A 144,179-nucleotide genomic window follows, 5' to 3' on the forward strand; every position below is an offset into this window, starting at 1 on the left:
CATGTGTAGGAGTGGAGAAACAAATCTGGTGCACCAGAACAGCATCCGCCACTCATGTGGAGGAGTGGGGGATCAAACCCGGTTCTCCAGATCAGAGTCCACCGCTCCAAACCACCGCTCTTAACAACTACACCATGCTGGCTCTCAAGAATAACAAGAACAGTTGGCTTTTATATGCTGATTTTCTCTACCTTTTAAGGAGAATCAAACTTTCTTACAATCACCATCCCTTGCCCTTGCCCTGACAGACACCTTGTGAGGTAGGTGAGGCTGAGAGAGTTTGGAGAGAACTGTGACTAGCCCAAGGTCCTCCAGCTGACCTTGTAGGAATGGGGAAACCAACCCGGTTCAGCAAATTAGCATCTGCCACTCGTTTGGAGGAATGGGGAATAGGGTTGTGCATACTGATAAACCCGAACTGAAAAAATACCGGAAAAAAACCATTTCAGTAAATTTCTGGTTCGGGTTTACCGAATGGCAAAGCCTGGGGAGAAAGGCAAAGCCAAATTTGCAGCATAGCTGCAAGGGACTCTCCTTGCAAGAACTCCCAAGTTTGGTGAAGTTTGGGTCAGGGGGTCCGATTTTATGGGGTCTGGAAGAGGTCACCCCCATCCTCCTCTATAGAAAAGAAAGCGAAGTGGCTGTATTCAGATTCTTTAGTGAGAACTTCGCTATGTATCTCTATGGAGGAGCCCAGCTGCATGCTCCTCTGTTCCTGGAGAGAATAGGTATGCATCATGACTAGTATTCATTTTGACTAGTAGCCATGAATAGTCTTCTCCTCCATGAACATGTCCACTCCCCTCTTAAAGCCTTCCAAGTTGGCAGCCATCACCACATTCTGGGGCAGGGAGTTCCACAATTTAACTATGTGCTGTGTGAAGAAATACTTCCTTTTATCTGTTTTGAATCTCTCACCTTCCAGCTTCAGCAGATGACCCCGTGTGTTCTGGTATTCTGAGAGGGAGAAAAGCTTCTCCCTGCCACTCTCTCCATACCATGCATAATTTTATAGACCTCTATCATGTTTCCCCTTAACCACCTTCTTTCTAAGCTAAACAGCCCTAAGCATTTTAACCACTCCTCATAAGGTAGTGGTTCTAGCCCCCAGTCATTTTGGTTGCTCTTTTCTGCACCTTCCCAAGCTCTGCAGTATCCTTTTTTAGGTGTGGTGACCACAATTGTACACAGCATTCCAAGTGTGGTCTCACCATAGATTTGTACAAGGGCAGATGATAGCAGCAGTTTTATTCTCTATTCCTTGTCTAATTATGGTCAGCATGGAATTTGCCTTTTTCACAGCAAACTACATATTATCATTCCACAAATTATGTAAAACAGAATTGTTTAGGAGGGCATTTTTTATAAAGGTAATAGGGTTACATCAATATTGAATGGCTCAGGAAGGTGCTTTTATAAAGGGCATGGGACTAGGGATTATACTACTGTACAGAGTATGTATTATAGAATCACAGAATCATAGAGTTGGAAGGGGCCATACATGCTATCTAGTCCAACCCCCTGCTCGATGCAGGATCAGCCTTGAGCATCTCTGACAAGTGTTTGTCCAGCCTCTGCTTAAAGACTGCCAGTGAGGGGGAGCTCACCACCATTCCCAAGTCCCTCAGCCTTTCCTCGTAGGGCTTGGTCTCCAGGCCCCTGATCATCCTCATCGCACCCCTCTGCACCCGCTCCATTTTGTCTACGTCTTTTTTGAAGTGAGGCCTCCGGAACTGCACACAATACTCCAGGTGTGGCCTGACCAATGCTGTGTACAGTGGAACTATGACATCTTGAGATTTAGATATTATGCCTCTGTTGATGCACCCCAAGACTGCATTAGCTTTTTCTGTCGCTGCATCACACTAGCTGCTCATATTTTACTTGTACCCCAAGATCTTGTTCACACACACTGCTACCCAGAAGTATATCCCCCATCTAGTATGCATGTCCCTCATTTTTGTTACCCAGATGTAGAACTCAGCACTTATCCTTGTTGAATTGCATCCTGTTCACATCCCCCCCCCTTTTCCAGTGTGTTCAGATCTCATTGAATTCTATCTCTATCTTCCGGTGTGTTTGCTGCTCCTCCCAATTTGGTGTCACCTGCAAATTTAATGAGTAGTCCCTCCACACCCTCATCCAGATCAGTTATAAAAATATTGGAAAATACCGGGCCCAGAACCGAGCCCTGTGGCACCCCATTGGACACCTCTCTCCGTTCAGATGAAATGCCATTGACAACCACGCTTTCAGTGCGGTTTTGTTATCTGTAATCCGTTGTCTGTTGTTGTATGTATTATCTGTTGCTATAATATTATCTTGGTCTAAATGCATTGTTTTCTATTTTATCCACTGTGTATTGTTGTTAGGTGCTGTGGAACACAGGCAGGATGGTGCTGCTGCAGTCGTCTTGTTTGTGGGCTTCCTAGAGGCACCTGGTTGGCCACTGTGTGAACAGACTGCTAAACTTGATGGACCTCGGTCTGATCCAGCATGGCTTTTTTCTTACGTTCTTATGTGTAATACGTCATGTCTAACACTTTATGCTTTCCATGAAGATAATTCACAGTGGGTAGCCGTGTTAGTCTGTCTGCAGTAGTGGAAAAGGGCAAGAGTCCAGTAGCACCTTAAAGACTAACTGAAGAAGTGAGCTGTGGCTCACGAAAGCTCATACCCTACCAGAAAATATTTTTATTAGTCTTTAAGGTGCTACTGGACTCTTGCCCTTTTCTACTACTTTATGCTTTGTTTCAGATTTCTGTAATCCTAGTCCTATTACACTGCTTATTAGATATCTCATCCTATTAATTGCATTGACTCACACTGTGTAATCCTCCTTGAGTCCCAGTGAGAAAGGTGGACTATAAATAACATGGACTGTCAAACCTGTGTGGCATATGTCACTTATGACACTTATAAATCACTTATTTTAGATTTCCACACTCCACCATAAGGAATTCTAGGGCACGAATAGTGTCTGCTTATACTTGAAATGTCTTCTAAAAACATATATGTTAACAAAAGTAATCTGAACATTAAGTGTTCTTAGGGTTGCCAATCTCCAGGTACTAGCTGGAGATCTGCTATTACAACAGGTCTCCAGCTGATAGAGATCAGTTCACCTGGAAAAAATGGCTGCTTTGGCAATCGAACTCTATGGCATTGAAGTCCCTCCCCTCCCCAAACCCGCCTTTCTCAGGCTCCTCCCCAAAAACCTCCCGCCAGTGGTGAAGACGGACCTGGCAACCCTAAGTGTTCTGCAGTTGCACTGGCTACCTATAGTTGAAGGTACAATTCATATTTATGACAAACTGTTTATCGTTCGTGTCAAAGGAGGTTTCTTGCTTTTATTTAAATAGTTTCACAGTGGCATCCTACGGGGATCAAAGCCCTACCAGGACATAGAAAGCCCATGTTATTTTGCTACCATCGCAGCTGCTACTTGAAAACTGGGCTGTTGAAAAATTCAAGTTAGGTTTGCAGCCAAAGAATTCCTGGGTCCCACTGCAGCAATGGAGCGTCACACTTTTTTGGAAGAAGAAGAAGAACAAAAGACCCTAAATCCAACCCAACATAAAAGAGAAACAGTGTTTTTCCAACCCTGTCTGCCCTTACAAGTTCTTTGAACAAATGAGGAAAACCAGGCCTTATACGCTATCTCAAAAAAACAACTTCCAAGAAAAACGACTGGCTTCACATCTAACAATGTGACCTTTCTACAAAAAGGTTCAGTGCGGGTAAAGTAATGTTGAAGAAGAGGGAATAACCTTCTCAACTCTGCCTTGGCTACAAAGCTCTGTTATTACAGACTTCTTACTCTTCCCTTATCGCTCCACTTACACTTCCTAAGATGGTCTGATATTATCCCGTTGCTCCTGTTTTAAACAATGGGCATGCGTGACGTGAATGGCTGGTGCAGCTTCCCCCTATGGAACGACGAAGTTTGTAATTCAGATTAAATGTATTTAACACTTTGGGACGTCAAGTTCTGCTTGGGAACAAAGCGTATTTCATTCCTCCCTCTTTTTACTTCTTAATGTGTTGTGCAGTAGCAGTAGTCTGCTAGTGTTTAATTATGATTGTCAGGTCACCCTATACAGAATTTTTCTCCCACAACATTCTTGGTTTTTATTTGTATCTTGTTTTGCTAGAAGTGCTGCTTTCATGTTCCTAGGCCTAGTTGCCATTAAAAAAACCCCAGCATGATAAATTACTTTCACATTATATCTAGATCTAAATTTGAGGATAAAGGTTCAGATAAAAAAAAATCAAAGTGAATATGCTTCAGTTGAACGAGTTCAGCTCAAAATCACTTATTTTAAGGTGCAGGTATAAGAAAAGCCAATTTGGTTGGAGTGTTAAGGATTTACTTGTGATAACTATTCATACTACCTAATGTTCAAAATGTTTTGGTTTATCATCAGTACCTAGGGTTGCCAACCTCCAAGTAATAGCTGGAGATCTCCTGCTATTACAACTGATCTCCAGCCGATAGAGATCAGATCACCTGGAGAAAACGGCCACTTTGGCAATTGGACTCTATGGCATTGAAGTCCCTCCCCTCCCCAAACCCCGCCCTCCTCAGGCTCCGCCCCCAAAACCCTCCCGCCGGTGGCGAAGAAGGACCTGGCAACCCAGTACCGTACAGTGCCTCAAAAATAGGGTTGCCAGGTCCCCCCTCTCCTCCGGCGGGAGGTTTTTGGAGTGGAGCTGAGGCAGGGATCGCATGCACACAGCTGCGCCAACGCAATTGCATCACTTATGGTTTACACCTGGAAGTGCCGCATTGCAACAGGCCTTTTACCACTCAGACTGGGAGTTTGAGTGGTAAAAGAAAGAATGGGAGGGAAGAAAAGAGACAATCCCAGCAAAAATGTAGGAATGCAATGCATTCTTTGAGAACGTATACTATCCTGTGCAAAATTCATGTATTTGAGTATAAAAGACTGACAGTTCAGTTCCTACCAAGTGCCAGCATCTTTACTGGACAAGAACAAAAGCAGAAAAACAATAGGACCGGACCAGTGGTCCATCTAGTCTAGCATCCTGTTTGACGTAGTGGTCAACCAACTGCCCTGGTGTCAGACTTCCCTCGCTGACACTTGGGAGGCCCACCAGATGTTGCCTCCTAGCACTTCTTGCTTCTGAATGGAGAGGCTCCCTTCAGCCTCTATAACAGCAAGGAGACAGCAAGTCCTGCAATACCTTGAGGTGTTATTAGTCTCTGCGTTGAGGACAGAGAGAAATAAATGCGTGCCCTTTTTGTTCCATCGTGAGCCAGAGGGTCGGGCTTCATCTCAGCCTGGTTGAAGAGGGAGGGAGGGAGGAGGGCAGGGAGAAGGAAAAACTGGTTCCTGATGTAGACCGGAGACTAGGTGAGTTCTCTGAAACACACTCCCGATTGTTACGTGCTTGTTATAGTTGGTGCTGAAAATGTTTCATTTGGTGCTGCCCCACATCATGATAAAAATAAACACACACACAAGTTACCTCTCTTCACACTTAAGGAAGTCCATCGCGTTTACAGAAGAGGACATGATGACTGGCTGATCTTCGGGGCACACTGATTCTAAAAATTAAAGCCAGAAATATATATTATGCTACAGCAGTAATTCCATTATCTATCGAAGTATCAGTAAAAACCAAAAGTTCAAGCAGAGAATACATCAATACCTATGTGTAGGGTTGCCAACCTCCAGGTACTAGCTGGAGATCTCCTGCTATTAAAACTGATCTCCAGCCAATAGAGATCAGTTCCCCTGGAGAAAATGGCCGCTTTGGCAATTGGACTCTATGGCATTGAAGTCCCTCCCCTCCCCAAACCCCGCCCTCCTCAGGCTCCACCCCAAAAATCTCCCGTTGGTAGCGAAGAGGGACCTGGCAACCCTACCTATGTTCCTGACAACAGATTACTAGCAAGATTCCCTACCACACCAACTGCCTCCTCAGCTAGATAACAGTGAGCACACACACACACGTATGAGCAAAGTGAATGGTGAGAGGTGACAATGGTATACATGTACATAGGGTTGCCGGGTCCCTCTTTGCAACAGGCAGGAGGTTTTTTGGGTGGAGCCTGAGGAGGGCGGGGTTTGGGGAGGGGCTTCAATGCCATAGAGTCCAATTGCCAAAGCGCCCATTTGCTCCAGGGGAACTGTTCTCTATTGGCTGGAGATCAGTTGTGATAGCAGATCTCCAGCTAGTACCTGGAGGTTAACAAAGCAAAAACAGCACTTAAGCCACACAAGGGTCCAGTAGCACCTTCAAGACTAACAAAATTTCTGGCAGGGGATGAGCTTTTGTGAGCCACAGCTCACTTCTTCACATACCTTTAGGGTTTTAGATTCAGACTGCTTGGGGTTTTACTTGGTTCAGATTGCTTAGGGTTTTAGAAGAAGAAGAGTTTGTTTTTATATGCTGATTATTTCTACCTTTTAAGGAGAATCAAATGGGCTTACAGTTGCCTTCCTCTCCCCGCAACAGACACCCTGTGAGGTAGGTGAGGCTGAGATTGAAGAGCACTGTGACTAGCCCAAGGTCACCCAGCTGGCTTCATGTATAAGAGTGGGGAAACCAACCCGGTTCACCAGATTAGCGTCCGCCACTCATGTGGAGGAGTGGGGAATCAAACCCGGTCCTCCAGATTAGAGTCCACCGCTCCTAACCACTACACCACGCTGGCTTTACTTGGTGGCTTGAAGGAGGAGCAACTGACAGAGCAGCAAAAGAAGGACAACACTGAAGAGTGCAGCGAGACACAAACAATATCTGTCTCCAACTACCCCTTTGACTACAGCTGCCTTTGGGAAAGAAGCAGTTGGGTTTTACAGAAGAGTCATAAGAGCCATGGGAAAAAGCCCCGGAGGCTTACAAATTCTGGCTGCTGAGTGGTAGCCTGTTTCAAGAGTGGCAAGTTTATTATGTGGCAGTCACCGACCTAAAGACAGCAAATGTGGCCGTTAAGACCTGTGGTATGACAGATGGGACACGTTTCTGCACTGCTAGTTGTTTTTATGGGTTTTGTAAGACACATCAAAGGTCAAAAGGGGAGGGGCCATGGCTCAGAGGTAGAACATCTGCTCGGCATGCAGTAGGACCCAGGTTCAATCCCCAGCATCTCCAGTTCAAGGGACTAGGCAAGTAGGTGATGTGAAAGACCTCAGCCTGAGACCCTGGAGAGCTGCTGCCAATCAAAGTAGACAATACTGACCTTGATGAAGCAAGGGTCTGATTCAGTATAAGGCAGCTTGTTCAAGTGTTCAAATGCATGGGGGTGGGGAGGAGGCTGAGTAAATAGTTTGTAACTAATAGTAGATATATAGTTCTCTTATTATATTGTTCTCTAAATTTAAGGCATTAACAAATATGATGCTGGGAAACATTTTTGTCCCTGCAGAATGATATACTGGCTGCTGTTTAAATCTTAATCATCTATGTAGACATTCCATGAAGAATAATGAGATCTGAGCCCCATCTACTGGCTGCTTACAGGTACAAACAGGCTTTCACTGACAAGCCGCTAGGCTGGATACACACAAGATTCCACCCAAACCAGCCTGTCTTTTGCAAGAGTCAGACTAAATGGTACAAGGTGTCCTCATGACCAGAGACAGGCCTAACAATTGGGTACTCTATTCTCTCCCAGAGACAGAGATAAACTGCTCTGCCACACTACCAGGCAGAGCTACTTTTTATTTGGTCTGCTCTTTTTCTGAGGCTGACCAAAAACGATCACTGCCCTCTCCCTGAGGCAGATCCCCCTTCTCGGAGGCTATTGAATGCTGGAGCAGCACTCCCATAGCCTCAGCTGAGTGGCTGTTTTTCCCTTCAGGGGCAGGGCAGCCTCCGGTCTGTCACAGACCACAGGTCTTTAAGAAGAGGCTGGATGGCCATCTGTCGGGAGTGCTTTGATTGTGGGATCCTGCATGGCAGGCGGTAGGACTGGATGGCCCTTGTGGTCTCTTCCAAACTTGTGAACTTGTGAACATATGTTAAAAGCAAAGTTACAAACTTCTTGAACTTGTCGTTGACAAGCAAGCAAAAAAGGGGCATGTGTGCCTTATTGATAGAAAGCTCCCTTTGAAAGCTGGTCTCAGATGGGCACTGGAGAGAGCCAATGGGAGGGCAGCAATGATGAGAGTGAGCCAATCAAGAAGCAGGTGCCTCCATCCTACATGTTCTGAGAAATTTTGGAGGGGATATTCTGAAGGGGAGGGAGAGAGCTCAGCTATTTCTTCAGGAACTACCTGTACATCTTCTGAAATTATTAAAGGATGTGTGTGGGTATCTGACCATCTGTGGCAGGTACGACTGATCCAAAAACAAAGCTATGAGTCTCAAAATTGGATACCAGTCAGGACTAAGGTAGGAGTTGCAGTGTCAAAAATGAAGGGAATCGGAACATGCCGCCTGGGTTGTCTAAGGAAACCGCCCATGCCATTTGCAATGGAAGCCAAGGTTCTTTGTGTCAGGCATAACTAATCAGAAAATACAGACCTTTGAATATTGGCCAGCCACTGGTTTGGCCAGGTTTGAATGGATCTAAATTGGTCTAAACTGGTTTTAACTGTTTTAGGTCATTGATGCATGGGTACTTGGACTCAATTTGCCCCGTCTGACTCGGTTGTTCCTTGGAGTTATGCATGAGTTTTCCGTCCATTAGAGATGACCTTGCTGCCAGCCCTCGCAATGTCCGGGTCTTCCCATTTCTCTGTTAACCTGACTCTCCCTTCTTCCGAACATGTTCAAAGCAGTTCAGACTTCTTCAAACTACTTTAGACTAGTTTTAACCATTTTAAACAAGTTTAGACCAGTTCATTCCTGTTTAGTATAACTGGTCAAGTCAAAACCCAACTCAAGGCGACCACAGCACCATGAGGGTTTCAAGGCAAGAGATGAGCAGAGGTGGTTTGCCATTGCCCTCCTCTGTATAACAATCCCAAGTCTTCCTTGTGGGTCTCCCTGTCCAAGAAGTAACCATTGCCAACCCCTGCTTAGCTTCCAAGTTCTGTTGAGATCACACTAGTCAGGGTCTTTCAGACCAATTTAAATCACTTTAAACCAGTTCAAACCATGTTAAACCATTTTAAAACAGTATATACCAGTTCAGACCAATTTAAAACAGTTCAAAACATTTCAAACCAGTTCAGATTACTTCAGACCTGTTGAAACCAGGCAAGGTCACACTAGTTTGGACCACTCTAAACTTGTTTAAACCAGTTCAGATCAATTTAAATCAGTTCAAACTAGGTGGCTCAGTGGTAGACTGTCTGCTTGGCATGCAGAAAGTCCCAGGTTCAATCCCCGGCATCTCCAGTTAAAGGGACTAGGCAAGTAGGTGATGTGAAAGACCTCTGCCTGAGACCCTGGAGAGCCACTGCCAGTCTGAGTAGACAATACTGACTTTGATGGACTAAGGGTCTGATTCAGTATAAGGCAGCTTCATGTGTTCATAGCATGCTGGAAAGCTCTTGGCAATATGGCACTAGTTTAGGGGGAAGCAAACAGAGGTGATATGAGATATAGAACAAATTGGCCTGTCATCTCCATTAACATGGATTGGGGCAGAATTGGTGGACTGTGCAAAAATAGATTCTAGATCAAATCTTCCAAGGTCTTCACTGTTAGCTACATGGAATAATATGATCACCGCACATTTATAATACACATTTTGCACAGGCCAGGACAATAGAAACTTTTTCAAAGTGGATACAAACTGATTTAAATCATTTTGTAGATTTCATAAAAGATGGGAGTGTTTGTTATCAATAACAACTAGAGAGAGAGTTAAGAGAATAACCCCTACTAAGGTTCCAGTAAAAGCAGTAAGAGTCAGCAGCAAGCAAATACAGTGTAGTGTTTATTGTATGTAATGGAAGGTACACTTGAATTTCAAAAATTTAAAACATATAAAAAGTGATTAAAGGGCTAACATTTTATCAACAGTTGATAAACGCATGTTTATTATACAGCAGGGTACAATGTAGTGTTAATGCCAATGGGCACCATGGAAGTTAGTCTTTAAAAAATCCCACTATGTAGCCTTTATACAAAACAAACCACTTTGCTGCCGTTTCAGATTGTATGGAGAAGATTGTTGAAGGAGAAGCAGTCCTATAACATTTCTTAGGATTAGATATTAGCATTAAAGTAATTAACTGGAGTGAAAATGTCAAAAAAGAAAGTAGAAATGTTCTCATTCACAGAAATGCACATCCAATTTTTTTTGTTTCCCATAAGAACAATAGGCATAGATTGTAACTCTCCCTATATGAAATAATTTACACACAGATGAAAACTAGGAACACTAAAATAATCACTAAATAGAGTTCTTTTTGTAAATAAACAAGCCATTATGATTCCTGCATGATCAAATATGAAAAAAATCCATAGTTGAAATAGTGTTTCTCTTTTCTCTTTTAAATTTCTAAAATAAAAAGGAATAAATCTCAGCAAAATGTGCAACCTAAAAATTCAGCCAAGCTTATATTTGTAGTACAACCATATTAAGAAACCACTGGTCAGAAATACAACCGCATTGGGAAAAAGTTTATAATCCACAAAACTCTTTGCCAGGCCATAAAACAAAACAGCTCCACAGTTTACAAGTAAAACTGAGGCAACATCGATAACGTGCTTAATTGTCTTCAGTTAAGTAGATATTCAGGCAGAAGATGTGACACTTTGTTTGTACACAGCATGGTACGCATTGCGCAGCAAGACATAAGGAAAGCAGGATTCCAGAAGATCCATGGTCAGGAACGGAGACTCCTGCACAATCTAAGACAACAGAAGAAACCAGTCAGAAAGCCTGCAGAGAACTCGGCAGTTGCTGATCAAACTCATTTACTGCTACCATTTTCCAAGAGGGAGGAGCTCAAACAAAAAAAGGAAAACAGAAAAACAACGGCATCACAATCTTTCCTAATATCATCCAATGTTGAACACAAGAATTTCACACGAGGCTCCGATAATAGTGGCATATCTGGACCAACAATTCACAGGGTGGGGGGGAGTAGCGAAGCCGCAACAGTTGGTGATGAGAGAAAAGAACAGGCCATTTTTAGATGCGTGCATCCACCCTCCTCTGGCATGCTCAAGCCATGGTTACTGGGTGCACGATATGTTCTCTTGCTTATCCCATTTAATCTGCCATTTAATCTGCCATTGTGCCTGTTCTTTACCCTTCCTTCGTTGCTTGTGGTTTATTTGTTTTGCCATGATGTCAAGTGGCATTCCCACCACTTGATGAGTTGAACACCAACCAGAATATTATTCAGAACATCCTTGCTATTACATAAGGCATATAAGGAATGATAATTTGGATTGAATTTACCATGTCTAGGAGTAAGTAAACAGATTCTCTGTTCCGCGTAGTGGTTTTGTCTGTTTCCTGACCAATTTTCAGTAGACTAGAGGATGCCAGCTAGAATAAACACATGTACAGACAGCAAGTAAGGTGCCCGCTTTTTACAACTATTTTCATTCCATGACATGAGCAATTTCTATTATAAAGTACAATTTGTGTAAGACCAGCTACCATTTTCACATTATGAATGCTATGAGATTTTGAATGCAGAGCATTCCACAATAATAGAGGGAACAGGTAGCCCATAATTACACAGATGAGTGCGGGAGGTTTCTGGATCAGACTGATATTATTGTAAGTCAACACGAGTCAAGCAGAAACTGATACTTATAAATGCCTACAGTGCTAGTCATATCCTTTACAATCAGCTTTGTAATCACTGCGGTATCAAAGAAAGCCACGATAATGCCATTTGGCTTCAAGACAAAAATTAAAACCATAAAATGCTTATTGGTCCAAAATCAAAATTGTACTTACAGCCAAGAACTCTTTGAGACGGTCTTCAATGCTTCCCTTGTGAATGGTAAATAAAGCTGCAGCAATCTGGTTGATAGCTTTGGCCAGGCAGTGAATATTGTTGCAGTGACCTAAACAAAAACACATTTGTGTTATTACTTTACCTTCACTTACATTTTGAGCGTTTTGGCTGAATGGAAGATATCTTTTAACAGCAGCAGGGTAATGTTTACAAATGGATTAACTTTCAGATACGCTATGGGGGCCCACTGGTACCTGTAATTTAACAGAGGATGAAAAAGACTTAATATTTTGCTGCTGTAAAGCATAGTCTTAACATTGCATTAATTCTAAAATAGTTTTTTTAAAGAAAAAATATACAAATTTCCTTTCTTCTCACAATATATCAGTTTCAAAGTTTACGCTTCAAGTGCATTATGGTTACTAGGCAAAAGAATATACCACTAGTATACAAAGCCTAAGAAGCAGGATCGTCAGACATTAAACTAGGGCAAAAGCATGGGGAAATTGTAACTGCTTTTAGTGCAAGTGTCCACTAGAATGATTTTTGAAACATCTTTTGTAATATTTGCATTTTGTCCCTATAAATGTCTCCAGTCAGGTTTAGTGTCTCCTTTTTGTGCAATGCAGAACACAATCTTGGCAAGGATGTCTAGAATTAAAGTATCACTGAGAGAGATTTTAACCTCCGCTTTCAAAGCAAGAACTGGGAGATATAAAAAACTGACTTATTATGTATTAAAAAGGTAAAGGTAAAGGACCCCTGTGCAAGCACCGGGTCATTCCTGACCCATGGGGTGACGTCACATCCCGACGTTTACTAGGCAGACTTTGTTTACGGGGGGGTTTGCCAGTGCCTTCCCCAGTCATCTTCCCTTTACCCCCAGCAAGCTGGGTACTCATTTTACAGACCTCGGAAGGATGGAAGGCTGAGTCAACCTTGAGCCGGCTACCTGAAACCGACTTCCGTCGGGATCAAACTCAGGTCGTGGGCAGAGCTTGGACTGCAGTACTGCAGCTTACCACTCTGCGCCACGGGGCTCCTTATGTATTATGCAATAAAAAAACCCCCAAAACACCATTACTACAAAACAAAAAGCCAATAAATATTCAGACCAACACTCAACAGCGCCACCACAAAATAACAAAAACAGACTGTCACAACAGAAATTTAATTTGTCTGAATGTTACCTTCAATGGCAGGACTGTACTGAGACATCACATTACTGGCCAAAGTTGGTAACGAGACAGCCACAAAGACCATTAGAAGGCAGGCGATTTTATATTCTTCCTCTGGACTAATGTTTTCTGAAAAGAAATAGACACGTTAGCAAAGCCTTCGTTAACTACATGAATTCAGAGCAGAGATTTTTGTTAATTCAAAACACCGATGCTCTTATTTGTCAAGCTCCATGCCAAGAGTGGGAAAGCATGCAGCAATCAACATAGATACATACCATGATATCAAAGGGAACACAACCCAAGCAAAGCATATAGAAGAACCCAACCCAAGCAAAGCCCTGAGAAGAACCACCTTCATGAGCATCACACATAGAAAGCTGGAAGGCTCCACATTAACTGGGATAAGGTTTGGCCCAAGTGAAACTGGTTATAAAAATGGCATAGCTCTTCGCTCTTAAAAACAACAACCCAAACCACAAGTCTGGCGCATATTACAGAAATCAAATCAGAAAGTGTGGCTACGTGCCCAGACAAGTGACAGAGTGCAGAAGCGTCCCTGCCTACAATATCCACAACCGTACCTGACTTTTGAGAGGAAAGAGCTACAACCAGGGCAGGGTCGATCTCACAGGGCAATCCTGCAGCTGATGAGAGCTCGTATACATTCATGGCAACCTGAGAAACAGAAAAGGTTACTGAAACGGGAATACCAATAGAATTCTATGCAATCTGACAGAACGCAAAACAGCAGACTCTTTTCAATAGTTACAGCTATCTGAGAATATAGAAATTCAAGAGCAGCAAAGATTCTGGGAGCATCTAGTCTACAGAGAAGGGCTCTGTCAGCAGTCCTCTAATCAGATATCCTCAGAAGCAATTTTTTTTACCTTCATGTCAGTCTCTCTTGGAATGTGATCCTTGAAGTCTTCAATGGAACTTACAAGGAAAGGAATGTGGTAGGATAAGACCTAAGACAAAGTAACAAGCAACAAAATAATTCACTGCTGCTATCACAGAGGTCCTTGTACTTGTTACTTTGATGGATCTGCCTCCAACCCAGCCATCTATTCCAGTCTACACATGCTATCTTTTAATATGCCTGAATGCATAAAAGCTACCAAAAAAATGAGTCTAAAAACACAAGCTAATCACAACTGGGTGGCAGACACAAGCAGCTGTGTATAATTCCCGCAAAGGTTTCCAAAGTTCATTATTTTATAACACAGTAGGTTTGATTCTGCGACTAAGTACATTCTTCAATATCCTTATTTTTGCATCAACAATGCTTATCATTAGCATGTAGGGTTTCACAAGGATGGTCCTCCAATTTTTAGAGTAACAAAAAACTTTTGAGAATAACAAAAGCTTATACGTATTCAAGGTTTAACAAAAAAAGCCATCACGTTGGTCGGTACGTACATCTCTAAGTGCTTCTTGTGCCAATGACCGGAAAGACAAGATGACGCCGATAATGGTCATCCTCTTCAAAACACTGTCAACAGCTGGAGGGTGAGAAAATGAAAGTGTCACAGAACAGGAACCGATCCTTGTATGTCGGAAATGCATACTTTTAGTATGAACCTAAAGGGCCGCAAAAATATAATTGGAAAATGCCTATAAAAAGCAGTGTGTCTGCCTCTAACAAAGTGCAAAGTATGCACACACATGCCTGCTTCTAAGAGTAACATAAAGTGACAACTGCAAACAAACCAGCTTCATCTCCAGCTACACTGTCCGATCTTATCAACTTGGTCCCTTATCAGTGGTGCTTTCCTCTTGGGACTACTTCAGTTGAAACAAGAAGCTGTTCTGCTAGCCTATCTAGCCCAATACTCCTCTGCTAGTTAAAAAAACATGCACACTTAAACAACAAATGTGTTCCACACTCAACAGACAACGGCAGTTCTGGGAGCAAAGGATAATTTCATCTCTTTGCCAACTCAATGTGTCTCAGCTTCCAAACCACCCCAACTTCTACTGCTGGGCAATCCCTATGAAAGGTGGTGCGAGTACTAGAAAAATCTGACTTCCTTTGGAAGCACCTGGGTAGCTTTTTACATACCACCCAGAGTGTGTGCAGTGGTTAGTGTTGGACTACGATCGGAGAGATCCAGGTTCCAATCCCCACTCCGCCATGGAAACTCACTGAGTGACCTTAGACTGGTCACAGAGTCAAAGCCTAACCTACCTCACAGGATTGCTGTAAGGATAAAATGGAGCAGAGGGGAATGATGTAAACCACTCTGGGGAGAAAGGCAGGGTATCAAACAAGTAAATATTTGTGCCAGTGTGAACTAAAGGTAGTCCGCTGTGCAAGCACCGGGTCATTCCTGACCCATGGGGTGATGTCACATCCCGACGTTTACTAGGCAGACTATGTTTACGGGGTGGTTTGCTATTGCCTTCCCCAGTCATCTATACTTTACCCCCAGCAAGCCAGTGTGAACTACATTTATATTAATAACCTGATATGTTCATATGAAAGATAACCAATTATTTGGGCACCTGAAGGGGTTTAAAGAACAAGATCCAGTGTTTTAAATAATCAACAAAGTTCCATTCAAGAATACAAATTAAAATAACAGCAGTAGGTTGTTGGTTACTTACAAGACAATCTTTTGAAGAGAGCCGCCATCTGATCTGGTTTATCAAAACTGGTCCTCATTTGCGTTAGCACTTCGACGTTCTCCACCACAAGTTTCTAAAATGAGGTAAGATCTCAGGTCAGGCAAAGATCCCGAGTGTAGTAATAAGTGCACACTTTAGGACATTTCAGTGCGGCAAGAAGGAAGCAAACCTCATGAAATCCAGATGTTTCCACTATCTGACCAAAAGAACGACGTGCTTGTACATAGGCAAGGCCTAACTGCACACCACACAGAAAGCCTTGCAGTGCAGTAAGGAAGGCTTTCAGTGTTCTACACACCACCTACTGCTCAAATAGTCCCATTAACACCGAAGAAGGCTGCTTTAAAAAGTAGACTGAATATGGCGGCTTGATCATGCTTTATTTATTTATTTAATGTTATACCCTGCCCTCCCCAGCAAAGCTGGGCTCAAGGCGGCTCACACATCACTGATTCCAACAAAACAACTAATTACCATAAAATACAACAAAATCATGTTAAAACAATGCTTTTGTACAATCGGCAACGAAAACTGCATGGGAGGGGTGAAGCACAGTTCACACTACATGCTGTAATTTGTTGCTCATCCCAATCCCTCCTTCTCCAATTCTGAAGCCTCGCGCAAAGTAAGCATTGCATCTTATCGATGCCCACAGACTAACATTGAAAGTTACCTTTAGTTCAGCAACCTGTGAGGAAATGTGCCACATAAGGCTTTCGCTCAAGAACTTCATACCATATGGACCGAGGAGTTCTGACAGGGCCCTCATTTCTGGGGAAAAGATAAATTGCATTCATTCTGATATAGTGCCTTAAGTTTAAGATGCACAATACATCTGGTTATTCAATTTTACCACAGCCATTTAAACCAAATGTTTAAGTTTCTGATTTGGACCATCTCGAGGGCTCAAAGATGGGTAATAGCTTAATATTTACCCTATAAATGAATTTGTAACAGCCACAGATAAACTCGAGTATTTAAAAAAAAGTTTAGATCCAACTCTCAGAGGTCCACAAACCTCCCTACCATTAAGAACTGCCCCTCCACCTTACACCAAATGGAAATATCATCTTGCCCATAATTTCAACATGCTAGGAGAGAACACGCATACATCCTCCTGTCTGGCCTGCCATCTTTAGGTCCCTTAGGAGGGAAAGGAGCTTGCACAATTCTGCACCAGATGTGCATTCAGATTACATAAGGGCAAGCTGAAGGTAACCAGAACTTATGTCTAGCAACTGTAACAAGCCCAAAAGGTAGGACAAACAAAATAGTCTGCCAAAAGATGTTCAGAATACGGAGGCAGAGCAGTCATATAAAAGCTAGGGACTTCCCATTATAATATCTACAGTTCTCCTGCGCAACAACTACTTTAAAGGGGAAATAATCTTTAAACAGAAGAAGCCATTAATTTACGTTATAGTTCAAGCTAAGGAAAACTTACCTGATATGTCTGAATATTCTTCTGCATTGAACGTCAGCTCATTTTCAGTAGGCAAGTTCACAAATGCCTTCATTGCTGGAAAATAGGCTATATGGCCATTACTGACTTGCCTTAGCAAGGTTTCCAGATACCTAACAAAACCAAAATCATGTTTTCGTTATGGACTAAAGCATTTCTTAATATTCAATCATATTAATTTTGATAAGACAGTGCATTGGGACTGAATTTTGCTCCTTAATGCAACTCACATAAATATAACCAACTTCTGTTGCCCCAGGAGGTTGGACCAGAACCAACGGGTTGAAATTAAATCAAGAGTTTCCGTCTAGACATTAGGAAGAATTATCTAACAGTTAGAGTGGTTCCTCAGTTGAACAGGCTTCCTCAGGAGGTGGTGAGCTCTCCTTCCCTGGAGGTTTTGAAGCAGAGACTAGGTGGCCATCTGTCAGCAATGCTGGTTCTATGACCTTATGCAGATCATGAGAGGGAGGGCACCTTGGCCATCTTCTGGGCATGGAGTAGGGGTCACTGGGGGTGTGGGGGAGGGGGAGGTAGTTGTGAATTTCCTGCATTGTGCAGGGGGTTGGACTAGATGACCCTGGTGGTCCCTTTCAACTCTATGATTCTAGCATTACACCAATTCTGCAGCAATTCCCTGGAAAGCCACCAATTTCAATTTAAACCAATCCGTAAAGGTATTTTTGATGTCGGAAATACTACACGTGAAACCCAATGTTGAAGTGGGACACAATTAAGTTTTTCGAACTACAATTAATTTCACGTTACATGGAAGAAGGAAGCACAGTTCATTCCACAGACTGTGACTTATCACTCCTTGTTCTACTTCAGCATTTCTCTTTCAGATGATTTCATGTGAAAGCTTGCGTCTCACCCAAAAAAAAGGGGGGGGGAGGGAGAGAGATACAGACCGAAAAGGCAACTCGAATCCTTACCAATTTGTGTACAGACTGGTAATAGTCGGCTCCCCGTGACTATCTAAATGCTGCGTTTGCTGAAGAAGAACGTTATTAAACACTCTGGTGATGTCAATCTGTACATAATTTTCTATCGACTGGAGCACCGTCATGTAAGCTCTGACGCTCGTTAGCAACTCGGAGGGTTTTGCAATCTCTTGTGTTGCTTGGTTATACATAGTCATCCCAACAATTGACCTTTGAAAAGGCAAGGAAGTAAGTTATTGGCACTCAGCAATGTGAAAGAATCATTCGCTATCTGTTGGCCGATACCCATGTCGAGGAGACGAAAGAGGGAAAAGATGATCCGCGTAGAGGGAAGAGGAAAGCGTGGGCACCTGAGCCTGGGTTGAAGCACACAGATCTCGTAATAGATTTCTACTCGGAAGGCTGTCAAAACGTCAGACCAGCTGGTGTAACTAATCATTTGGGCCAAGTCTGCATGAGGCCTGGTATCAACACACTTTCGTCTTGAATTTTTCTGTGGCATTATCCACATTGACAACTTGTGGGAATTGGTGCTGGCAAATCGTAGCTGCGTGTTAACCCCAGAAACTGGATGAGAAGAGCAGCAACTTTTCCCACTGTGCCCACTGCAGAAAATGTTCAGAGAAAGTCAGCAAGTCTAATACCAGGCCTATTGTTGCTCACTATTTCAGCCTAGTGCAAAAGAAAGACTCACCATTTAAAAATCTATCTGAATCAAAACCGGAGCCCATTCAGCTCCTAGCATCTAATGCAAGGCATTTTAAAAACAAGGCCGATCTGAATTCTTGCCATACATTTTTTCCTTCTCTTCCCTGAATGTAGCCACAGCATAGTGTGAAATATGCAAGCTGAAGAACTGCAGTTTTTGAGGGTGCTTTAAGACATAAAGCGGAACAGGAAAGGGACTAGGGAGAAGACAACTGTCCCATAGCAACCTACAGCATATACAGACCAGCAATATACTATGTCTTCTTGCAATGTCTGGCCACATGGGAGGAGTCCACAAAGCCAGCTTATCATAAACACAACATGAGGCTTCTGATGTTATCTGAGTGGGAAAGAATGTTGATGTAATGGCTCCAATGTAAAAAAAATGGACTCTTTGTTGTGGGTTTGGCAAAAAAAAAAAAGGCTGGAGGTTTCGTGTCTTTGCAAGAGAAATCAATGCACATCGATAATGCCACCTATATCGAAAATTCGAAATGACACTTAATCCTCAGATATGCATAGACATTTACAACTTTGCAAGGTGAATTTGAAACCTGTACTCTGCCAAGGCTCAGAGGCTAAACCCAAACCACCTTTACAGATTTTCAAAAGATTTCAAAAAAGGCTTTTGCTTCTCAATTCCAGTCAGCAAGGGTAGCAGGATGTCACGTGTTGATGGAGTTAGCCAGAAGGAATAAAAAAAGAAACAGGAAAGGTGGATTTCCTGGGAAAAATCAGAAGTGGAAATTTTTCCAGATAGTGTGAGCTAATATGCCATATTTATTTTGACTTATCCTTAATAAACATATTTTAAAAGTACCTCATGTCAGTTTTATATCCCTGTAGCAACAAATACTAGAAAATGAAAATATCTGATCAGGAAAAAACAAATCAAGTTTGGTTTAAACTTTATATTCAAACAAATTCAAAGCTTTATGTGGGAATTATTTTTATTGGAATAATACTTGTAAAACAATTTAAAGGCAATACAGCATGTACTTCCCGTACATTGTGTGCGTGCGTGTACGTATACACACACACAAATATATACATAAGCATATAAATAAAAGATGGGAATGGAAGGCAGTGAAAACTGTTGACACTAATTTTAGCACACTCACAGAGCCATCCTAAGCAGTGATTCTTTATTCTGAAGAACAGACTCTTCAGAGAGAGAAATAGAGCATCTGTGCTGCACGTTACTAAAGTAGTATACCTCTAACTCTTAACTTGTGGGTGACAGTGGAAAGGAATCCTGTATGCATTGGGGGTGGATTAAAGCAGGTCAGGCAAAACATTCATTGAGGTCCCAGCAGCTTGAGACCTGGACCAACCAAGTAAAATCCGATATCCCTTGAACGAGGTGCCTGCCGTATCACCCTTTTAGAGCACTACATGCATTTTATATATATGCACACGCACACATACTTGAGATATGAGACATTGCCAAGACCCAGGGGATATGAAAAGTCATTCTCAACTTGCTCAAAGGAGCTAATGCATATTGTGTGTGTTAAGTGCCGTCAAGTCGCTTTCGACTCATGGAGTCCTCCAAAATGTCCTATCTTTGACAGCCTTGCTCAGAGCTTGCAAACTGAAGGCTGTGGCTTCCTTTATAGAGTCAATCCATCTCTTGTTGGGTCTCCCTCTTTTCCTGCTGCCCTCAACTTTTCCTAGCATGACTGTCTTTTCCAGTGACCCTTGTCTTCTCATAATGTGACCAAAATACGATAGCCTCAGTTTAGTAATTTTAGCTTCTAGGGTCAGTTCAGGTTGATTTGATCTATAACCCACTGATTTGTTTTTTTGGCCATCCACAGTATCCGTAACACTCTCCACCAATACCACATTTCAAAGGAATCTACTTTCTTCCTATCAGCTTTCTTCAATGTCCAAATTTCACACCCATACATAGCAATAGGGAATACGATGGCATATTACGAATGCATATTAACTGCATATTACGAATGAATACTGACTCAAAAAGCCTGTTTTATAATCCAAAGGGCTCAATTTCCATTGTTTTATGATCTTACACGACTACCCCACTTCTTTACAGAACGCCTTAAATAAGCATTTCATTAAAACAGTGGCACCTGTCTCGGATAAATATTTACATTCGCAATCAGTCTTACTTGGTAAAGCGGATTTCCAGGTGAGACGTTAAGTACTCCCTTGGGGTGAAAGTGTGCTCCCATACGACCATGTTCGGAACGTAATTGATTGAGAAGCAAAGCTCAGAAAGTGCAGTGTGCAGTTTGTCCAGACTGACAAAAAACAACAACGACAAAAAAAAAAAAAAAAAAAAAAAAACAAGTTACAAAAACAATGACAAAAACGTTATAGACCCATCTCACTTTATCCCCCCTACTCCCCCAATCCTATGCACATGCCATCAAGTTGTAATCAACCTAACTGCGACCCCAGCAAGGGGCTTTCAAAGCAAGTGAGAAAGCGGAGGTGGTTTGCCATTGCCTGCCTCTGCAAAGTCTTCCTTGGTGGTCTCCCATGCAAGTACTGACCCTGTTTAGCTTCTGAAAGCGGAGGTGGTTTGCCATTGCCTGCCTCTGCAAAGTCTTCCTTGGTGGTCTCCCATCCAAGTACTGACCCTGCTTAGCTTCAGAAAGCAGAGGTGGTTTGCCATTGTCTGCCTCTGCAAAGTCTTCCTTGGTGGTCTTCCATCCAAGTACTGACCCTGCTTAGCTTCCGAAAGTGGAGGTGGTTTGCCATTGTCTGCCTCTGCAAAGTCTTCCTTGGTGGTCTCCCATCCAAGTACTGACCCTGCTTAGCTTCAGAAAGCAGAGGTGGTTTGCCATTGTCTGCCTCTGCAAAGTCTTCCTTGGTGGTCTCCCTTCCAAGTACTGACCCTGCTTAGCTTCAGAGATCTGATGAGATCGGGCTATACCATGCCGCCTTCCCTCCTTCCCCCAATCCTAAATATTCAAAAAGGCTTTTAAAGATATCCTTATAGGACTTTTCCTTAAATGAACAACCACAAACAAGGCATGCTTCTTTCATCACCTTCTTAACATGCAGAATGGGAACAGGGAAAATAATCACAAGGAAATTGGCTGGTTATCCAGAACAGAAGTTTAGTGTATACTTTTCCATATAAGCTCCTATGCACGAATATTTCTAAGAATGGTTACATGTGACATCAAGTCGACTCAAGAAGTTAGAATACCTGTTAACTGTAGCCCTATACGCATGACCCCTCCCAAGCGCTGACGAAACATACTGGGAAGGAGAGCAGACGTGAGCGTGCTAGCCCCGCCCCTGTGTGATCACCTGTTTGTGAGAGAGGCACCTATACGTGGAAGATGTGTCTATGCATATGCTCCCTCCCCACAAGCAGGGACAATGGTTTCTGAATGTTGCTAATCATGGGGAGGGAATGTATGTGCGGATACTTCTTCTGCACATAGGCGCTGTGCTCGTCTCCCTGCTTGTTCAGTCTACGCACAAAGGGAGCTGTGTGTACATGGCTTGTATGTTAACAATGTAAGTGAAACTGAAAACAACTTTACGTTATCATGAAAAATTAGGACATGCACAGGAAAGGATTAATGATAAGAAATGCAACTTACTTGGTCACCACCAGCCTGTTTTTCCTCATGCTTTCTACTCCTGGTTTTTCCCTTTCTGGTTCTCCTTTCTTACCCGTCTGTTTTTTGGATTTTTTGTTGACTGCTTGACTGATGGTTTTGGCACAATGCTTTGGCAGCAACTTAAGGGGTGGGGGGAGAAACAGTCAGTTGCAAAACCATTATGGTTCATTTAAACTAATCACCATTGTGTAAATCATTATTTGTGAAGAAACCCTCATTTTCAATTTTGAAGAGTTTAGAATTTCCCCCCTTTTCAATATTTTACGTGGTTGCATCCTGATAACAATGCTGATAATGAAGAAGAAGAGTTGGGTTTTATACCCCGCTTTTCTCTACCGAAAGGAGTCTCAAAGCGGCTTACAAATCCCTTCCCTTCCCCACTGCCCACAACAGGCACCTTGTGAGGTAGGTGAGGCTGAGAGAATTCTGAGAGAACTGTGACTAGCCCAAGGTCAACCAACTAGCTTCATATGGAAGAGTGGGGAATCCAATCTGGTTCTCCAGATTAGAGTCCGCTGCTCCTGGAGCATCTGGGAATCAAACCCGGTTCCCCAGATTAGAGTCTGCCGCTCTTAACCAACTACACCACACTGCCTCTAAAAGATATCTGAGAGCAATTACTGGTAAGTCTAGTTCAAGCGAAGCACAGGAGATGTTTCATGAAAGAATTGGCTAACAAAACTTTAATAGAATCTCAGGGTGAAGGGCATCAAGTAATGAGGTCTACATTCGTAAGAAATGGAAACCAAATTCTCACCTGGTCACTTAGTGTGCACTGCTCTGTGCAAATATCTGTGATAAGGTTTCGAGCTTGCTTAGCCATTTCATCCAAGAACATGTTACACAGGGAAAGGCTGCGGTCTCCAATGTGGTGTCTCTGTCGAGAAAAATACATGAGCTGTTTTCTAAACCGTTGTCACAGTGCTTGAAATGCTACTGTTAATGACTTTATAACTAACAGCCTCTGGCTGGAAAGGCGCGACACGATCCCTTAGATGGGGCCCCTTCCTCAGATGGGAGGACCAGTGCCCTTGCATGCAGAGGATACTGTTCTGGGGTTGGGGGAGAGCTCTTGCCACTGTGGAGATAAGTATCCCTTAGGACCCAAGCCTGTGCAAATAGTTACTGTAACCTTAACTCCTTACATTACTAGGATCTTCAGTGGTAAGTCCAAATGGTGGAGTAACCGACTTTTAAAACAGCAGCCTAAACTGGTTAATGTCACGGTTTCCAATACCAATAATACATGATAAAGACTGCATTTATGCCCTCAATAGTAGTTTAAAAGTGACTTACACCATGTCAGCCTTGGAGCCTAGGCCAGTGGTCGGCAAACTCATTAGTCAACAGAGCCAAATATCAACAGTACAATGATTGAGATTTCTTTTGAGAGCCAAATTTCTTAAACTTAAACTATATAGGTAGGTACACTGTTTATATGTTCAACATAGAACATTGACCTTTTAGGGGAGGGGCCGTGGCTCAGCAGTAGAGCATCTGCTTGGCATGCAGAAGGTCCCAGGTTCAATCCCTGGCATCCCCAGTTAAAGGGGATTAGGCAACTAGATGATGTGAAAGACCTCAGCCTGAGATCCTGCCAGTCTGAGTAGACAATACTGACTTCCGATTCAGTAGAAGACATCTTTATGTGTTCACGGATCATTTCCGTTGCCACACCCCGCAACACTTTGACAAGTTTCAGCCCCAAAATTATTCACCGAGTGCACAGGAGATTTTGCCTTGGCTTTCTTGCTCCGTAGATGCACATCTTCCCCCACGTGCGTCCTCCAAACTCAAAATTAAGCCCCCCTGCAGAGTTTTGAGAATTTGTTTGGGGGAAAATGTGTATCTCTGTGTGTGTGTGTGTGTGTGTGTGTTAAGTGCCAGCCCAGCCGCGGCAAGGGAGACTCCGAAGCAGAGGGCGGGGCAGAAGGCAGCACCCCCGGCCCGCTCTTCCCCAGCCTGCCCCGCACCTACCTCGGCCGCAGCCGACTCCCCGCGGCTCCTCGCCCTCCAGCTCCAGGGGGTGTGCTTCCCCAGCCCTTCCTCCGGCCAGCCGGCCCGGCCTGCCTGGGCCGTGACCCCGCACCTCCGCCCCCTGGCGGAGGGCTGCGCGCCAGTGGGGAACAGAGGCGAGGCGACAGCCGCCCGCTCACCGCCTCCACCTGCAGGGAGGAGCCGCAGCACGCCGCCTCCTCCTCTTCCTCGAGAGCCACACTCAACCGGCCAAAGAGCCGCATGCGGCTCGCAAGCAGCGTTTTGCCGACCACTGGCCTAGGCTAATTTTCTGCTTGGGGAAGCTGCTTCCACCTATAGAAGAGGGGTACAATTTCCTGCCATGCCTACCTCCCATGGCAAACTGCCACTGTGTTCCCAGTGGTCCACTGATCCCTGAGGGCATGATTTCATGGGTCATAGCAGTAAGAAGGGAAATTTGCCCCTCCACTTGGACATCTCTGCTCATGCTAGACTGAATCCACCCCTTAATAATTTGAGTACTTCCTGTTCATTAGTATCACCTCAAACAAATAACTGTGCTTCTCAGGTAGCATAACAGAGATAGGGAATTTTATGCTCGTCCACTGGCTCCATATTTGCAAACAATCAAGTCGCTCAGGTTCCCCCGTTCCTGTGCAGGCATTACAGTAACACACAAAATTACCTCTTCCGGGCACAGCTCATGAGTGCAGCTCATGAAGTGGGTGCAAAGCAGCGGGAATGCAATTGAGTATCTGGACTGAGAGGGCAGTTCCAAACATTGCTGAAACATCTTCTCAAAAGCACGGCTATAAAAACTGATCAGAAAGGCAAGTTATGTCTTCATTCCCACAGAACAAATAATCACAAGTCAATACATATAGATATGGCAACAAAGCACATCGGAAATTTAAAACGCCTGAAATTTATCTAGTTTCCATGACCCTGCACGTTACTAGAAGGAAGCGCTGAAGAATAGATTAAAACTTTCCACAACATCTGCAGTAGAAGAACAAGACGACGAGTTGGTTTTTATATGTCAACTTTCTCTACCTTTTTAAGGAGAATCAAACCGGCTTATAATCTCCTTCCCTTCCTCTCTCCACAACAAGCACCTTGTGAGGTAAGTGGGGCTGAGAGAGTTCACAGAGAACTGTGACTAGCCCAAGGTCATCCAGCTGGCTTTATGTATAGGAGCAGGGAAACCAACCCGGTGCACCAGATTAGAGTCCGCTGCTCATGTGGAAGAGTGGGAAATCAAACCCGATTCTCCAGATTAGAGTCCACCACTCTTAACCATTACATCACGCTGGCTCTCAAGTGACTGTGTGTTTCTAAGCAGGCAGTTTGATCCTGACGGAAGTTGGATTCAGGTAGCCAGCTCAAGGTTGACTCAGCCTTCCATCCTTCCAAAGTCGGTAAAATGAGTACCCAGCTTGCTGGGGGGAAAGTGTAGACAACTGGAGAAAGCAATGGCAAACCATCCTATAAACATAGTCTGCCTAGTAAACGCCATGATGTGACATCATCCCATGGGTCAGTAATGACTCGGTGCTTGCACAGGGACTACCTTTACCTAGTTCAAGTAATAGGATACCTATTTCCCATAGGAAAAATATAAGCTGTTCTCCATTCTCAATTGCCTGTGGGACTCAAGTGGTTTTTCATTTATTTATTACTTTATGTAAAGTATCTCCTATCTTCTCCCCTGCAAAAACCCTATCAAGATCCGTTTCATCCCCTAGTACAGTACATGGCATCACATTTACTTCTAGTAGCAATTTTAATAGAATTTTAGTTTTGCAACTTCTTTTCCAAAAACTCCTGAAGACGAGTCACACGTCTTTCTACAGAAGATGTCACAGATTTGACTTGTCCAACCCAAGCACATCCTAAAAAGGATTACAGTGACTCATTTTTTGTTGATAACAAAAAAAGGTCTCAAACATGGAAAAAAGGTTAAAGGATCAAATTAAATTACATACCAAAATATTGAAAGGTCAGATGTTTCCACCAACATCTCTACCAAGGAATCTACCATTTTTGTGTGGAAAATGATTGTGTTCATCATCTTTCCAAGTTCTCTGTGGTCTGCAAGACCCAGCGAAGCCTTGGACACGCTAGTGTAGGCCTGTGGGAATACAAAAAGGTAATCATTCATTATTGTGGGCACGTTTGAATTCTCATGTGAAAATTGGTATATTAAAGTAACATTTGTATTCTAGCATTGGCATTAAAAAAGGATGAATATGAAATAGCAAACAACATATTGTAATTCAGCCAACTACATAAACCAGAATTGTTCAGGAGGTCATTTTTATTACCTTTATAAAAATTGCCCTGCTATTAAGCTGTATGAATGCAAATTTTCTCACAAAAGTGCTTTTTATAAAGGGAACAGGACTGGAGTACTATTGTACACAGTATGTATTATCTGTTGCCTGTTGCTGATTGTATTATCTGTTACTGTATTATATTGCTCTTGCTGCACTGTTTTCTATTTTTTCCATTGTCTATTGTGTAACACATCATGTCTAATACTTTATGCTTTGTTTCAGATGTCTGTAATCCTAGTCCTATTACACTGCTTATTAGATGACTCATTTTATCTGTTGTAACATTTTACACTGTGAAATCCTCTGTCAGCCCCAGTGAGAAAGGCAGACTATCAAAACTGTCAGAACTGCAATGGTATGCATCACCTCTATAAAATCACGGATCCTAAATTTCCACATTCTACCCGTAAAGAATTCCGGGACATGAGTAGTGTCCACTTACACTTGAAACAACATCGCCTAAAAACATATACATTAACAAAAGATGTTATCTGAACATTGTGCCCCCCCCCCCCCGGCTCCAGTCAAGGCCGTGACCTTCCCTGCAGTGGAGGACCCGCAAGGCCACAGACGGGCAAGGGGAGGAAGTTGCACCACCTTGTTCCTCTTGCCTTTCCGCATCCTCTGTTCTTCCATGTTACCTAAGTGGGGATTCTTCATCCTCCCTGGCCTGTTGCAGAACTTCTTTAAACAGGCCACCCTTCCAATCCTCTCCCCAGGCGTGTTCTTCCATCTTACCCCTTCACCCAACCAGAAGCTGGGTACAGCTGAAGCTGCCTCCTAGGTTGCTCCCTTTCCCAGGCAGGGCTTTGAGGATGTCGCTGGTCCCACTGGCTGCCAAACTCTTATTGTTGAACCTAGAGACTGCAGCCCCGCCTTGCCAGTTTTGGGCAAGTCCTGGCACGGCTGCTGCAGCTGCCAGTTGTGAATGGCTTGTCCAAGCCAAGGTAAGTTGACCCTACAAGTCTGGGACGGGTCCTGCCACTGGACAACATTAAGTTTGATTTTGCAGTTACAGCGTTTACCTATAGTTAGGAGTACAATGACAAACTGTTTAAATTGCTTGTTGAAGGAGGTTTCTTGCTGCTAGTTAAATATTTTCTCAGTGGCATCTTACAGGGATCAAAGCCCTACCAGGACATAGAAAGCCCATGTTATTTTGCTACTGTCACAGCTGTTACTTGAAAAACTGGGCTGTTGAAAAATTCAAGTTCAGTTTGTAGCCAAAGATATCCTGGGTCCCCCTGGAATAAGAAGAAAAGGCATAACATAAAAGGGAGGGTGTTTTTCCAACCCTGTCTGCCCTTACAAGTTCTTTGAACAAATGAGGAAAACCAGGCCATTTACGCTATCTCAAAAGCAGCTTCCAAAAAAAAAAAAAAAAAAAGACTGGTTTTGTGTCTAACAATGTGACCTTTCTACAAAAAGGTTCTCTCAGTGTGTTTAAAGTAATGTTGAAGAAGAGGGCATAACCTTCTCAACTCTGCCTTGGCAACAAATCTCTGTTATTACAGACTTCTTATTCTACCCTTATCACTCCACTTGAACTTCCCAAGACAGCATATTTTCCTGTTTTAAACAACAGTAACACAGATACAGTAATTCAGATTAAATTTACTTAATACTTTGGGGCCTCTCTGAAATGTCCTATAGACACATCATGTGCCGTCTCTACTCTTGCAGGAGAACTATTATTATTTTAAGTTCTTCTTGAGAACAAAACATATTTCATAGTTTCCTCTTTCTATTTCTTCACATGATGTGCAGGACTAAAAGTTTACAGCATTTATTTACAGATTCCTGTCATGTCAGTCTATACAAAAAAATTTCCCTCACAACATGCTTAGTTTTTAATTTGTACCTTCTTTTACTAGAAGTGTTTCCTTCAGGCGCCCCCGGACCTATCTGCCATTTTTAAAAGAGCTGTATGATTAAATTCATGTCAAATTACATCTGGATCGAAGTTGGAGCAAAGAGGAGCAAAGAGGTTTAGATCTAAAAAATACGAAGTGCTCGAAGCTTCAATTTAAATGAGTTCAGCTCAAAATCAATTTTAAGGGGCGAGCGTAATGCAGATTACTTGGGTTGGAGCATAAAGGATTTACCGGCAATAACTATTTATACTACAAAATGCTCAGAATATTTTGGTTTCTCACCAGTGCCTGTAAAGTGTGTGTGTGTATGTGAATGCTAAGTGAAATTAAGGTTTCTAGAATGGATACTGAGCAAAACTGGAACAACGCAAGTCTCCAAACTCCAAAATGGACTCAAACTGTATCATACCGTACCAAACTCTTACCTCTTAAAAAAACAAAAAACAATCATGAACATCTTGCAAACAGAGTGTTCTTCTATGTAAGAAAGAGTCATGTTATGTTAACATAACATTACCTTATGATGGCTACTGACCTTTTTTGAAAAACCACTGCTAGACTAATAGATTCTCCTGAAGAAACCTCTCAGGCAAAACACATCGAGAATTTCAACTGAGTAATAAAATATATTTTTACCTATTTTGCACCATCGGCCTTGGCCTTATTTTTTTTTTATCTCCCAAGACCGGTGCAGCTTTTTCATTCCTCTTTGCTAATCAAGTTACTTTAAACATTATAAACAACACAATACTGTAAGCTTCCTACTGGAACCCAAGATGCCACCCCTAAGCAGAATTACTCCACTCTCAGCTCGTGTAAGTGATCTTGTGCTCCTATTTTTTGCCCTTGAACTCCCTGAGCCCTACAATATACCTGACCCTCCCATCAGGGATATTTATGAGTCTACCAATGAAAACATTTCCGTGTTTCTAAGAAAGACTACTTACCCAGTAACCATAAGCTCTTGCTTTTGGAAAGTTCTGGCCACGTACAACCTGTGCATCTTTACTCAAAAGTCCTATTTTGTTCAATGGAACTTGCTTCCAAAGATGCAGGCTATAATGTTGGCCTTGGCTTTTAAATTTGTGATCTTTCATGGGTATAGAAAACCAAAAAAGTATTCTGCCTCTAAGCAGATACAGTTCTGGAATGCATATGGGCTTTGTGACTGGCAAATTTGAATGATGATAATATAAAAGTTCTGGCTTGGATCCAGTGGAGATTCCCAGATGTAGAGTGGGACTTCCTCATCTCCTCCTGCCCGCTACAGCCCCAAATGCCTCCCAAATACAGCTGTCGGGCACCCCTAGGAACAGCATGAGGGGAGCATCAGCGGAGTGCAGCAGGAGGAATTCAATGAAAACTGCCCCTACCACAGAAATCCCATTGGATTCAAACCCTAATTAGTTGCAAACCAATACTTTAATTGTATTTATTCACAAAATACAGAAACTTCCTTTCTCATGTAGAAGCTCCTTGATTCATAAATCTTGAGCAGCATAATTCTAAATTTATTGTTTACGGATATAAGGACTGAGATAAATTTTGCCAACAAAGGAGACCAATGATTTTCACCGATTCTTTCTTGATGATTGACTTAAGGACTCTATCAATAATTTAAACATATTAATCCACACTTATGTTCAGGTGTGCCCAAAGAAAACTCTTACCTGTAATCTAAACCAATCGAGTCTCATTCCTCTGAAGTCAAACACCTCCCCATCTTCGACTGCATAATGGAGGAAAATGAAATACAGAACTATAATAAGCCGTCTTCATGTAGTCATCAAAACAAACACCTCATTCAACTCTTACTTCTTACCAAGAACTTTGCTGTTTTTAACCTTCAGGGTATTAATTCTGTACAATTTTCTAAACAAAAACATAACAGTTCCAATAAAGCGTGCTTAGTAGCTTGTTGCTACTGAACAAAATTGGAATTGGAACAAAGTTGACTGAATCAGCAGGTCTTACTCCTGTCTGAAGTGTGGCTACATCACACATTCAAGAGAGGGCAGGTAAAAAGCTTTTTTTAAAAAGGTGTTCCTTACTAGAACTGAACTCGTTATATTTGTAGCTCTCCTAAGGGGATCTACAGGCACTTCCTGGGAAGCCTAGTGAAGCACAACCTCTGCCCCCCGCCCCCACCCCAGCACTACTAATGTAGGTATGATCAAAATGGGAGGGAAGAAATGAGGCAATTTCAGCAAAAATGAAGGAATGTGTTGCATCCGTTCAGAACAGACACTATCCTGCTCAAAATTCACACATTTTAACATGAAAGATTGACAGTTCAGTTCCTACCAAGTGGCACGGTCTTTACTGGATGAGAACAAATGAAGAAAAACAACACGGTTGTGAAATTAGAACAGCCCTGCTGGATAAGTCCAGCAATCCATCTAATCGTCTCCTGTTTCAGAGGCTAACCAACTACCCTGGAAAGCCAACAAACAGAAGGTCCTGATACTGCCTTCTAGTCAAATCCAATTTTTAAAAATTAGATTGATATTCTGAGGTTTATTGCCTCTGAATGTGGAGGCTCCCTTCACTCACCATGACAGCATGGAGACAACAAGTCCTGCAATACCTTGAGGTTTTATTAGTCTCTGTGTCAAGGGCAGAGAGAAACAAATGTGTGCCCTTTTTGTACCCTCATGTGCTAGAGGGCCAGGCTTCATCTGAGCCTGGTTGAAGGGGGAGGAGTGCAGGGAGAAAGAAAAACTGGTTCCTGGTGTAGACTGGAGACTACGTGAGTTCCCTGAACCACACTCCCTCCCAAGGCTGAAAATGTTACATTTGGTGTAGCCTCAACTACATGGTAAAAATAAACACACGCACAAGAGTTACCTTGCTTCACGCTTAAGGAAGTCATAGTGTTCACAAAAGAGGACATGATGATAGACTCATCTTCAGGGCACACGGAAAGATTCTAAAAAATTAAAACCGGGAATATATATTATGATACAGCAGTAATTTCATTATCTACCAAAGCATCAGTAAGAATCAATAACTAAAGCAGAGAATGCATCAATGCCTGCGGGCCCAACAGGAGACTACTAGCAAGATTGTCCTCTAGACCAACTGCTTCTTCAGTGAGAAGAACAGTGAGCGTGCAGACCGAATGACCAGAAGTGTTAGAGGTTCACATGTCCACGAAAGTCATGGGGATATCCGTGGGATATACAGGTTACATGCAAGAGCAGATTGAGTGATGGGGCCAAGGAGAAAAGCAAGGTCAGGTGGCTTGATAGGGAAAGATGGAGAAGATCCACATCTCTGAACTGCTTTGGTTAATGGCAATTTGGATCCAGAGTGCTTACTTCTAAAATGAGTGGCCACAGAATTTTACAGGCTTCCACTTGGAGAATGAAAAAACAGAAATTTCTCGTCTGAGAAGATGGCTTATTAGTAACTTCCATGATTTCCATGCTGATTTTACTTACTCCACCAAGCTTTTGCTGTTAATATATATTTTATTCAAGTGCAACAGAAAATACAGCACATTTTTAGGATCAGCTAAAATATGAACCTGATTTGGTTTTCAAGCTCTAAGGTACGGAACTGTATCCTGTGCGCTGGATCCAAATTGGCATTAACTAAAGCAGTTCAGATATGTGGATCTTCTCCATCTTTCCTTATCTAGCCACCTGAGCTGTGAAGATACTGGTGATGACTAGAGATTCTCCCTGAACAATATGAGGTATGGCTCAAAGGGCTGTAGCAAAAAGGGCGGGTGTGATACTTAAGACCCGTGATATGGCCGATGGGACACTTTTCTGTCCTACGAGTTGTTTTTATGGGTTTTGTAAGACCAAATGTATGGGGGGGAAGGCAGAGTAACCATCTTTTAAATAATAGTAGATACAAATTTCTCTTATTATAGTGTTCTCTAAATTTAAGGCAGGTATTAAATGTAACAAAGATGATGCTTGGAAGCATTTTTATCTCTGCAGAATGATACAAAGATTGAGTATCCCTTATCCAGAAATCCAATATCCAAAACTTTTTGAGCGCCCACAACAAGTAATAAATGGCATGTGTGCAGGCCAGCCGCGCCAACAGCAGGTTCCCCATGATGCCCTGCATGTGCAAAATTATTAAAAACATTGTATAAAATTACCTTCAGGCTATGTGTAGAAGACGACGATGAGTTGGTTTTTATATGCCGACTTTCTCTACCACTTAAGGAATAATCAAACCGGCTTACAATCGCCTTCCCTTCCTCTCACCTCAACAGACACCCTGTGAGGAAGGTGGGGCTGAGAGTGTGACTAGCCCAAGGTCACTCAGCTGGCTCTGTGTGTAGGAGTGGGGAAACAAATCCAGTTCACCAGATTAGCCTCCACCGCTCATGTGGAGGAGCGGGGAATCAAACCCGGTTCTCCAGATGAGATTCCACAGCTCCAAACCACCGCTCTTAACCACTATACCATGCTGATGTATACAAAACATAAATGAATTTCTTGTTTAGACTTGGGTCCCGCACCCAAAAATATCTCATTATGTACATGCAAATATTCCAAAATATGGAAAGATCTGAAATATGGAACACTTCTGGTCCCAAGCATTTTGGATAAGGGATGCTCAACCTGTACTGGCTAGTTTAAATCTTAATCATCTATGCAGACCTTCCATGATGAATAAGGAAATCTGAGCCCAATCTACTGGCTGCTGAAATAATACCCACTCGTTGCAATTACTAACAGCGACTATATCTCTGACTGGTGAATGTAATCAGCACGGGGTCCCCAAATTTCTTTGGCACTAATATATTTGTAGTTAGTCTTGGGGCAATCCAGTATTATGAATCCACCCATCCTGATGAATAAACTAAGGTTACGGGGTTTTTTAATTTAAAAAAATAGTTCCCTGTTAAGCTGAAAATCAACATGAAACGGTAAGATTTTAACGACAAAACCCACACCACTCACCTGCACAAGTTCGTTTAAGACAACGGCATCAAAGCCTGAAAGGTACTGCACGTAATATCTTTGCATAACCGGGCCATACTTTCGTACATGTGCTCTGAGCTCTTCCATGTAGAAAATAAGCTCTGCTATGTGCCTTTAGAACAAAAAAGAAATGTTGGCTGAGTGCAAAGAAAAAAAAATCCCTCCCTCCCCAACAACTTAGGAGAAAAATAATGCAAAGTTCTCGTTTTCAAGCTACTGGATTGTTGTCTGCTTATTACTTCTGGCAACTTAACTATAACCAAATTTCTAGTTTTCCTGTTTTAAGTCCTGACTCACTTAAGTAGAACCACCCAAACAGGGAAGAACATAATAAAGTAAATAAATGCTAATACTTTACTGCTGCTAAGTTTTGTCCTTAATGAGCCTCCGTAATGAAAGAAAATTGTTAAAGAGATCATCCAAAATGGAGAGGGACTTAAACAAACAAACAAGAATGATTCAGTGGGATTCACCACTCCTCCAGCGGAAAACAAATGGAGGGGGAAAGAAACAGAAAAGCTATGTGGTTTGAGGTCCACCGGAAACACAGCACATACTGATTGGGGAAGGATGGCAGCATTTGGGGAGACTGGCTCCTAGGCCTCAACTTCCACAACTGAAGGGTGTGGAGGTTCAGAGGATGAAGCTTATTCTGGACAAGTTAAATTGTGGAACTCCTTGCCCCAGGATGTGATGATGGCTGCCAACTTGGAAGGCTTTAAGAGGGGAGTGGACATGTTCATGGAGGAGAGGGCTATTCATGGCTATTAGGCAAAATGAATACCAGTCATGATGCATACCTATTCTCTCTAGGATCAGAGGAGCATGTCTATTATATTAGGTGCTGTGAAACACAGGCAGGATAATGCTGCTGCAGTTGTCTTGTTTGTGGGCTTTTGGCCACTGTGTGAACAGACTGCTGGGCTTGGTGGGCCTTGGTCTGAGCCAGCATGGCCGTTCTTATAACAAGATAGAAGTGTTGCTGTTTTGCTGATAGAGCTAACCTGGGAATTGTTACTTGGATTGTGTTGGATAGAGATGGAGTATGGTTGTCCTCTTGGAATTGGCCTTGCTCCTGCACAGGCAGATGCCAATGGTGGCCAGGAGTTATACCGTCAAGAGTATTAAGAGGTGAAAAGGGAACTTGGAGATCACCTAGTCTGCCCCCATTCAAAGCTACAGCATCCAGTTGAGACAGGCATGCCAACTATGCCCTTTCCTGGAGATCAAGGATATAGTCTTAGTTAGAAGTCACCTCCAAGCTGGATCACTGCAAGTTTATGTGGGCTGGTTTTGAGTGACTGGAAAGTACAGCTGGTCCAGAAATTAAGTGTCATATTACTAAAAGGTACAGTCGAATATGGCTGCATTAGTCTAATCTTCAAAAACAAACAAACAAAAAAGCAACAACACTGAACTGGCTACCACAGCAGTTTCAAATTCTGGAACTAATTCCAAGTCTGGGTTTGACCTTTACAGCTCTAAACAGTCTAAGGGTTCTTCGAGACCTGCCTTTCTTCCATATCAACCTACCCACATACTGAGATCTTCTGCAGACAACCTGCTCTACATCCCCCCCTCACTCAGGTGAAGTGACTACAAAGTCACAACTAAGGCATTCCCAACAGTGGCACCAAGATTATGGACACCCTTCCCTCTGTTTAAAACCAAGCATTTTCAGAAGACATTGGGCACTAATTAATTTTAGCTTCCACTGATGTTCTCTCTTCTACTGGGCCTCGCAATTCACTAATGGTTGGTATCAATATTATTCCCCCATCCCCTATTTTTAGAAGTTTAGAAATTTAAGTGACATCTCTCTCTGCACGGTGGGCCAGAGTGAGATAAACCTTTTAAAAAAGAGGAATCCTCTAAAGAAACCAACCATGCTGTCAGATACTACTTAGTTCAGCACTCATGCTACTATCTTGCTTCTGTACAGAAAAAGCAGCACATCACATCCAGGCACATCATGCACAACTTTACAATTCTCAAATCAGAACAACTGCCACATTATCCCAGACTGTGTGGCTTGCACTTGCCAAACATGCAAACGACTTAAAAAAAAAAAAAACCCTGACATAACACAAAATTTAACTTTCACAAAATTAAGGCCTTCTATTTCCTTGCAGTTGCACAAGAAGAAGGAATCTTTCCTTTTATCTATGGATGAAAGATCTAGCCAGTCATACCTAAGTGTCCAGGCAAACCCCTTCATGTATCAGCCTTCCACCCTCAAAACTGATCAAAGCAATCCCAACCATGAAATGCCATCAGCAGAGACCAGAAGCAGCGCACAGCAGTTTGGCGTTCAGTATGATGCAAGCAATCAGAACAAGGCAACGCGCGAGACATTAACGTACTTATCTATGAAATCATCCGCACTCTTCTTAGGCATATTGTCTGCGTGTCGAAGAAGCCAAATAATCTCATCGCGAGCAAAGGATAACGCCATAAATACAAAAAGTGCCTGGAGGGGAAAAAAAGAGCACATAGAATCAGAGTTGGAAGGGACCACCAGGGTCATCTAGTCCAACCCCCTGCACAATGCAGGAAATTCACAACTACCTTCCCCCAAACACCCCGTGACCCCTTCTCCATGCCCAGAAGATGGCCAAGATGCCCTCCCTCTTATCATCGCCTTAAGGCCATAGAATCAGCATTGCTGACAGATGGCCATCTAGCCTCTGCTTAAAAACCCCCAGGGAAGGAGAGCTTACCACCTCCCAAGGAAGCCTGTTCCACAGAGGAACCGCTCTGTTAGAAAATTCTTCCTAATGTCTAGACGGAAACTCTTTTGATTTAATTTCAACCCGTTGGTTCTGGTCCGACCTTCTGGGGCAACACATTCAAATATTCCTGCTCTGTATGTATCTTGTATGTATAAAGAAAAGGCAAATGAATTCACTCTATAAACAGAATGTGCTCATAACCAAAAAAAAAATTGGAGGAGAATGTACTAAAGGAACAATTTTTCAGTTTACGGTTCACATAAACGATATTCACCTTGGGTCCTAACAGCCCCGGCTGATCCGACAGGACAGTAGCAAGTTCTTTCAGCGCAGACCGTAAAAATTTGCGTCTTTCTCTGTGCATCGAGCCACTGTTTTGAGAATAAAAATACTGTGGATTACTCAACAGTACGCTACTCTGATCCAAAAGCACAATTCAAGCTGTGCTGAGGTCTATAATAGTCCATACTGGCTGAGGAAAGAATACAAGCATGGATCCCAACGATGATTTCCTCTTATCGGAAGGCACTTCCATTAATCGAATGGATTTCTGCCCACTCCCTTCTCCCACTGCAGGCCTTCAATCCACCCCTCGTGCTATTTATGAGTCTCCCATCCTGCAGGAGCAGGATTCAGGGAGATCAGTGGGCTGCTGTGATCGCAGGGGGTGGGGGGGATTTCATCCTGTTAATGGATTTGCCTTCCATTAGCGGAGATTATTGTTGGAACGCAAGCCAGTGTTTACACATACAGATTGTCATTCACTCACATCGGTCCTTAAGGTCCAGGATTAATGCACTTATAAATCCATACTGCTTTTACACCACTAGTGGAACGCTCAACAAATACTAAATTCAACAGTCTTAAACTGGCCAACTTTTGTCTCTGAACTGTAGGGGCAAAGTCTATTTAGCCCTCGAATGTACAAAGTTGAAGTGGCCCATGGCAAAACATGGCATGCCTTCTAAAAGAAATCAAATTACTTTCCATCTTTAAAAAAACAAATGACATACTAATAATATCCAAGACCAGAACCAACCATGTAGGGTAGCTCAGAACGGGATTCACGATACAACACACAGAACCAAAGCAGAATTCATGGTACAAAACATAGATCCAGGTAGGTCAGAGGAAGGCATAGATGGATGGATGTGGGGTTGCCAATTCCTCACACCCAATCTGCAGCCCATCCCTCCAGATTAGTATAATCAGGGTGCATGGAGAAGCAGCGGGGCAAAGAAAAATCAGAATACTCCCCTCACGCCCCTGAAAACAAGTGACTTCGCCTTACAAAATGGGATCACTGGATCCAAGCCGGAGCTTCCAACATTATCTAGCCATTTATAAGTTTCAGCTGGATATTAAAGCAGGCAATGAGCAGTGTTCAACGGGCACACTTACGCGTGTGATACAGCAGCCTCCTTGCACTCCCTTATGTCGTTAATACGTTTGTTATACCTGCAAGTGTAAAGAAGACGCACGATTGTACTGGTGAAACACTTATCTTCTATTTCTCTACAGCTTCAGAGATCAAGGCCCCTGTTGACCACTCACGGTCCTGCATTTAGGTCAAATGGCCCCTCAAGACAAAGAATTTTGGCCGAGGGTGTTGGGAACGTTTAGTCTGGAGAAGGTTGAGGAGGAACATGATTGCTCTTGTTAAGTATTTAAAGGGTTGTCACTTAGATGAGGGCAGGGAGCTGTTCCTGTTGGCAGCAGAGGATAGGACACAATAATGGGTTTAAATTGCGGGCGGAAAGGTACCGCCTGGATATTAGGAAAAGGTTTTTCATTCACTATTCCCCTTTCATGTGTGGATGCCCCCTTGGACCCAGTTTCATCATTCTGCCCAACTGTTGACAACTCTGGGAGTATTTATGTGATAAGCTTGCTTAAACTGAGGCTCTGGATCTGATCTTAAGAGCGCCCCTGGTTTCATCTTAAACATTCTTAACAATGGATAGAAATGCATCTGCATCAAAGCAAGCAAGTGACTTCATGCTTTAGAGGCACATGATCTTAATGGTTCTTCTCAAGTAATTAACTCTCAATGGTTTAGTGAGACAAGATTGCTTTCATTCCTTCAACCCTCTCATCACGTCATGTCATGCAAAGCTTAAAGCCGAGATCCCCAGCCTTTGTGAGCCCGTAGGCACCTTTGGAATTCTGCCACAAGGTGGTGGGCGCAACCCCAAAACGGCAGCCGCAGGAGGCAGAAACAACCACAGAATGTCAGGAAGTGAGGTTATGCATAACTCTAAGAGTAAATCTTCAACATTGTCAGACAGAGGCTGTTTAATAAAGATGCCTCTTTAAAGGAATGTTTCATTTGAAAGCATTTGTTGCATACCCACAGCTTACCTTCAACTATGAAGGGAAGTACCTCGTGCTGTGGTTGTAGCTGCTGCCAAAGCAATGTTTTTTTTTTAAATCTGTACAGCCAGCCAGGTTGCCAATAACCAATCAGAAGCTCGGCTGTGCAAAAGCTCCAGCTGCCCCTTCCCACTGCCTAAAACTAGTAGGTGGGCACCAGGAAAGGTGTCTATGGGGTGCCTTGGTGGCCACGGGCACCGCACTGGGGACCCCTGGCTTAAAGAAGGAGTGGCTACCACGATCAAATCCATGACAGGAAAACACCCTACCCTCTTATGTTTACAAACAGGTCTTCTGCAGCTTTGTGAATGTGGAAAACTTCGTCTCGGAAGAGCGCGAGGCAGGAGCTGCTCTGAAGGGCGAGCTTCCAAAGAGTCAAAGCTGTAGCGTCACTGTTCAGGATCCCGTGGCACAAAATAAATCCAACTTCGAAAAGGGGGGGGGGAGGGAAAAACCCACAAAACGATGTCAAGCCATGATTATTTTTTTTTAGAATGAACATTATAGCAAAGTAACATGTTTTCTACCAAGATACTAGCTTGATCTCAAGACAAACATAAAATATATGATACGTAATTTTACTACAGCCAACATGTGAAACCCCAACCAGTCTTAACCGGTGCTTTGAGAGCTACAAGCTATACGCTATAACAAAATAATTACATTTATTGCTAGGTGTACACTATAAAATGGTTAAAAACACAGGGCCCGGAATACAGGCTACATAAAAGAATATCAATTATAAAATTCTTATACACAGTTGATATACAATCAACGTAAATGACCAATGCTAGACCAGATGCATTTCAGCCTGAATAGGCCTTCCTCAGTGGTCATAAATAAAGAAAGTTACAAAAAGTCTTAACCAGTTTTTTTTTAAGTGCCAATAAGGTCGCACCATTTATTTATTTAAAACATTTATTAGCTGCCTTTCTCCATTGCAGAACTCAAGGCGGCTTACGGTATAAACAAAACTATTGTAAAAACACAATAAAATGATATATAAAAACATATAAAGGGTCCCAATTTGAATTAAGGACTTGGGAGAGCCCCCCCCACCCTTCAAAAGATGCCTATACTCTGTACTGGTAAGTACCACCACACACACACACCAAAAAAACCCTGGTAATTTTAACACATCTAGACATCTTAAAGTAATCTTTTTAGGAAAAAGCAAATGCATACAGTAATGAAAAACATTCCTAAAAGTTGATCTCCAGTACAATAGGAATGCACCTTTTCTGTCATCATTTTTTAAAAAAAAGTAGGTTCAAGCAATGGCATTTCCATGTGATAAGCAACACATTCATGTGGCAAACCTGGGGTGTCGAACTCATTTATTATGAGGGCTGGATATGACATAAATGTCACTTGGTTGGGCCGGGCCATGCCTTGCCAACCCAGATTGGGACTGGAGTGGTGGTGGTAGCTGCCTTGGCTGGCCAGTGAGACAGATAAGAACCCTCAAGGGGCAGCTTTGGGATCTATTACGGAATTCTGCAAAATTTAAGTTATAAAGAATGTACAAATAAGTACTCCAACTGGCCATTCACCAAGACACAAAGGACATGACCTAGTCCAAATTAGGCATTTTCAAGTCCCAGTTATTTCATTGAGGAAATTTTAAGCACATAAACATGTGCTTTTCTCCTACTGAAAATCACCTTTGTCTAGCCCATAGTTCTCAAGAACTGGAAAATGAGAACTGATGCAGACATATCGCTTGCTCTTTAACTAGGGTAAAGAATCAGATCAGATCATTCTCTCTCACAGCCTACGAATTTCAATCTTCCCCTCCTTTGCTGGCCTAAATCAAGGTTAATAGTTATTTGACCACAATGTTAATAATGGTTGCTAATAAGTAGGGTTTGCTCTTAACCTGGCTTTGAAACCTGTCAGATTTGAAGATGGCCCTGGGTTCTGGTGAACCATGATGCTGATGCAACCATTAAATATAGGTTCAGGACAATCAAGGAAATTTGCAAATGAGAATAAGGGAACTATGGGAGTGACTGAAGTCCCCATTCCTTTAACCACGGCTTAAAGGACGGGAACTCTTACATCTGTACTGATTCTCAAAGGGTGCATTACGTGTGGAAAGAAGCTGCAAGCGCATTAGTAGATTTAACTTACAGATGATCCATTTCTCCATTGTATCCAGAGAGAGGTATTCACATGGCATCTGTTAGGAAAAAGAAGTTGCCATGATAAAATAACTCACAGCAACAATATATGAGCTTTGGTTACAATCCCTTAAACAAGACTGATCTATGTATAAAGGCTCATTAATATCTATTAGGGTTTTAAGGCAGACACATCATTCTAGAGCAAAGGAAAGGCAGGTGCTTCAGGGTTAAAGAAGAGCTTGAAGAATACCTTCCAGGCTTCTTCAAGTCCATTAGAACTATATCAACAGTAGCTTGCCCTTTGTAAGAGCACACCCTGAAATAGCAGTCACAGTGCAGTTGAGAAATAGGTTCAACTAGAGGGGTCAGGACAGCTTCGTGATGAACCTGTCTGTTTCCCAGGAAAAAAAAATGCACATGCAACAATCTAGTAGATTGACAGAGTGAACAGAAAGTACTCCTGGCTCAGAACTGGCAAGATCTGATGGAACTATTTGAACATGGTTAATTACACACTCTGGCTTTGTAAGCACATTTCCCAAATTGTGTTCAACTGTGGACCAATTCACACTTAGGATAGTCACAATACAAGTGCTTCTGGAACATGGAACAACTGACAATGAGTTGCTGCAGCTCCCTTTGCAGAAGGATGGTTTTTCCAGAATCTCTTCTGTCTGGCTCCGTATTCCTCAAATACTCAAAATGGATGTCACCATAATCATGAACAGGCCTCAAGTTAATAAAGGTTTAAAAGAAGACAATTTTTCCTCGACTAAACCTCCGCTTTCAATGCTTAAACACAGTGACACATTCAACAGCGGAATGTAAAATGGAATGCATCTCCAGTATTTGAACAAGGAGGACCTCTGGATTTAGAAATTTAAGTTTTGAAACAATATAGGAACTTTCCCCATCAATAAAAAAACTACTTCTAATCTAATAATTTTATAGATTATGGAACTCTGATACAGAGAAACTTTTCTGCTTTCACCTGCCCTCTGCTGCCCCTAATCCCCTCGCCCCCCAAGCTGTTCTTGAAGGTCAGGGAAGCATAAGGGACTGTATGGAACGTGGCCAGGAGGGTTGAAGAGGGCAAAAATCAGAGTACTGTGCCCCACACGCACACACAAACTGCAGCAGGAAGAAGATCTGCTATGCAAATAGAAATCCACACACACATCTCTGAATCTAAATCCACTCACACATCTCTGGATCTGATTCCGCAATTCAGGAACTGACTATCTAAGACAGGCTGAGTGAACGAGATAAAAATCTCATTTTAACATTCCACAGTTCTGCTTGATTTTGGTTAGGGAACAAATCAAGAGAACTAAGAAACAGAGGCATGGGCTAGCATGATGTCTTAAATTAACATGCAGTTGCAAATTCCATCTTGCAGTAACGTAGTCACAGAAATGCGACAACACAACTTGAAAAACACACACACACAGTTTGCTGGTACATGCCCACACCCTCAGCAGACTAATCAAGTCTGAGAATCAAACACTTGACTCTTTCCCCTTGATTTAATACTATCATGGAAATTTACAGTGTCCGACTGTGCAGGATTAAGCATTGTGCTGGGGGCACTGATGAGGCTCAAAAGCTGTGCATTTCTCCACTGGTCGGCAGAGAGGTTTCGTCGAGGATAGACCATTTGGAGCGAGATTAGGGCATCAGAAAGAGCCTAGAACCAACAACAACAAAAACAGCAATAAATACAGAAGTCATGTTCTCAAACAATTAGCTGTTCAGCACAACAAATACTGTTTGGGGATTTAGCAATTACAAAATAAGGGCATTTAATAGCTGATCTCTATTGCAGTACTATCAAGCACCTAGCTTTTCTCAGGTTGCTGAAACAAATCAGAGCATGAACATTTAGCTCAGCGTTCTATGCAACAAACTACTGTATAGATGTGGGCACATACATATCATAACCAATTTTCAATGAAGCACTGAAATAAATATGGCTTAGGAACCTTTGGCCAGCAGAGAGACAGTGAAAGTTAAAACGTTTCTCTGGAGAGATGTTGACCACCACATTTATGTATGGGAAAGAGTATATTGTATTACTTTATAATAAACACCCATACCAGTATTAGATTGAACAATTCAGATATCAAGGAGCAGGGGCAAATAAACTTTACTATTTCTTGTTCATTCATCAAATATGGATACTTGAAACCGCTGTCAAGAAGGGAAAGGTGAATTTTTTTGCCTTTTCACACAAATGTGTTCATTGAACAATTTGAATTCTGCTAAATCCCCACAAGAATGGTGGGGGAGTTGAAAATGGAATATAAGCTGCTCCATCTGTATTCAGCAAAATAAAAAAGAAGCAAGCTTCACACGTACTTTACTGTGTGGTACAAATTCCTCCATCATCTTCTTCAAAGGATTCTCATAATCCACAATCATCTGGCCAAGACGTGGATATTCCCTGTCACTAAAGACAGCAACAAATGCAATGAAGGAAAAGATTTCATAAAATATGCCCCCAATCCCGAAAGGTTACTTCTGCGCAGTGCATTTTTACCTTGCTCCATGAGTCATTTCGTGCGCATAGTTGTACAATCCTATGATTGCCTTTCGTTCTTCAATCCGAGACAGCAATATCATTAGTGTTGTGTACGTTATTATTAAATCTAGGTAGTTCTTTGTTAAATCAAAGTTTACAGTCTAGAAATATAAAACAAACAAGTTTTATACTTTAGTGTTATCTACAGCATATTTGACATGATTACAACTGAGCGATGAAACTAATATTACACGACCATTCTGACAGCTTATTTGGGTGACCTTGGGATGGCCATACACTCTCAATCTGACCTACCTTACAGAACAGTTGTGAGAATAAAATGGAGAGAATGATGTAAACCGTTTTGGGTCCCCACCAGAAGGGAGGGTATAAATGAAATAAGTACATAAACAAAGAAAGCATCATTTTCAAATTCTCATCTTTTAGTATCTGAACAGTCCTGCACAATTTGACAGGGAGTGTTGGCACATTTGAAATACTTGGAAGCATCTTTAACAGTCTGCATATATTAATTGTACTTGCTGTGCTGTATTCTGCAGGACATAAATATGCATAACAGATTAAATTTCTCTTCTGAGACATTTCCAAATATTATTACATTTGGTTTAGGACTGGTGAGGGGAGGGGACCTGATCCACTATAACTACAATTACTAAACTGGAAGCACAACACAGGATTACGTGTTTCCTTCCCTGAACAAAATCCTTATCATTTCCAAAACTTAACCATAATACAAGAATAAGCCTATACCCACATTAACTGCAGTTAAGGATAACTAGGATTCCTAATCATCTTCAAACCCTGAACAGAAATTCTAGTGAACCAAGGAACCAAATGAGCATTTATTGGAGTTAGGATGGATGCTAGTACATCCCTTAAAGATTGTTACAGAACAATCTGGTGCAGAGTTACCCCCACCAAAACATGAGCTTAGACTATAGTTGCTCTGCATAGGACTGCACGGTTAATCTTTCAGCAGACCATTCACAGACTTACAATATCAAAGAAGACTTGGCAAACATCAATAGTGTTCAGCAGTTCACAGACGTGGTCCTTTGAAATAAAGAGAGAAAAGGAACATCAAATGGCTTGCTAGAATCTTTATCTTAAAATCCTTTATGAAATTTTAAGCTTTATGAGTCAGTATGATTTTGCAGAAATGCATTTGGGTGTGTTAGGATTAACAGGGTTACCACTATAATTTTATTTTCCATTTCCCTGATTTCCCCTATACATCAAAAAGTATGTCACATAAATTTCAATAAATATTCTTTAAAAATGGCTTAATAAGCCACAATATGAAACTGCAGTTAAAAATCAAGGTAGGCCAACACCTTTCCAGGTGCCCACCAAGTATCTTTATGACAATATGAGAGTTTTTAGGGGTCAGAAAGGTAGATTTTTCACTCCATATTTTCCAGCAATGCTCAAATGATTAATTTTTGTAAAATGCAAACTACTCAGTGGAAAAGAAAAAAAAGTTATTCAAGGAGCAGTGGAGAAAAAGAACATCTTCCTTTAACTTTCTAGACCATTCTGAACTAAAACCAACTGCAACATACTCCTATCAATTACAATAGATTCAAGTCCTCCAAAATTCAGGACAGCATCATAAACCTGATGTTGACAGACAGGAGTTTCATGCAAATTCTCTATTAACACTGACATACTAACTGAAAATCCTCTTTCAACTGAAGCACTACCATGAGGTAGGATACAGCACGTCTTGACAACATTCCATAGGCCTAAGAAATTCTTATTGGCCACCAAAATACCATTGTGAAATGTGTCCAATCCAACTTCATCATCTCGCTTTAACATGTATGCATGAAAATGAGCCTTGAATTCATTGCCGGCAGCTGTGGTTAAAGCAGTGTATTGCTGCTTTCATTTTTCAGCTGTTGTGCCATTGATTCGATATGCTGCGTGAAGAAGTTCAAGTACAGTCCCTATTCTGTGAATGAAACATTTGGCTTGTGTATTGCCACAGTAGGATCTAATACTGATAAGCCAAAAACGATCTTTTAACTTCAAAGGACTTGTCTCAACCAACTTTTCAACAACTGCCACTACTATGTTTCAACATTCTAAATAAACCTCAGCCACCTGACGTTTAGTTTCTTTTAAGAGCTTCCTTGCTGCAAAGCCAATTTTGACCTTGCTTTGGTCAAGCAAGATCTCAGACCATTTGTTAACCAAATGTGAACTGGATGACAATTTTTGCAGCTTTCTGAATTTATGCAACAAGTCATTAGTTTCTCAATCCAGTTTTATATGACCCATGTACAACATGAAGGCTACTCGTTCCAAGGTCAATCAATCTGTTTTCTTCCTCTTTCTAGTCAGGGTTCATTTCTTCTTTCAGGTTTTTCTTCTTCAGAAAAAGGTGATTTACATTTGGCTCATCCATAAACACCTGGAGTAATTTGCAACTGCTAAAGAACACATGCCTTCTTGAAATTTCTGATGGAGGCCTTCAGTAGCAGCAGTCTGAAGAAAAACACGTCAGATACCGTGTGGAAACATTTTTGCAGAATTCTTCCCAGAAAAGGTAAAGGTCCCCTGTGCAAGCACCGGGTCATTTCTGACCCATGGGGTGACGTCACATCCTGACGTTTCCTAGGCAGACTTTGTTTACGGGGTGGTTTGCCAGTGCCTTCCCCAGTAACCTTCCCTTTACCCCCAGCAAGCTCGGAAGGATGGAAGGCTGAGTCAACCTTGAGCCCGCTACCTGAAACTGACTCCCGCTGGGATCGAACTCAGGTCGTGAGCAGAGCTTGGACTGCAGTACTGCAGCTTACCACTCTGTGCCATGGGGCTCAGAAACGAACTGCTAAATCCATCTGACCTTTTTGGAACACCTTATTCATTAAAACAGATTAACAAATATCTAGCACTGTTTCAGTAGAAGTTCAAGTATGGTGCCAAGCCAAAAACTACAACACACATTCCTTTTGTTTTTCCAAGATGAAACCGCTGGCTATTCAGCTATCTGAGAACATTTGGCTTGAACAACTCATTGATGTAGTTGTAAGAGTTAAATGACATATTCTTCATCACTAGCTGCAAAGTCCACCGGGACTCTGCTGTCCTAACACAGCCTTTGATTACATAGGCAGCCATACTGGTTTGTGAAGCATTTTTCATCACTACGCATATGTTTTTCAGTGTTTTCAGAGCTTCTCTCTTCCTCCTCTGGGCTTTTACTACCTGAACTTATACTTGGTTTTGAACCAAAACACACTGCAGTGGACTGCTGACTCAATTTCATTTTCAGGTTCTTCTTCTGGTGATGGTCCTTGTGCATGAGACTGCACAGCTCTAATTCCCCTATTACTTAGTTCAAAAGTTCTGCGGTACTTTACAATAACATTTGTGTTTGCCTAACTGATGATACCATGGAATTAAGTCAGCATGAAGAGGAGGGGCTGTCCCAGGTTCAATCCCCAGGATCTCCAGTTAAGGGACTAGGGGAGTAGGTGATGTGAAAGACCTCTGCCTGAGACCCTGGAGAGCTGCTGCTGGTCTGAGTAGACAATACTGACTTTGATGGACCAAGGGTCTGACTCAGTGTAAGTCAGCTTCATGTGTTCACGATTGACCGCCATCTTTAAAATGTAGTTCCCAATGTAGCCTTCCACAAAAGCACTGGCCTGCCTGTCTGGCAAACAGGAGCTTTCTAGGGCTGTTATTCTTTGGATTCCAGAATGTGTGATTAGCAGATCAGCAGCAAGGGAGGAGGCGGAGCTTGAATGCTTGCAGACCACTTCTGTGACCACGCAGAAACAGACAAGCCCATCAGCAAGCTTTATGGTTGGGAGGGATCTGGGAAGGGGGAGCAAAAGCTTGTTCTCTGTTCATTTCAGCAGGAGCAGACAAACCCCATTTGCAAACTTTACTCTGCATGGTGCACTGTGGGAAGTGCTTGCTCTCCATGAAATCCAACAGCAGCAAAATTCATTTGCAAGCTTTTCGTTTAGCTTAACTCTCAGTTTAGCAGAGGCAAAAGCTCCATCTCATTCTTTTCACAACCCCAACACATGGAGCTGCCCACATTTGGTGAAGAGTGCTAGGAAACTGTCAGCTATCAAATGCTTAATGCTTAACTTTAAACCCTGCGTGTTTAACCTCGTACATAAGGTTAACGCAGTACTTGCAGACACACTCTATTCCAGTGGATAATTTGCAGGTTACACGCAACTGTGTAAACCAGGGGTGTCAAGCTCAATTGTTACGAGGGCCGCTCTGTACTTGGGGGTTCCTTACCTTAAATTCCATAACATCAACAAACGTGAAGTAATATAAAGCCAGATTCTTCAGAATCTCTGATTTTTCTTTCTGCAGTTGAGCAAGCTGTTGCTGTAAACGAAACACACACAAATATACTATACAGCTCTTCGAAGCAAAGGTGCATCTTTGAAAAGGCAAAGCAATCTTACTGGCAAGCTGCTGGCGAATCAGGTTTTCCACACGTCTTACTATGATCAAACGCTTACTACATTTCCCTAATACCAAAATACTCCCATAGTTGTTTTTTTAAAATGGGACAAGTTCCCTCCCAGCAGAAACCCAGAAGTCCTGCTTGCTTCCTACCACTGGTGCAAGCGCTGAAGAGAAGAAGGTTGGCACGCTGTCTGTTTTCCCTTCTGGACCTCCCTCTCCAATTCAGCTTGTGGTCTAGCAAAGCAGCAAGCGAGCCAACTAACTGGCAATGACTACTACACAGACCTGCCCATCTACACAAGCAGAGAAGAAAAGGCCTCCACCAGATCTAATGCAATCCCTCAGAGTGTACCAGTAGACTCTACCCACACCTGACAACTAACGATTGCTAATAACGGCTGGCTATCAGCTAATTAGTAAGCATTAGTGCCAAAGTTGCGATACAGAAGAGACAGAGATAAAATTAAGAACTACTGAAAAGTATTAGTTATACGAATTATTAGCCAAAGCAAAACAGTTCTATGAGCACAAATCAGCATGATGAAAACAAGGACAGATTTCTTGAGGTGGGAAAAAGAAGTGACAGGAGAGCTCACAGATTTTACTACAGAAAAAACAATATGCTTTTAAAATTCAGAACTTACCAAAAAGAATATCCAGGTAAAGCCACGTTAAGCATGCAAAATAAAATGTAGATACAAACATAAAATACAGTAACGGTTCTTTAACCAGTTCCATACAACACAATATACATTAAAACACAAGCAACAAAAGAAACAAAGATGTGGAAAAAAAGCAGGAGGCTAGAATGTTAAGACACTGGTGAGGAAATGGAAGAGAGAAAAATATGAATATGAGAATTTTTAGGGGACAGAAAAGTAGATTTTTCACTCCATATTTTCCAGCAATGCTCAGATGACTAATTTTTGTAGAATGCAAACTACTCAGTGTAACAGAAAAAAAGAGTAAGTTATTCAGAGAGCAGTGGAGAAAAAGAGCATCTTCCTTTAACTTTCTATACCATTGTGAATTAAAACTGTTACTTTTCAATGTACAAAACGCTTTAGAAACATTTCATTAACGCTCACGATACCATGCATATATTAGACAGAAACAGTTGGCTGTTCAAGGCCAATGGATATCACGTATTTAAGAGTACACCCTCCTTATCACATCTACCTGAAAAAATCACTATCACTTTGTATACAAAAGGTAATTTTTATCTATAAATACTTGCAAGCTGCATCTAATCCTTACTCTCATCTCTGTTTTGCTGCTTGGCTCCTCAATCTCTACCTGAATCTAAAGAGTACCAGAATATTTCTGGACAAAAGCAGCTAAACTGTAACTGGCACATTCAGACCAGAAAACATAGTTTGTTCTGAAGCTTCCCTTTTTATAAAATAGGCAGCAAACTGTCCGCAGGCCCTCCAGGTTGAATTGCTTGTGATACCATAGGCTGGGATCCCCTGGAAGATTTCCACATGCACTAGGATCCTTGTACATGTAGGAATGTGAAAAAAAACCCTCTTATGCTGGAACTTTTTACTAAGTGAAATAGAGTATCCTGAGCTGTTTTTCTGCTTGCACGAAAATGACAGGTGCTGCAGAAGACCTTGCGCAATCGGAACTGTGTTAGGTCATTTTAAGTTTCCGCTCCCATGCCACTGGATCCAGGCTACTGACTGTTCAAAATCTTTTGAGATATTGTTCAAAAGATTCACAGGAATAGTGTCAGCAACAGAACACTAACCACAGTGCAGCTTTTGTGGGAACTGGAAGAAAACTGTGGATAGGACACAAAGAAAAATTTACAGGACTCACATAACATCTCTCAGAAAATATCTGACCTTTATACCGTTATCCTCTTTTATATACAGCAAAATAAATCTCTCCTGACATACTTCTTATATCTTAAATTATACACTGACATATTCTGACTCACGAAAACATCCAAACTACCATTCTGGTGAAGAGAAAAAGTAGGTAGAGAAAATTCACTCAATAGCTATTGACAGAATTTTTACCACTCTTGTATATTAGAACATCAAAAGGATGTCAACAAGTGAACCTTCAAAGCCACAATCATTAGGCTGGTTCTATCCTGTGGCAGTGGCCACTAGTTCACATTTAATGCTGAAATTCTCCCTCCTCAGTCCATGTGATTTTGGCACTGGGCACAACTACTACCAGCTGGAATTAAAACAGAATTTGGTGTGCTCTTAAACACACTAAAAAACTACATATAAGCAAAAGCCCTCCAGTCTATTTTTATTTTAGGAATCAAAGTACGATTAAGTGAGTTAAGGATGAACAGACTTTTATACAATTGCAATCTAGTGGACACCTTCTTTGCTGAAAGCTGAAAACTTGGACAATGGGAAACTCTTCACTCATTAGTGAAGAAATTATTTTCAAGCTAATAAGAAAAAATGATAAAAGTTTTACCACATTCAGTAGGAGTTACATGCAGCTATAAAACTATGTAACGAAAAACCCAGTAAGTTAAAGCTGAATACTCTGCCAATTTTAGTTGATGAACTGCCTATTTTTTATCTAGTAGACTTTTCCTCCCCTCCTTTCCTCACTTAGGAGTGTGTGTGTGTGTGTGTGTGTGAGAGAGAAGTGCCATCAAGTCGCTTCTGACTCATGGCGACCCTATGAATCAATGTCCTCCAAATCGTCCTATCTTTAACAGCCTTGCTCAGGTCTTGCAAATTGAGGGCCATGGCTTCCTTTATGGAGTCAATCCATCTCTTGTTGGGTCTTCCTCTTTTTCTGCTGCCCTCAACTTTTCCTAGCATGATTGCCTTTTCCAGTGACTCTTGTCTTCTCATAATGTGACCAAAGTACGACAGCCTCAGTTTAGTCATTTTAGCTTCTAGGGTCAAGTTCAGGCTTGATCTGATCTATGACCCACTGATTTGTTTTTTTTGGCAGTCCACGGAATCCATAACACTCTCCTCCAGCACCACATTTCAAAGGAATGCGGGCACTGGTAAATACCAGAATTAACAGAATGCAAGTTCAAAAGGCCATTCCTGCCCCAATGCCAATCGTTATGCACCCCGACAGTAACACTGTTTCAAGCTGGAGGACATTAAAAACAGGCATGCTTCAAGACTACTCCTTTGAAATGGGTTACAAAGGCTCACAGTATCTGCCATACTCAATTTGCTGACAATTTCTCTAGTTAGAGGAAAAAATGCCAGTCATTAACACACCGGTTTTTAATAAACCAGAATCCAAAGAACCGTGAAAGTAGCTTTATGATTCTAAGGAAACTATATAGCTCACTGGTATCGCTACATGGCACACTGTCTGTAAATCTGTAGTGAGATTCAAAAGCATTTGGGATATGTCACAAGGGAGATGCTTAAAGTAAATAAAGAGAGGAAGGATGCCAATCAGCTATTATTGCTATTATTTGACTGTGGTCAGATAATCCATTAAATCAAGGATGCTCTTATGCGGGCACCCCACCTCTTTTACTGATTCATGGGAGCTATTTGGTACTAATGGCAAGAGTACCTCTCACACTCAGGAGCAAGGTCCCCCTCACCTGTAATCTCTCCACATAGCCCAGAATCTCTGTTTTAGGAGAAAGGAAATGCAGGGCTGGTTTATGCATGACCCTGGCATGTAGGATGCACTCAAGGAAGCCCTGAGTCTCTTCCAACTGTGTATACAGACAACAATAACTGGGATCTTTCTGCATAAATGAGTAGGCCATGTTTACATGATTCCCCTCCTCACCAGATGTATATTCTCCTGAACAACAAGCAGAGACTATTCACACAGGCTCTTAAGCATATAGACTTGATTTTTATTGTATATTATACACGATTAATGTAGGTGAGCAAGCTTTACGCTTAACACATAAATGTGTGGGAATTGAGGCATACAGAAGCAGCTATTGCAATGGCACAAAACACAAATGTCCAGGAAATTAAAACGACCCCTTAATACACTTCATTTGCTGTAGGAGAGGGACTAAAGCAGGGGCTTCCAACATGGTGCTCGTGGGTGCCACGGCACCTGCTGATACCTTAGTTGGTGCCCACCAAGTGTTTTTTAGAAAGTGAGTGGGGTCAGGTGGGGACTCTTGCCCACAAAGGCTTCTTGACTGGCCACTAGAGCTCCGATTGGCTATGCAGGTTTAAAAGATGTTGCTTCAGTAGCAGCTTGCCACCACAGTGCTGCTTTTATTCCCTCTCATTCCTCTTTCCCAGTGTATTTTTAAATTACCCCTCTTCTCCTCTGCACTGGGGGTTCCTCTGTGTGTGTGGCTCCGCCCCTGCAACAGCGGTTTTGTGGCTGGCTCCACCTCTTGCAGCAGCCATTTTGTGGCTGCACCCACCACCCTGTCAGAATTCCAAAGGTGCCCACAGGCTCAAAAAGGTTGGGGACCCCTGGACTAAAAAAAAAAAAAAAGCAGCAGCGTTTGTAATTTGCATAGCTCTCTCATATTACTGACCAGGACTTTGATTGGTCAAATTCTAACCTTTTAAAAAATGCTACTGGGATAATGCAAGCCCTTATGCAAGTTTAAGCTTCCATTTGCCTCTCAACTGCTGAATTCAGGAATAGGTGGGTGAAGATTGATGATGTCACATACAATAATCTGAAACCAGCGATAGCCACAAGAACGTTATTTGCATGATCTTCGTATTTAAAGAAATTGGACTACAGCCCACAGACCTGTGGCCTTCTGCATCAGGGGAAGGTATCACCATTAGTAGAACAGAGCTGTAGGATCCATAACATTATGTTGCAAGTTAAATGTTGCCAGCAAAAAAAACTTAACATTCCTTGAGATGGCAGATTTATTTATTTATTATTACATTTTTATCCCACTCTTTGTGACTAAAGCCAGGCTCAGTTCATAGGGCAGTATCCAGTATTTTATCTAGTTCATAGGGCATCTTAGATTGGAGTAACTCTCCTTAGGAATGCACAGTTAAGTGTTCCAAAATGGTCCATATTCTAAATTAAAAAAACAACAAAAGAGGGGAGGGGGAAATCCTGATGGAACTCAACCAAAATACTGATTGCAAACCAAAGATGTTGAGCTGGAAAAAGTTAAAATTACAAATATATAAATTTTAATAAGGTGCACATGTAGATTAAAAGCATAAATCTCCTAGCAAAGGCAAAAACTTACACATTCAGTATATACAAACATAAACAACTGCGATGTACAATCTTTCTTTGACCAATATGAGATCCAAACAGGACCAGATGCGTTTCGGCCTGGATAGGCCTTCCTCAGTGGTCAGTATAAAATTATAACTTATCACACATCCTAATATTGTAATCATAACATAATGGAAAGTAAGAAATATCTAAAAGCCCTTCTAGTACAGTGAACTCCCTGTGAATTTCTTTATTTCTTATAAGTTAAAACCTGGCTTCACTGTCTCACCTTCTGGTGTATGCTGGGTTCTTAAGGATGTGGATGCATCAAGCAGTGTATTAGGTCAGCAGTGTATTACCTCAGTCACTAGATTTTAGATTTTTATGTGCCTTCTTATAGATGAGAAAGATTTTTAATAAGGATAGATTTCTTTAATAAGGACAAAGTAGAACAGTCCAGATATTGTACTGATTCCATGAGATCCTAGAGCAAGAAAACTCTGAAACTACTTATTCCTGAACTAATTTTAGTCATTTAGCTATACTCTCCATCGCAATATTTTCTCCTCACATCTCCCACGCCGAAATCATTCCTCTTTCAAATAAGAACAATGGCAACTTTACTGCTATACATACAGTATCTACCCTTTGCAGAAAACTGATGCTAAACTTAAAGAAACAGCCAACCATATATTTCTTCAGTACTTTCATAAAGTTGTAACTTTCTTGTTTTGTTCTTATTCATAGCCTAACTTGTATTATTATAATTGGGCAGAATCACAGACATTTGATATCAGCTTTACCAACAATGAAAACAATGAAAATGGTCCTACCCTCTACTCCACACATAAACACACATGAAGCTGCCTTATACTGAATCAGACCCTTGGTCCATCAAAGTCTATACTTTTACATCAAAATATTTAGGGGACTTATAGAACTGTGGGACTGAAGAAGGACATTAAAACAGAGCTGTTCTAGAGGACCGTATACCCACTACTGGAACTTCATCGGGGCTTTGGAGCTACGCTTTCCCCTTTATATGGACTTTATTACAATCAGTTTATGCATATTTGCTACAATTAATTTGTGTGCACAATCGTCATATGTTTTACACAGTATCAAAGATGTGTGCTTAATATATGAAGAAATGTTTAATATATGAAGAAATGTAATAGGTGCTTGGCTATTGTGATTTAGCCCTTCTATGTTGATTTCTTTTCAGTGTTAACCCCATTAACATAGAGGTGTTCTATTTCTTGGGTATCAGTAAAGATATGCAGCACTTTTCATTTTCAAAACAATGACTTCACAGCTTTCCTCTCCAAAAAAAAAAAAAAAAAATACACACACAGGCTGGCGATGCACTGAAGTATGCCTAGAGAGCATCTTAGGACATGTCTTAACGTGAACATTTCCCATGATCAGCAGCCTAATCAAGCCAACAGGATTCGGTAGCTTTCTTAAGGAATAACAGAACAGACCTGATGCAATTAGTATACTAGTGATCGAGGAAGTAGATCTCCAATGTATCCACCTTCAAACCCCACTTGTTACGTCGGGCTCTCCACTAAAGCTACCCGAAAGGAACTACCGCTGAGGAGCGGTTCTAAAAATGTCTGCTAACAATGACCAGTCTGCATCACTAATTCAGTGCATGATATATCCTTTGCATACATTTTCATATTTAAATCAACCTTCCACCTGCTACTGAACATCTAGTGAGTGCTTGCTGCAAACTTGCTTCTGGAAGCACTGCCTGATATGATCATATTCCAGACTGGGCTGGGCTGCAGACCCTTTACCAGACCTCTAAAGAAAAGCAATACCTGATATGTGAAGCTTTTTCTATCATCCCAGTCTCAATGGGAAAAACTGAACCTAAGCAATTCCTGCCACACAAAAGCCTATCATTTCTGGCATATGATCAGCCTTCGCTTAGATTCTACCAATGCTAACAGGGATCCATATTTAGATGCAGCGGAAGAACTGCCATGGGTAACATTTATTTAACTCATTCAAATAGTTACATAGTTGTTTCACAACTTACATTGTTGTTGCGTGTTTCGACAGCGGGAAACTTTCTGACGATGAATTTGACAGCCGATTCCAGATTTTTGTCTATAAGGTAGGATGGTTTTGCTTTTGGGTCGCCACATGCCTAGGGAACAAAATTGGGGAAAAAGAAAAAGAAACTAAAATATATATTCTTACCATGAAACATATCATTGTTTTATATATATACAATTTTAAAACAATCTGCAATCAGAAACTAGGAAGACTTCTTTAGCTTTTGAGTGAACAAGTGAAAAATGAGAAGGGATTGTCAGAGCTGGACTATGCGATGGGAGACAGTACAGAGATGCTCCTACTGGGAAAAAATGTGTGAAAGTTTTGAAGCGGTTAGTGCAAAACTGCAGTGAAGGGAAAGTTCAATCTTAAAAGAAGAGGCAGATACTTCATTTCTAGCCAACATGTGAGGTAGGTAGGTTTTGCTTTTAATGCCCACCGTGTACTAGTGGAGCTAATGAACTGTCAGAAAACTCTTTATCATATCATCTCAAGCCAACAGTGCTGGGGACGTTAAATTATCAAGCGTCTCTTTTCTGAAGAAAAGAACCAAGCAATGAGCCATTAACATGGTTTCTCTGTAATTTTCCTCTGGGACACTGAACAACCCATAAGTGCCTCCTTCTAAAGGTAAGTAAAAGTTCAAATGTTCCACTGAGGTAGAAAGTATGTAAATTACCCTTTAAAAAGATTATCGCTTAGACATAATTTGCTTTGACCTCAGAGACACATTCAATATACTCAGGCCTACAGGGAGCTGTTTTCCTCACAGAAATCAAGTCTTCAGCTATACTGTGTGTCTAGTCTTATTGCTGTGTGATATGCTGACATCAGTGTGGTATATGGTGGGGAGAATCTTACTGGTACATGTAACAGCCATTTTAGAGGTGAAACAGCCCAATCAGCATACACTGTTATCATATCAGCTAAGCACCTAGGGGGAAATGGCCTTTCATTTCTGAACAGAGATGCGTGCTGGGCCACATTTGCTGTGGGACAATCATCCAATCACTGCAAGATTGCCACTAATGGACCTGTTTCAAAAACCGGAAGGCTGCAAGAGGGGCTCCATAGGCTGTGCATGGTCCCAAATTAAATTTTAAGCATCTCTGCATTAAATCCAGACATGAGAACTTTTTATCTTCTTTAGAATGATCTCCAACGAAAGGGAGTAAATCTGTTAAATGGCATTACTGTACAAATCAGCCATTACAGAATTTAGAAAATACAAATCTGGGACCTAATAAAACTGTAATCTCTGGTAGCTAGTGAAACTTCTAAGAGAAGTGCATAACCCAGACAAACTTGGGCCAAGAACAGTGCTGGACTGTCATAGGTGTTACATAACACCAGAGCTATCCAGTCAAACAGTATATTGTTCAACGATTTAATATCCATGCTAGTACCTCTTCTTAGGTACAAAATTCTCCCCGAACAGAGAATTTGTGTCTCATGCAAACTGTAACATGCTATGCAATTTCTACACAACATAGTGGAAAACCAGGATGGTGATTTGTCGACTTTTCTACAGCTGTGGATTATATAGAGACAGAAGTCATGGAGTATGAGGCTGATCTGAAAGCGGGCAGAGGGAAGGTGAAAAAGCATTTGCAAACCTTCCATACTTGTCCTTGCTGGGGAAGCATTGTGACAAAAAGAGAGAAGATTACACATAAACATAAGTTTTTTGAATTCCCACAAGCATGACGTTCAGGGATACAAACTAATACTATTCAGTAAAGTTAAAGCTAAATTCTAGTATAGATAACGATTATGTCTATGGACAGTACTGAACATTCTAATGGGGTCTATCGCTATTACATATATTGGTACTCGTATGGCGAGTAAAACGTGTCGCAGATCCCCAGACAATCATTCTGAGCCAAAGGGGTGGGGTGTGAGGAAAGGCGTTAGCAGCAGACAGCACATGCAACTTTCAGGACAGCAGAGCAACTATCAGAGAAATGTTACATACCTGAAATAGAAACGGTAGCCGAGAATTAAAAAAAAAACACATACAAACAGTCATTGCAGTATCATTCTAAGGCTGACTTTGCAGTTTGCTATAAGGCCACGAACTTTACAAAGTTCTCTGAAATCAGGCTAGGTTTTTAAAGCAGCTAGTCAACATGTATGGTTTTCTTAAAATACAGAATACCCTGACTAGTGTTCTTAAGCCGCCGACTGTTTTTAATGACATTACAGTAATGACATGAGCACTGGTATATGTGGAGAAAAGGAGGCCACGGCAACCAGAATGCGGCCAGTGTGGTGTAGCGGTTAGAACATCTGACTAAGACCTCGGAGACACCATTTCAAATCCCCACTCGGCCACGAAGCTCAACGGGTGACCTTGGGCCAGTCAATCTATTCCGGCATAACCCACTTCACAGGTTTGTGAATATAAATTGAGAGGAGGGGAGAACCACATACCGCTCGAAGGAAGGGCGGGATAAAAGTCAAACAGGTAGAAATACGACTTTAAAGTAATTTCATTTGTGTTTCCGTGTGTACAGCATTCCAGGCTGTGACTCATTTGCTGGGTTGCCCTGGTGACCAAACCAAAGATCTAATCTGCCTCCTGCAGACCTAAAGTGACTGCTGTCTTGACAATTAAAAGGAAGGAAGTACTTGATAGCCATTTTACTCAGTATACTTAAAAGTCACCAGAAACAAGCTCCTTCTAGGGAGCTCAAACCACTTAATTACAAAGGTTCCAAAACGGATTCTCACCCCTCCTTTAAAAAAACAGAAAAATGAAAAATTAGTCCTACAGAACCTCCAAGGCAGATGAAACGAATGCATTTCTCCATTTCTCATCACAGCATCAAAACATGTGAACGTGTGAAAAGGTTTCACTGTTAATCTTCATAAATGTATTGTCTGTACTTTCAAAGGAAAAAAAATTCAAGCCTACAATGACTCTGTGCAAGTTCTAGAAACCTTGTCATTATTTAATAAACATTCCCCCATCACATGGCAAAAATATACACAGTGACTACACAATAAGCAAAAACTACAAACCAGCAGATCATATCACTTTAAAAAGCATCCCAAGACCTAGGTTCCTCTATACTGGAACTATTCCTGCATAACAAATTATCTCCTGCTTCTGGCTACGTTTTCTAAATAGATATCACCAAGGAACACACTACATGTTTAAACATATGCAAATCCACCACTGCTCCCAGCATGGTGTAAGGGATAAGAGCGGTGGTTTGGAGCGGTGGAGTCTGATCTGGAGAACCGGGTTTGATTCCCCACTCCTCCACATGAGTGGCGGAGGCTAATCTGGTGAACTGGATTTCTTTCCCCACTCCCACACATGAAGCCAGCTGGGTGACCTTGGGCTAGTCATGCTCTCTCAGCCCCACCTATCTCACAGGAGGGGAATGGAAGGTGATTGTAAGCCGGTTTGATTCTCCCTTAAGTGGCAGAGAAAGACGGCATATAAAAACCGTTTAGCCATTTTAGCTTCTAGGGTCCATTGTTCTCCCACTATCCCTTCCTTCCCCTCCTGTGCCATTTTCCTGAGTTAAAACGGTGCTAGGGGAGGAATTATTTCCCCTGTTGCAGTGGGAAGGTGGGTCCCCACCCAAGCTGCAATTCCTATCCAAATTGGGCCCTTGCAGCACTTTTAAATGGATTTCCCACCAGGAACTTGCAGCTGCAATATGTCAATGACTCCCTATGGCAGATTTCAGCACACTGTAACGTATAGTCTGGCTGTGTCGGAAAGAGACACAAGTCAGGACACTAGCAGGTTTATCTACCCATCAAGGGACAAATGTTTAGCAAAAGCACATGGTACAATTCTCCAAGGAGCATACAACTTCAGAATACAAGGGGAAGAGATCAAATGCCTGAATACTTTCCAGATGAAAACTGCAGATACTGAGCACATCAGGGAGAAGGGTTAAAGCCTCCCCATCTCCTTGAGATGCTAGCTTCCCATGTGCAGTAAACATGCAAAAAAAAAAAAAAAGACATGAAATACAGATGACATTCTTACCAAGACAACTGCTGAAATTCACGACTGTCAATGGTATTGGGAAGGTGAACTCCAGAAAAGATGGATGAAATATTTGGAGTGCACTTTTGTTAATATTGCTTCTGCAGTCATTTAAAAATGTTGCCAGAGAATGTGAACAACCTACCAGGTAGGGCCCTAACTCAGCCACATTACCCAGCTTTCATGAGATATCCCCAGCTTCCTAAGTATAAGTTTGTAAGGCATATCCTTGACTCTGGTATCTTTATATAAAATTGTAGATGTAGCTATTTCTCCATGTCCAGTGGAACTTGCTTGATTATTTAAGGAGGGAAAACAATTTTCTTGAATGCACATAGAGAAGCATATAAAGGGGCATGAAGTTGAGCACCAAGAAAGACTTTACATTAATAAATTACCATTTTAGGTAATACAATCATGATTCCTTTTCTTGTAACAATTTCTCAGATATCAATTTGTGTGATATTGTGTCAATTTCCTGTTTTGTGTCAATTTCCCGTGACTCTGAACTTCAAAGAAGGAACACTGAATTAAAAGGAATTTAGCACATCTACCAATTGTATACTATTCTTGGCACCTCTGACTACTATCTACATAAAGGAGATAGCAACTACTATGATATAAAGAAAAACAGAAATTCAACTACGCAGAACTGCATCCTTCTAAACCCAATGACTTCCATGTACTTAGGAGGGTATCACTCGTGAGATATTTTATTTGCTTAAACATTTACTAGCTGCCTTTTTATCTTATGGAACTCAAGGCAGCTTACAATGTAAATAAAGCAAAATATATAAAACCCACAATTTAAAATGTCTATTAAAGACAGTCAAATCAAATGTCATCCTAATAAAACCGTCTTCAATTGACTCCTAGAGAACGAAGGTGAGGGGGCCAGGCACACCCACCTGGGGAGATTCCATAATTGTGGGGTGTGTGTGTTAAGTGCCATCAAGTTGCTTCCGACTCATGGCAACCCTATGAATCAATGTCCTCCAAAATGTCCTATCTTTAACAGCCTTGCTCAGATCTTGCAAACTGAGGGCTGTGGCTTCCTTTATTGAGTCAATCCATCTCTTGTGGGGTCTTCCTCTTTTCCTGCTGCCCTCAACTCTCCCTAGCATGATCGTCTTTTCCAGTGACTCGTCTTCTCATAATGTGACCAAAGTACGACAGCCTCAGTTTAGCCATTTTAGCTTCTAGGGTCCATTCAGGCTTGATTTGATCTAGACCCCAATGATTATTATTTTTTTGGCAGTCTACAGTATCCATAATGCTCTCCTCCAACACCACATTTCAATGACCCTCTCTCATGTGCCCAACAGATGGGCTTATTTGATTGGTGGGACAGTCAGGAGGGCCTCTCCTTGTGATCTTAATTCCTGGGCAGGAACATATGGGAGGAGACAGTCCCAAACCATATAGGGCTTAAAAGGACAAAAGCAACACTTTGAATTGGGCTCAAGAGCGGATCAGCAGCCAGCATAACTGTTGTAGTATCTGGGCTACATGCTGCCAAGTAGCTAGCCCCAACCAACAGTCTAGCCACAGCATTCTGCACTAGCTGCAGCTTCTGAATGCTCTCCAAGGGTAGCCCCTAGAAGAGCACATTGTAACTGTCCAGGCATATATAGATACTTATACACTTCTACCAAGCTTCAAGTTATTGGCTTTCCCAATACATTTTACAAAGCTTAATATAGCAGAATCACCTCCAAGTATCAATTAAAAATAGTTTTTTTCCCTTGTATATATGAAGCTGCCTTTCTTATCTATGTTTCATATTGTCTATCTGGACTGCAAGCAGCTACCCAATTTCTCCAGCAGGTTTTTCAAGCCCTGTTATGATTTTAAATGGAGATGCCGAGGGAGTTAGCTTGAGACCTTCCGCATTTAGAGTATGTACCCTGTCACTGAGCTATAGCCCGTCTGATTCTTATGCCTCTCCAAAGAATCATTCATCTATGATATATGGTCACTGCCAAACATCTCAGAATCCAAATTACTGCAGCTTTTATTGGTACTAAACTGTATTGCCTACTCAATCCAAAAAATATCCAAAAGGGACCTGCAGAGGAGGGAAGGGAATTATTTAAACATCGCCGCAATACTGCCAAGCAGTCTGAAATCCAAGCCATACCACCATCAGGGCCAGAGGTCTACTCAGAATCCTACTCTGGCCTATTCAATGTGACTTACTCCCCAAAAAGAGTCTTTAAGATTGCCCGGTAAAGCTCCTAAATTGGTAAAGATTTTTCTTTTTAATGCTGACATTCAATTACATTCGGGGGAGAACTAAGAGGCCACATGTCACAAACAGCGTCCGAAACAGAAAGAGGGGACTCAAGGGAAGATCAGCAATCTTTGTGTCCATGGACTGCTGGATCCCACCTACAACTGGGAATGCCAATGAATACTACAACCTTCATATATTCTGAAATTTCCTGAATACCCTGCATGTGTTACTAGAGTCAAAGACATGGAGTCACGTTTCCAGGCAACTAAAAACGTAACACCTGAATGAAGAAAAAAACTAAACTAAGAAAAAAGAAAGAGTTGCAGAGCATCTAGGAGATCCTAATATTATCAAGACTGTGTTTATTATTGTCTCTATGCCAGATTAAGTAATGTCACTGATACATGGCAGCAAAGTATTTTTTCTTTGCCGTCAAGTCACAGCTGACTTATGGCAACTCTATAGGGTATTCAAGGCAAGAGATGTTCAAAGGTGGTTTGCCATTGCCTGCCTCTGCATCACGACCCTGGTATTCCTTGGAGGTCTTCCATCTAAATACTAGCCAGGGTCAGGGCTGAAAGCGTGTGACTGGCCCAAGGTCACCCAGCAAGCATCCATTGCATGAGTGGGGATTTGGACCTGGGTTTCCCAGGTCCTAGTCCAACACCTTAACCACTACACCGTGCTGACTCTCATACAAAGACTCCAGTAAAGGAGGTATGATTAAATTAAGGCACTGATCCGTTTTCTTCCCTGTCTGTAAAAAGGTAAAGGTCCCCACTGCATTCCTGACCCATGGGGTGATGTCACATCCTGATGTTTAATAGGCAGACTTTGTTTATGGGGTTGTTTGCCAGTGCCTTCCCCAGTCATCTTCCCTTTACCCCCAGCAAGCTGGGTACTCATTTGACCGACCTTGGAAGGATGGAAGGCTAAGTCAACCTTGAGCCGGCTACCTGAAACCGACTTCCACCGGGATTGAACTCAGGTCGTGAGCAGAGCTTGGACTGCAGTACTGCAGCTTACTACTCCACGCCACGGGGCTCCTCTCCCTGTCTGTACCAATAGGAAAATGAAACGTTTAATCTGTAACATCTTCTTGTGGTGCATTCTAACTTTACTCCTCTTACTGTATGCTTAGTATTGCATTAGTTGATATGGGGGGGGGGGAGATGGTGAATGCTTTTAGACACTGGGAGGAATGAGTTAGACTTTTGGTTACCTTCAGCTTTGTAATGCAGGAACTCAGAATGTGGCATATTCCCAGACACAGACGCAAATAGTTGCTTGTTATGATTAACAACTGCAACTGTGCAGAAGAGCTTTAAGCCAGAAAAGAACTACCCCCCTGAGATGTCAATACGATACAGACGACCCAGACGATAAAGCAGGTAACTAAACGAATACATATTTTCTTGTGCTAGTAATATTCCAGCTATATTTTTAGAGCACTCAACCATTTTCTACGGAAAAGTCTTTTTTTTTATTGGGGAATACACAGATTTTAAACTAAGCGAGACACAATGTTTGCTCTTAAAATTGCCATATCGTTGTACAAAGGCCATGATCCAGAAAACTAAGCATCTACCTCTAAGACCTCCACTGGTTAGTTAGGCTTGTTTCTCCAAAATCAAGTACCCCCAAATATATGGCAAAGTACTGCTGAAATGCAAGGGAGCTTTAAAAAAATTGTATGGATTTATAATTGTTAAATACAGACTTGATTTTTTTTTTTTTTTTTTAGTAGCACATGCAGCCCCCTGGCATGTTTAAAGTAGGTCTCTTCAGACTGAGGCTGATGACTACATGAAAGACTAAGGCCTATATTTCAGAAGACGGCAAAGGCCTCAGTATATCCAATGAGAAGTAACAAGAGCCTCATTCTGTTCTATTTAAAATGCCATCTATAAAGCTTGTGTCTTTTTAGCATAGCCCTGTCCATCAGAAAATGGGTGTGAAGGAAGGCTCTTCATCTAGCAACACAATGTTACTACAAAAATAACCTGTGTTACGCTGGCTCATTACACACACACCCAGCAAACTATTAATACTTTCAAATACAGAATCAAAAATCATTTCATTCCAATTAAATATCATAGACAGTTAAAAGATCAAGGTCCTCGATTCACATAATCCAGCAAAAACAAAACACAAAAACCACATACGTGACCCCAGTTAAGATCTGTCACAGTGAAGTGCATCTCAGCTGTATGGAAGGGCACACGCTGCCCAAGCGTAAAAAGTAGCTTATGTATAACTGGAGCAGAGACCATTTTTTATCTAAAAACATGGGACAAGTCCAGTTATCTATTCTAGATTTCCTTGGAAATTGCCATAGCGCTTTCTTTCAGTCTCAGATACTTGCCTCTAGAACAAACCTACTGGGCTTCATACAGGAAGAGAGGTACAAGGGTTGATGCTCAATTTCTGACACAGCATCACTAAAGCCCCCATGGCAAGCAAACGCGAAAGGATTCCATCTCACACCAGCACAAGGGCCCTCACGCTGGGTCACAAGAGTTGCTACAAACAGCTTAGGGCAAGTGTATATAAATGCACGGCGGATCTCTCAAAACAGGAAGCCAACACATGCTATTCCTGAAGCGGCACTGTACACTAGTTTCGAAGCTGCCAGCAAAATCCAACAAAGCATCCCCTAGAAATGGGTGGCAGTGGTTAGTGAGCTTCCTGATTCCTCCCATTATAAACATAAGAAGCAAGTCTGAACTAATTTACCATCGTAAATTAGCTGTGAATCCCATTTAAAGTTGCAAACCTAAATAGTCCAGAGAAGATCGATACAGGTCAGTGGTCTTCAACATTTCCACATCTGGGACCCATAGAGTTTCAAGTGTGTGATAATCATATGACCTCACTAGCGGCAAGGACCATGGACAGCAGAGCAACAGAACAAGGGGCAGAAATCACAAGCTAAGCACCAGGAGGTCCACCACAGCCAGAAACAAGCCAAAGGTCAAAGCCCCAGAAGAAACCAGCGTGGTGAGTGGTTAAGAGCGGTGGTTTTGAGCAGTGGACTCTGATCTGGAGAACTGGGTTTACTTCCCCACTCCTCCACATGAGCGGCGGAGGCTAATCTGGTGAATCATAATGGTTTCCCCACTCCTCCACATGAAGCCAGCTAAGTGACCCTGGGCTAGTCACACTTTCTCAGCCCCACCTACCTCACAGGGAGTCTGTTGTGGGGAGGGGAAGAGAAGGTGGTTCTAAGCAGTTTGATTCTTCCTTAAGTGGTAGAGAAAGTCAGCATATAAAAACCAACTCTTCTTCTTCCTTGAGTGCTGCTACTGTTCCAAATCCACTGGAATTGATGTTAGTGTGCATGAGACCAAGTTGATAAATTTTATTCTAAAACTGTTTATAAGAGATAAAATTAACAAACCATCTCTCTCCTGGAAAACAGGGTTGATCTACAAAGTTGCCACAAGCTACAGGTGTAGAAAATAAGAGAGAATGCCTCAGTGATTCATAGACACTTGTTTTTAAATGAAACGAGTTAATATAAATGAAGGAATAGTAAATTTGGCCAACTCTCTACTTTGGCTGACAAATTTGCATCTATTGTAAGCCGCCTTGAGTAGGGGTCTGAAGAGGTGGAACAGAAATATTATAAATAAACAAATAAGCAAATATTAGAATATGTTAGGCCAAAAAAAGCACTGCAAACAAACTGCCATATCTTATCAGAGTGCAAAGCATTGTTTAAAGCAGGGGTGGGGAACCTCCGGCCCGCAGGCTGCAAACAGCCCGCAAGATAATTTTATCTGGCCCGCAGCCTGCCTGCCGTGGCCAGAAGCTCCACGGCCCACCTGCTGAGGCCTCGAGCTCCACGGAGCTAGCTGTCACTAGCCAGGCTTTGCTGGCAGGCGAGAACGCAGCATGTGCACATCCCCCCCCCTGCTCGACTCCCTGGCCACACCCCTGTGCTGCAGCCAAATGCTGCTGGGACGGCTGAGAGTCGCGCCGTCGGCCTGTGCACTGGCTGCACTGCCACTGGAGGGCCCCTACTCAGCCATCCCCCACTCGATCTCCGAGCCTCCGTGCAGGCCGAGCCGCCATCCTGCTCAATCCCCTGGCTTGCGCTCTGGCCACGTTGCTGCTGTAGGGCCCCTGCCTAGCCCTCCCCCGCTCGATCCCCCGGCCTCCGTTCGGGCTGCATCGCTGCTCTGCTTGATTCCCCGGCCTGTGCAGTTGCCGCGTTGCCCCCCTGCTTGATTCCTTGGCTTGCATGGTGGCCATGTCGCTGCCCTGCTCAATCCCTCTGGCTGCATGTGGGCTGCGCCACTGCCAGAGGGCCCCTGCCCAGCCTCCCCCGCTCGATCCCCCAGCCTGTGCGGTGGCCGCCCCGTCGCCCCGCTCGATCCCCTGGCCTGCGCGGGGGCTTTGCCCCCGCCCCGCTCGATTCCCCAGCCTGAGCGCTGCCCTGCTCAATCCCTTGGCCTGTGTGTGGGCTACGCCACTGCCGGGGGCCTCCAGTTCGGGCTTGGCTAAGTCAGGTCGAGCAGGGGGGGAGCAATATGGAGCACCCCACCGGCTTCAGCTTTGAGGGAGAGCAAGGGGAGGGCCACGGAGGGGCCCACGGAGCCGGCAGCACAGCCAGCGTGCACGCTGATGAGGGGGGGATGGCGGAGCATGTTTTGGGCAGCCCAGCAGTGTTCAGCCACGACGCAGGCCGGGGGATCGAGCAGGGTGGCAACGCGGGCAGCGCTCAGGCCGGGGAATCGAGCGGGGCAGCAGCGCAGCCTGCTCAGAGGTTGGGGGATCGAGCGGGGGAGGGCTGGGCAGGGGCCTTGGCTCAGAGACAGAGCATCTGCATGGCAGGGGCTGTGGCTCAGAGGTAGAGCATCTGCCTGGCAGGGGCCTTGGCTCAGAGGTAGAGCATCTGCTTGGCAGGGGCCCTGGCTCAGAGACAGAGCATCTGCTTGGCAGGGGTTGTGGCTCAGAGCTGGAGCATCTGCTTGGCATGCAGAAGGTCCCAGGTGCAGGATGGACTACCAAACGTGCAGAATCTCTCTCTGTGTACTCTGCGCCCCTCCCCAATCTGGACCCTTGAAAGTTCAATCCACAGCATTGCCAGGTCGGGCAAGAAATGAACAGAGGTGGGTTGCCATTGCCTTTCTCTGCATAATGACTCCAGTATTTTTGGTGCTCTCCTATCCAAGTATTAACCAGGGCCGACCTTGCTTAGCTTTTGAGATCTGATGAGCTCAGGCTGGGGTGGGCCATCCAGGTCAAGATCCAGGCAGCATATAAAATTTCTCAATAAATAAAGTGTACTTCTATGGGCCAAAATGAGTAGGCCACCAATAGGTTAAGATCCTCGACATCTGCAGGACAAACCTACTGACACTTTCCAATGAGTAATCCCCACTGACTGGACTTGAGTAGGATTTAGAGTAGACCAGCATAAGATGCACAAATATCTAATAATGATATTATATATATAAAATGGCCCCTGAATGATGTTAAAGATATCCAAATGGCCCTTGGCAAAAAAAGGGTTCCCCACCCCTGGTTTAAAGTAATGGAACAGCAAAGACCCAAAGCTACCTGAGGTAGGAACTGAAAAAGAAACACACCATTTTAGGCCAAGAATGCTAATGATACATACATATGAAATACGTATGAACCTAGAATATTAATGCAACCGCTTTCGTCCCTTTAATTTCAACAACAAAGTGGAACATGCAGCTTTGCTCTTTAATGAAAACCACTGGGTATTGCTATTACTTCCTCTTTTCTAATAAAAAGGAAAAAAAATTAAGCAATTCACTCAACCACAATACCACATATTGCCTGGTAATCTCCTCTCTTGTTGATTTAAAGAACCTACAAAACAACACACATTCACTGGTAGCGAAGACACATATTTTCCTCCTGCAGGAAATTCGCTGTTTGGGAAGCAAAAATGGTATTCCAAAAACAGCAAGCTTCCTCTTGCTTTGAGACATTTTCCTGTCTCGGGAAGAGCTATGCAACGGCATGAAAAATAGTGGAGTGCACTGTTTAGAATGCCGTGAATGCCATCCTTTCTGCTCTGTCTACCAGACTGCATCAGCAAGACCCACTGCTTTGAACAGTGATCCTCCAGTTACCACAGTGATGAATACCGCCTATAAAGCCAGAAACAAAACTGCAATCAGCATTAATTCCAATTAACCTCCACTGAATTCCAGAACTAGCAGAAAGGGAACTGTGTTATCATGTGCCTTGCTTTCTACTCCTCAGCGCTTCATGAACGATCTGCACTGGGGGGGGGGGGGCCCACAAAGAAGCTGCGATTTTGGAGAACGAAGTTATTAACTGAACACAGCTGGAAATTATAGTGCAGGATATTCAAAGCCATGCTGCAAAGCTTAAAGAATAAGACCTAAATCACATATTCATTTTTGCTATTCCCAAAAAAAGGGGGGTAAGCTTTGAATCTCAACAAAGAAAAATAAAAAGTACAACACTCAAAGGTAAAGGTCATTCAAAATGCAAGAACTGGGTCATTACTGACCCATGGGGTGACATCACGACGTTTATTAGGCAGACTTTGTTTATGGGGTGGTTTGTCACTGCCTTCCCCAGTCATCTACACCTTACCCCCAGTAAGCTGAATACTAATTTTCCCGCCATCGGAAGGATGGAAGGCTGAGTAAATTGAACTGGTTACCTGAAACCGACTTCCATTGGGATCGAACTCAGGTAGTAAGCTTTTGTCTGCAGTACTGCAGCTTACCACTTTGCGTCCACCGAAACAGTCACCCAGAAGCTGTTTTGACAAGCTAGGCTGATTTTTTAAAATGTACGCTACTGTCCGATACAGCCTAGCCAATAAATGTACAAGTATTTTTAACCCCCACGCTTACATCTATGTTAGCGATCTGCAGCACAATGATGGACGCCTTTAAAACAAAATCCGACCCTTTCATAAAGTTTCCACATTCACTCTCCTGGATGCGATTTGTACTTCCCAAAGATGATCCTACAAGTGGCTAATTCAAAACTCTACATAGAAGTATTTCCAAGAACTTTTTAACAAGCTAAAAAAAGAATCCTGAAAACCAATCTGTTATTAGGGCACCTTCACTTTTCCATAAGAAATACAAGACAACTCTATTACGTAATTTTGCTGAGAGGTCCAATTTCAGTAACACATGAAGCTGCCTTATACTGAATCAGACCCTTGGTCCATCAAAGTCAGTATTGTCTACTCAGACCGGCAGCGGCTCTCCTTGGTCTCAGGCAGGGGTCTTTCACATCACCTACTTGCCTAGTCCCTTTAACTGGAGATGCCGGGGATTGAGCCTAGGATCTCATGAATGCCAAGAAGATGAACACACATTAACACATGAAGCTGCCTTATACTGAATCAGAGCCTTGGTCCATCAAAGTCAGTATTGTCTACTCTGACCGGCAGCGGCTCTCCAGGGTCTCAGGCAGAGGTCTTTCACATCACCTACTTGCCTAGTCCCTTTAACTGGAGATGCTGGGGATTGAACCTGGGACCTTCTGCTTGCCAAGCAGATGCTCTACCACTGAGCCACAGTTTGCATCCTAGTATCCTTGTGGTCTACAGATGTAATTTAAAGTAATACTGCATGCTCATTATCTCTTTAACAATTATGGTATTAGCTGACCTATGTCAAGAGAGACATCACACTCTCTTGCTTAGGAACATAAGAAGTGTTTTGCTAAATGAAGCCATGGTCTACTTAAATCTAACCCTGTGTGTAACCAACAGGCATTGGATGGGCTACTAGAAAATGGCCAGTGGACATCCAGTCGCTGAAAATCTGTCACCCCTACTGTCAATGACGGCTATTGGAATCTTATCTTAAACCACTGTGCACCTACGTAACTAGATAAATCAAAGACTCCAAACTTATAAACATGCTATGCAATGTCCAAATATAAAATCAACTGACTGATCCTCAGTTTCAGAGAATATTTCTCACTACCAAAAGATTATGGGTCGGATCCAGACTTGATTCACACCGATCCGCCCTTCTTTCTGCAGACCCCCTCCTGTCATTCCTCCGGGTCCCCTATCCCCCATGACGAGTGTTTTGAGGAGAACTGGGCTGCAGTGGGAGGGGGGAGGCATGGAAGTTCCATTCTGCCACAGGAAAAATTAGGAAAATTATAGCCCAATGGCGTCAATCTTCTATATGGTTCAATTAAAATAAATGGAACTGTCAAACTAATATGCTCAGCAATAAGACACATATTAATATGTTTAGGATTAAGACAAGCTTTGACATATTTTTAAAAAAACAGTTTTAACTACTGTAGATAGAGATAATTTTTAAATATGAGAGCTTCTTTACATATCTCATATGCAGCAAATGAAATCACCACTAGGGAAAAAAAACCTCACTGGTTATTTTTTTTCCAATTCAGTCTCAGTAGTATGTGGTTGAAAACACATACACATTGATTTTTAAAATCACTTGAATTGTAGATTAGTGGTCAAACATGCACTCTTACCACCACTTGCAACACAACCTGTCAAGACGCTTTCTGTTTCCTTCAGAAACATTTTCTCTCCCCCCCCTCTCCTTTTGCTAATCATAGGAACAATTAGACAACAGCTGCTATTTAATCCTTTGGCACAAGCACTGATGGCATCTACCACCTTTCCAAACAAATTTTTGCTGCAATGCTCGTGGCATGAGATTATAATTTTTAGATTGTCTTTATTTTTTATTATTCAGGGGACTACTGGGGCAAGAAGAGACTGATGTCCCTCCCCCCACTTACAACCATCACATGCAAGGTGAGGGTGAGGAAAAGTGCACGATTAATATTCCCTATAAGAATCTTTCTTCCCGCTACCATAACACACACACACGATTATAATTGGTAGATTATCTTTATTTTTATTATTCGGGGGACTACTGGGGCTAGAAGAGACTGATCTCCTTCCCCCCCCTTACAACCAGTACCCGCAAGGTGAGGGTGAGGGAAAGTGAACGATTAATATTCCCTATAAGAATTTTCCTTCCCGCTACCCCCTATATAAATATATATCCCCCTCACACACACATACACACATGTATATATATAGAGAGAGAGATAGCACTCACACAGCTTTGGGGACATTTTATATATATATATATATATATATATACACATACATACATACGTTTGTGTGTAAAGTGCCGTCAAGTCGCAGCCGACTTATGGCGACCCCTTATAGGGTTTTCAAGGCAAGAGACTAACAGAGGTGGGTTGCCAGTGCCTTCCTCTGGATAGCAACCCCGGACTTCCTTGGTGGTCTCCCATCCAAATACTAACCAGGGCTGACCCTGCTCAGTTTCTGAGATTTGATGTGCTCAGGCTAGCCTGGGTTATCCAGGTCAGGGCACATACATACATACACACACACACACACATATATACACACACATATATGTGTGTATATATATTTAAAAAAATACACACACACACACGTATTGGTTTCATTATTCTGGATTTTGTAAGCTTCCCTGAGCCGGGCCTTTGGAGGGGAAGGGCAACAACCCACACATATATACATTTATACACACGCAGACATATCGCACTCACACAGCTTTTGGGAGACATTTTTGATCACGTATTAGATATGGGAGACAGCCACCCTCTTTTACCGTACCCTTCTTCTGAAAACGGGGGCTGGGATGGTTTTTTTTTTAATCAGGGACGGGGGCGAGTGGGATCTTTCTCAGAGGTTCGTTCCTAATCCCACCCCGGAACACATCTACTACCCCTTCCACAGGAAAGCCATAAAAACAGCAAGGGGGGGGGGAAACCACCCAAAAAACCAAAACAACAGATGGTGCATCCAGCCCAAGCCATCTTTGCAACCCACCTCACCTCCCCCAACCCCAGGCTACGCTACCTGAGTGCAAAAGAAAACAAGAATTGGGGGAAGGGGGGGAGTCCTAATGAGCAGCCAAAAAAACAAACATATGTGCTGTAGTAGAAAAGGGCAAGAGTCCAGTAGCACCTTAAAGACGAACAAAAATATTTTCTGGCAGGGTGTGAGCTTTCGTGAGCCACAGCTCACACCCTGCCAGAAAATATTCTTGTTCGTCTTTAAGGTGCTACTGGACTCTTAACATTGACATACTAACGCTTGCCTGAATTCACTCTCCTCTACTTAAAGACAGATGGATTCACATCCTAGCCGTATCTGAAGAAGTGAGCTGTGGCTCACGAAAGCTCACACACCCCTGCCAGAAAATATTTTTGTTAGTCTTGAAGGTGCTGCTGGACTCTTGCCCTTTTCTACTACTGCACACAGACTAACACGGCGACCCACTGTGAAGAATATTTTCTGGTAGGGTATGAGCTTTCATGAGCCACAGCTCACTTCTTCAGATACTTCTTCAGAAAGCTCCTACCCTACCAGAAAATATTTTTGTTAGTCTTTAAGGTGCGACTGGACTCTTAACATTGATATACTAACGCTTGCCTGAATTCACTCTCCTGTACTTAAAGACAGATGGATTCACATCCTAGCTGTACCTGAAGAAGTGAGCTGTGGCTCACGAAAGCTCACACACCCTGCCAGAAAATATTCTTGTTCATCTTGAAGGTGCGACTGGACTCTCGCCTTTCCTACTACTGCAGACAGACTAACACGGTGACCCACTGTGAAGAATATTTTCTGGTAGGGTATGAGCTTTCGTGAGCCACAGCTCACTTCTTCAGAAAGCTCCTACCCTACCAGAAAATATTTTTGTTAGTCTTTAAGGTGCGACTGGACTCTTAACAATGACGTACTAATGCTGGGCCCTGACCTGGATGGCCCAGGCTAGCCTGATCTCGTCAGATCTCAGAAGCTAAGCAGGCCTGGTTAGTATTTGGATGGGAGACCACCAAGGAAGACCAGGGTTGCTGTGCACAGGAAGGCACTGGCAAACCACCTCTATTAGTCTCTTGCCAGGAAAACCCCCAAAGGGGTCGCCATAAGTCGGCTGCGACTTGACGGCACTTTACACACACACACTAATGCTGGTCTGAATTCACTCTCCTCTACTTAAAGACAGATGGATTCACATCCTAGCCGTATCTGGAGAAGTGAGCTGTGGCTCACGAAAGCTCACACACCCTGCCAGAAAATATTCTTGTTCGTCTTGAAGGTGCTGCTGGACTCTCGCCCTTTCCTACTACTGCAGACAGACTAACACGGCGACCCACTGTGAATTAAAGACAGATGGGTTCACATTCTAGCTGTATCTGAAGAAGTGAGCTGTGGCTCACGAAAGCTCACACACCCTGCCAGACAATATTTTTTGTTAGTCTTTAAGGTGCGACTGGACTCTTAACATTGACATACCAACGCTTGCCTGAATTCACTCTCCTCTACTTAAAGACAGATGGATTCACATTCTAAGCTGTACCTGAAGAAGTGAGCTGTGACTCACGAAAGCTCACACACCCTGCCAGACAATGTTTTTTGTTAGTCTTTAAGGTGCGACTGGACTCTTAACATTGACATACCAACGCTTGCCTGAATTCACTCTCCTCTACTTAAAGACAGATGGATTCACATTCTAAGCTGTACCTGAAGAAGCGAGCTGTGGCTCACGAAAGCTCACACACCCTGCCAGAAAAATATCCTTGTTCGTCTTGAAGGTGCTGCTGGACTCTCGCCCTTTCCTACCACTGCAGACAGACCAACACGGCGACCCGCTGCCAATTATCCACACGGAAAACATCTGCGCTGCTTTTCGTATCCTTCCCTTTCCTTGGGGCCTACCGCCCCAGGCCCAAACAGGCCCCGCGCGCGCCCAGCAGGCCTCGCTGGCGAAGAAGCCGCGCCGGGAAAGGAGGGGGGGGCGAAATAAGAGGCGAGAAGCCCCCCCCCCATCTCCTCCTCCTCAGGATGCGGGAATGGCGCCTTAGGCCGCGGCGGTTGGCCGGGCCCAAGGAGGACGGCGCGGAGGCCGCGCTGGTGAAGCTGAGGGGGAGGAAGGCGTCGTGTGTCCCCCCCATCTTTACCCCCTCATCTTTACCCCCTCTTTACCACCCCCTCATCTTTACCCCCTCTTTACCACCCCCTCATCTTTACCCCCCCATCTTTACCACACACCCCATCTTTACCACCACCACCCCTTCGGGTCCCGTCCCCCCCCCCCGCGCCCCGCGGACCTTCTTGATGTTGTAGAGGCGGGTGAGCATGCCGACGCCGCGGTCGTTGAGGATGGTCAGCTTCTCGGCCAGCTTCTGCTGGCTGGGCTGCAGCGCCGAGCGCGACATGCTGAGGGAGGAGGAGGAGGAGAAGGGGGCTGCTCGGCCGCCGCCGCAGGAAGAGGAGGAGGAGGAGGGAAAAGGGGGGGAGGGAAAGAGAGAGAGAGCGTGACGGCTCCTGACTCGCCGCTCACGACGCCGCCGCCGCCATCGCCCGGGCCGCCGCCGCCGCCGTTCTCGCCCCCTCCCCCACCCACCACCCCCGCCGCGCCTCAGCTGCTCGCCAACCTCGGGCTGGGCTAGGCGTGGCGGCGGCGGCGGTTGGGGCCCACAGGGGAGGCCGGGCCTCCTCCCCTCCGCCGCGCGTCACGCCTCTCTCTCGGCCGCCCCCTGCAGGCGGGAATGGGGGCCTCGGCGGGGAGGGGCGGGCGCCGCTTCAGGCGGGGCCCAGGCCGGCGGGGCTCGCTCAGGTGAGGGCGCGCCGCGGTCGGCCGGCGTGAAAACTCCTGGCTCGCAGCTGAGGGTCGGGGCCTTGTCGCTGTGGGTGAGAGTGGGGGGGGTGGTGGTCGGAGGAGCCTCCTAGTTCTGCACCCTCGCGACTGAAGGTGTTCCCGGTTTGTGGTAGAGTCCAGTGGCACCTTAAAGACTAACAAAAAAAATATTTTCTGGCAGGGTGTGTGAGTTTTCGTGAGCCACAGCTCGCTTCTTCAGGTACAGCTTAGAATGTGAATCCATCTGTCTTTAAGTACAGGAGAGTGGATTCAGGCAAGCATGTTAAGAGTCCAGTCGCACCTTAAAGACTAACAAAAAATATTGTCTGGCAGGGTGTGTGGGCTTCCGTGAGCCACAGCTCACTTCTTCAGGTACAGCTTAGAATGTGACTCCATCTGTCTTTAAGTAGAGGAGAGTGAATTCAGGCAAGCGTTGGTATGTCAATGTGTGTGTGTTAAGTGCCGTCAAGTCGCTTCCGACTCATGGCGACCCTACGAATGAAAGTCCTCCAAAAGGTCCTATCTTTGACAGCCTTGCTCAGATCTTGCAAATTGAAGGCTGTGGCTTCCTTTATTGAGTCAATCCATCTCTACATCAATATAAAAATCTAAATTTAAAATAATAAAATCCCAATTAAAACTTAAAACACAAAATTACAAATGGCTCCTAACCACACTTGCATTGCTGGATATTTGCAGCAGGTTACCCCTCCGTTGACACTGATAATATAACAGGAGGGGGGGGGTAATAGGGAGGCCAGCAGATGATATTTATGGCTGTCCTCAGCCATAGGCCTGATGGAATAGCTCTGTCTTGCAAGCAGGCCCTGCGCAACTCTTTAAGGTCCCGCAGGGCCCTGATGTCACCAGACAGCATTCCACCAGGCCGGCGCCAGGGCCAAAAAGGCCCTGGCTCTCGTTGAGGACAGCCACACACTCTTAGGGCCAGGGACCACTAGTAAGTTGTTATCAGATGACCGTAAAGATCTTTGGGGGGTATACCAGGAGAGGCAGTCCCGAAGATACAAGGCTCCCAGGCTGTGTAAGGGATGCAGCAGTTTATATGAAGGGGATACTTATGTTTTAATTATTTGCTTACCTTTGATTTGGAGATTTGAGAAATGGGGAAGCTGTCATGTTTGTGAATCTGATTCGCACACATGCTTTTTTTTATACTTATGGTTATTTTTTATATGTATCCTGCTTTTCCTCGTTGATCAGGGACTCAAAGTGACTTAATTAGTCCCCCACCTCTTCCACTTAAATCTCGCAACAACATGTTAGGCTGAGAGACTGTGACAAGACCAAGGTCACCTGGCAGGTTTCCATGCTCAATCAAGGGATTCGAACCCGATCGTCCCAGGTTCTAGTTCTACATTCTAACCACTACACCACACCAGCCTTCGTGCAGGAGAGCGAAATGACAAAGCCCTGAGGCAGTAGAAATGGGCGCACCATCTCAAATTGCCGACAGTGAATTCCAGTTTTAAATATTCCTTCCCGCCTAACATTTCGTACACAGAGAAGACTTGAATGCCGTGAGAAGGTTTTACTCCTGTTTGCTTGATGTGTTGATTTTCTGATTGTGGAGAGAAATTTTGTTCAATCATAGGAAAGCATTGTAAAATGTGATCCTTCACGATGCTCCCATCTGTAAAACACACATGTTATAAAGAGCATCTCCATTTGGCTCAATGATTCCACCAAGACTCTTTCATTGCAGTAACAGCATATTTCCTCCCAATCCGTTCTTCCAACCTGTCTGAGTAACGTGTCGGCATCCATGCTCTCTTTTTTTGGTGCATGCTGACTCTTCAGGCTATTGTGAGATTCAAGTAACATGGTAGTAAGCCTATAAAGCCAGGTTGAGGAGGAGGCTGTTGTACTTGTGAGACACCTTTGGCTGATTTTTTGCCAGTGTTGACAGGCATGCCAAAAGATTGGCAGTAGTTTCTATTAGGTAGTGGTGTTTGGGCATAGAAAGGACTATGCAAACTATTAATAGCAACAATTCAGACACATTTTCCCATGTAAGTTCCTGGTATTTAAACGGCAATTTTTTGGTCCTTATGAAAGTACAATTTTCTCCCCAGCTAGCAAATGTTATGGACCAATGGCTTAAATATTGCTGCTGTGGGAAGTGTACTAACTATAACATTTTACAGATTCTCCCCTGATGTGGTGGCGGAAAGTGCCATCAAGTCACAGCTGACCTATAGCAACCCCGTATGGTTTTCATGGCAAGAGATGTTCGGAGGTAATTTGCCATTGCCTGCCTCTGCGTGAGCTTAGAGAGTTCGGAGAGAACTGTGACTGGCCCGAGATCACCCAGCAGGCTTCATGTGGAGGAGTGGGGAATTGAACCCGGTTCTCCAAATTAGTCCACTGCCCTTACCCACTACACCATGCCAGCTCTCAGAATGAATTAAAATTAAATCTCCCACTGTACCAATTGTCTCACGTTTTTGCTGACTTGTGCCTGTGACATCATCTGAGCAATACGTTCCATATATAATGTCCTCGATATGGGTCATTTTGTGAATGTTTTGGAACACTTGTTTATTATGATTGGTTTGGGATTTCTTTCTGAGTATTCCTCTGTTCTAACATTCCAGCACAGAAACATTTCTGCATAGTTAAATTGTGGAACTCCTTGCCCCAGGATGTGATGGCTGCCAACTTGGAAGGCTTCAAGAGGGCAGCGGACATGTTTATGGAGGAGAGGGATATCCATGGCTACTGGTAAAAATAAATACTAGTCATGATGCATACCTATTCTCTAGTATCAGAGGAGCATGCCTATTATATTAGGTGCTGTGGAACACAGGCAGGACAATGCTGCTTCAGTTGCCTTGTTTGTGGTCTTCCTAGAGGCACCTGGCAGGCCACTGAACAGACTGCTGGACTTGATGAGCCTTGATCTGATCCAGCATGGCTTTTCTTATGTTCTTGTTTATGCAGCATTTAAGAATAAATACGTTTTTAAATGCTGTTAAAAACAGCAAGGCTCTTCCCTCCTCTGCCTTGTCATTTCTTGAATCTTTCCCCCCCTCCTTTTCGTATTTAGTTCTTGAAGAATCATCCATGGACATATGAGCATGGACAGACCCACACATCCAATCCATGTCTATAGACAAAATAATGTTTTTTGATGGTTTACCTCCTACAGCTGAGGCTGGGGAAAACAGCTGAGAAAAAAATGGTCTGGGAAATAGATGAGAAGCTGCTATGCCTGGCGATTCTACTTCAAGCTGAAGCCTGCAACCCTAAATTTACTAACTACTAGGCAGTAAGTCATGCTGATCTGAGTGAGATTTGCTTCTGAATGTACATGCTGTGGATTTCACTGTCATTTTCTCCTCCCCAACTCATAAATGTAGCTAGGAGATGAAACTGGGCAGACCAGTCAAACAGTGGAAATACAAGATTGGGCAGCATCAAAGTAACTTCTGTAAGGGAGTGGTGAAATTAAAAGACAAAGACAAACCAATCTGAAAAGTTGTAGGGCTCAGGGTGTTTTCAAATAAGAATTTAAACTTATTTCACAAATGTCTGAATCTGAAAGAAATGTACAGAAATGCAATTTGTAGCAATTTTATCTATTGGTGGGAAATGTATCTGTTTGCATTTAGTTAAATATAACAGCTTTTTAATTCATGTTCATTTCTTACACCTTAATTAATAATTGCCTTGGATTGTCCTGGATAGCCCAGGCGAGCCTGACCTCATCAGGTCTTGGAAGCTAAGTAGGGTTAGTACATGGATGGGAAATCTAGGATTGCTACTCAGAGTCAGGCAATGGCGAACCACCTCTGTTCATCTCTTACCTTGAAAACCCTAAAGGGTTGCCATAAGTCAGCTGCAACATGATGGCAAATAAGGGGGGTGGGAGAGAAGAAATGATTCCTACCATATGGCCCAGGTTCAAATTGCCACTTTTCCATAGAAGCTTGCTGGGTGACCTTGGGCCAGTCACACACCCTTAGTCTAACCTACCTCTCAGGGTTGTTGTGAAGATAAAATGGAGGAGAGGAGAATGACGTATACCACTTCGGGTTCCCATTGGAGAGGAGGCTAGAATATAAATGAAGTAAATAAATTTCCTTTTTGAAAACGTTCACACATGGCATCAAGCACACCTTTTGCCTTGGCTTGCTTCATTTGCAAAAGTACAGAATAAAAAGCTAAACAGAAACACTTCAATACAAATGTCTGTTTTAGCCAACGTTGGTTTTAAATTCAACTTATAGGGATGGAAAATGCAAAAAACAATTTTCACGATGTTAACCTATAATTTAGAAATACATAAAATCTAAGTGTTACTTGTGTTCTAGTCACAGTTCAGACAGAACCAGCTATGGTTTGAGATTATGTGAACAAGTCTGCTCCTCACATAGTCCATCCTCCTTTATCCTTCCCTCCTTCCTATGTGCACCCTGGTTTCTTCCCTCCATTCTTGGTTTGTTGTTGCAGCCAAACTAAGCAAACTCGGGTTAGTGCTAACCCTAGTTTGTCTGAAGAGAGGAAAAGGAAACCACCATCATTTCCAAATACCTCCAGCTGGGGACGGGAGTTGTCCCAGAATTATACCTGATCTCCTGGCTACGGAGATCAGTTCCCCTGGAGGAAATGGAAACTTTGGAGGGCAGAGTTGATGGCATCACATCCCCTATAGAGCTTCCTTCACTTCCCAACTCTGCCATCCCCAGGAACCACTCGCAACTATCCAAGAATTTCCCCAGCCAGAGTTAGCAACCCTGTTTTCAACCCTGGTTTGTGGGCAAACTGTTGCTCAGGCGTCCCCAATAGGGTTGCCAACCTCCAGGTACTAGCTGGAGATCTGCTATTATAGCTGATCTCCAGCCGATAGACATCAGTTCACCTGGAAGAAATGGCCGCTTTGGCAATTGGACTCTTCGGCAATTGGATGGCATTGGAGTCCCTCCCCTCTCCAAACCCCGCCCTCCTCAGGCTCTGCCCCAAATGCCTCCTGCCAGTGGTGAAGAGGGACCTGGCCCCAACCTTTTTGAGCCTGCAGGGACCTTTGGTATTCTGACACAGGGTGGTGGGTTCGACCACAAAGTGGTCACCACGGGAGGTAGAACCACACACAGAGTATGCTCAAGTGCAGGGGTGGTGGCAGCTGCTGCTGAAACATTGTTATTTTAATCTTCATAACCAATCAGATTTCCAATGAAGAATCGGAAGCCCTGCTAAGCAGAAGCCCTAACTGGCTACACCCACTTCCTAAAAACATTTGGCAGTCTCCAGGAAAGGTGTAATGTAATATTTATTTCTTGTATGCTAACTCTCCTGACTGTCCCATCAATCAAAGAAGCTTATTTGGTGGGTACATGAAGAAGAAGAGTTGGTTTTTATAAGCCGACTTTCTGTACCACTTAAGGGAGAATCAAACCAGCTTACAATCCCCTCCCCCTCCCCACAACAGACACCCTGTGAGGTAGATGGGGCTGAGAGAGCTGTGACTAGCCCAAAGTCTCCCAGCTGGCCTTATGTGGAGGAGTGGGGAAAGCAAACCGGCTCACCAGATTAGCATCCGTCACTAATGTGGAGGAGTGGGGGATCAAACCCGGTTCTCCAGATTGGAGTCCACCCCTCCAAACCACCGCTCTTAACCGCTAAACCACATTGGCTATCTTTGAGAGAGGGCCTTTTCAGTGGCAGCCCCACGATTATAGAACAGTCTCCCCAGGGAGGTGTCCCTGGCTAACAAATAATTTGCATATATAAATAAGAATAAACAACTACCACAATAGATATGAAAAAGCCGGAACCATTTTCATGACAATAAATGAAGGATAGAGTTGTATTCATCTTGACGGTGTTTTTCCAATTATTAAATAATTACAGGTGATTAAAAAGCATCAAACAAAAGATAAACTTGCCTTGATATTGACTTCTAAAGAATCAGAAGAGGGAGAGACATGCAATCATATGGTTTATTCTGATATTTATTTTAATTGTTCATAAATATTCAGAATTGGCTGATTTATTTAATGGTCTGCTTGTTTCCATAAATATGCATCAACTAATGGAAAACCCCTTCTATTATATTGTAATGTATTCTTTATAGGAACTTATGCAAATGTAAAATATTTTTTTCTTGAGGAGTTGACAGGTACAGTGGATATAATTATGGTTATGTGCCTTTGTAAAAGAAATAGTCTTTTTGTCAGATTTAACACTTTTTAAAAGCCTACATCTCTGAGCTCTTCCCCCCTCACCAGCTTTTCACATAGAATTAACATTGAATGAATATTTGTTAGTTTAAAATGACTGCACGTGATACAGCAGATGGTATTTATAATAATTTGCCTTTTAATGAGGAAAATATAGGATCCTGCAAGATCTCACTAGTGTGAAAAAAGAACAAATGCAAAACAGATTTATCTTCTTTATATATGTAGTTTATTCTCACATCGGACTTCATTCCCCCTCCCCTGAACAGTCACTGCTGTTAATAAAACACCACCGTTAATCATTCGCGGAGTCTCCTTCCTTTCACTAAAATTGAACTCCTAATGAAGTTAAGGACATGCTTGTGGGGTTTTCAGTTTGCATTGTGTCGGCAGTAGACAAATTTGTCCCAATTTTCATTTTGCGCTCATGTTCTCCCTACTTTGCTAAAGGGATGCAGAACAGGCAGGTTTTCAAAAAGAATAAGAACATCTCGTTCTTCTAGGTTGGTTCCACTCGAGAGAATTTAATATAGTTTTCTACCACCTGGACAGTTTTTCTGTGATACAAATTTTATTAGGTTAATTTAGTTACAAAATATATATATATTTTCACTAACAAATGCATACGCAGTAGGAACAAAAATACAAGCATTTATCCCCTAAGATACTATAATACATCTTTGCAAGACCCGAAGTGTCACCATGTTTATTTATGAAGCACCTTACTCCAATATGTGAGTGATTGAAAACTATGGCATGATTCCGACATAATGACAAGCCGTACTTTGTCATTATGTAAATAAGACTTGGGGATCCTCTGACTTACATTTTCTCTCTTCTGTCTGCTTTCTCCCCTCACACATGAAATTAAAAGCTTTTACACTAAATCGTAGTGTGATTGTTGGACACAAACTGTGGCCTGCTTTCTTCCCTGCTAACCAGAATTCAGAAATCCTGGCTTGCAGAAAGCAAAGCAAACTGTAGTTTCTCCAGGTGAACCGATCTTTATCACCTGGAGATCAGTTGTAATCCCAGGAGATCTCCAGCCACCACCGGGAGATTGGCAACCCTAAAAACCATATATACTTTAGATGAGCATAGATGATAACGGCACATGTTTCTAGCACAAGTTTTGGGAGAAGCATTTTTGCTGTGGAAATTAAATACAATACTAGTCTTGCCTATGAATGTGAACATTTCACATATAACCTAATAGCACTGGTAAATGCATCACATCATTGATTATAAACTGTTACTTCCTTGATGGCCTGAAGAACTATTTCTCAAAATGTTCCGCTAATGAAAGAGACCCTATATGTACACTGGATGCAAGCCAAAGCAGGTCTACTCAGAAGTCCCATTTTACTCAGCAGTCCTTACTCTCATGAAAGTGCTCTTAGGATTGCAATGAAAATCTTTGACATGGTTGAATTGCAACATCTGCTCTCTAATTCTTATGCTTTGAGGAGGATCCTATTTCTACTCGTGTTGATGGATCTTCCTTGCATTTCTCTTCTCCCAAAAGCCCCCTGTGAACCCTAAAAAGGCAGTGGTGAAGGTTAGGAGACCCTCATGAAGAAATATGCCACAGGATGAAGGGGATTGTGGTAAACAGAGGGGATTGAAAATTGCCCCGCTTTTGCCAGAGGGGAGTATACTCCATTGAGTTCCTTACTGTTGGAAGGGGGTATTTTAGCCACCTCTCCCAAGACACATGGCATTTTGTCCTTTCAGGGATCACAGAGGGGTTGCTGAAGAAAGGCAGGGAAGATGTGCCTCAAATATAGCATCTTCTTTTATGGTTTCCAGGATCAAATTATTTTCCAATTATTTTAAGTCCTGAACATTTTGCAGGCAAGGGGCTTTTGTGGTTCTGTAACAACTATTAAAATGACCCATCCCATTCGGCATACACTTATATGTGTGCAGGAGGTCCCCTATATTACCACTGATATGACTAAGCATTGATATTTTTCAGTGTTCAAAATGCTTCATATGCATTAACTTGGCATAATCTTTACAACAGCACTATAAAGTAAGTTGTTATTATCTCCGTATTGCAGATTGGAGGCTGAGAGAGTGTGGTTTGCTTACGGTCACCTAGTGCATTCATATCTGAGGGAAGATTTGAAACCAGGGCTGCCAGAGTACACCTCATTCTCTTACAGTACAATCCTGTACTTTTTAGGAGGGTGTAACCTTGCATAGGATTGCACCGTTGTTCACTATATTATATCAGCTGGCGCAGGGTGTCTGTTGAGTCCCCCTGTTAGCAGTCACACCCCTCCGCCATAAAAGGGTCTCTAAGAACATCAGAGCAGGACACTGCCCCCACAAAGATGCCCTCTGGATGGTTCTAGGATCCATCTCGTGGTTTAAAACCCTTAGCAGGAAGGGAATGGGGAGCTGACCTTTTCCCATGGCCTAAAGATGTTCCTGGCTAAACAAAGGGGCCAGCTAAAGGCTCATTTGTTTCACCTCAAAGGTGATCTTATCTCTTGGAGCAGAACTTTCTCTCACCTAATCTGTATCCCTTTAGTGGTGAACCTTCAAAGACTTCCTCCCCTTTCGGTCTGAAGATCCGGAAAAGCAATCGATTGCACCCTTTGACCTCTTTGAGATCGTCCCCCTGCCATAACATCTCATGTCACCTCAGTGATCATCTTAGGGTATAAGAAGAGGTCCTTTGGCCCCCGGGTGTGTGTCCTGGATCTGCTCGCTCACCCCCACTTGCTTGTGGGTTAGCTTTTCTTCTCCCAAACAGGTCGTTTCCCTCTTCAGCGCTTCTCCCATTGACGTCCCCCTTCAAGACTGGTAATTATCACCCATCCCTACACTCTGTCCCATCTGCTCTTTTCTCTAGTTAGCTCTTGTGTGCTATAAGTGTGTATTTCACTAGATTTAAAATACCATTTCCCCATTATATTTTCCATTTTTTTATCACTTTATTTTATATTATATTATTTTAAATCACAACTTGATTTAACTTCCAACAACTGCCTGCTTATTTGAGAGTTTCCCAGTTGGGAGGATCCTGGTATACAATGGCTATTTGATCCCGATTACTCCCTCTGGTCTCCTGTCTCCAGCTAATTCCCCCAACTTAAGCGGAGACTGCCTATTCAGGATAACACCCCTTGGCAAATTTGACCAGATGCACTGCATCATTCACTTCTATGAGTATGTTTTAATAAGTATGGCCACCATTTTGCATAATATCGATTTGCTTTTGCAACACTTTGAAACTGAATTGATTATTCTTGGTGGAGATTTCTTGAGTGTGTTAAGTGGCATCAAATCATGTCTGACTCATGGCGACTCTATGAATCAACGTCCTCCAAAATGTCCTATCCTTAACAGCCTTGCTCAGATCTTGCGAATTGAGGGCCATGTCTTCCTTTATAGAGTCAATCCATCTCTTGTTGGGTCTTCCTCTTTTTCTGCTGCCTTCAACTTTTCCTAGCATGATTGTCTTTTCCAGTGATTCTTGTCTTCTCATAATGTGACCAAAGTACGACAGCCTCATTTTAGTCATTTTAGCTTTTGGGGTCAGTTCAGGCTTAATTTGATCTATAACGCACTGATTTGTTTTTTTTTGGCAGTCCATTGTATCTGTAACACTCTCCTCCAACACCACATTTCAAACGAATCTACTTCCTATTAGCTTTCTTCATTGTCCAGGTTTCACACCCATACATAGTAACAGGGAATACGATGGCATGAATTAACTTAATCTTGGTTGCCAGTGACACATCCTTACACTTAAGAATGTTTTCTAGCTCCTTCATGGCACTTAAAACCCTCAATTGTCATGATTCGCTGCACTGGTTCCAGATTTTGGGGGGCGGGCGGGCCCTGGGAAGAGTTCCCAGGCACCCCCTTCATGCCCACTCACCCATGTGTCTCACTACCCGTTTGTGCATCCTTCCCGTGCCCGGCTTGCAAGCCCTCTGACTGCCCATGCTCACAGCCATCGGCACTGCCCACAGCACTTTCCCCGATGGTACTGGGCAGTGTGTGCATCTGGGAGCATGGGTGGCAGGGCATTCACAAGTGAGCAGGCAGGGAAAGGGCATGTTGGGGGGGGTTATAAGCAGGGGCTTCACCAGAAGCCCCAGCCCCCGGCCCCACCTGAGGGTATGCTGACGCCGGCCCTAGGCATGAGTGATAGGTTTCCTACAACCACTTCTAAATAAAGTCAGGCATTGCTTCACATTATGGAGAAAGGATTTCTTTGTGACATCTGGAGGCTTTTAAACCCAAGTACCACGGCTTAAACCTTGATTGCTCAAAATTCTTTTATGCTAAATAGTTAGTAAAACATTGGTAAGCAGTGCTCTGACTTGCCAAATTGGACATTTCTGACCATACCCTTGTTTATTTAAGATGAATCACCGTGAAGCAGAAAATATCACATTCTTTGTGGCAGAATTTCTTAACACCACTATCTTCCAGACCCTCATTTTAGTTCAAACAATTAATCTAAAAATATTACTCAATACTACTTCTTGATAATATGAGATTACTTAAACCTTTACTTCAGGAAGTCACCATCTCATACCCTTCATATAAAAACAAACCGTGGCCTATGGAAATCCTTACCTTAGAACAGCAATTAATAACGCTGAATTTTTGGAACAATTCCCCCCCCCCCTTTATGCTGAACATTTCTGAAGGTTCTGTGTAAAATTATTGCCGAATTCACTTTAAAAATGTATAAATCATTGAAACTCAGGGGAGAAGTCTAGCAAACTAATAGCTTTTAGAGAGAGAAAAAACTGTCCAAAAGAACAGAACTGTGACTATACATAATCAAACAAAGTCACATTCACATTAACCATTTAGTTTGGAACAGACATAATTTGTTTACTGTGTCTTTACAGAGAATCCAGACAATGACATTGTCAACATACTGCATTCCAGTGTTTTCCATCGTGTTTTTCCCACTTTCCAGACCAGATTTGTGGCAGTTTTTTAAAAACTGAATATGAAATGGCAGCACCTGCCTGTGCAGTGAGGACTCAAAAACAAATATTGCAATCTGTTGGGCTGATTGTCCCTGTAAATTTTGTTCCTCTTTTCTCAGCTTAGTTAATGACCTCCTGTTCGTTCCGGCATCGATCCTTAATAATTTCTTGTTTGGGCGAGGTGAGGAGGCACTAATTATTGGTTTTTTCTCCTTGCCGCCACAGTTATTGCTTACTTTTTATTTTTTCATTATTGGAATTTCATTAACTTGCAATCATGATAATTAAAACAAAAAAACCTAGAAAGCAGTCACTTTGGCTGCAAAGTAGTAATCAACCCCTTGTCCAACCAGAAAGTTTTAAAGATTTTTTTCAGCTGAGCTGCAGCCTTCGCTAGTGAACAGGATGCAATTAATTATCCTGTGGAACAGTAGCAGGTGTGAAGTGGGAAGGAAAAAAAGATTAAAGGGATAATTGCATGAATGAATAGTACTTTTGCAAATCAGGACTTAGACTTCAGGCAGTATATTTTGGGGGGTGGCAGGCTCCTGCCCAGCCAGCCAGCCAGCCTGTCGCTGCTCCTGTCTAGGAGCCACACCCGCCAGATCCCAAACTCTGACAAGATTCTTCCCTTTTGCAAGAATTCAACTGCCCTTGCGTGGTGTGACGAACAAAGAGTTAATCTTTGAGAGAAGCTCAGAAGAAAAAAAATTGGCAGGGAATGGGTAGAGCTAAGGAGCTCACTCTCTCTTTTCTGGAAAAAAAAAAGAGGGAATCTGTTTTTGGTAACCTGCGTGTTCAGTAGCTGAGTTTGACTCTGGGAACCTGAGGGTTCAGATTTGCCTAAGCGGTTGTGAAAGTCTTGTGGAGCGACAGGCAGAGATTGGGAGGAAAGGGACCCTTTCTCAGGTCACTGAAAGGGAATTGCCTCTGGTAAAGAGATATTCCAGATATGGGGTTTTGTTAAGGGATTACTGCCACAAAAGTGGAGTAGATCTGTAGAGAGAACTGGAAGAGAGATTTAAGGAACCATCTCCATACTTTTTTGTTCTCTGGGGGAGAGTGATTGTATAATCTCTAACCTTCCCTGTTAGCTGGACAGCAGAGTCTGAATAGGAACATCTATAGGAAGTTCTGTGAACTGAATTTGGGAGCTGAATTTAAGAATTGTAATTCTGTACTAACTAAGCCATCTAAGATCTATGCCTTCTCAGTAGTAAAACTTACAAACTAGATCTGGTTCTATGCCTTCCCTACCTACTGTTTTCCCTCCCAAGTCCATCCCTTGTACAGTGTTTAATAAATCTCTGTTATTTGGTGGTTAACTTGAAAAAGCCTCTGGTGTCTCATTTCTGTTGAGGTAAAATAAGTAAAGGGACTAAGGAGAAAAATTACAACTCCAATCAAACATTTTGGAAAGCAGTCCCCCCCCCCCCTCTCTCTCGGTACGCACAGATCGTGATACATGGCAACCCAAATGATGGCCCATCTCTCTGACAAGATAACTCTTTGGCCATTTATGCTTGGTTACTTATCCTCTCGATCTCCACGAGACTGCTTCGGAGCTTCCTTTAGATTATTCATGATTTTTCTGACCTTTAGAAGTCACTTCTCAGCCACCACGCACTTGTCCCACGTTTTCAGGGACCTGTTTTATGACCATTTTAAAGTTTGCCTTGATCCCAAAGTGAAGCTACCGTAATTGAGGCAGTTTCTGTGAATAGTCTTAACTTCAGGTTTCTCTTCCCCTGCCCATTCTTGCTTGTCTTTCCCTCATCCAACCCATCCCAGAGAAGCCATTTGGGTCAGTTTCGGCAGCTAGTGTAAAGATTTCGGGGAAGGGAGTCAGCTGTCCCCCCACCCCCTGTGCACATCATAGGCATCCTCTCTAGTCTCTCTAGTCAGTTTCAGCAGTGAGTGTAAAGAGAAGTCTGTCTCTCCCCCACCCTTCATTTCTGTTAACTATTTTAGTGTTTTTTTTGCTAAAACAACACTTTAAAACAAACAAAAAATATATCTTCAGGGTAAAAAAGCCCCCATGCATACAGTTTTGAGAATTCGGATCAGAAAACCGTGTATCTGCAAAGCGGGAAACCCCTGCATAATGGCCTTAAACCTTGTGAGGCAGTAATTCCAGGAGGGGTCGCTGATGTTGCTCTGTCGGTGCAAAAAATCAACAGGAATCTTAGGCCACCTTAAAAGACTAACTCAATTTTATTCCAGCAATTAATTTGCCAGAGTTCAGAAAGCCCCATGCTGATGGTAAAGGGCTCAGGGAACAGCAAAGAGATAAGGAGCAATATCTCCTCTGGCTCCTGGAAAGGGGGGGCAGTTGGGAGGGAAGCGTTGGTGGCAGCAGCCTCAGGCAGGAAAATATTTTGAGCTACCAGTGAGACTTACTTCCAAGTAAATATACCTTAGAATCTTGCTTGGGGGACAGGCGTTATGATGGAGGATAAAACTCTCGACTGCTATTTGCAACATTATTTTAATTCTACACGTAGCTGATTGTGGAAGAGGAATGACTGAGTAGTGCAAAAATGTCCCCCATGTGGAAGAAACTCAATAGAATATAGAACAGGTAAACACTCAGTTCTATAGCTTATATCAATATTATATAAATCAGACCAAGATGCCTCACCAGAACACATTAAGAGATTCCTAGATACATTGTAGGCTGCGTCCGCCCTCTCTCTAGATTTCTCGAAAGGACACTCTGGCTACTCCCATTATGTATTCTGAAACTAAAAAGAAATCGAGCAATTAACAAGTGGGCGAATGCATACAGGAGTGGCTGTGGAACATTTGTCAGGAGATGGAGGGCTCCTATTGCTGACTGGGAGTATCTCTGGGGCTGCCTCATCAAAGTGACAGGAAACAGCAAGCAGGCCTGTGTGATTTGTGGCACTAAATTTACAAGGGCCTGGGGCAGGACCACTGAGGACTCTTCCAGCTATCCGCTCCAGGCTGTGCAGAGGTAGGGTTGCCAACCTCCAGGTGGGGGCTAGAGATCTCCCGCTATTTACAACAGATGTCTAGGTGACAGAAATCCGTTCACCTGGAGAAATGCCTGAAGATTTTGGGGGTGGAGCCTGAGGTGGGCAGGGGTTGGTGAGGGGGAGGGACTTCAGTGCCATAGAGTCCACCTTCCAAAGCGGCCATTTTCTCCAGGTGACTTGATCTCCGTTGCCTGGAGAGTAGTTGTAATCCCAGGAGATCTCCAGCCACCACCTGGAGGTTGAACTGCTGTACCACCTGGAGGTTGGCATCCCTAGGTACCAGGAAGCAGCTCTAACAGCCTAGAGGAAGCCAGGCTCCCAATGAGCAGCACTCAGGAAATTGCTTTCTTGCTCGCCTGGCTCTCCCTGCCCACCCCTCTTCTCAAGAGCTCTTCCCAACCCTTATGCCAACGCCAGGCAAAGCTGACCGTTCTTGCGTCTCACTTCACACCTGTTAGAGCCAATGATAGGGAGACAGGGAAATGAGCAGGCACCAGGAAACATGTGGACACCATTGTGCCCTCCAGTGCTTTATTTGGTTCAGTCCTAGAAGCAGGATCAGGCAGCAAAAATTCTATGGCACAATTGGGTGGCAGCGGACATATAATCACTTTTCCTTTTACTAGAATTATTCCACCTGACCTGATGGACCAAGCTAGCCCGATCTCTCAGAAGTTAAGTAGGGTTGGTCCTGGTTAGTATTTGGATGGGAGACCACCAAGGAAGTCCAAGAATATTAATCAGAGGCAGGCAATGAATTCTTAATTTTTCATCAACAGCAGCCTATGTATAAATCACCCCCTGCCAAAAATGTCAATACAGACAGTTTCTTCACTGCTTGAAAAGGAATTTTGAGCCCGATGCTTTTGAAGAGCCTGATATCTCTGATCGTCTTGAATTCATCCAGACGCTGCTCTTATATTACATAAAGACATGTTAACTGATAATGCACCTGATCTGAATCATTTGAGACTCAAGTGGGTGGCAGAAGTAGTCCTAAGATAACAGGAGCACAATGGAGCACACACAAGGATATCGGTTACACAGGACATTAGACTCCAGTTGATGTAACAACAACAAAACTTTGATAGATTTACTGGACCACTGAAATTCTTTTTGAACTAGGTGTTCAGATATGAAGCATGAGAGAAATTTCAAGTTACACAGTATGGTTGCCAACCTCTAGGTGAGTCGTGGAGTTCTCCCAGAAAAAGGGACTGATCTCCAGACTACAGCCTGGAGAAAATGGCTGCTTTGGAGCTGGGTTCTATGGCACCGCATCCTTGTTGAGCTCCTTCCCCTCCTCAAACCTTCCCCTCCCCAGGTTCTGCCCCAAATAGGGTTACCAGGTCCCACTTTGCCACCGGCGGGAGGTTTTGGGGGCAGAGCCTGAGGAGGGCAGGGTTTGGGGAGGGGAGTCACAGAGTCCAATTGCCAAAGTGGCCGTTTTCTCCAGGTGAACTGATCTCTGTCGGCTGGAGATCAGTTGAAATAGCAGGATATCTCCAGCTAGCACCTGGGGGTTGGCAACCCTAGCCCCAAATCTCCAGGAATTTTCCAACCCAGAGTTGGTAACCCTACTACACAGTCTACTTGAAGTTGTGATTTGGGTCAAAGGTTCTTGCAAACTGATACTGGATGTCAAAAAGAAAGAAAAAGGAAATTGTGTGGGGAAGGGGATATGGAGAAAATGACCCCTGCAAATCCCTGTAGTTTCTCTGCTTGTAACCAGCTTATTATTTTACACACCTGATTAACAAAAAAACCCCAAAAGATTAATCAGGCCATCTCAGCTTTACTAAGGATTCCCTGTTTTACTAAGGGTTGTTTTTGCTGTATTCCCTCTTGATAACTGTATTTTCCCCTCTTTTGAACACATCAATTTGATATGGAGGCAAAAAAAAAAAAAAAAAAAAAAGCATGCACATATCCAAGCATGTGCCCGTGTGTTATTTCATCTGTGCTAGAGGCTCAATGTTACTTGACATAAAGGGATTCTTAACCAATCACGAAACCCATCTCAGGGACCAATGAAAAGCTGTTTTACACAGTGATCTTAGGCACAGGAAGCTAAATAGACACGGTTTCTCTTTTTGCCTGCTACTGTTTGCAGGCTCTGCAGAGGAGGAGGGTAACCACTTGTGTTTGCGGCAGGCACTGGGGATGCTACACCCACCGAAAGAAAGTAAAACAGGCAAATAAGCTTTCTCCTTCCCCCACCTATCCCCTTTTTTGTTATCAGCTCGAAGGCTTCTTTGCTCATGTAATGCACTCGCTCACCCAAGAAATCAGATCCTTCTCCAGGACTAATTTAAGGAAACAATGTACCAGGGTCACCACTTTATCAGGGAAGAGGATTATAGAGACGTGGAAGGATGCCCGGATGCAGGTGCTAGAAGCAGCTGAACTGAACGACGGCGATGCCTGTGGTTACGTGCAGGACCTCAGCTTGGATCTGCAAGTGGGTGTCGTGAAACCCTGGCTCTTGCTGGGTGAGTATGCAGGTGGAGCCAAAGAAACGTGGTACACTACATAGTACGAGAGATGGAAGTGTACATCTTCCAGCATGGTGTAGTGGTTAAGAGCGGTGGACTCTGATCTGGAGAACCGGGTTTGATTCCCCACTCCTCCACCTGAGCGGTGGATGCTAATCTGGTGAATTTGTTTCCTTACTCCTATGCATGAAGCCAGCTGGGTGACTTTGGGCTAGTCACAGCTCTCTCAGTCCCACCTACCTCACAGGGTGACTGTTGTGGGGAAGGGAAGGTGATTGTTAGCCGGTTTGATTCTTCCTTAAGTGGAAGAGAAAGTTGGTATATAAAAACCAACTCTTCTGCTGTTCTGTAATTGTATGCTGTCAAATACGCTGTTACTGTTACTCCTCCTGACTACTGAATGTTTATTGTGTGCCTCTGGGTCCATAGCATTGCTTCCTAAAAAATGACCTCTCTCTATAAGAGACATTAGGAAGAATTTTCTAACAGTTAGAGCGGTTCCTCAGTGGAACAGGCTTCCTCGGGAGATGGTAAGCGCTCCTTCCCTGGAGGTTTTTAAGCAGAGGCTAGATGGTCATCTGTCAGCAATGCTGATTCTATGACCTCAGGCAGATCATGATGGGGAGGGCATCTTGGCCATCTTCTGGGCATGGAGTAGGGGTCACTGGGGGTGTGGGGGGGGCTGCATTGTGCAGGGGGTTGGACTAATGACCCTGATGGTCCCTTCCAACTCTATGATACTATGTCATTCCTTTCCCAAACAGTGAGACGATGTGTCTTCTGTCCTCACAGGATCACAGGATGCTGCCCATGACCTGGAAACCATGAAAAAATACAGGGTAATGAGTGATAACAATATAGCGCTCTCTCGGGTTCAGCATATACTGCACGTTTCAAAAGGTTTGACGTTCCCCTTCAGAAATATTTTGGTCATTATTGAATGCCATTGCATACAGTATTGGAATCTGATCCTTTTCTCAGACAGCAGGTAACTGATTATACAGCTATTGCAATGGAATAAGTTCCACTAAAACACAAGGGACTTGTTCTTGTAACATCTTTGGAACTGGGGTGACAATACCTCCACAGAAAATCAAAGTACAGGTTCTCTTGGGCTGTTCTTATATGCTTCTTTGTCTTCAACTGTTTTACATTATGAAAATTATTCAAGGCACTACATTAATAGTTACTGAAAAGAATTAATTTAAGCTCATGTGGAAGATGGGTAGTATAAAACGTAGTAGTAGTAATAATCTTTAAAACAGATTCCTCAGTGTTGGATGCAGATCCACAGCCATGCCAAAATTTTGGAGATTTCAGGAGAAGCTTTCTTTCTTGACAATCGCACTTCTGTATTTTAGGTGACCCACGTTCTAAATGTTGCCTACGGAGTTGAAAACGCTTTTCCTGACGACTTCACATACAAGACCATTCCTATCCTTGATCTGCCCGAGACTGACATCTTGTCTTATTTTCCTGAATGCTTTGAATTTATTGAGCAAATCAAGTTAAAGGTAAATCATTCCAACAGTGTTGCTCGGCAATAATTATTGGGGGGGTGGGGAGGATGAGCAAGGGCGCATTGCGGTCTTAATGCTGCCAGCGTGACTTGAGCCCCTGTTAATTGCTGAACGAGAAAACCTGCATGTAAAACAAAACTGGGCATATTATCACAATAATATAATTACTTTTGATATTTTTCTACTCATCTGCTTATAGTCAAGCGAATCATCACTGTCTAGCTTAAGTGAAAATTTTCTCTGCATGTTTAATCTTGATTCAAATACTTTTCATTAACAAAGTCATTTGAAAAAATACAGGATATAACTCAACCCAAAGTACTGCTTAGTACAGGGGTGTCAAACTCAATTGTTACGAGGGCCGGAGATGACATAAATGTCACTTGGTCGGGCTGGGCCATGCCTCGCCAGGCCAGATTGAGTGGGGGCGGGGGGTGCTGCCTCGGCTGGCTTGCAGGCTGGATAAGAGCTCTCAAGGGCCGATCCGGCCCTCGGGCCTTATGTTAGAGACCCCTGGCCTAGTATCTTAAAATACTAATACTATATTCTCTGAACAAGTGTAACAAAAACTGAGATGTGACAGTCCGTCACAAAGTTAGCCAATGGGTTGGATCCTAAGAAGTACAAGTGGAATAGGGCTGTCCTTCCCCTTCCTTCCTGCTTTAGCTCCATGTGCTCTAAAAAGCTATCCCTTAGGGTCAAGGGAGTGGGAACTTCCTCTTGCGTCAGTGAAACGCTTTCCATTCTTGCACGAAGATACTGAACTCCAGCCATCAGTGCTAATGGGTTTACAGCGAGCTTTACATTGGCGGCTGGTGGCACTAAGATTAATATGAAAATTAACAGCTGACATGTATATATTTTACTAGGGCTTTGCCTTTACTGAATAAAAGATTACATATTCAGATTATTATTTTATAAAAGCCCTGTGCTGTCAGACACGACCCACATTGTACGAACAAATTTCAGCTTGACGTGTTTCTTATAACTTGTTCATTTGAACTGCAAGGTGACCGTGCCTTTGTCAAATCTGATTCTAGGTTATTCCGTGAGCTCTGTCATTTTCATTATTTACATAGTTTGGAATTAAGGAAGATAATATTGCTTCCTCACGCGTTGTGCTATTTTAGAAGGGAAGAGCACAGCATATTGTTTACCAGTCACCCGAAACGGGCATTCACTTAATGCCCTCCTTGGGGTTTCCAGTTACAGTTTCCACTTCATTTCTAAATTAGATATGTTGTTCTAACAGTGCAATCTGAAGCAGAGTTAACCCCCTTCCAAGACCCTTGAAATCAATGGGCTTAAAAAGGTGGAACTTTGCTTAGGTTTGCAATGTTGGTGCCGCTGGTTTGCCTTGGAAGTTTAATTTTTCAGTTCTTTATACTCTCGGGTGCGTTATATGACTTCGTTACAATAGTGCTTCATAATGCAAGATGCTTTTGTTAGACAGATGGAAACATTAGATAATTTGCCTCACACAAAAACTCCCCACGTTATAATAAAACTCCCCAAGTTAATAAAACATGATTATGAATTGACTCAGTAAAACAAACAAAAGTATAATTGAGGACTTTTTCATATTACCATGTGTTATCAAATAAATTATGGAAAGGCCCAAAATCTTAGGTTTACATCGGCAAATTAGGGAAAATTTGCAGCCCATCTTTCTCTTATCAATGAACAAGGGAAGGAGAGAGGCAATTAACTGACAGATTAAGTACTATTGGGCTAATTACTCTTAGTTACAACGATTCCCCCCCATCATGTCGCACCTGACTTATGGCAACCCCCTAGGGTTTTCAAGGCAAGAGATGTTCAGAGGTTGTTGGCCTTTACCTGCTTCTATGTAGCAACCCTGGTATTCTTTGGTGGTCTCCCATGCAAATACTAATAAGGTCTGACCCTGCTTAGCTTCTGAAATCAAGCTATCCTGGGCTATCCAGGTCAAGACAAGACAGTTTACAGAGATTCAAACCAATGTAGCTGGTGAATCTTTCAGAATTGTCCTTGATGAGCCCAGCAAAAGGGGAAAGGGGGGGCATGACTCTCAGGATGCCTTAGGCAATGGTGGATAAACACAAAGTTATACCAGCATAACACTGCATTTATTTATCTTAGGGGACTGTGGTCTCCATTCCCGCAAGTAATCCCCCCCCCCGTTTCGGCAACAGCTACCAACCAATCATATTTGGAAGACAAAGTTATCGACTTCTTACCTTTGTGGTAGGGTTTCAAATGGGAGGCTCTGACCTAGTTTCTTCCTTGCTCCCATAACCTTGGGCCTTATCAGTTAATTGGAGCTAGTCTGCTAGTCCAGACAGCCTCTCGCTGTTTCAATCAATTAATTGCTCCACTTGGCAAAAGCTGTCCCATCGAGAGCAACGGAGATTTCTTTCATCTTTTGCTCAAGACGGCTGAGGCCTGCTTTAAGTTCCTGCATGTAGACTGAAGTTGGAGGTGATACTTCTGTTCTGATTTATCCTAGGCGATTTGTTCCAGGCAGCTATATTGTTTAGGAGAAAATGGAAACTACTTAGTAATTGGAAGTAGCGTATTAGGTTAATTTGATCCAATGCTTCTATCAAATGGAGATTTAATAGGTTGACATGCAGTTATTTGCTGGGACTTCCATGAATGTGAGTGTGTGTGTGTGTGTGTGTGGGGGGGGTATTTTGCTATTCTCAACCCCACCCCCACATACCATTCCAGAAGGTTTTCCAATACTTGGAAGGCATGTTTTTAGAAGAAGAGTTGGTTTTTATATGCCAGTTTTCGCTACCTTTTAAGGAGAATCAAACTGGCTTACAATCTCCTTCCTTTCCTCTCCCCACAACAGACACATTGTGAGGTAGGTGGGGTTTCTGCCAACAACAGGGCATAGAGGCCAAGGCCTTCCCCTGATGTTGCCTTCTGGCACTGGTGTTCAGAGGTTTGCTACCTCTGAATGTGGAAATTCCCTTTAGTCACCAGGGCTAGTAGCCGCTGAGAGACCTCTCCTCCATGAATCTAATCCCCTTTTAAACCCATCTACGCTTGTGGCCATCACCAAATCCTCTGGCAGCAAATTACACATTTTAATCACTCATTGAGTAAAGAAGTATTTCCTTTTGTCTGTCCTGAATCTACTGCCCATCAGCTTCAATGGATGCCCTTGAGTTCTAGTATTTTGGGAGAGGGACAAAAAGTTATCTCTGTCCAGTCTTTCTACCCTGTACATAATTTTACAAACCTCTATCATGTCTCTCTCTTATTTGAAAGCCAGCATGGTGTATTGGTTAAGAGCGGTGGTTTGGAGCGGTGGACTCTAATCTGGAGAACCGGGTTTGATTCCCCGCTCCTCCACATGAATGGCAGAGGCTAATCTGGTGAACTGGGTTGGTTTCCGCACTCCTCCACATGAAGCCAGCTGGATGACCTTGGGCTAGTCACAGCTCTCTTAGAGCTCTCAGCCCCACCTACCTCACAGGGTGACTGTTGTGGGGAGGGGAAGAGATGATGATTGTAAGCTGTTTTGATTCCTCCTTACATGGTAGAGAAAGTTGGCATATAAAAACCAACTCTTCTTCTTGTCTCTTTTCTAAACTGAAAAGTCCTGGACTCTTCAGCCTTTCTTCACAGGAAAGGTGCTCCAACCCCTTAATCATTTTGGTTGCCTTCTTCTGTACTTTTTCCAGCTCTGCAATGCCCTTTTAAAGAATCGCACACCTAAAAAGCCTACAGCTGAAGAGCAAATGGTTGTGAAATCTATTTTTGACTGAAATGGTTTTCTAAATGTGCTGTTTTTCCCTTTCTCTTGGAGGACGGCGTGGTGCTCGTTCACTGTAACGCAGGAGTCTCTCGCGCTGCGGCCATCGTCATCGGCTTCCTCATGCATTCGGAAGGACTCAGTTTTTCTCAGGCTTTTTCTGTGGTGAAAAACGCCAGACCCGCCATTTGTCCAAATTCTGGTTTCATGGAGCAACTTCACAAATACCAACAGTGCAATAATAAAGCAAACGGAACCTTACATGATATCTGAATGGCAAAAGGGGAAGAATGAATCTTGTAGTTGCACTGAAATGGAAGAGAAAGCCAACACCTTTGGCTGCAGAGTCATGGGACATGCCCAGAATTACCCCAAGCTGAGCTGTCGTTGAGTTAACCTTCATGCTGTTGTACATTATTTTACATCCCTTTCCCCTCGACTAGTTCTGTGTTTGTTTCTTTTTTTAAAACATTCTCACAGTAATGGGTGTAAAAATAACAAATCAGCTGGATTTGCAATGAATGGCTGGTTTGGTAGCTGCAGTCTCGCATGTAACTGTCCTCTACTGATGCAAGTTGATTTAGGATGCCAGATAGAGTTATACCTTTTCAGGCATATCATCTGTTTCCCAGAAAAATTATTTCATAGCAGTCCTTCATTTTCTTCAAGAATGATTTGTCACAAGAGTTTATTTTTACCAAAGTGGTCAAACATCTGGGGCAGGGGGGGTTGGCTCGCTAGATGGATCGAGCACAAGAAAATGTCAGTTTTTTTCCTCAAAGTTGCTGGTAGGTGCTAGGAAAGAAATATGTCAGCCCATTACACCATTTGCCTTTAATATCACGTGACATTCAATGTATATCCAATTTTCATGATTGTAAAAATCTAGATAATAAATATTCCTATAAAAATAAACCGTCTCTTGATTATATCCTTGAAATGAGTTGTGACGGACAGCTGCATTCTGAGGAGTTGTCCCGGTCATAGAAACCCTTGATTGCCAGGGAGTTTGAATGGCATTCTGAGGATTGCAGTTAGAAAACGAACAGTTGGGAATGGACAGTGGAGAGAGCTGCAAGCTGTCTGTAGAGGATTCTCCTCTGGTGAGAGAGGAACACACTTTGGTTTAGGACCAGAAAGGATCCATAGCCAGTTATAAAGGGAAATAACTGTAGTGTTGAGAGGGTGATCCCATGGCATTTAACAGGAGATAGCTCTAGTGAAAAGAGTGGTCCCAGGCCAGTTTAAAGAAGACAACTGGGAAACTGGTTTATGTCCCTAACTCCTCCAACTAAAGAACTACTGTTTGAAGAAACTTATGTTTATGAAACAAAGTAGTGCCTGCCAAGAGAATTTTGTCTCAGTATTTAACAAAAGAATCAGCACTTGTCTGTAACCACCTCAGATACATCTTGAATGACTAACTATCTCTTGTACATAACCATCCTAAGTTCCTCATTCCTGTTGTTCTGTTACAAGCCACATTCATGTCATGACATCTTATTAACCTGATCTTTACATTCCCCTCAAAGGAGACAAAGCCATTTTAAGTTTTACCTCAAAAAGCCTTTAGTGTGCCAAAGATTTTTGACCTTTGTGTAAACAAAAGTAGACCATCCATCATAGAGTCAATAACAATTCCTTAACATTTTCCCCTGGCCCTACATAAACTAGTCTTCCGCACTGCCACAGCAGAAGGTCCTCAATGAATCAAAAGCCAAATTTGACCTCTTCAAACAAAAGTATATTTATTTTTAAACATCAGCACCACAAGATCTGTACAATACATTGGGGTTGCCCCTAGCAACCCAGCCCTTAGTCTGTGTAGGCTAGAGAGCCATACAGAGTGTTCTAGGCAAACTAGTCACTAATCAGACATTATAAAACTGAATACAGACATGGAACAACTATTTTTGCTGCTAGCGTGTATTATATAAAGCTTGACGCTTGCTAGCAGTTTCAGAAATATTGTTCACGCATTTCATTTGAAAATATTTTAATAAAAACGTTTAAAAAGCTATCCCATTTATGTCCACTTTCTTACATAACTGACTAAAGCAGAACATGAAGAAAACAGGTCTCCCTTATTTTATCATTCCTCAGCGCTTTTGCCTCAGATGCAGATACAGTGCTTCTAAACTGACCCTGCTTAGCTTCTGAGATCTGACGAGATCAGGCTAGCCTGGGCCATCCAGGTCAGGGCAATAAAGGTCAGGGCAATAAATAAGTCATCAAGTCGCAGCCGACTTATGGCGACCCCTTTTGGGGTTTTCATGGCAAGAGACTAACAGAGGTGGTTTGCCAGTGCCTTCCTCTGCACAGCAACCCTGGGTTTCCTTGGTGGTCTCCCATCCAAATACTAACCAGGGCTGACCCTGCTTAGCTTCTGAGATCTGACGAGATCAGGCTAGCCTGGGCCATCAGATACTACCCAGCCTATAATCTTTACAATCTCCTCACATAACAGGTGGGACAAAGTGGGACTTTCTTCTGAGTAAGCATACATAAGGGGAAACATGATAAAGGTTGATAAAATGATGCATGGGTAGAGAAAATGGATAGACGGAGTTTTCCCTCCCCCCCAGGTTTGGCAGGAGAGTGAGGGAGGAGAACCTATGGGGAAGCTGGCTGGAGCCTTACCAAGGTAAAAGGGAGGTGGGACAAGGGGAGAAAGAAGGAAATAAAAGGGATCCCAAATAGGCCGATGCGGAGGACTGCTACCAGCCACAAGGCTGCAAATTCTGGTGAAGCACAGGGAGCAAAAGGACAAGGTGGTGCAACCCCCTCTGCCTGTATTTAACAAATTAAGATTGGGCAGGTGCCAGTTCTTGACATTTTTAATAGTAAATTGAGATAAGCCACAGTTTACCAATGGCAGCTCCAGCTGCAATGGGGTGCTATCACAGACTCTCCCATCCACACACAACACAGGGATGTTAACAGTGGTCTACATTACATCAGAGGTTTACATTATATGCCACTAAAAAGTTGTCATAAGTCTCTCCCCTTCACTGTGGTGTGGTATGGTGTAGTAAGAGTCAGACTAGGACTTGGGAGACCCAAGTTCTGATGTGCCCCCTCATTAACGTAGAGTCCAATGGAGCAATGAGGGCAAGGAGGCTGGTGTGAGCTTACGGCTTGCTTTATTGGCCAAGAGGTCATAACCGGGTGAGTCAGGATCCAGACAACAGCTCCGTGATCCTGTCACACCGAGGGAGGGGCAATGCAAGAGGTTTTATAGACATTTGACATTCCAATACAACATTGATACAATTACTTAACATATGATGTTAGCTTGTCAGTGCAACATCATTAGTTTCTACAGCGCCTGCGTGAGCAATGCTACATTAATGAATTGTCAGGGTGTTCCTTTGCAGGCTGAAGTGAAAGTATCAGAAAGGGGGAATAGGTGGGAGGGAGGCTGTTCCCTTATGTGAGAGGAAAGATTCCAGGCTTTGGCATGTGTGTGTGTGTGCCTACTTGCCTGATGCTAAAGGAAAGGGGGGGCACTGGGCAGCGGCCTCTGTGAGTTCTGTTTGTAAGCAGTTTATGCCTTCACCAGTGGTCTAGTAAAACATATTATGCACACATACACATACATCAACAGATAGAACGATTTTGTCCAGGTATGTATTTAAAGATGTATTCCAAATGGTATCAACCTTGTATTTGTTGCCATATGGGCTTGTTTTTAATTAGGGTTGCCGGGTCCCTCTTCTCCACCGGTGGGAGGTTTTTGGGGCGGAGGCTGAAGAGGGCAGGGTTTGGGGAGGGGCTTCAATGCCGTAGAGTCCAATTGCCAAAGCGGCCATTTTCTCCAGGGGAACTGAGCTCTATCGGCTGGAGATCAGTTGTAATAGCAGGAGATCTCCAGCTAGTACCTGGAGGCTGGCAACCCTATTTTTAATATATGCACGAGCGCTTTATAATAAATAAATATTTTTATTATATTTTATTATAATATTATAATATATTATAGTGTTTTATTATTATAAATAAATTCAACAGGCGGTCTTGCAGCAGCACCAACTTATTTATTTTTTAAAATTCCTACTCCGCACGCTGTCCTCGCAGGGGACTCGGGGGCGGCTTACAAAACACAATCAATATAAACGCAATACAAATAAATACAATACGTACAAAACCAACTAAAGCATTGCCTTGACAAGACGGAACAAATCCTAAGAGTTTATACTCGGGGGCTAAAACTTCGCCAGTGTTGCAGGTTCCGCAAGACTCTTTTCTTTATGCAAAGGCTTTTTTTAAAAAAACACCATTATTTAGAGCCATTTTCCCCGCGAGGTAACAGCCGTCCCGTCTCTATGATCAAAATGGCGGCGCGCACACTCACGAGCGCCGGCTCTCTCCGGAGGAAGTGACGTCGCGCCGCGGGCGAGAACGGCGCTTCCGCTGTATTTGAAAGAGCCCCGTTCAGCCTGACGGGGGAGGCTTTCCTCGTGCGGGGCGCATGGCCACCTTCACCATGGAGCTGCCGCTCGCTCCCTCCGTGGGTGAGTCGCCTCCTCAGCGACCCCGGGGCGTTTTCGGGGGCCGGGGTTCGGGCAGCGGCCGGCCGGCGAGGGAACCTCCCTCTTCCCGCGCCTTTCCCTTCTGCCTTCACAGCCATTGAGGGGCGGTTGCGGCATTAGGAGGCGCCGCCGCCGCCCAACCGCCGTCGGCCAACCGCCGTCGCCTCGCCGGAGGAGGGGGGGGGAGTTCCAGAGCCTGCGCGTGCGCACAGGTGTCCTTGCTGTGGGGAGGTTGGGGGAGCGAGTGAGCTCCTCAGGTGTTCGCTGGCTGTGACGTCAGCCGGACTCCGAACTTTGGGAAAGATGGGGCGGGGCTTTCTTTAGCGAAGAGACGTCCGCATTCGCGGGAGAGCCAGCGTGGAGTAGTGGTCAAGAACAGTGGTTTGGAGCGGTGTGAGGGGCTGTGGCTTAGTGGTAGAGCATCTGCTCGGCGTTCAGAAGGTCCCAAGTTCAATCCCCGGCATCTCCAGTTAAAGGGACTAGGCAAGTAGGTGATGTGAAAGATCCCTCCCTGAGCAATGGAGAGCCACTGCAGGCCAGAGTAGACAATACTGACTTCGATGGACCAAGGGTCTGATTCAGTATAAGGCAGCTTCATGTGCTCATGTGTGTTCATTACTAGTTGAGCAAAGTACTACTTCCTTTAGGGAAGGGGCCGTGGCTCAGTGGTAGAGCATCTGCTCGGCGTGCAGAAGGTCCCAGGTTCAATCTCCGGCTTCTCCAGTTAAAGGGACTAGGCAAGTAGGTGATGTGAAAGACCCCTGCCTGAGACTGTGGAGAGCCACTGCAGGTCTGAGTAGACAATACTGATGGACTAAGGGTCTGATTCAGTATAAGGCAATGTTCATGTGATTTCGGGTTCAGTCCCCAGCATCTCCAGTTGAAGGGACTAGGCAAGTACCGTAGGTGATGTGAAAGACCTCCCCCTGAGACCCTGGAGAGCCACTGCTGATCTGAGTAGACAGTACTGACCTTGATGGACCAAGGTCTGATTCAGTATAAGGCAGCCTCAAGTGTTCAATCTGGAGAACGTTTCACTCTCCACCCAGCTGATGCTAATCTGGTGAACCGGGTTGGTTTCTCCACTCCTACTCGTGAAGCCTGATGGGTGACCTTGGGCTAGTCTCTCCGAACTCTCTCAGCCCCATCTACCTCACAAAGTGCCTGTTGTGGGGAGGGGAAGGTGATTGCCAGTCTGATTCTCTGCTTAATGGAAATGACACTCCTAGAGCTCTCCACCTTGCTCCTGCGGCTGTTTCTCAGGAAGTGGCAGCTGCCCTTAGACCTGTCTCTTTAGGGATGCCTTAAAGGAGGAAGTCCACCCCCCACCTGTGTTCAGACGGCTTCTTCGTTTTTAACTTTCATGCAGTTCTCTACACTTGACTAGCTATAACAGCACGCTGACTTTGATATATTACACACACACAAAAATCTGTCCTGCCTTCTTACTGTGATGAGGTGGCTTTTTAAAAGCAGTATGCTCTTATTTTCACAGCCTCCAAAGGAAACTGATTCTATGTCCTTAGGCAGATCATGAAAGGTGGGGCAGGAAGGTTTGCATCAGTGTTTGGCTCTCGTGGCCCTTTCTTCCATGTCCAGGTAGTACCGATCGCCACTTTGGGGTCTGGAAGATATTTTTCTCCAGGCCAGATTGGCCAGGGGCTCTGGAGGTTTTTTTTGGGGGGGGGGCATCTTTTGGGTGTGGAGTAGGGGTCACTGGGTGGGGGTGGGGAGGTAGCTGAATTTCCTGCATTGTGCAGGGGGTTGGACTGGGTGACCTTGGTGGCCACTTCCAACTCTATGATTCTATGAATCAGGAGTCTAGCAGCACCTCTTGACATTTATTCCAGCTCCAGCTATCTTGAGTCAGAGCTCAGAGATGCACCGTGAAATGAGCTCTGACTCAGCACTAATGCTGCAATAAATTTTGTTAGCCTTCAAGGTGCTACTGCACTCCAGTTTAAACTTGGCAACATGGCCACCTCTTAAGAAAGGAAAGTCTCACACGATGTGAAAAAATAGTACAGTCTGAAAGAGAGAAGCAGCTATCAAAATTAATAGGCTTATGGGTATCGTTTGAAGGTTTTGGAGAATGTGGCAGCTTTCATCTGGTGCCTTAAGAAGTATCTATGTGGCCAATGCCAAGAGCAAGTTGGTCTTCAACTGGGGAATCTTGCACACCTATCTGTGTTTGTCTTCAAAGCTCACTAGTTAATCTTGGACTAGTCCAAGTCTTTCAGCCCGAAGAGTTGGTATGTAATGAGTGCCAGTGTAGCGCAGTGGTTAAGACTTTTGGAGTAGGATATGGGAGACCCAGATTCAAATCCCCACTTGAGCTATGGAAGCTTGCTGGGTGACTTTGCGCCAGTCATATTCCCTTGGCCTAACCTACCTCACAGGGTTGTTGAGAGGGTAAAATTAAGGAGAGGAGAATGATGTATGTTTCTTTTGGCCTCCATTGGGGGGAGAAAGGTGGGGTAGAAAATAAGTAAATGGAGTAGCATCAGTTGCATGACACTTGTTACTTTTAAAGGGAAGTGTATACCCCTTGGTACTGAATTCATGTGGATACAAGTCAAGAAGATAACAGTGTTGTTCTGTGCAGACTTTCTACAGTCATGCTCACTGAGCTACACTAGAATAACGGCACAGAGTTGCACGGTAAATATTCTAGGGTGCTTTGCTAGCCTCTGATGTTTTCTAAACTGGTGCAAATGGAAATATTGGCGAGACAGCTGCCGTTGGCAGACTTAGTAAAGGTATTCTGACAACTGATGTTTTCTGACATAGGTGCTGAGCCGATGATGCTTGGTTCCCCAACTTCTCCAAAGCCAAGCGCTGGAGCTCAGTTCCTTCCTGGATTTTTGATGGGTGACTTGCCAACTCCAGTGACGCCACAGCCTCGCTCTTTAACTGGCTCTTCAGTTGGGGTAATGGAAATGAGGCCTCCTTTGCTTGCTGGTAAGAGTTCTAAACTGAAACTTGCATTGCGGGGAGAGTGTCTGCTCAGGCCCAACTTTGGGTAGTCCTGATCTTCCCAGGGGGATCTCTTAAGTGCACTATAGTGCCGCAACTTTCATCTCAGGCTGTGAGCCTAACGTGGTAGAGTGTATTGCATTTGTCTAATTTTGAATGCCTGACAAAATTGTGGTGGATGTCTGGTATTTTGCTACATCAGCAAATCAGCTGGTATAGCCCTGTGTAACTCCATGGAGGAGTTTCACGGGCTTCTATTTTTTACTACATTTATTTAGTGTATTTTCCAGTCGGGAAGCCTCTGAGGAGGCAGCACAGCTGCACTGCTCCCAGCCATCAACTAACGACCCCCCCACTTTCAGGAATGGGCTGTAAGGGTGCCTTTAGGCTACTAGAACATATATTTAAGTTCATACTGGCTTGTAACCTCAGAGGCCACTTGGCAAGCTGCCTAGCAATTAAATCAATGATGCTGAGCAAGTGATGTCTTCTATAAAGACTTGGTTCTCTTACCTCTAAAACAGAAGTTAGAGTGTGACCATGGAGGGGCCGTGGCTCAGTGGTAAAGCATCTGCTCGGCATGCAAAAGGTCCCAGGTTCAGTCCCTGGCATCTCCAGTTAAAGGGACTAGGCAAGTAGGTGATGTGAAAGACCCCTGCCTGAGACCCTGGAGAGCCGCTGCCGGTCTGAGTAGACAATACTGACTTTGATGGACCGAGGGTCTGATTCAGTATAAGGCAGCTTCACGTGTTCAAAAGCTAGAGGATCACTTGGCATGTTTCAAAGTGTTTTTTAATTAAACACTTCATCTCATCTCATCTGTTAGATTAGCAAAAAAATCCCTCAGATTCTTTCAGAGCATTTTACTACACTGTTTGAGTTGGCTTTATAAGGCCATGTTTGTACTGTTGTCTTCTAATCCAAGATGCTGCTGTGGGTTACTTTGTTTCATTATGCTGCTGTTTTAGTAAATACGAAAGAGATTTGTAAAGATAGGAGAGTCGCTGTTCATTTTTGAATGCGTGGGCTAAGTAAGAAGGTAATTCTCTACTGTGAATTTCACAAGGCATTGCATTATTAGTGAGGTTTGGCATATGTGAATAAAAGTATGTGCATTTATTGATATTCAAACCATAATCATTAGACTTTTTTATTCCTCGGATGCAGATGTAGTATTGCAAATGACAGATTTTGACTGGGTGTAGGAAGATGTTATGGATAACAAAGAAATGACGCTGGGAAGCTCTAATGCCATTTTCATTGTTCTGTCTTCACTTAGGTGGTTCTCCTCCACAGCCAGTCGTTCCAACGCACAAAGATAAAGGGGGCGCTCCACCAGTTAGAAGTATATATGATGAAGTAGCTAGCCCAGGTCTTGGATCCACACCCTTAACTTCAAGAAGACCTGTAAGTCACTAAGAACAAGTTGGAAAGTTACCCTGAAATATGCAGCTGGTAATGAATTCTCTCTCCTGACCTGGATAACCCAAGCTAGCCTGATCTCGTCAGGTCTCAGAAAGTAAGCAGGGTCGACCCTGGCAAGTGTCTGGATGGGAGACCTCCAAGGAATACCAGGGTCGTGACGTGGAGGCAGGCAATGGCAAACCACCTCTGAACATCACCACCTTGAGAACCCCACCAGGGGTGACCATAAGTCAGATGTGACTTGATGTTTTTTAAAAAAAACATCATCTTGCTTTTTTAGATTTGCAGGTAAATATTCAACTGTGTTCACTTTCAAAAAACTATAGATTCTAGAAATGTACTCACTGTGTTAATAGAATGGTCCTGTGTGTGCAGAGCAGTTTAAAATGGCGTCCTCTGTATGGTTAGGAGCAATGTTAAAGCAATTTTCTTTTAAGCATGCCGTTGTTCAGCATTCCTTATCTTTATTCCCTAAAACGATGGGTGGGAATAATCTACATCAGGGTCCCCATTCTTTTTGATCCTGCTGACACATTTGTAATTCTGACAGAGGGGTGGTGGGTGCAAAACGGCTGCTGTGGCAGGCAAAGCAAACCACAAAATGTCAGGGAGGTGAGGGCTAGCATGACTGATAGTAGCTCTTCAGCTTTTCAGACAGACGCTTTGTTTAATGGGATCTGTTTTAAAATCAACGTACTGTTTACAAATATTTTCTTATGGGCACACAAAATAAGTATATGTGTATTGAGATAGCTAAGAAACCCTCATCTGGCAGTGTCCTTTGCATCTAACAGTTACGCAAAAGGATACGGGGAAAAAATGCTTCTCCTGGCTTCTCTACTTTAGGTAAGCCTTTCTCTCTTGAGCCCAGACATTATCAGCCTGCGCTGTTTCTTGTAACAACCACAGTTGATGCCGAAGGTCTGGTGAGAGCTCATTGTACACATGATCACAAAATCCCACCCCCTTGTTCTTGCTGTAGCCCACTGTGTTGTCAGAAATGCTGCTTTTGGAGATTTTTTTGGGGTGGGCAGGCTGATTCCTTTAGGGCAGGGGTGTCCGGCTCCTTGAAAGCTCTTACCCGGGCAGCCAGACACCCCTACTCTTGATCTGGGGCTTGACCAAGTGGCATTTATGTCATATCTAGCCCTCCTAACAATTGAGTCCAACTGCTTTAGGGTGTAGCATGGGGTCTGAAGTGTGGGGCAGAATGTAGGCAAAAAAAAGCTATATCTTCTTTCTGTATCCCCCCTACCTTTAGAAAGTCCTTTCTATGGACCCAAGAAGACTAGATCTCACCAAATGCTTTAATGCCAAAAATAATGGAATAATTATTGGCTTGTTTCTTATTTTACCAGTATCGATTTTTGTTGCTCCTTTAATGCTTCGTCAATTCATTTGATTGTCCTGCTGTTCAGAGTTGCTTCTCTTTACTCTCATTAATTCATATTTATTCGTTCATAATCCTTTGCTTATTTTGTGGCTTACTGCAATAGTTTTAATTCTGTTAGCTTCCCTTGGTGCCATTGTGGCAGCAGAGCAAGGTAAACATTCCTTGTAATTATTTTTCCCTTAATCAGAGTAGACTTGTGTATAAAAATGCTACAAAATAAACAGAGCTGAGAAAAAAGACCTTAATTCCATTGCTCCTTTGCAAATCTGGGTACACAGAATCAGCCTCTTACCTCTTAAGTGCTAGGTTTCAAGAAGTTAAATGAATAGAAGATTGTTTGGAGTGGAATAAACCTGCACAAGAAGCAAGGTGTGAGGAGGGAGGGGCAAGCAGTAAAAATGAAATGCTACTTTACAGTACTGAAATACTTTCCCTAGTTTGAAAAAGCAGTTTGAATGGCATCTTCTGTCCTTTTATGCAGGCCGGCTTTTCGGTAACACAGAGTCCAGTGGCTGGATCTATGCCGACAACCCCTGGCACAGGTAGGACAGCTCATCAAGAACACTGCTTCATGGAATGCTTATGGCAGGCAAGGCAAATCTTGGTTTCTAGATGTGTGAACCTAGTGAAGTGCAGTTGTACCTGACTAGGGTGATGATGGAGGCCTATCTTATCTCATAGCTCAACTCTTCGCAGGTTTACTCAGAAGTCCCCTTGTTTTCAGTGGGACTTACTCCCAGGTAAGTGTGCATAGGAGAGTACTGTTAGAGCAGGAATCCCCAACTTATTTGAACCTGCGAGTGCCTTTGGAATTATAACAGAGCGTGGTGAATGCAGCAACAAAATGGCTGCTGTAGGAGGCGGAGCCAGCCACAAAATGGCTGCCACAGCTTGCCTTCAGTCACAGGGTGAAGATCCTTGTGCTGTTATGGCAGCTGCTGTCAAAGCAACGTTTTTAAAAACCTTCACAGCCAACCAAATCTTCAATGGCCAGTCAGAAGCCTTACTGGGCAAAAGCCACACCTGGTGCCACTCACTTTCTAAAAACACTTGGCAGGTGCCAGGAAAGGTGTCAGCAGGCACCAGGGCTCCCACAGGCACCATGTCATGATGCGTACCTATTCTCTCCAGGATCAGAGGAGCATGCCTATTGTATTAGGTGCTGTGGAACACAGGCAGGATGGTGCTGCTGCAGTCGTCTTGTTTGTAGGCTTCTTGGAGGCACCCGGTTGGCCACTGTGTGAACAGATTGCTGGACTTGCTGGGCCTGGGTCTGATCCAACAGGGCTTTTCTTGTGTTTATGTTGGGGACCCCTGTGTTAGTGAATTCTAGCAGGGCCTTAGCTTCTGGCCTGAAATAGAAAACAAGTAGCACAATGTCACTCATAATTCATGATAATTTATTTTGTCGTATGGGCTTGGAGACCCTTGATCTAAAATTCTAGCTTTGTGTTTATTTCCCTGTCATTTTTTGTGCATTATTGGGTCAGTGTATTGCCACCCCCCCCCCAGCCTCTCTCTTCCTAAACTTTTCAAACACTTTTAAATGTCAGCACTCTTGCGCTGGTTTTAGCGTCATTGCAATGAGGCCTGCTTTTTCTTTCCAGTTAATGCCTAGTTCAGTTTCTGCTGCTGCCACTTGGGAAAGGTTCATCCCCTTAAAACTTGACAGTTTCAGGTGTATTCAGTCCAGCAAGTCTTGCACAACCCAGGAAGACAACAATGTCTCCAGCTCAACTAGATCCATTCTACACCCAAGGGGATTCCTTAACGTCAGAGGATCATCTTGACGACACTTGGGTAACAGTGTTTGGGTAGGTGATGCACACAGCCTAAGCAGGACTGCTTGGCACATGTGGTGGTGGATATTTATTTACTTATTCAGATTTATAGCCCGCCCTCATTCCCAGCCAAGCCGGGCTCAGGGTGGGTAACAACCTCTAAAATGCATAAAACCATAAAACATCAGTTAGAACATTGCATTATACAACCATAAACAAGGTAGCCTTAAAAACAACCCAGATGCCACCATGGACCGGATTTCGGCATGATAACCCCTGCCCCCTGCACATAGATGCCAAGGGAGAGGGGAAGGATGAGGAGGCCAGCAACAACGGATAGATGTGTATGCATTTCTACAAACCTGAAATAAGCCCAGGTTTGCCAAAAAATCTGAAAACTTAAAAAAGGGGGGTGGAGTAAAGCCCTGAAATAATTGAAGCAGTGCCTGTAGCTTTAAGAAAAGAATGTACCATTATTGGTGTTGGTTGCTAGGCAACCGCAACTGTACCACCAGCCTTCAAGCTTGGTTTCTGTCAGTAAAGGATGGGGAGGGGGAGGACCCTTTCCAGTGCTGATTTGGCTTTTGAGGGAGAACTCATTGTGAGGTAGGTGAGGCTGAGAGTGTGTGACTGACCCAAGGTCACCCAGCTAGCTTCATGTGGAAGAGTGGGGAAACCAACCCGGTTCACCAGATTAGAGTCTGCCGCTCATGTGTAGGAGTGGGGAAGACAAATCCAGTTCACCAGATTAGTGTACGCCCCTCATGTGGAGGAGTGGAATCAAACCCAGTTCTCCAGATTAGAGTCCACCACTCTTAATCACTTCACCATGCTGGCTTTCAGGAAAGTGAGAAGGGGAAAACAAATCGTTTCAGGTCCCCCACTTGTGCAGTGCCTGACGGTGCACACGGAGCTATAGAGGGAACTATATTGTGTGCTACTTTGTCTCCTAACTGCTCTAATGTTCCTTGACTTGTAATGCTGGGGCTAAAATGTAAGGATGTTGGATCAGTGACAAAGCTGGTCTAAGCAGCGATTGCCACGGTATTTGAAGACTGGCTGGGTCTTGCATCTGTGTTTCTGGGAGCATTGCCAGGGGCATAGTTATGTTTAATACTGAGGGTTTTAAATTTTATTTCTGATACTTAAAACAGTAATGTGAGGTTTCTCCTATTACTATTTCAGATTTCCTCAAGGATCTGCTTCATACATCCTGCTACAGTTTGCTCAGTATGGAAACATATTGAAGCATGTGGTGAGCATAAAGTTGTGGCTTTTAAAAAAAAAAATCACCTGCTCTGTTCGTTTTGGCATCTAAAAACCGTTTCTCACTCATCTGTACAGATGTCCAACACGGGGAACTGGATGCATATCCATTACCAGTCGAAATTGCAGGCCCGGAAAGCCTTGAGCAAAGATGGAAGGATTTTTGGCGAATCCATCATGATTGGAGTGAAACCTTGTATAGATAAAGTGAGTACCCTTCTGTATGACATTGCAAAATGAAACGTGGGGGTCAGACTTCGTACGTATTGCCAACTAGAAACATGCAGCAAATGAACTGTCGCAACTGTGCCTTAGGAACCAGCGTGTGCGGGGGTTCATTGCTAATGTTGACCACATTTATTTATTTAATCATACCTATATTTACCCATGAAAGCTGGACGTTGAAGAAAGCTGATAGGAAGAAAGTAGATTCCTTTGAAATATGGTGTTGGAAGAGAGTGTTACGGATACCGTGGACTGCCAAAACAAAAACCCAAATCAGTGGGTTATAGATCAAATCAAGCCTGAACTGACCCTAAATGACTAAACTGAGGCTATCATGTTTTGGTCACATTATGAGAAGACAAGAGTCACTGGAAAAGACCGTCATGCTAGGAAAAGTCGAGGGCAGCAGGAAAAGAGGGAGACCCAACAAGAGATGGATTGACTCAATAAAGAAAGCCACAACCCTCAGTTTTCAAGATCTGAGCAAGGCTGTTAAAGACAGGACCTTTTGGAGGACTTTGATTCATAGGTTCGCCATGAGTCCTATGAGCGGCACTTACGGTTGAGGATTTCCCCCGCTTTTCCCCCTAGCGAGTACCTGACTGATGGGGCCTCCTTGCATTGGCAGAAATTCCACCAGTGAAAAAGGAGGAGGAGTGTTGCCAGATAGACGATTTTCACAGCAGCGGCCACCCCACTGAATATCATTCAAATGCCTTCTGTGACTCTCTGACTCAGCTTCTGGGAGGTTTCAGGCTATTGGGAGATGAGAGAGAACTGTAAATACAAGAGAGCTCACCATTCCTAGGATCCAATCTAACGATAGCCTCGGCTGCCAAGAGCTCTTTGGGTGCCTTCGTGGTGTAGTGGTGAAGAGTGGTGGTTTGGAGTGGTGCACTCTGATCTGGAGAACCAGGTTTGATTCCCCGCTCCTCCACATGAGCGGCGGACTCTAATCCGGTGAACTGGGTTGGTTTCCCCACTCCTACACATGAAGCCATCTGGGTGACCTTGGGCTAGTTACACTCAGCCTCACCTACATCACAGGGTGTCAGTTGTGGGGAGGAGAAGGGAAGGTGATTGTAAGCTGGTTTGAGTCTCCCTTAAGTGGTAGAGAAAGTCAGCATATAAAAACCAACTCCTCTTCTTCAGCTGTTTCCGATTAATGATAGCATTTGCGGAGCGCTTTCAGTGTTCAAAGGGCCTGCATCACATTGATAAAAATTGTAGCACTGGTATAATGATCTAAAAAGTGCCATCCTAAATAAAGTGAGAAATACGTGCTTGTCACAGTTAAAGTTCTCTGTGTCCCCCCCCCTCCCCCCGGTTGTGCTCAGAACAGCACTCTGGAATAAGTGCAAACCTGGCTCAGGGTAGTGTTTAGAAGGGCAGTATTTCACCTGATAAATTTCTGTTTGTTCTAATGCTCTAGCCAGGTGTATCCAATAGAATTCTAGTTTGGGGCCCGATCAGATACGTGTATTAGTCGTAACGCTTTGCTTTATTACTGTAACAGGATATTGGTGGGAATAACAATGCAGAGAGTTAACGAAGCCAGAAGGCTCTTGGTACTGTATTTAGCATTTTACTTTCATTCTGGAATGGCAAAGTGATCTACTAGCTGAGAGGCCTTTCTTGATTGGATGTAAACTGAAGAACAGTACTTTAAATAAATCGTTTTTGCTGTGGTTGCAGTAAAATAGCTGAGTTCTAGTAACATGGCAGGTTTTTCATCTGTATTTTTACAAAATAAACACTGCGTGTTAAATTATTTGCCCTTTTAACACACAAATATAATCGTTAATGTATCAACAAACATTAAAAGGAAACACTCCCTAATGCAAGGGTGTCAAGCTCAACTGTTACAAGGGCCGGATATGACATAAATGTCCCTTGGTGGGGCCGGGCCATGGCTCAGCAGCCCAGATCGAGAGTGGGGGTAAGTGGCTACCTCTACTGGCTTGCAGGCTGGATCCGGCCCACGGGCCTTATGCTTGACACCCCTGCCCTAATGCATATCGTCGCATCCCCTTTTCTCTCTGCTATGGCTGCAGTTAGCAGGTTGCTTGTAGAACATGTATGTTGCTGCCTGACCTTTTCCTGTGCTGACTTCACATCACCTGATCATCGGATAAGATGTTCCCGTAATCGGCAGCAAGGAGCAAAGGCTTTTGCGTACTTCCACTTTACTGGGAGGACAGAACCTCTCAGACGAGACGTGAAAAACAATCTTGCCAAACTTCAAAAAAGATGATTGCTATAACTTGGATACAGTTTTTGAACAGAATGTCTTCCATCCGCTTGCAGAGCGTGATGGAGGGTACGGAAAGAGGTGCCGTGTCATCCCTGCCTTCAGTCTTCACGCCACCAATGAAAACGCTTGGTACCCCTGTGCAGCCTTCAAGTGCTCAAAGGATTTCTACAATGAGACCTCTTGCGACAGCCTATAAGGCTTCAACTAGTGACTATCAGGTATGTAGGAATGTAGTGTGAGGAAATAGTTACGGTCATCTAATCATCGCGTGATGGTTTGGAGTGGTGGGCTCTGATCTGGAGAACCGGGTTTGATCCCGGTTCTTCTCCACTCCTTCACTCCTCCACTTGAGCGGCGGAGGCTAATCTGGTGAACTGGATTTGTCTCCCCACTCCTACACACCAAGCCAGCTGGGTGACCTTGGGCAAGTTACAGTTCTATTAAGAACTCTCTCAGCCCCACCTACCTCACAGGGTGTCTGTTGTGGGGAGGGGAAGGGAAGGTGATTGTAAGCCGGTTTGAGTCTCCCTTAAGTGGTAGAGAAAGTTGGCATATAAAAACCAACTACTCTTCTTCTTCTAAAAGGACTCCCGGTGTTGTCTAAAAGACCAATAAACAAATTGCTAGCCAGGAAAAAATAATCTCCTGCTTACAATCTGTCTGACTCCCTTTTCTAGGTGATTTCTGACAGACAGACTCCTAGGAAAGATGAAAGCATCGTCTCCAAAGCTATGGAGTACATGTTTGGCTGGTAGTAAGAAGACACTACACTATACTTTTCAGGAGGAGGTAACAGGACAGCCGGTTGGTTGTACAACTGTTTACGGCAGCATTTCAGATGTTCTGCCTTTGAAAAAGGAACTTTGGCACACCTGTGTTTTGCACTTTAAACAGTGGCTGAGTGTGCACCACTTTAAAGCTGTTAAATCATTTACAATTAGCGTTTTGCGGTCTGTCTTCAACAGCGATTGCGTGACTCAAGTGAAGAGTGAGTTGCACATCACACGGGAGTCTTGCTTTCAAAACATTGTAACATATTTCATAGTTGCCCAGCCGTATTCTTTGCTGCAGCCTGAAGTCAATATTGGGTATTGTGTAAAGAGACACTGGTAGGCTTTACCAATTTTAAACCAAATAATTTAATTTGAATGCTCTTCCACTACATTGATCAGTGTTCCTATCACGTTTGGCGAGGTTTGTTCTAAATTGTACGGTGTCTGACCTTGTTTTTTTAAAAAAATCTTAATAAAAATTGTGGTGCTACAGATCGGAACGACTTCTGGATTTGTGCGAATCATTTAAATGTATAACGGCTCTGTACAAATTACCACTGAATCTGGAAACCCTTGAATAGGGACAGAACTGCCTTTCATAGTTGTTTGTTATTATAAAAACATGAAATCAAACTTGAGTTGGAAGCTGCAAAGTCTACAGATTCTTAGGTGAAGTCTGGGAAATGTGTGCAGCTGCCGGGGGGCCAACAAATGTCTCTCTCCAGATACTGCATGTGAACCCAGTTGTGCCAAATTTAACTTAAGGTGCTTCGTTTTTAAAATTTTGCATGATGTTTTGCTAGCTACTAGGGGTGACAGATGGCAGGGATAGATGCTAAAAGGTTGAGCAGCTAGTCTCTCTCCACAGGAGTATTAACGGGTGCAGGTTGAGCATTGAAATGCTCTCCAGCTACTTTTTGATGTCCCTAGACAGTCTGCAGGAGTGTCCATACATCATTTAAATTTTTTAAAAAGAACACTCCAGTGTGAGGTCTTTGAGCTGAGACTATGAGCTGAGAAAATAGATTTTGTTTCAGAAAACTATTAAGCCTCTAAGGATGTGTTCGCACTACCTACTTTGCAGTGCTCATTCACCACTGGCGGCTGATACCTGCATGCAGGTTATAGTATTGAATTATAGAGTTGGAAGGGACCACCAGGGTCATCTAGTCCAAACCCCTGCACAATGCAGGAAGTTCACAATGACCTCCCCCCCACACCCCCAGCGACTCCTACTCCATGCCCAGAAGATGGGCAAGATGCCCTCCCTCAAGATCTGCCTAAGGTCATAGAATCAGCATTGCTGACAGATGACAAAAACTTCCCTGGAAGTTTTTAAGCAGAGGCTAGATGGCCATCTGTCAGCAATGCTGATTCTATGTCCTTCCTCTTCTTCCTCCTCCTCCTCCTTGTGCCATAGCCATTGGACCACAGCATCCAGGCAGTGCCCTATGACAAAAATGGCTGTTTGAGGAGATTGACAAAACGTAGAGCTGTGTATTGCCAGCACCTTAAGGGCCCCCCAAGGTCAAAACCATCATCTCTCTCTCATTTAGTGCCCTAACATGGACAACCAAGTTCATGGCTGAGAGAACAGAATTCTGGGGAGCATCCCATGGATCAATGGGCAGGGAACATGCTCTGTTTCTCCAGTACCTCTTGGCATTTGATGGGACAAAAATGACAAATCATGAGAGAACCATCCCCTTCACATCAATCGCACTCTTGTGATGGTTGAACAAAGTGGAGCTATCCACTGTATCAAAAAGTGTTGTCAGATCCAAGAGGATCAACAGGTGTCAGCCAGAGCACCTTAATGTCGCAAAATCAGGCCTGAAGTTGGACCGAAAGGAATCAAAGGCAGAGGTGTTACTGAGGAAGACATGAGATTGACCTGCTATCACCAGACGGATCACTCCCCACCCCTCCCCAAATGTCAAGTCTGAAACTGGCCTACAGTGTGAAAGTAAGGTAGGTAAGGTAGAGCTCTCTTCCGCTCTAGGGACTACTTCGATACCTTGGTGAGTGGAGCCCCAACTTTTTCCCACCAAGATTTTAGAAGCTTCTTTGCACGCAAGCTGAGAAGAACAGCCAGTCATTCAGTGAGGGAGGGGCTTTCTCCATGGTTCTTACATGTGGCTGCTCCTCACGTCCTCATAACCTTGTATTTCCTGTCCTTGGCTTTCTTGATCTGCTGCCTGCTGTCCTGGACTTTACGTTGGTGAGATCGTAACTCTGCCTGCTCCCTTCGTGTTGTGTGACTAGTTAGTTAGGTAGGTAAATTTGTAGCTTAACCTTATACCCAGCCATGCAAGGCTCAGGGTGGGTAACATTTAAAAAACAAAAACATCCGCTAAAGCCACAAAATCCTAGAACAACTATAAAATGTCAAGATGGCGTTCGCACAACAGGATGATAACAGCCACTGTAGACCCCGTCGGGCAGTTAAACCCCCACAAGCCAACAGAAGGGGGGGGGAGGATGGGGAGGCCAGCAAAGATAAAACGAGGCTGCCCTCAGTTGTAGGCTTGGTGGAACTCATTAAGGTCCCACAGGGCCCTGCTACTAGGAAGACTATTCCATCAGGCCTGGTAAAGGTAAAGCACCGGGTCATTCCTGACCCATGGAGTGACGTCTCATCCCGACATTTACTAGGCAGACTGTTTATGGGGTGGTTTGCTGTTGCCTTTCCCAGTCATCTTCCCTTTACCCCCAGCAAGCTGGGTACTCGTTTTACTGACCTCGGAAGGATGGAAGGCTGAGTCAACCTTGAGCCGGCTACCTGAACCCGACTTCTGTCAGGATCAAACTCAGGTCATGGGCAGAGCTTGGACTGCAGTACTGCAGCTTACCACTCTGCGCCACAGGGCTCTTAGGCCTGGGATGGGGTGAAAAAGCCCTGGCCCTTGTCGAAGACAGCCTCATACTCCTTGGGTTGGGGACTATGATGATCTGCTTGCAGTTTAGCAAGTCCCATACAGCCACCTAGGCAGTTAAAGGCAGTCCCAGCATTAGAAACGCTGATGTGGCTCAGTGGTAGAGCATCTGCTTGGCATGTAGAAGGTCCCAGGTTCAATCCCTGGCATCTCCAGTTAAAGGGACTAGGCAAGTAGGTGATGTGAAAGTCCTCTACCTCAGACCCTGGAGAGCCACTGCTGGTCTGAGTAGACAATACTGACTTTGATGGACCAAGGGTCTGATTCAGTATAAGGCAGCTTCATGTGTTCAAATACTGAAGACCAATGATAAAAAACAAAACAAAAAGATGATGTCACCTCCACCGCCTAACCTGTTTCCAAGTTTAGCATCCAAGTCAGCTCATGTCAATAATCGTATCCACAAAGAACCTTGCAGAAATTTTTTAGTCTAAAGCCAAATCGCGATTTCCGCTTGTCTGTCTCCCACTCACTATCCCTGTACTAGGAATCACCTAATTGTGGGCCTGCCATAAATAATTTAGCTGCATGGGACTCAGCCAACACAACAATAGTTTGCTGTTGCTGCCACCACAGAGGCGGCCAAATGAGCTCTGTCTGATTCAACTTGAATCTTCCACCTGCAGTGCTCAGGATACCAAGGCTAATTTGAGACTCTCACATTCGAGGAGGATGGTTTCCAACTGACAAATCTGTGAATATAATCTGGCATCAGCTTTCATGAAAAGGATGCTCAGTACCACGGTGATGACAGGGAGCTGACATATTTCTGGCTCAGGTTTTTGATACGTAGCCCCTTCGTATATTTGTAAGTTGCTCAGAGACCAAATCAATTTGAACCAGCTGTTGCCATTAAAATGTATTTACTATTTTAACGGCTTGCTTTAGATACTTATTTGACTTTCAAAGTAGCTTTCAAGCGCCAGAGTTGCAACCTTATGCACATTGGCTTGGGAACTATTCTGATTAAATTCTGCAGGGCTTACTTCTGAATTAATAGGCCCAGGGTTGGGCTGTAAACAGTGCCACCTCCTTATTAAAATAATTGTGGTATTGCTTCCCGACTCACTTCTTCACTGTTAAATAGCTAAATTGTGCCTTCCCTTCCCGTCAGATATCTGCTCTGCTGTTGTAGATCCTTATCTGCTGTCATAGATCCTTATCTAACATAAAGACCTGCTCTGTCTATATATTCCGTGAGCCATTTTGACTGGCCCAAGGTCCCTCAGTGTGCTGCGTGGCTGAAGGGTGATTTGAGCTGTCTCCATTCCCAACATGTTGTCTGCGATGCTGCGCTGATTGTTCTGTAGAATTTAAATGGTATCAAAGGTCTTTTATGCATGGGCACTTTAACCTACTTTCTCCACTGATCCGACTTGGTTTTTCATTGGGCTTATACATGAGATTTCTGTCCCTTAGGGATGACTTCGCGCCCAGCCCTCTCAGTGTCCGGGTCTTCCCGATCCTGTTAAAACCTGATTCTTCAATCTCCCCTGAGATCAGCCTGGGTCAAATCGTCCTCATTTCCATGCATAAACCAAAATATGGGACAGGTGAGCAGGGGAGGATGACTTTTTCTCACAGTGAGCACTACAGCCAATTACAAAGCAGCATTTTCAAGGGGCGGGGACTCAGATGCTTCCTGATTTTTGTCTCCCACCTGGAGTTCTTTCTGAGCAGACATTTGTCTCACATAAAAATGGGTTTTCTCACCCTTCCCCCATTCCTTTTGAAGAGCTCCATTTTGTGAAATGTTTTTTAAAACAGCGCTTGGGTTTCTGCCAGGAGGAGAGGGGAACTGGACGTTTTTCTCACAGTAAGCACTGTGGAGAGGAGTGAGAAAGAACATAACCACCACAGTGGGGGCAGGAATCTACACAGCCAGTCGGATCTCTAGTGGCCGATCCAAAGCCCTGATGGGCAAGAAACCACATTTGGCCCCACCACTTTGTAAAAACCCTGGGTGGGTACCAGTGTGGGGTGTGTAAGGCTAGTGAACAGAGGAGTGGCTATTGCATCCAACACCAGCAAGGTGTTAATGGGCACCACATTGGGAACCCTGGTGTAGACCTACAGCTGTGTTAGAGGGCTTTCCCCCCCCCCCCCCAAATCTGACTTCATGCAGTTCTTGGCATGAATGCTGAAGACTTCTAAGGCAATCCTTTGCATCCAGTAAATGTTTAACTAATGGTAGGGCCCTCTTGTGTCAGAGGAAGACTCCATTCTTATCCAAACAGATTCCAAGTATCCAACCCTGTAAGTGTGGATGTCCTCAATGTCCCCTTGCAAACTAAATCTATAGCATGGTAGCAGGTACCATTTGCTAACCAGTTTAATGTGGAGTACAATGTTGTGAGTGTATATTAAGTTCTCTTTTGATACGATTTCCAATGTCTGTGTGTATGTAAAGTGCCATCAAGTCACAGCCGAATTTTGGCAACCCAATAGGGTTTTCAAGGCAAGAGACGAACAGAGGTGGTTCACCGCTGCCTGCCTCTGTGAAGAGACCCTGATATTCCTTGGTGGTCTCCCATCCAAGTACTAACCAGGGCCGTCCCTGCTTAGCTTCTGAGATTTGATGAGATCAGGGCATGATTTCCATTAAGTCCTTATAAATCGCATTTGTTGACACTTGATTTAGAGGAACCGTGTCAGATCGTGTAGCGTTTTCTTCTGTAAAGGGCTATGTAACCTTTGCCAAGGAACAACTTGCAAACAGGGACTTTGGATAAGGGAAAGTTCCCCCCCCCCTCAAAAAAAGATCTCCTTCACATATGCTTTGTACAGTAGATGGTGACTGCCATCTTGTGGTGTTCAACTGCAGGTGTTCAGTTGTGAAAGGCACCGACATGATAGCAGTTGTTTGGTGGCATCTTGGCATAGCCCAATTGCTGCTGCTGTCAATCAACTGATAGCGATATCTGTGCAAGAGGAGCAGCGCTTAATCTGTCGAGCCTTCGAATAGATGGCTGATACAGCGCGTGTTCTGAGAAAATCCTGTTTAATTTTGCATTTTATATCAGCCGGTTATTTTAGGCTTTGATTGCTTGAAATGAGGCAGTGAGGGTTGATTGCTGAAATTTTAGAAATGCCTCCCGGTTCCCGAGCTTTTGCATGACATGGAAACGAGACGTGAATGTTGAAAGAGATTGGGCGGCATTATTGTTGTTCTTCAACTTGCAGACTGGTTCTTTTTTTCTTTTCTTTTTAAAGATTTTTATTTCATTTCAATAAAAAATAAGAACAGAAATAGAAAATAGGAAAATACAGAAAAATAGAAAACAATACAAACCAGTATAGAAAAAAAAGAAAAGGGTTCTGGGTGGTCTAACAAAGATTTGATACAATTGCAGTAATTTTTCTATCTTATAAACTGTGTTATGCCAAATTTCTAGCCTCATTAATACATCCTGTTTTTTTACTTTCTCGTTTATTCTCTATATTGTGAATATAATACTTGCCATCATGGCATATTCTACTAATCTTAACATTAATATTAACTTATTTTTAAATTAATATCTAATGCTTACTTCTCTAGAATAAAATTATCTCCAACCATACTCAATTTTGTTTGTGCAACGTTTTATGAAACATATGAACAATAAAGCTTCCAATTATTTTGAAACTTTTCTCTGGGTCTTTTATTCACTTGATTTGCAGACTGGTTCTTAACTGATGCTCGCATTTTGTATAGGTGAGTAGAAGAGGATGCAACACTATAAACTGTCTAAGAAAGTCTGCAGAAACGTCAAGTAGGTGCTGTGGCAAAAAGGACTCTAGAGGTTTTCCCCTTGGGCAGGGGAAAGACTCAGCTGGCCAAGTTAACAGACCGTAATGAAAAAAAAACTAGTTACATTTTTATTTCACCTTCCCTTCCAAGGAACTCAGAATGGTGTTTGCAGATCTCCCTTTTTCCACTGTATCCTCACAGTAGCCCTGCGAGGTAGGTTAGGCGGAGAGAGAATGACTGGCCCAGGATCTCCCAGTGAGTCTGCTTCATGCCCCAGCACTTATCTGTAGCATCTGTTATTATTTGGTTCTATCCTGGATTATTTTACCCTCTCCCCTTGCCTTCCTTACTTGACTTGATGGCTATCTCTGATGGCTATGCCTGAAGGAGGGGTGAAATTTTGTAATTTTTAGATTTGACTAAAGTATTAACAGGGTGCTATGGCCCAGGCTAGCCTGATCTTGTCAGATCTCAGAAGCTAAGCAGGGTCAGTCCTGGTTAGTATTTGGATGGGAGACCACCAAGGAATACCAGGGTTGCTGTGCAGAGGAAGGCACTGGCAAACCACCTCTGTTAGTCTCTTGCCATGAAAACCCCAAAAGGGGTCGCCATAAGTCAGCTGCGACTTGACGGCACTTTACACACACACACACGTGGATATTGTGCTATTGTTTTAAATTGAATGTGCTATGTTGTTGTTATTGTGAATGATGTGAGCCGCCCCTGAGCCTGGCCTCGATCTGGGAGTGGCGTGATACAAATCAAATCAATCAAATAAATAAATATCCCATACTCACAATGTATAAACATTTAACCACTAGCGCCACTAGAGGTCAGAAGGGAGCTACTGATTGAGTCCTCTTGAATTTAACCTGCCTTTTATTTTCCGGGGGAAGGGGGTGGGGGAGAAGTAAAACTTGTCAAGCTGCCGCTTCTTATCCAAGCCTATTGTAGCAAGAAGAAATTTTTAGCAAAGAGGTTTCCCCACCAGCGTTAAGAGTTTGTACGGCTCAAATGTAAATGATGACTCTGCATGGAGTTCATAAAAAAAAAAAATGATGCTTTCATTTACAATCAGTCATTACAGTGAAGAAAGAAAATGTGTGGGCAAAATAAAAAAGCACACATATAGGTAGGGTTGCCAACCACTAGGTACTAACAAAGAAGAAAGAAACACCTCTGTACAAATACCTGGTAGGTATGGAAATCAGTACAGACACTGGCATTAACAAAATGCAAATAATATTACGAGCTAATCAAACATACATACAAAATGTAGATACAAACAACATCCTATCCAAATCCAAACATATTCTATGAAAGATCTATAAGGTTCACAAAGAATAGAATGTCCTTACGGATCACGTGTGAATCTTTGAATTCCAGTCTTCACCCTGGTCCACATATAGGTACCACCGGGAAGAATTCCACTCTAAAAGTAGAAGGGGGATACGGCCGTTTCGAAGTCGTCTTCAGTCCCACCTCTATTTCAATTCTCAATGCATGCTTTCCATCTTGTATAATTCCAACACAGTAATGGCAACTTTCTTACATTAGGATAGCTTGTAGGTTCCTCATCAGGATACCAAAAACAAATTGCCCCCAAAACCTCCTGTTGGTGACGCAGAAGGACCTAGCTACCCCACCTCTCCCTCTTCCTTGTCCTCCTTTCAGGCCTTGCTGTTTTGATCCAGGCCTAGAGTTTGTGTGAGCCACATACCTTACAGTAGTGTTGCCAGCTCCGGGTTGGGAAATACCTGGAGATTTTGAGGATTAGCCTGAGGAAGGCGGGGTTTGGAGAGGGGTGGGACTTAGGGTCTAATTGCCAAAGCGGTTATTTTTTCCAGGTGAACTGATCTCTATTGGCTGGAGTTCAGTTGTAATAGCAGATCTCCAGCTAGTACCTGGAGGTTGGTAACCCTACCTTACAGCCAATGTATGAAGAAAGAACACAACAACTTTCCACAAAACACTGACGAGTGGTTGCAGAGCATCATTCCAGAGCCAAGCGACTGTCTGTACCTCTCCGGGTGCTTTTCAAGGGAAATAAATGAGGTTAATTATTTTTTCCTATAATGGGAGAAGAGGTTTAGAAAGGTTGAGAAAATATGATACAGCTGTGTGTGTGTTGTGCATGCAACTGCATGAACACACTGATGCGCATATGTGCTTCTCTAGCCAGTTTTCACATTGGTTGTGTGACCATCAGATCCTGAAAATAATCTTGCTGGGGTTGCTTCTGTGCTATTTAATGTGGAACATGGGAAGTAATGTGCACTTATTTGCTGGACCTGCTTGGAAACCACATAGCCCTCAGGAGTTTTGCTAGCCTAATTGATTCTGCACCAGTCCAAGGGCTTTCAGTAGCCAGCGTGGTGTAGTGGTTAAGAGTGGTGGAGTCTGATCTGGAGGACCGAGTTTGATTCCCCACTCCTCCACATGAGCGGCAGACTCTAATCTTGTGAACTGGGTTGGTTTCCCCACTCCCACTCACGAAGCCAGTTGGCTGACCTTGGGCTAGTCACACTCTTTCAGCCTCACCTACCTCGCAGGGTGTCTGTTGTGGGGAGGGGGAGGGAAGGTGATTGTAAGCCGGTTTGAGCCTTCCTTAAGTGGTAGAGAAAGTTGGCATATAAAAACCAACTCTTCTTCTTCTTCCTCCTTCTTTCTGAGAATTCAGCCTGCCATAGAATAAGGCCCTAGAAAGTGAATCTCTCACCTTTGGCGTCTACAGGAGTTTTGCTTTGTTGCTGGGGAACTTCCAAACTCACAGTTATGTCTTATATTTCAGCGGCCTAAATAGAGCTGAAATGACCTATCATAGCAGTACTGTAATAGGCTATTGATTTCAGGCACCATTTTCTATTTCTTTGTAATTGAATTGCACACACAAATGTAAGAACATGTTCATTTGTAGGCTGAAGATGAGAAAAAGAAAGCAATATGCAAGGTCAGATTGATGGCTGGCATACTGGGGCACAGTGAAATAAACATTAATTTTCCTATTGTTTTCCAAGTGACTATTATTAAAAAAGGTATTTGCGTACATTTTAAAGGGCTTACTCTGTCACTTGCTAATCTTCAATTGGACAATGTTTTGCAATTGTTTTAAATATAGCAATTTATTTTGGGGGCTTTTATATAAATATATATACATTACGGTTGCCAACCTCCAGGTACTAGCTGGAGATCTGCTATTACAACTGATCTCCCCTCCCCTCCCCAAACCCTTCCTTCCTCAGGCTCCGCCCCCAAAAACCTCCCACCGGCGGTGAAGCGGGACCTGGCAATCCTACTTGCCTAAGGGCACCAAATGGGTTTGTGGTTGATTCCAAGGAGAGTTATGGACCGTGGTAAATACTGGATGCAGACGTCTAAATTCTACAGTTTTTTTTCTGCCTTAGGCTAGTTAAAAGGTGGCTATGCCTTCGAAGGAAATCTCTAGGAAGATGTGAGCCGAGATCACATCACTTTGATTATGAATAGTAATCCTTGTTCCACCTTCTTGCATTGCCCAATCATACAGGGGGGGGACATCACAGGGTGTCAACTTTTTTGTCTGCCTCTAGTAAAATCTGGCACTGCTGCAGAACAGCAAAACATGCTACATGGGGATGTTCATTAGGTAAATGACATGTGACAAAGTGAGCTTTGGCTTACATACATTTATACCCTGCAATTTTTTATTTGCTGGTATTTAAGAAGAAGAAGAGTTGGTTTTTATATGCCGACTTTCTCTACCACTTAAGGGAGACTCAAACCGGCTTACAATCGCCTTCCCTCCCCACAACAGACACCCTGTGAGGTAGGTGAGGCTGAGAGTGTGTGACTAGCCCAAGGTCACCCAGCTGGCTTCATGTGTAGGAGTGGGGAAACCAACCCAGTTCACCGGATTAGAGTCCGCCGCTCATGTGGAGGAGTGGGGAATCTAACCCGGTTCTCCAGATCAGACTCCACCGCTCTTAACCACTACACCACGCTGCTGTTACTGGACTTGAATTTTATGTTAAGTAAAGCATCAGTTCAGGCCAAATTGCCAACTCTGGGTTGGGAAATTCCTGGCGATTTGGGAGAAGGCGGGGTTTAGGGAGGGGAGGGACCTTAGTGGTGTATGATGCCACAGAGTCCATTTTACAAAATGCACAAAACAGAATTGTTCAGGAGGGCGTTCTTGCAGAAAGATGAAAGCTGCAGTGTAGTGGATCAGCTCAAGAGGGGACTTTTATAAAGGATAAAAGCTTTCCTACTCAGATGGCCTTGTTTGCTTAAACAGGTACGTTCACTTGTATTGTTCTGCGGTCCCAGGACAACTACATTATTTTCTTTTGCTAGGGATCTTTGCCGTTAGAGTCAAATTTTCTCACATCTCGTAATCCTCTTACTGATCGAAGGAAATGTTTTTCTCATAATTGTCACCCACCTAGAGTCTCATAATTGTCACCCATCTAGAGATATGGTCTAAACGGAGAATGGGGGCGACCTTTTCGGGGACCAATACAATTGGACCCACTGTCCAAAACTTTACCAAACTTTGGGGCTCATGCAAGGAGAGCCCCTTGCAGCTACCCTGAATATTTGGTGACTCAACCTCAGAAACGCCCTCCCACACACACAAGCTCCTCAAAAATTTCCCATATACTAAAATGGACCTGATTTTTTTCGGGAAACTTGGAAATAAAGCCGAAATATCCATTTACTGGTATGGATATTCGGCTTATTTCGGGCATCCTGAAAAAAAATTGGGTCAAATAACCCGAACCAGAAATTTACCAAAAATTTATTTTTTGCAGGTCTTAGCAGGTCTGCTAAGCAGTAGCAAGGTTGCTCAATCATACTGCTGTTAAGCAGGCATTGTGTACTGGAAATGTGTTAAGTGCTATTTGCTGCAATATTTTCACAATTCCTTGCAATTCATTGCTCTGGCTTATTTTTCCCTTGTAGCAACATTGGCTGAAAGGTGCAAGTATCTCTCCCCCCCCCCACTTTCGCTGCTGCCTCTACCAAAGAGAACTTTATAGGCATTCAACCCCCTGAAGGAGACTTTCATTCTGCAGAGCTGGCAGAGAGGACCGCACGAGCTCGCGTCCTTCGTGTTTTGATGTTGTGCAGAAAGCCGACTTGGATATTGGCCAAAAATTAGAGTAATGGAGCCTTCAAGTGACTTCTGCAAATGGGCAAGGTCGAGATAAGTTGTGCAGGAGGGGATTGCCCTTGGCAGCTATTTGGTTTTGAACTCAAGAAGCCAGGACAGGAGAAGTGAAGGGGGCTGCACAGCTGGAATGAACAAATTAAGCTGCCTTATACTGAATCAGACCCTCGGTCCATCAAAGTCCATATTGTCTACTCAGACCGGCAGCAGCTCTCCAGGGTCTCAGGCAGAGGTCTTTCACATCACCTTACTTGCCTAGTTCCTTGAACTGGAGATGCCGGGGATTGAACCTGGGACCTTGTGCATGCCAAGCAGATGCTCTACCACCGAGCCACGGCCCCCTCCCCATAAAGTCATCACAAAGAAAGGCTGAAATTGAAAGGTGCATTGCCGTGTACCGAATGGTGGCTGCATTGGAAACAAACTCAGTAGGAGCTGAGCAGCGCTATGAAAATCTTCAGCATCTCTCTCTAGCAGATAAGGAAGTCAATACAATCGCTGCAATCAAGGGGGCAAGCAAGCAGAGGGGGAGCAAATGAAGGACAGTACAGCTAAACTTTCATCCCCAGATGAGAGAGGTGGTTCATCACTGGGGTTGCCGGGTCCCTCTTCGCCACTGGCGGGAGGTTTTTGGGGTGGAGCCTTAGGAGGGTGGGGTTTGGGGAGGGACTTCAATGCCATAGAGTCCATTTGCCAAAGCGGCCATTTTCTCCAGGTGAACTGATCTCTATCGGCTGGAGATCAGTTGTAATAGCAGGAGATCTCCAGCTAGTACCTGAAGGTTGGCAACCCTACTGTTACAGGAAGTTGGGGCCTAGATTTTTTTCCCTTTCCCTCTTTTTTGGACACTTGGACATGATTGCTAATAACTAAGGTTGCCAACCTCCAGGTGGTGGCAGGAGATCTCCAGCCGATAGAGATCCGGTCCCCTGGAGAAAATGGCCGCTTTGGCAATTGGACTCTATGGCATTGAAGTCCCTCCCCTCCCCAAACCCTGCCCTCCTCAGGCTCCGCCCCCAAAATCTTCCGTCGGTGGCAAAGAGGGACCTGGCAGCCCTACTAATAACACTATCATCAGGATTTTTAGGAAGGCATATTTCCCCCCTTCTCAGGTAAGGTCTCTAATAGGCTGTAATAGGAACCCTCAGGTCTACTGAGTCGTTATTCATTAGTTGTAACATTTTGGAAGCCGAATGCCACCTGCATAAGAATGCATTAGCTGATTTTCTGCAGTGCTGTCCGTCTTGACAGAATGCTGACTCTGTTATTCTTGCAACTAATGTATTCCACTTGGCATGGCTGTGGAAGGCATAATTTTCATTACATGTGCTAAGCCAGGCAGCTAGGGAAACAACCCTGAGTAAATCCTTGGATTTCACCCAACGGTGCAGCAAACTAATATTGGTTTTGCAAAAGGAAACCATAGCTGGATTTCTCATTCAGAAGACTCTAGAGGTTAAGCGAACGTAAACGCTCCAGCATGAATAGGAAGGTGCTGTTCAGTCATTTAACCCACATTTGGATTCTGGAAAGCTTCTTAAAGTGAAGGTCTGTGAGAACAATAAGGAGGATTGTTGTGAGCGTTGTGAGAGAAGTTGGGAAACTGTAAACTGAAGGATGTATGGCGTGACAGCTTTATTTTGAGTTGATGCATCGCTTGGCAGCTGCAAACGATGAAAACGAGTGGAACGTTTTGGGAAGAGAACTTGTCCAAAGAAGCCTCGCAGTCAGTTTTTGCAGAATAAGCATCAAAAGCAAAGAAAGTTGTCATCAGCAGAGTTCCAGTTGCCCTTGAGAGAGCAATGCAGACTTGGAACGTCTCCGGTCCCACATTATGGTCTTACCTCTCCGTTCCTGCCTGGTAACAGCTGCACTCACCTCTAGGCAGTTGTAAATCTGATCGCCGTTCTACACTTTGCGAAGAAGCCTGCTAGATTCAGGAAATTTTGCCTAATATGTACAAAAATATGAGCCCCTGTATCAGCAGTTGCATGTGATACAGTTAGGGTTGCCAGGTCCCTCTTCGCCACCGGTGAGAGGTTTTGGGGGGTGGAGACTGATGAGGGCGGGGTTTGGGGAGGGGGAGGGACTTCAATGCCATAGAGTCCAATTGCCAAAGTGGCCATTTTCTCCAGGTGAACTGATCTCTATCGGCTGGAGATGAGTTGTAATAGCGGGGGTTTTCCCGCTAGTACCTGGAAGTTGGCAACCCTATGGAGGAGTGGGGAGTTGAACCTGGTTCTCCAGATTAAAATCTGCCACTCTTAACCACTACACAAGGGGGATTAGACATATTCACGGAGGACAGGGCCATCAATTCCAATTAACTCTGGTGACTAAATCAAACCTTACTTCTATATTCAGAGAGTACTAGCTAAAAGGAAGGCTTTGGGTGCCTGGCTTCTAAATGCCTTTCCTCACTGTGTGAAACAGGATGCTGGACAAATGGACCACTGGTTGGACTCAGTGCTGATTTGAAATTAAGGGGGGAAACTCTTCCTTGGAAAATCAAGGCCCTTATTACAACTGATTTCCAGCCGATAGAGATCAGTCCACCTGGAGAAAATGGCCGCTTTGGCAATTGGACTCTACGGCATTGAAGTCCCTCCCCTCCCCAAACCCCACCCTCCTCAGGCTACGTCCCAAAAACCTCCCATGGTGGCGAAATGGGACCTGGCAACCCTATCAAGATATAGCCTTTCTAACTTTGAAATACACTTAGTAGCACCTTTATTAACTATCATCTTTGTTCTGGATACCTATTCATTTTTATATGGGCTTATTATTGTTGTTGTTGTTGTTGTTATTCGCTTACCTGAGACTATCCCTGCTTAATTTATCTACAACTTTTATCCTGTGCTATCAATTAAACAGGTTGTTGAGGTGGCTTACAGTTTTCATTCTGGCAATGATAAAACCAATAATTCACGAGAGAGGAGGCATCAGCATTAGATACTTCCTGGTGTTATGTGGAGCTGATGATTCACCGCTGTGCTTGTAATTTCATTTTGGAGCCAGTACTCAGAGAAATAACCGGCCCTTCACTGGATTTTACATCAATGCAGCAGAAAATTGTCTCCTGGGTCTCCTGCCGTTCTTGTTTGCTGAATTCTTCTGCTCATTCAAACTGCTGGAGATGTGGAGAAGAGGAAGCTGATCTTAGTCAGCCTGTAACATTCTGGGACATGTTTTGGACACAGGTGCCCCAGCCAATTAATTTCACAGTGAAGCCTTCTTGTTCTCTGGGAATTCACCAACTTAATAATTGGCTATATTCTGTGAGTGTGGGCCTCGACTGCTTCTCCGTAAGTTTGTTGCTGTGCTTGCATGCCGAACCTATTGCCAAATGTCTGCTGGTACAAACTTGGAAAGGAAGCTCCCCGTCGCCACCACGGAAATTAGGGTTGCCAGTTCTGGGTTGGGAAACACCTGGAAATTTTTGGGGTGGAGCCTGAGGAGGGTGGGGTTTGGGGAGGGGAGGGACTTCAATGCCATAGAGTTAGGGTTGCCAACTGCCAGGTAGCAGCAGGAGATCTCCTGCTAATTCAACTGATCTCCAGCTGATAGAGATCAGATCACCTGGAGAAAAATGGCCGCTTTGGCAATTGAACTCTATGGCATTGAAGTCCCTCCCCTCCCAAAACCCTGCCCTCTTTAGGCTCCACCCCCAAAATCTCCCACCGGTTGCGAAGAGGGACCTGGCAACCCTACATAGAGTCCAATTGCCAAAGCAGCCATTTTCTCCATGGGAACTGATCTCTATCATCTGGAAATCAGTTGTAATAGCAGGACATCTCCAGCTAGTACCTGGAGCTTGGCAACCCTAACGGCAATCAAAACCCAGATAACAGAAATGATAAATGTGGATATTACGAAGAGGATCACTTACAAAAGAAGGATGAGCATCACCATTTGAAAACAAACAAACAAACAAACAGGAATCCATTTTTGGAATGCTTTGAACCAGTTGAACCCTAATATGTTGGCTCAGCCACTCCGATACTCTTTTCCTTTTCCTGGTTCTGCATTCTCTCTGTGGGTGTATATTCCTCTTTCTAGCAGAAATGCTACTGATACTCTTGTGCAAGGAAAAATGAAGGTGAATTAAGATGACAAAATTCATTTGTTTATTGACTTCATTTGTCCCCTGCCTTTCTCCCCAATGGAGATCCAAAATGAGTTGGAAACAATATACTCTGTAAATGTAGTTTGTTTGCTAGAAATCGGTGGTTATTTTTGTGATGGGGCAGAGAGAGGAGTGCTGTTAGGGTCGGGCAAAAAAAAAATTGGTAAATTTTGGGTTCGGGTTTATTGGGCCTGATTTCTTCCAGTAAACCCAAAATAAGCTGAATACCCATACCGGTAAATATGGGTATTCAGCTTATTTCCGGGTTTACAAAAAAAAAAAAACAAAAAAAAAACCAGGTCCATTATAGTCTATGGAGATTTTTTTGAAGCTCCTGTGGGGACATTTTTTGGAGGTAGAGTCATCAAATTTGCAGCATAGCTGCAAGGGACTCTTAGACGGTTACCGAAGTTTGGTGAACTTTGGGATGGGGGTCCAATTTTATGGGCCAGCAAAGTGGTTACCCCCATCCTCCAGGCATTTTGAGCTGAGCTGTCCATTGGTTTTTAGAAGTTCAGTGTTGCCAAGATCTGGTGGAAAGAGACGATTGGCAGGCTACTGTTTCAAAGTCTAGGGACTCCCTCTGTATCTGGGGTGCATAGCATGATGTCCATGCAAATTAGCTTCCAAACTGAGGAAAACAGCTTAAATACAAGAAAAATAAGGCATGGAAAACATTTATTTTGGTGGCAAATGACATCCTGTGAACAACCCTTTTCTGTCGTCACAAAAAATCTGATTTCAAGAGATTGTCATGGTGCAGGGAAATGAAGCCTCTTCCAGGGGCGACCTTCAGTTTGAGAGCAGGTTTTCAGGGTGTGTGTGTGATATCGGAGCCAGCCGAAGTCTTGACCACAGGGGCTATTCTGAAGGAGACTGCTCATCTGTGTGGGTGAGGAAGTCTCGTTCAGAAACCTGGTGGTGTGAGCGGCTGTTGAAGCAGGTTCTTTTTAGTTGGAGGGTATATCCCTCTGGACAGGACTTGGTGAGCCCCATCTTTTAAATAACCCTTATGCTTGATCCAGATTAATCTGCTGAAAGGTGATGGTTGGTCAGACCAAGATGGCTCTGATTACATGACCCCGACCTCAAAACGGCCCCAACTATGGGGCCCTAACAAAACCAGTAAAAAAGATAGGAAAATGGGAGAAAGCACTGAGCCGTGCTTCTGAGCAAAGGCGAATAGCCAAACTTGGAAAAGCTGAATAATTATTTGGCTTTTTCGGGAATCACCTATTCAGCTTCGGCCAGATTCCCAGGTTTTGGTGTTTGGTAAAACCAAAACCTGAATATTGCCGAAACGGCTAATTTTGGGTTTATTTTCAGTTTGGGTATATCGATATGCACAACCCTAAGTGCCATCAAAAGTTTATTTGGGTTGTCTTTTGATCTTTTTTTTAAAGCAAAAGTGCACAAAGCAATTAACAGGAAAAATATTTTGTATACTGTACATTTTTTTGCTTATACTTTCCCCCTGAGTTTGAACTGCTGTGAACAGAGAGTATTCATGTTCCCAGGAGTGTCATGTTCAGTACTGGAGAAAATGTATTTCTTACTCCCAAAATTATGTTCAGTCTAGCCCTAAACACGTGAGATACCTTCAGACACGTGGCGTACCCCTTCTGCTTGTGTAAAGTGCCATCAAGTCACAGTTGACTTAAGGCAACCCCCGTAGGGTTTTCAAGGCAAGAGATGTTCAGAGGTGGTTTGCCATTGCCTGCCTCCACATGGGCTGAGAGAGTTCTGAGAGAACTGTGACTGGCCCAAGGTCACCCAGCAGGCTTCGTGTGGAGGAACGAGGAATCAAACCCGGTTCTCCAGATTAGAGTCCGCTGCTCCTAACCACTACATGTCATTTTTTCCCTTGAGGTTTTCAATGGAGACATTACACTTTCCCAGGACTGTGATACTTTATACATGAGAAGATGGCTCTGCAACAGAGAGAGCCTGTCTTGATCTAAGAACTGATATAGGGGTGAGAATTAATGACAGCAGGAACTTGTCAGAATGAAAGCTTACACTAAGGTTGGCTCCTAAGCCTGCAATACCACAATCTGCCAACACTCGGTGGTGGCAGCGTAGTTCCACCTCTGGTTCAGAACGCTAATAGTTGCATTTGGTCTTGTTGAGACATGCCAGCGTTTTGCTGTTCACCTCTCTGCCAGTGTATTTGTGGGCTGGCATTATTATTTGGAGCTCTGTCCCACTGCTTCACAAAAGCAATTCCCAGTGATGCAGCTCAGCTTCTTCCATATCTTAAAAGCATTTTTTTTGCCTTCCCTCCACCCTTTCCTGTTCCTAGAGCCTGCAGACTCAATAGCTATTTATTAGAACGTATGACAGTTTAAATGGTTCTTGTCAACAATTGCCCATTTAAGAAAGTGGCAGGCTTCATTTATGGTGCCATAATGAAAACCGGTCTTCAAAAAAAGGCTTTTTAAAATATAGAGCAATATCTCTAATGTGTAGCAGGTGAGAGGTTGAAAACCATTTGGGGGGAGGAAATTGTGTTATATAACAAGTTGGGCTTGGATACAATGCTGAGCTTTTCAATTTAGCCTTTCAAGAACACTTTCCCCCCCTCTAAGCCTTGCAGATTATTGTAATGAGTAACATTGCTAAATTTTGTAGATTCTGTTCTTGAAATGTCGATCAATGTTTCATTACCACTTTATAATTCAAGATGGACCTAGGGAACTACATCAGGTCTGTTCTATGTTACATGATTCTGTAATAAAAGGAATATTCTGTATTAAAAGAAAAAGGAATAGCAGGGCTCTAAAAGAAGGGGATGAAAAATGAGGGTCTGCAACGAGTGATTCTTACCTTCGATGGCTACCATCCAGTGCTGAGCCTAACACTTAATCCCTTTGATTTTGGAGGGCTTAAATTTGCCTATCTCAGTGCTGCGTTAGATCAATTTTTTGTGTGCCATTAAGTCATAGCTGACCCATGGCGACCCTATAGGGTTTTGAAGGCAAGAGACATTCAAAGATGATTTTGCCATTGCCTGCCTCCACGCCATGACCCTGGTATTCCTTGGAGCTCGCCCACCAAATACTTGCCAAGGTCAACCTCAATTGAACTATATACTTCAAATTAAAAATCCGATAGACTAGCCAGCTTTTCTTTTTTTCCCCATCTAGCTTTTACCAGAGTTTCTTCCAGATCTGTAAGAAGATAGAAGATTTATTCTTTTGTAATTATGAACTCCTTGTGATGGTAGAAAAATGTTGAACAAATGTAACAAATACCTGTGCTCAATCACTGTATTATGCTTTGCGGTTTGAAAGAAGTGTTGTTTTTGTGGGATGAGAAGAAAATGCCATGCCAATTTTGTCTCATGGTGAGCTGAATTTTATATAAAATAATTTCTTTTCTTTTTTATTAAAAAAAAGCATACGTGCTGATATTAAATTAAGCATGTACGCTGTGAATTGTTTCAACAAAACACTGAATTGGCTACACATTTCCTAAGTGCTTCATATTTCCTAGGGAAAGGGAGAGGATTTTTGATCTATATTATAACATGATGAAGGAGATGAGGAACCGCTCCCCCCCCCCCCAACAAATTTGATCGATCATTTGGCCAAGAAAACCCAATTTCCCATTTCGGTAAGAAAGAACAGAGCCTGTGCAAAAAAAAAAAAAAAAAAAAGACACAATAAAGGAAGAGTAAAATTGCAACACAAAAAAAGGATATCAGACACGTTGTTAGGCATTATAAAGATTAACGATCAGACTGCTTAGATCTAACATTAAGATTCCTGTTGAAAATAAATGACAGAGGATTCCCCCCCATCCCTCCTACCAGTAGGCCAGAGCTATATTGAATGACAGAATGTCATGAATACAAAGGTAAAATGCTCCCTAAAGGAAAGTTTCAAAGATAAGGAGTGCAAAGTTGAGCTAATTTTACCATGTGTGTCCGTCCATGCCTTTCCAAATCTCGTTTTCGCCCATCGATAGAGAAAATAGATGGGCTTTTTAACTAATGCCAGAGCCATTAGTGGATTGCAGGAGACTGCTTGGAGCTTTCCAGATCAATAGCCCAGGAGCCTCAACTGCTACTGTGTGGAGGGCAAGCGTTCTGGGGGGCCCGAAGCATCCTCCTCCTAAGGCATGCTTAGCTTTGATCTTCTGTGTTGACTCTAGGGTTGCCAACCTCCAGGTAATAACAGGAGATCTCCTGCTATTACAACTGATCTCCAGCCGATAGAGATCAGTTCCCCTGGAGAAAATGACCGCTTTGGCAATTGGACTTTGGCATTGACGTCCCTCCCCTCCCCACTCCAAACCCCACCCTCCTCAAGCTCCGCCCCCAAAACCTCCTGGCGGCGGCAAAGAGGGACCTGACAACCCTAGTTGATGCTCCTTAAAAAGGTAGAGAAAATTGGGGTATAAAAGCCATCTCCTCCTCCGCCTCTTCTCGTCCTCTTCCTCTCCTTGCAACTAGCTTTCTCCTTCCTCCTGGTGAGGTTTTCACATCCTCAAACTACCTCGTAGGTCTGATGTTGGCTGCACTGCAAAATGTAGATGCAGCCATGTAAGTAGTATGATTTTACAAATGGATTTTACAAATGGATCCACCGAACCCTTCATTTAGGTTAGGCTGAGAGGAGGCAACTGGCCCAAGGTCACCCAGCAAGATTCTATGACAGAGTGGGGATTTGACCCTGGGTCTGCAAGATCATAGTACAACACTCTAACCACTACACCAAACTATGAAAACTGCGCAGAGGGGAGAGCTGCAGCTAGGGTGGCCAGGTCCCTCTTCGCCACAGGCGGGAAGTTTTTTGGGCGGAGCCTGATGAGGACAGGGTTTGGTGAGGGGAGGGACTTCAATGCCATAGATTCCAATTGTGGAAGTGGCCATTTTCTCCAGGTGAACTGATCTCTATTGGCTGGAGATCAGTAGTAAGAGCAGGAGGTCTCCAGCTAGTATCTGGAGGTTGGCAACCTGAGCTGCAGCCCTTTCTGCCTATATACCCTGGTCTCAAAAAGGAGAGCGCACATGTGAGTCTGGGATGCATAAAACTCCTACAGAATGTGTGATTCAAAGTCCTCGTGCTGCCGCTCAACAAATGCAAGGACTTTGTAACATGTAACTTGGTCCTTAGTAGCAACGCTGGTCCCATCAAGTGTCAGCAAAATAAAGGACATGTTCCGCTTCATCCACTATTATGCAGATGTGAAACATCACGTAGGTTTATGTCTTCAATTTGAGGAGTGGTTTTATACCAGTCAATAATTCTGAATTTTGCAAGGCCTGCAGATCCATACATTGTCATTTATTATCACCGTTTTCTTTCCGAAACAATGGACAGGATCCAAAGGACGGCAAAAGCAGCTCCCATCAAGCTCATGGGAGGGTTAACCTGCGTTTTTCCTCAGCTCCCATGTTACGAGGATTGCCAGCTCCAGGTTGGGAAATATATGGAAATTTTGGGGGGTGGAGCCTGAGGAGGGCGGGGTTTGGGAGGGGAGGGACTTCAATAGGGTATAATGCTGTAGAGTCCACCTTCCAAACCAGCCATTTTCTCCAGGTGAACTGATCTCTGTCGCCTGGAGATCAATTGTAATAGCAGGAGGTCTCCAGCCACCACCTGGAGGTTGGCAACCCTACATGTTGCATAGCAATCTGCTTTTGAAATGGGAGTTTCAAAAGCTGCTTGTTTTACGAGATAGAAACCAGCTGTTCAAAGGGAGAGGACAGTAGCAAAACAAATCACACTACACTAATGCAAGAGTCCTTGGTCTTTTATGCATGGTGGTTTCACTCGCCGTCACCCCTCCGATGACTTCAGGTCTTTGTGTTGACTATGCAGGCTGTTTTTGACTGTCAGGGGTCGCCTCGCTCTCCCCCTGCGTTTCCCTACGTTTTACCCACATTTTCAGAGACCTGTTTTATCTTGAATTTGAAAACATGGGCAAAACACAGGGAAACGCAGGGGGAGAGCGAGGTAACCTCTGACGGTCGGAGTAGGGTTGCCAGGTCCCTCTTTGCCACTGGCGGGAGGTTTTTGGGGCAGAGCCTGAGGAGGTCGGAGTTTGGGGAGGGACTGATCTCTATCGGCTGGAGATCAGTTGTAATAGCAGGAGATCTCCAGCTATTACCTGGAGGTTGGCAACTGTGGGTCATAAATGGCATGCATAATCAACATAAAGACCCGAAGTCGTCGGAGGTAGGGTTGCCAGGTCCCTCTTCACCACCGGCAGGAGGTTTTTGGGGCGGAGCCTGAGGAGGGCAGGGTTTGGAGAGGGGAGGGACTCCAATGCCATAGAGTCCAATTGCCAAAGCGGCCATTTTTTCCAGGGGAACTGATCCCTATCGCCTGGAGATCAGTTGTAATAGCAGGAGATCTTCAGCTAGTACCTGGAGGTCGGCAACCCTAGTCGGAGGGGTGACAGCGAGTGAAACAGCCATGCATAAAAGACCCTTGTGTGAGTCCAAGCAGGTCTTTGGATGCTGGCCAGCATTTCAAAATGTGGTTATCCTCAAGCATTTGTGGTGATGTGGACAAATAAAAGGCCCTTAGGAACTGCATTAAGAGCTGTGGATTTAGTATGGAGTAGGCAATCCGTAGCCCGAGGCATCTGCCATATTAGAGAGAGACAGCAGAGGAAAGCCCTGGAGCAGTATGTGGTGTTCTGGCAGGAATAATTTATATCCCAACAGGAGGGTCTGAGCTCCTTTTGAAAGGGGAGAAAAAGCTTGAAAATGGGTGCTTGAAAACGCCGACTTGAAGCGACGCAAATTAGAATGGGAAATACTTAGTCATCGTGGGTGTGAGGTAGAAGGTCATCTTCCTGTATTGTACTTCGAATCATCATGAGAAAAGCACGATGGAGATGGGAAAAGAGGGAGACGCTTCCTTGCCGACAGGGCCGCGCGCATTGTGTATTTTGTTATAACTAAGAGAAGAAGAAGAGTTGGTTTTTATATGCCGACTTTCTCTACCACTTAAGGAAGCATCAAACCGGCTTACAATCGCCTTCCCTTCCCCTCCCCACAACAGACACCCTGTGAGGTAGGTGGGGCTGAGAGAGGCTGTGACTAGCCCAAGGTCACCCAGCTGGCTTCATGTGTAGGAGCAGGGAAACCAACCCAGTTCACCAGATTAGCCTCCGCCGCTCATGTGGAGGAGTGGGGAATCGAACCCGGTTCTCCAGATTAGAGTCCACCCCAGCAAACCACCACTCTTAACCATTACACCCCAGTGGCTCTCGCTAGCTTTGAAGACAGGCCTCAGGAGAAAGTATATTTGAGGGACCTCCAGCCTTTCTTGCCCCTTTTCGAGACTAAAGAAAGATCTGTGAGATAGTTTCCGTAAACAGTGCATAAAGAACGCTTCTTTCCATTTCCCCAACAAAGGTGGATAATCAGTAGCCAATGATTTGCTTTCAAGAGCGCTTTATGGGGGAATTTATGGGGGAATGGGAGGCGGGGAGAATTTACTGTGAAAATCAATTTGCAATGGGTTCATTTAAAGGATATTCTTTGATTTAATCTTATATATATATATATATATATATATATATATATATATATATATATATATATATATATATATATATATATATAGTACTATGGTCATATTAAGGTAGCTGATTAATACATTTTTACCAAGATATGATACCTATACATTAATTAAATAATATGAGGATTAATTTTGTTAGCAAAAGTATATACAATGTATTTTTAGATGGAAGGGAGTGAGGGGGAAGTCATTAGAAGTTTCAATTACTATTATTAATAGTTTGATATTACTTTTATTAATTTTTAGGAATAGATGATGATGTATATGTTGTTATTCTAAATGAAGAAAATAATAAAAATTATATAAAAAAAAGAGAGAGCGCTTCGAAAGAGGACGGAAAGGAAGCCGCGTTCGCCTCTTAGCCAAATCGGAGGGGTGAAAAACAACATGGACTCATTTTGCGTCTGATGGCAGAGAGCGCGGGACTGCCTGCAGCGTCCGTCTCTTTCTCTTGAAAATGACACAATGCTTGCCCAGAGTTCCTTAGGAAAGAGGACAATTACTGGCCACCCGGGGCCATTTATTATCCTGTCTGAGTGTATTTAAGGAGAAACATACATAATATCTCCATTGTTTTGGTCAGAATCCATTCATTGGGGCGACAAAGAGGCGGCGTTGCATTGTTACGTGAGGTGTCGCCTCTTTGGAGAAGGGGATAAATTCTAGTTGCAACTGAAATGGCTCAAAGCATGTTGGTTCCTGGGGCAAAAAACAAAACAAAACACACAAAAAACCCAACCCTGAAATGATACCCCGTGAAGGTAAAAAAGAAAAAGAGAGAGATAATTATCTACATTTGCAGCCCTTGAATGCTACCGCAGATTTTGGCTGGCTGTTTCACTTTCCCTCCCAGAAGGGCCAGTTTGAAAGAATTCACCTCGTTCTCTTTTGTCTCGCTTGGATGCCCCAACATAGGGCAGGTTTGACACCTATTCATCCTCGGGTGTTCCTTGAAATGTTCTAGGTTGGGTTCAAACGTCATCTTCTGGGAACAAATTTGCGCCTGTTTCCTTTTCTTACTTTTTCCTTTTCTTACTAGAGGCCACTCTGCCAAATCCCCTTCCATTCTCCGAGGTTCTTTCAACCCTCAGAAATGGCTTGGTGGTGGTGGTGGTGGGGGAATTCAGAGGGAAGGGAGAGATCCATATTGTGAGAAAAACATCCCTTGTCCTTAGCATTTAATTGGGTTGCCAGGTCCCTCTTCGCCATCGGTGGGAGGTTTTTGGGGCAGAGCCTGAGGAGGGCAGGGTTTGGGGAGGGGAGGGACTTCAATGCCATAGAATCCAATTGCCAAAGCGACCATGTTCTCCAGGGGAACTGATCTCTGTTGGCTGGAGATTGATGTGCTTGTATTATTGTATTAATTCCCAATGACAATAACACAGTAGGAGGTTGAGAGTTCAAAGCAGCCTGTTTATTAGGCCCAATAAACATGCCGGGTGAGAACTGCCCCAAATGCGCAGGACAATTCACACACCAGAACAAAGGATTGCAACAACATTTATAACTTCTGGTCAAGGGTGTTGCACATACGTAATATAGTGCGTAGAAACACAAAGACCCAATAATGGACACATTTGGATTAGCATAACCTATCAGTGTGGTTTTGAGGCGTGGATTTAGGTGGCTACATGATCTGTAATGGAGAAACGAAACTTAATGTTCTTATCTGACCCTCCGGGTGTCTTAAATCAAAGGTTTAGGCCTTGTTAAGGCAGCTGGCTGTACCAGACCTGCAAGGATGATCTCACTGGCACCTGATTCATAATGGCTGCTAGCTTATGCTAACCCAGTGGTCACACACAAGTGGATCTGAACCAAAGATTAATTCTTTACCCCTTATACATGGGGCAGTGCCTTTACATATGTGTGCAGAATATATATGTGCCTGATGTTATGCTCTTATACCTGAGCATAGCACCTCATAAAGCTATGAGTATACATACATGTGAAAGAAAATATGTTTTCCCATAAATGAAGTTTATAGGCACTTCAAGATTAGTTGTAATAGCAAGCGATCTCCAGCTAATACCTGGAGGTTGGCAACCCTAGCCCTTGGACCTGAGAAGCAACCTGCTCAAGCAACTTTCCCAAGAATACAAGACTAGAGACTGGCCAGAAGTTCTCCAACACAGGGCAAAATCGCCTGGTCGCTTTAGCCTCCTTTATTTCCTGATTCAGCCAGGATTCAGCCAGGATCGAACGCATGTTCGGCGAAACGCATGCGTCCGATTCCGGCTGAATCCTGGCTGAAACAGGGAACAAAGGAGGCTAAAGCGACCATGCATTTTCGCCCACAGTAAGGCTCAGAGAGGTTTTTTTCTTCTTTTCAAAACAGGTCTAACATCTGCCTGCTTGAGCATGGATGGTACAACCCCACCCTGAAAAGAAGCAATTACCACTCCCCTTACCCACTCAGCCAGCCCCCTTCCTGCAGCAGAACTTGGAAAGGGGCAAGGAAGGAGTGTGGAAGGGAAGAGGAAGTGGGCCTTCCAGTCGGTAGAAAGAAATTGGTGGGAACCATGTTGCGGGGGCGGGGGCGCTTCTCGACATCACTTTCCTGTTCATTTGAACAATCTTTTCTGCCTGAATTGGGTACATGGTCTTCTTTAAACAGTTGGGAACTATGAAACCCCATTAAAGGCCTGCGGGAACCTTTTAAAAAGTTTTGTCTTATCCGTTGCCTTTGGCTACAGTGGCACAAAGCCCTGGTTTGCACTACTGTGCTGAAGTTACATCCTGGGTCAGGAGGAGACATGCAATGCTCAAGTGATCTAGAAATAGGATTGCCAGGTCTCTCCTCGCCACCGGTGGGAGCTTCGTTGTGGTGGAACTGGGGGTGGTGGGGATCGGTGCAATAACGTCACTTCCGGGGTTTACCCTGGAAGTGACGAGGACAATCTAGCACATCCCTCCAAAAGCTATGGAAAACATAGTGTTTTTGGAGGAATGTGCTAGAGCTTCCCTGTCTCTTAAAGTGCCGTTCATTGACCCCCTTCAGCTGGCCTGCATCCATCCGCCGGCTAGCTGAGGGGCGGCAGGCCGTTCACATAATTGGCGGGCAATTGCCTGCCATAAACTGGTATCTGGTAACCCTATCTAGAGAGCATGGAACTAATCTCATGAAAAGTACACATGGGCAGTGGCGTTGTGCTGGTATTGGGACCCCACCAACACCCATTTCAGGGAGCTGCTTTGTTAGCCATTGACTACTTTGTCTCCTAGCGTGGATGCGTGGTGAGGGAAAGGAGTTCCCTTTTATGCCTTCATTCCTTCGCTTGAACTGTCCTTGTCCTCAACGTATGTGAGCATCTGGAAAAATGCATGCACCATACCTGTGCTATTTTTATGTCCACCTCCAGGTACCCTGTTGGTACACTCAATTGGGTCACCTTGATCACTATGGTATTGTATGAAGTTGAATGTAAAGTAACTTATTTAGCTGTCTTGTTTCTGTCTGTTAGGGAAAAAAATGCAGGGCAACCATAATTTTAAGCGTAACTAAAACGTATGTGGGCAGGTGAAGGGGTCCTGACTCATCCCCACTGCCTCAAAAAACACTATAACGAATCATCTTTATTTCTCCATGATCCCAACAACCAGGAGGAAAAAAGATCCTGTCCCCTTAATAAAGGCTTACTGGAATGTCCCTTACCAGATGATGCTATTTCCCTCCATGGCTAGGGTTGCCAACCCCCAGGTACTAGCAATTGGCGAAGAGGGACCTGGCAACCCTATCCATGGCATGAAAAGCTTCAACTGCTCATTTCCACACATTAAGCTTCTTTCAAAGGAGCAGGACAATTTTTTCCCCCTCCAGGTTGTTAGCAAACTTACCTCATGGCCATGTAAATTGTGGAACTCCCTGCCCCAGGATGTGGTGATGGCTGCCAACTTGGAAGGCTTTAAGAGGGAAGTGGACATGTTCATGGAAGAGAGGGGTACTCATGGTTACTAGTTAAAATGGATACTAGTCATGATGCATACCTATTCTCTCCAGGATCAGAGGAGCATGCCAGTTATATGAGGTGCTGTGGAACACAGGCAGGATGGTGCTGCTGCAGTCGTCTTGTTTGGGGGCTTCCTAGAGGCACCTGGTTGGCCACTGTGTGAACAGACTGCTGGACTTGATGGGCCTGGGTCTGATCCAGCAGGGCCTTTCTTATGTTCTTAAGGTTAAGCAGAGGACTCCTTTCCCCCCATGTTTTCCAAAGCCAGCAGCAAGGGTACTTCAGCTGGAGTTCTCCCCCTTAATGCACTTCAGCTGTTGTTAGCAATGGTGGAAGCTTTTCTCAGAGGCAAGATGAAACAGCTGAAGGGAATCAAGTGAAAGGTCTCTCTCAGACTCTCTGCAGTTCCCTCACATTGAACACATGAACACAGGACCTTATACTGAATCAGGCCCTTGGTCCATCAAAGTCAGTATTGTCTACTCAGACTGGCAGCAGCTCTCCAGGGTCTCAGGCTGTGGTCTTTCACATCACCTACTTGCCTGGTCCCTTTAACTGGAGATGCTGGGCACTGAACCTGGGACATTCTGCATGCCAAGCAGATGTTCTGCCACTGAGCCACAGCCCCTCCCTCAAATTGGGAGGCCAAGGGGTCAAGATGCCCATTCCCCCCTGTTGAAGTTCAGAGAAAGTAACTAAAGTTCTTGGAGTGGGGATGAGTCTTTGGTGGGAGGTCTCAGTGGACTGGATTTGGTACCCGATGCTTTCGATTCGCCCTCGTTCTTCTCCGGCGGGCATTGCCAAAAGGTAAGAGCCTGCAGTCGTTTCCAGTGAAATATATTAGGCTAACCGATTTGCTTTAGGACATTTAGTTACTAGAAAACTTCCCCACGGAGTGCATTAGCAATAGGGTTGCCGGCTCCAGGTTGCGAAATACCTGGAGATTTTGGGGGTGGAGCCTGAGAAGGGTGGGGTTTGGGGAGGGGAGACCCTTCAGCGGGGTATAATACCATAGAGACTACCTGCCAATGCAGCCATTTTCTCCAGGGGAACTGATATCTGTCGCCTGGAGATCAGTTTTAATAGTGGGAGATCTCCAGCCACTGCCTGGAGGTAGGCAACCCTAATTAGCAAGCCAGAGGAAAAGTTGCCTTTTCTGTGGAGCTCGTTGCTAAATCTTATTGGGAGGCAAAACACGGGCTCTTTCCTCTGCTCCTCGATGACAGGAGCCGCACACCCGTTTATGCATTACCCATGTAAAAAGAGCAGTTTATGCATTTACCCATGTAAAAAACTATTCTAGAAGGGGAAAGGAACGGCAAACCATTGTAATTCTCCTTCGGAGCGTGTGTCCCGGAGATCAGGTTTGGTGATGGATTGCTATGCTGGAGGATTAGGAGCTCAGCGCTCCTGAAGAGGGCCTCAATCTCATATTCATAAGTGTGGGAAAACTGCCAGTGTGGGTTCTCCCCCCCTTTTGTTTGTTTGCATTAACATTTGATCAACTCCACTGGGAGAGCATGGGAGTGCATATCGGTGTTTACTCAGGATGTTTCCTTTAAAATGCGAAGGGTTAGAAACCTATTATTGAAAAGCTGCGTATTTGAGGCATAGAAGAACTCTGTAAATGCAGCCTGAACAGCTGACAGCCCGCTGATACCTGGGGGAATGTCGATCCCGGTATGAGCCCACGCGGAAATTGTGTTCAGCAAAGCAATGCCTTTGAGTGGTTCCTGCCCCTATGCGGTGAATGCCAGTTTATAGGCTTCTTTGGCAATTGGTCTGATGTTGTGGAATAGCCTTTCAGAGGGCACTGGAAGTTGTGCGTCCCTTCTGGAGTTTCAGAGGGGATGCTACAGTTTTGGCTTATAGGTTGATGTTATAGTGCCGCTGTATATTGCGTTGGTCAGGCTGCACCTGGAGTACTGTGTGCAGTTCTGGAGGCCCCATTTCAAAAAGGACGTGGACAGAATGGAGCAGGTGCAGGGGAGAGCGACGAGGATGATCAGGGGCCTGGAGACCAAGCCCTACGAGGAGAGGCTGAGGGAGTTGGGAAGGTTTAGCCTAGAGAAGAGGAGGTTGAGGGGGGACATGATTGCTCTCTTTAAGTATTTGAAGGGCTGTCACTTAGAGGAGGGCAGGGAGCCGTTCCTTTTGGCAGCAGAGGATAGGACTCACAATAATGGGTTTAAATTGCAGGAAGAAAGATACCAGTTGGATATTAGGGAATTTTTTTTTTTACTGTAAAAGTTGTTCTACAGTGGCATCAGCTACCTAGGGAGATGGTGAGCTCCCCCTCACTGGTGGTCTTTAAGCTGAGGCTGGACAAGCATTTGTCATGTATGCTCTAGGCTGATCCTGCATTAAGCAGGGGATTGGACTAGATGGCCTTTATGGCCCCTTCCAATTTATGATTCTATGATGAATGATTTTTAGCATTCTGGCTCTGAAGGGCAAATGTTTGGGCTTTTAAAAATGTCATATTTGCATGGCTGGCAATTTTAATTGGTTGTTTTATTGTTGTTGCCCACATTAGGTCCTGGTTTCCTAGGCGAAAGGTGGGTTTATAAATGTTTTAAATAAATAGTTTTGTTGCCATAGCTATTGTTGAGGGGATGCTGTCTGATTACTGGTGAACAAGTCTTGAGGCGACTTTGGCCTGGTATGAATCAGGCAGTGTGACAGGGGAATATCAGGAGCCTATACAGCATCTAGGATCCTCTCAAACCTTCATTTCTAAAGTCCAGTTAGCTACTGCTTGAGACATGGCCTTTTTAGCAGGGGCCCCGGTCCTATAGAAAGGCCTCCTGGATCTGCAACCATTGTAAGGCTGTATTATTTTGATAGTCCTTTGAAGGGAATCAAGATCTTTTGGCATTTGTGGATAATGTTCTGGGGCATTTAGTCATTGTGTGGGAACGTACGTTGGTACTACACCTTCTTGCTTTACACCTCTTGAGCTGGTGCGATCTAAAGTCATTTATGCATGGGAGTTTTACCTGAGGTTCATTGCTCACTGGACCCACACTTTCCTGTTGGGAATCTATGCACCAGCAGTATCTAAGCTCAAATCAAGTTCCTGCCCTTTTAAATGCTGCTTTGTAATTGGCTTACTTTTAGTGCTTACTGTGAGAGAAAATCCCCCCCAAACCCAATTGCCACATAAAAAAGCATTTTAAGAAAAACAAAACAAAAACAGAGCAATGTGAAAGGCGGGGGGAGAAATCTAAGCCTTGGTTTTGAAAAGCTTTTATTGTGCTCAGAGAGAGCTCCCAGGAAGCATTTCATTCCCCACCTCTGTGCATGCTGCTTTGTAATTGTCTGTGAGCAAAACCAAGCTTGCGTGTCCCACACTTTGCCTTCTGCATGGGGGTTTCACCTGGGCTTTGCTCAGGGAATATGGAAGAGATGGGTTAACAGGAATGGGAAGACCTAGACATTGCGAGGTCCGGCAGCGAGGTCATCTCTAATGGACGGAAAACTCATGCATAACTCCAAGGAACAACCGATTCAGACTGGGGGCAAACGTGAGTGAAAGTACCCATGCATAAACGACCCAAGTTTCTTAGAGCTGCCCTTCAACTCCTGAGATTCATGTTGAATTCCCTGATCCGATTGGAAACCGGTATGATGAGGGTAGAGGCAAAGGTCTGATTATCCTCTTTCTATTAATGGTTTATGATTAATCTTAATCCTAGGGGTCTTTTGCCACTGGTACTGAGTGACTCCTTCATGTCAAGATGGATCATCACTATAGGGGATACACTAAATAGTTTGGGACTTGCTCCGTCAGCACTTTTGCAAATGGGTATGGACCAAGCTAGACTAACTATAAATCAAAGAGTCAAAGATATCGAGCGCCAAACGGACCTCTTGAGATCCCCTGCATTTATAGCGCCTCAACATTCCAGTTATATTCTTGCACCCGCTACATATTTATGCTCCCTGGAAAGAAACACATGTGGGAGGGCCTATACACTGGCCAGATGTGCAGCCCTACCATCTGCCATATTAGAAAGGAGATTTAAGAAGATCCCCAGGGTGGAGAGACTTTGCCCTTATAACGCAGGGGAGCTGGAAACCATCAAGCATGTATTTTTTTAGATATCCACTCAGTCCAATATTATTGACCCTTTGATTAGGGAAATGGATGCTGGTGATGAGGGTGAATGGACCAAAAGGTTTTTGCCGGGAAATAACTCACCAATTACTACCCAAGTTGCAAAACACCGCACAGTAGCAGGAAGTCATGAAGAAGAAAATGAAGAGTTGGTTTTTATATGGTGACTTTCTCTACCACTTAAGGGAGACTCAATCAAACCGGCTTACAATC

The 144,179-nt window shown here is 43.8% G+C and overlaps 3 protein-coding genes across 8 annotated transcripts; 2 read left to right on the forward strand and 1 right to left on the reverse strand.

The window, feature by feature from the left end:
- Positions 1-9,847: 9,847 nt before the first annotated feature.
- On the reverse strand, positions 9,848-73,449 carry NCKAP1 (NCK associated protein 1). Of its 6 annotated transcripts, none has more exons than XM_056861053.1 (32): positions 73,334-73,449; positions 56,558-56,575; positions 54,922-55,032; positions 47,559-47,645; positions 44,289-44,345; positions 43,290-43,432; positions 43,109-43,199; positions 42,300-42,437; positions 40,758-40,806; positions 38,894-39,050; positions 37,653-37,709; positions 36,526-36,622; positions 35,883-35,989; positions 33,499-33,631; positions 31,406-31,496; positions 30,238-30,296; positions 26,343-26,488; positions 25,043-25,175; positions 23,138-23,257; positions 22,360-22,499; positions 20,908-21,039; positions 18,056-18,274; positions 17,103-17,233; positions 16,332-16,429; positions 15,638-15,731; positions 14,450-14,532; positions 13,918-13,998; positions 13,612-13,705; positions 13,040-13,156; positions 11,849-11,958; positions 11,339-11,428; positions 9,848-10,782 (listed from the first exon to the last, which is right to left on the reverse strand). In XM_056861053.1, exons 1-32 carry the CDS (start codon positions 73,439-73,441, stop codon positions 10,666-10,668), a joined length of 3,408 nt encoding a protein of 1,135 aa, XP_056717031.1. In that variant the 5' UTR covers positions 73,442-73,449; the 3' UTR covers positions 9,848-10,665. The 6 variants fall into 6 exon arrangements, with proteins under 6 accessions (XP_056717031.1, XP_056717032.1, XP_056717030.1 ...); XM_056861054.1 differs by having other exon boundaries at positions 31,415-31,496; positions 47,559-47,651; XM_056861052.1 differs by having other exon boundaries at positions 47,559-47,651.
- Positions 73,450-90,213: 16,764 nt separating this feature from the next.
- DUSP19 (dual specificity phosphatase 19) lies at positions 90,214-96,065 on the forward strand. The gene is made up of 4 exons (XM_056861447.1): positions 90,214-90,521; positions 91,317-91,363; positions 91,886-92,038; positions 95,847-96,065. Exons 1-4 carry the CDS (start codon positions 90,296-90,298, stop codon positions 96,063-96,065), a joined length of 645 nt encoding a protein of 214 aa, XP_056717425.1. The 5' UTR covers positions 90,214-90,295.
- A 4,194-nt stretch (positions 96,066-100,259) lies between these two features.
- Positions 100,260-112,396, forward strand: NUP35 (nucleoporin 35). The gene is made up of 9 exons (XM_056861434.1): positions 100,260-100,303; positions 103,112-103,282; positions 104,577-104,704; positions 106,597-106,657; positions 107,788-107,929; positions 109,082-109,151; positions 109,241-109,369; positions 111,695-111,859; positions 112,319-112,396. Exons 1-9 carry the CDS (start codon positions 100,261-100,263, stop codon positions 112,394-112,396), a joined length of 987 nt encoding a protein of 328 aa, XP_056717412.1. The 5' UTR covers position 100,260.
- The last annotated feature ends 31,783 nt before the right edge of the window (positions 112,397-144,179 follow it).

The sequence above is a fragment of the Euleptes europaea genome, chromosome 15 (assembly GCF_029931775.1).
Source record: "Euleptes europaea isolate rEulEur1 chromosome 15, rEulEur1.hap1, whole genome shotgun sequence".
Taxonomy (NCBI): Eukaryota; Metazoa; Chordata; class Lepidosauria; order Squamata; family Sphaerodactylidae; genus Euleptes; species Euleptes europaea.

Excerpts from the sequence above, each read along its gene's own strand:
- NCKAP1 (XM_056861052.1), bottom strand. The coding sequence starts at position 73,441 with ATGTCGCGCTCGGCGCTGCAGCCCAGCCAGCAGAAGCTGGCCGAGAAG. Across the intron at positions 18,275-20,907 it reads CTGGAAATCCGCTTTACCAA|GTCAATTGTTGGGATGACTA; the intron begins GTAAGACTGATT and ends GCCTTTTCAAAG. Across the intron at positions 17,234-18,055 it reads ACCAGTCTGTACACAAATTG|GTATCTGGAAACCTTGCTAA; the intron begins GTAAGGATTCGA and ends TGGTTTTGTTAG.
- NUP35 (XM_056861434.1), top strand. The coding sequence starts at position 100,261 with ATGGCCACCTTCACCATGGAGCTGCCGCTCGCTCCCTCCGTGG. Across the intron at positions 106,658-107,787 it reads GCCGACAACCCCTGGCACAG|TTTCAGGTGTATTCAGTCCA; the intron begins GTAGGACAGCTC and ends AAAACTTGACAG. Across the intron at positions 107,930-109,081 it reads ACTTGGGTAACAGTGTTTGG|ATTTCCTCAAGGATCTGCTT; the intron begins GTAGGTGATGCA and ends TTACTATTTCAG.
- DUSP19 (XM_056861447.1), top strand. The coding sequence starts at position 90,296 with ATGCACTCGCTCACCCAAGAAATCAGATCCTTCTCCAGGACTAATTTA. Across the intron at positions 91,364-91,885 it reads AAACCATGAAAAAATACAGG|GTGACCCACGTTCTAAATGT; the intron begins GTAATGAGTGAT and ends TCTGTATTTTAG. Across the intron at positions 92,039-95,846 it reads TTGAGCAAATCAAGTTAAAG|GACGGCGTGGTGCTCGTTCA; the intron begins GTAAATCATTCC and ends TTTCTCTTGGAG.